Consider the following 144,179-nt stretch of genomic DNA (forward strand, 5'->3'; position numbering starts at 1 on the left):
CTCAAAAATAAATAAACTTAAAAAAAAAAAAAAGAACTCTTAAAAAAAGGAAAAAAAAGAGGGTGAGAGATGGGTTCACCCTGACCAGCTGCTTTTCCCAGGTTGCCCTGTTAGCTGGCTCGCATTGGGTGCAGCCACTAGGAGGCAGTAGTGAGAGACCGGAACCCAAGGAAGGGAGAAGCAGGGACTTCCCTCTGCCTCTGAACCGCCCCTCCTCCTCCAGCAGCAGCAGCACCGCCTGGCGCAGACAGACAGACTTGTGGTGGTCCTTGCACCTGCCAGGTGAGACCCGCCCAGCCCCTGGGCTCCGGCAGCACTGCCGTCTCCCTCTGTCCTTCCAAAGGGGTGGCAGTGGCTTTCTGCCTCTGCAAATCTCTGGGCCACTTCACTCTCCCCTTTGTCTTCTCAACTTTTCCGTCACCCGACCAACCAATGCCAGCATTAAGCTTCCTGTTTAAAACAGAGTTTATTTATTTTGAGAGAGCGAGCGAGCAGGGGAGGAGAGAGAGAGAGAGAGAGAGAGAGAGAGAGAGAGAGAGAGAGAGAGAGAGAATCCCTAGCAGCTCTGCACTGTCAGCGAGGAGCCTGACACAAGGCTTGAACTCCCTAACCATGAGATCATGACCTGAGCTGAAATCAAGAGCTACATGCTTAACGGACTGAGCCAGCCGGGTGCCCCTCCCTGTTGTAAATACTCAGAAGGTTCCCACCGTCCTGGCTGGGGCCTGACGGTCAAAGCCCTGAAATTGAGAAATACTACCACGTAGAACAGTGGAGGGAAGAGAGGTGGACAGACACACGAAGAAGTGAGGTGCCGACGGAGAACCTCCGCTCCTTTGGTTGAGGATCCCCATCCTAGCCTAGAGAGGGTACTAGAAGGTGATACTAGAAGTGATTAGGCTTAAGTACGTGTTTAGAAAAACGTTCAAGCAGCTTCCATTGCAGTATGGGGGTTCAGTTATGTCCACTCCTTTTGTAATCCTAATGCATGCCAGCTCGATGAGGTCAGAGGTTTTTTGCGTAACTTTTTATTTGGAGATAATTTCAAACACGGAAAAGTGGCCAACATAAAGATAGTACAAAGAACAGCCTTCTCCCAGATTCACCCTTATAACATACTCCTTCCCTCTTATATAACCATGTTATCACTTCTAGTTACTTCCGTGTATATTTTCCAAGAACTGAGATAGTCTCCTAAATAACCACAGTACAGGTGTCAACTTTAGTACATTTAACTCTGCTAAAACACTTTAACCTACTTGCTATATTCCAATTGACAGTTGACCCAATAATGTCAATCGGCCCAAAATGTCAATTGACCCAATTCTGTACTTTATAGCATTTCTCCCTCCCAGCCTTCCTTTGTATTTTATGACATCGGCACTTTTGAAGACTAGGGGGCTTCTCTGTCTCTGTCTCTCTCTCAATAGAAGTTTCCTCATTTGGAGTTCATGTGCTGTGTCCTCATGGTTAGCTTCAGCATCTACATTCCCTGCCAGAATCTGCCATAGGCGATGTGTATCCTTCTCAATAAAGGACATCTGGAGCTATACAGCATGCACCTGCCCCTCCTGGGTGATGTCAGTTTTAATCATCTGGTCAAGGTGACGTCTGACTTCGGCACTATAATAATCACTGATGACCAGTCTCTAGAGAGACACTTAAGCCCATACAAATCTCCTGTTGCTTATGAAAATTACCTCCTAGGTTTAGAACCATTGGCGATCCTTGCCTGAGACTACCTTCGTTGTGGTGCTGGTAAGAGGGGGTCTCTAACGTTAGCGCTCCACGCACACTTACCAGGGGGACTTGGCCTTTTACTGGAAGCAAGAGCCCTCCCTTCTCCCTTATCTGCCCATTGTTAAAACGGATTCATCTATTTCTATTTTTTAATGATTTATAATTCACCATTGTCTCTAATTATTTGGCACTTAAATGTCCCAGATTTTGCTGGTGGGAACCCTTTCGGGTGGGCTCTGTGTCCTTGAGGCATGCATTCAGCCTTTTGGGGGTGCTTCCTTACTCTCTGAACATTAGCAGCTGTTCAAGGTTCATCTTGTAGTTACCCAGGTCAAGGATTTGTCTGTTTAGTTCATTGCTGTGTCTTCAGTACCTAGAATCATGCCTGAACATAATAGGTGCTCAATAAATCTATTTTGATTATATGAAAGACGTTCCTCTTCAGGTACTGAGATGGATATCTATGCTGAGCAAAACCTAAATGTTAAAGTTAAGATGTTGGTGGCCAGAAGCTTGTGAATCCTGTAACCTACTAGTTCTATCTAGGAATCAATCTGAAAAGGAATGATCTGAGATTAATATATAATCTGTGATTGAACAAAGATGTAAATGCAGCCATGTTTGCACAAAGAACACTTAGACTCAGTGTCCAGAAGTGGGGGAAATGAGTAAGTAAAACTATGTGATATTCACATAATATAAAACAGTCATGAGAAGTCCTATTTCTAAAGGTTTGTTAGTAGTGGAAAATGCTTTTGCTCTGATAGTAAGGGAAAAATGAGAAGACAGAATTGAATATGTAACGTCTATGAAATATACTAAAATATGCCTACCAGCAAAAACCAAAAGAAAATACAGAAGAAAACTTAGTAGAAATGGCCTGTGTGGGAGGAGTAGGTGTTTTTTCTCTTTTTTTTTTTTTAACGTTTTTTATTTATTTTTGGGACAGAGAGAGACAGAGCATGAACGGGGGAGGGGCAGAGAGAGAGGGAGACACAGAATCGGAAACAGGCTCCAGGCTCCGAGCCATCAGCCCAGAGCCTGATGCGGGGCTCGAACTCACGGACCGCGAGATCGTGACCTGGCTGAAGTCGGACGCTTAACCGACTGCGCCACCCAGGTGCCCCTCTCTCTTTTTACTTAACTTTTGCACACCCAATTTTTCTACAGTCCACCTGAATTTCTTTTTTAACTAGTGAAGTTAATGTTTTAAAAAGGAAAGAGAGGGGCGCCTGGGTGGCTGTCGGTTGAGCGTCTGACTTCGGCTCAGGTCATGATCTCACAGCTCGTGAGTTCAAGCCCCGCATCGGGCTCTGTGCTGGCAGCTCGGAGCCTGGAGCCTGCTTCAGATTCTGTGTCTCCCTCTCTCTCTGCCCCTAACCCACTCGCATTCTGTCCCTGTCTCTCTCAAAAATAAATAAACATTAAAAAAAACAAAAAATAAATAAAATAAAAAGGAAAGAGAAAATATAAACATGCATAATGAGTAACTAGGTAAGGGGTACCCGTCGTGTTTGCTAACACATGTGCCGCTGTTACAGAATCAATCCTATGTTCTGGGGAGCACTTGTATACGCACAGAATAGACCAGCTTAGAGCAGCTTCAAGACCTTATTCAAGCAAGACCCTGTGCTTACACCCCTGCACCAGCCTCCCTCCATCTGTCAATATCGTACCCATCAAGGCGACTTGGTTTGATTTCTGACACAAGCAGAAACAAGGGCTAGGGTGTAGGTGGCTTCTTTGAAAGAGGAAGGCAAAAAGGTGTGTGTTAGTGAGCAGGTTACAATTTTCTGTGTGAGCTCAGGTACTTCTAAATGGCTCAGTCCCCTCATCTGTAAAAGAGGGATAATAGTCCCTGGGTAGGTTGCAAAGCTGGCTACAATTCTTCACCCCTCTGGTAGCCACACTCTTTACATGTAACTGTGCCGTGCCTCTCATCAAGAGGTGGAACCTATTGCCCACTCCCTGAATCTGGGCAATGTACCCTTGTAGATTTGCTTTGGCCAAGTGCAAATGTAGCAGAATCGACCATCTGCCAGCTTCAAGTCTCGGCCTCCAGAGGTTTCTATGCTCCTTGGAATCCCAACACTGTCATGAGAATGCTGGAGGAGCAGAGACTGAGTAAAACAGAGGCAAAACATTTCATCTGAGACCTTCCCAAACGGGCCGGTCCCTGGCTGCCCAGAGGCAGGAGAGAACCCAGCCGAGGTGTCTCAGCCAACAGCCGGCTGCCCCAGAAGCGGAAGCTCCCAGCTGATACACAGACTTGTGAGCAAAAAGAAACGTTGTTGCGTGCCGCTGAGGTTTTATGGTCGTTACACAGCATTATTATGGCCATAGCTGACTGATACAGTGCCGATTTTACTAAGGATTAAAGAAGCATATAAACATGTGCAGGATTTAGCATAGTGCCGGGACCATGATACCCTTTCCTTAAATGTTTATTATTGTTATAATAATATTGCACTATCACAGTGTGCCATATTTTCAGATCATGTGTGTGTGTGTGTGTGTGTGTGTGTGTGTGTGTGTCAGTTTCTCCTGCTAAACTAGGGGCTCCTGGATGATAGAAAACCAGAACCAATTCATCCTTGAGGACATATTTTCCTACACTCAGGAGCCCATAATTCAGAAGAGAGACAGATGTATACATAAAGTCTGTTGTGGGAACCGGAGATAGCAAGCATCCAAAAGTGCTGAACACAGAGCTTAGCACAAAGAAGATGCCCAATAATGATAAAATAAATAATAAAAAGCAAGCTTCCCCCATGTCAGAGCATTTCTGTGGAACGTGTGATTGATAAGGACCAGGCTGGCCATCACCCTCCCCCTCTCAGGTCAGCCAAGGGAATGATGGGCTTATTTGGTGGTTTTATACCCGTAGCTGCTGCTCAAACTTTCAAGCTCTCTCTTCCTCCAGAGACCAGCATCACATGATGAAAAAACTAATTAGAGCAAACACGGTGCTCAGAATAAGCGGCCTATTAAAGAAATTTGAGTCGAATGCAGCAGGACTTATATTATAAATATATCCTTAACAAGTATTTATTTTTGGGGTTTTTTTTCTCCCCAACCTCCCTAGGGGAGTTTATTGTTCGAGAAAGGGCCAGGTAAAAATCAGAATATTTTTACAATAGGCTGCCTGCTCCCCATAGAGATGCTCCCCGGGGCCAGGAGGCTGAGCGGAACAAGCTCCTAGCAGGAAACATGCAGGCAGCACGTGCTGAGCCTAGACAGCAGGTTAACAGAGAATCAGACAAATTCATCTTCATTTCATGTCTTCGACAGCCTCTCAACTTAGGTCAAGTCCAAGGTAAACCAGGTAATTTTATTAGAGGCAGGGAAGGGTGGTAGAGAGCACGAAGATTGGCTTGGATTATGTTCCCTGCTCCATGACCCGCCAGTCAGGAGACCTTGCCCTAGTTATTTAATTTCTCTGAGTCTCAATTCTCTCATCTGAAAAATAGGGATCATGAGAAGTCACCTTGCTGGGCCAGGATGAAGACCAAAGAGAGCCAAGTGCCTGGCTCATAACGGCAGGCAGATAGGGACAGGATAGCCCAGTGGCTAAGCAACTGGGCTCTCGAGCCAGATGGCCCGTGTTTGTAAGCGGCTTGTCCAGTTCCTACCTGTCCTTAACCTCTCTGGGCCTCGGACTCTGCAAAATCTGTAAAGGAGGGAAAGTTATTTCTGGCCCTTAAGGTTGTAATGATTAAGGGAATTCGTCTATGTGAAGTCCCGAGGACAGCTTCTGCTACACGCAAGTGCTCAGTAAGTGTTAGCTATTATTGTTCTTCAAATAGGATTATTAATAAAAATCTCTGATGACCAGAGACCTCCTAATCATTTCACTTTGGTCCAGATATCAGCTGCAATGCATTAGCTCATACGCACAAATGGCAAGAGTGGATTTAAGCACATCGTAATTCAGTGAGTCACGATTCCAGTTTATAAGCAGAGAAGCACAATTCAATTTTATAGGCAGCTGGGCTGCTAATTAAGAAGAAGCCCTTAATTACAGCACCTGACATAGGAGACTTGTCTCATGCTCACTCGCCTTATTCGTCCTCATTTCTCCTTCCTCCATCTATTTCTCTGCTTATTATTTATTTTCCTGTCTCCATCGAGGGTATGTCAGTGGTCTGGAGACCTAAATACTGAAACTTCTCCCTGACTTTGGAACCCACTCGTCTCCGCTTGAAGTGGAAACAGTACTCAACTCTCCAGGCACGGATTGAGGCAACAGATATAGGGGAACCATAGGAGTTGTGGGAAGCCAAGGAAATGGTCCATGGGTTTACCCAAGGGACATAAAGACCTATGTTCATATAAAAGACTGTATGAAGATATGTATAGTGGCTTGATTCATAATCACCCAAACCTGGAAACGACCCACATGTCCTTCAACTTGGTGAATGGATAAACACGCTGTGGTATGTGCACACAGTGGAATACTGTTCAGCAATAACGAAGAACAAACCACCGGTGCAAATGCACCATGGTGCCTCTCAAATGCATTAGCTGGGTAAAAGAAGCCAGAGTTAAAAGGCGACATACTGTATGATTCCATTAACATAACTTTCTGGAAAAGGTAAAACTGTGGGAACTGAAAACAGATCAGCGATTGCCTGCGCTTGAGATGGGAGAAGGGGGCCAGCTACCAGGGGCCTCAGGGAATTTGGGGGAGGAATGGAAATGTTCTAACCCGTACACATGTGTCAAAAGTCATAGAACTGGACACTAAAATGGGTCAATTTTACCCCTTGTAAATTATGCTTCATTAACCTGACTTTAAAATGAAATTGACCATAGGATCCATGGAGCAGCAAAAAAAAGGACCTTGGCATTTCCAAAAGTCTGACTGCTAACCTCTATTTTTTCCTTTGATTTTGATTTTATACGCTTCTTGACATCCTTGTTAGCTATTAAAATACGCATTAAACTTTTTTTAATGTTTACTTATTTTTGAGAGAAAGAAAGAAACAGAGCACGAGCAGGGGAGGGGCAGAGAGAGAGGGAGACACAGAATCCAAAGCAGCGTCCAGGCTCCGAGCTGTCAGCACAGAGCCCGACGCGGGGCTCGAACCCATGAACCGGGAGATCGTGACCTGAGCCTAAGTTGGATGCTTAACCGACTGAGCCACCCAGGCACCCCTAAAATATGCATTTTTAAAAGTAGGGGGTGATTAATCTCATCAATATAGTAACACTAGCATAAGAAAATATTTCTTTTCCCAAGTAAAACTAGTCTTTTAGGAAGAATCAGATAGGAATTCCATTGGGCGAAAGCCGTTGTAAACATCAGATGATGCATAGAATAGGATGCGTGTGTTTCAGAGTCTGGGGTAGAGGGGAGAAGGGCTATTAACATATTCTGCCCAACTGACTCCTATCAGATCTCAATGCACAATGACCTCAACACATTGGGAAGTTGGTCCTGCAAAATTAGGACAAGGTCAAGTGTAGACGCATGCTATGTAGGTACTCCCAGCAGAATAATAGCTTTGTCCAAGTCAAAGAACACCAGCATGGGTAACAATCCAAGAATTCGTATTCAGAATGCCTACAAACTGCCCAGGGTCTAGCACTGCAGAAAGAGAACCAGTTTTCACAGTTCGCCATGGTATAAACGGGCGTGGATGGATGGCTGTGAGCTTTTTCCACCATTAAAATGATTTTTCTCAACTAGGAACACACGTCACTGATGAATCACTAGTGCCAGCTTTTCACACAACTCCAAAAAGTATCCGCGAATAAATGAATAACCCACGGCTGGGCGGGGCGGGGAACGGCAGGGGGCTGTGAGCCAATAAGCACAGAGTTATTTGCTGAGTACTGATCTGCACGGCCAGGTCTCACGCCACCACCGCCTACAAGAAAGATGGGGTTGTCACCACTTTACAGACAGGAGATGAGGGTTTAGAGAAGCGAAACCACTTGCCCTTAACCCTTTTATAACCCCCCCTTTTTTTTTTAACGTTTTCAAGTACTCATGTTCTGCGACCCCACGGCAATTGGGAATGGTGATTGCCGAGTTAAATTCAGACAGAGCTGGGGGGAGGCAAAGGGAGAGAGAATGAAATCAAACGAGGTGGGCCACGGTGTGCTGGTAAGTGTTTAACAACCTGTTCTGGGGCAGAGAGGGCTGGCTGGTTTATGGCGGCAGCACCATAGCCAAGTTGAGGCTATCCATGGGAAGCTAACGAGCTTGCAGATTTCCTGACAGTTCAGCAAGCAGCTATCCTGAGAGTTGCTGCTGGGGAAATTTGGGGTGAAAAACTTGGGTTTCGGGAAAGCCTCAAGAGAACCCTGGGGGAGCTAGAAATCTAGGAACGGGAAAGTAATCGGAAGAGGAAAGAGACCGAAGATGGGGAGGAAATAACAAAGGAAGACAGGATCCAGAAGACAGAGCTGAGACCCCCTGATGAAAATGGAGGAACTGTCGGCAGTTTAATGAAGCCAGGGAAGCCCTGAGTCTGTCCCAAAGCCCCCAGAGTTTAACCAACTCGTGGACCAGGAAACTGAGCAGAAGCCTCTACCCTGGGTGCCTGGGTGGCTCAATCAGTTAAGCAGCCGACTCTTGATTTAGGCTCAGGGCACGATATCACGGTTTGTGAGATCAAGCCCCGAGTCGGGCTCTGTGCTGATAGTGCAGAGCCTGCCTGGGATTCTTTCCTCTCTCTCTCTGCCCCTCCTCTGCTTGCTCACTATCTCTCTCAAAAATAAATAAAGAAACTTAAAAGAAGAAGAAGAAGAAGAAAAAGCAGCAGCAGCAGCAGCAGCAGCAGCCTGTACCCGAGGAAAGACCAGGAACACAGGGATCGCTGGTCAGGGTTTGGAGAAGGGATCTGTAGAACAGGAAAAGACTGAGTTGTTGAGAAGAGGAAATAGTGGTTTCCAGTGACCGCATTATCAGATTGACCTCGTTTTCATCTTTCCGCTTTGCAGCCTCATCACGCCCTGCGGGTTTGAGGGACACATAGTCCTCCCCCCCTATACATCTGGCTTCCTGTTGGATTCTCCCCACCTCCATGCTGTTTTGAAACAAACCTGCCAATCCTTTGATGCTCATTCCTTTGATGCGTGTCCCTTCCTTTCGAGTCCGGGCAGGCTTGGACCAATAGAACGTGACGGAGGTGCCACGACACGATTCTGAGATTGGCTCATAAACGATCATGCGGTCCTGGGCTGCCAAGTAAGAACACAAATTACCCCGAGGCCACCATGACAGAAAAGCCACACGTAGGCACGCCAGTGGCCAGTCCCAGCTGAACTCCGTGTTTCGTCCAACTTGCCGAGCCACCAGATGTGTGAGTTAAGGCCAACTTGAGCTCTTCCGGCCAGCCTAGCCTTCAGGTGGATACTGCCGAGTGCTTTTAGGTGATGCCGCACGGAATACTTCTGCTGACCCCTGCCTAAATGTCTCAGGCCCTAAATTGTGAGATCTCCCAAAATGGTTGTTGGTTTAAGCCAATAAGCTTGGGATAGTTTGTCCCATAGCAATGGCTAACTAGAACACTGCACTCTCAGGCTTTTCATGCCTCCCTCTTTAAAGAGCCTCTGGGAAGACAGGGCAGCTGAGAATAGCACCATGAAATACTGGTTTATTTAATTCTATCAGATCAGCCAATAACGACTTTACTAGCCTGTGTTCCACACGCATATGGATATGCAATAGAGAATCACAGCCTTCACACCTTTCCTTGAAAAATCAATCTCCGGACATAAGAGCTATCAGATATTTCTAAAATGCCCTGTTACTATTTGTTTGCTATTTGTTTATTCACTTGCTTGTAAACTGATCGCTATTAGAGAAATAGAAGCACATTTCAAAGATTAATAAACAGTTTAAGTGAGAAAGTTCTTTTTTTTTAATTTTTTAAATGTCTATTTTTGAGGGAGGGAGAAAGAGAGAGACAGAGCACGAGTAGGGAAGGTGAAGAGAGAGAGAGAGAGAGAGAGAGAGAGAGAGAGAGACAGAATCCCAAGCAGCCTCCAGGCTCTGAACTGTCACCACAGAACCCAACACAGGGCTTGAGGTCACGACCCGTGAGATCATGACCCAAGCCGAAGACAGACACTTAACCGACTGAGCCACCCAGGTGCCCCATGAAGTGAGAAAGTTCTATCCATTTATGTGAGCTTTTTACTCCTGAATTTGAGAAGAACTTCTTCAAATTGAGAAATAAAACATCTCCATCACAATCCATGGAACGAGGAAGAATAAATCAAGAACCACTCTTTTAAACCTATGTCAGTCCAACTAAATAACTGATAGATGAACATGTGCCATTAGTTACCTGACTAGCTTCTAGTTTGCATTTACCCACTTATTTCTACAGTATTTATTGAGCACATAATACATACCAAGCACCATACTGGACTTTAGCAACACAGGGATGAAACTGAAGAAATAGCAGAACTAAGGGGTGTATAGTCTTGCAAAGGAAACAAAGGCATTGGCAACCATCTTCATTTTGTGATTGTAAATGCAAAAATGTTCATGTTCCATATTTCTGGAATTGGAGTGTGTCTTACAATTTACAATCAACGTCCATTCTCACTTTCCTACCAACTGCCAGGCAAAAGAGTCAGTTGTCACCATCTGGGATAATACAAGCGGGAAGGTCCAAGCATGGAACTATTTAGTGCCATACAGTGAATCTATTTATCCTTTTCTCGGCTCTGCAAGTTATTTCCATTGGTGACAAAACTATAACTGAACTTTGGATTTTTAATTGTTGCTTCAAATGTCTTTCAGAAGATTATGTTGTGATGAAGCATTAAAACAAAATAATATCAGGGCACCTGGCTGGCTCAGTGGGTACGGCATGCAACTCTTGACGTTGAGGTTGTAAGTTCAAGCCCCACATTGGATGTGGAGATTACTTAAAATAAAATCTTTTTAAAAATTAAAAAAAAAAACATTAATATTGGACACAAAGAAAAGAGCCTCTCTTCAACAGACAATGCGATCACAGGCAGTACAAACAGCCGAGTCTCTCAGGAATAGCTGACAGAACTTCCCAAACCTGGGAGAGATGGGTGTGACCAATTCACACACCATGAAGAATTGTCACTCAGGTTCTAGAAGTTTCTTTGTTCGAATCTTCCTGTCACTTAGAGAGAAGCCATTTAACTTTCAGTAATGGAGCAATCAAGATTCTGAGTTTAACAAAATAAGAAACAAAGACAAAACTCTGATAATGTTTAATATACTTCAGTACTTAATGGTCTTACCTAAAGGTCCTAAAGAGGTCACCATCATCAGTTCAGATTACAACCTGATCATGAACTAAACCACAATGATAGGCAAACTGCAGGTGTTGAGATGTGATTCAGAAGGACCCTTAGATTTTCAGTATGTTGAAGACTTACACTCAAACTTTGTAATACTAAACAAAAAAAGTAGAACGTGATGATCTGGAGAAGTTTGGTAGTTTAAAAAATTTGATGTAGTTTAACGGTTCTTTTAAAAAGTCATTAGTAAATAAACGTGCCATCTTAAAACCAATAGTGTCTTCAAATCAAGGAACTATGGTAATTATATTTTACTGCCTAATGTGCTTATGGAGAGGATGACAGAGCATTTTAATATACTGTAATTATAATATATTGTCAGATGTGCTATGGAGTCTTGATTTAAAATATTTTATCCATTTTCCTCATTAGTATTATTATACTTATCAGAAAATATGGTATGCTTGTTGATCAGGAAGATCAATAAGGTCACGGATGATAGAGTAAAAGGACCATGGGACATAAAAAAAAGGAGTGATTCATTTTTCTTAAAATAGAAGAGTCAAGAAAGAAATTGGATGTCTGAAATGGCGATTTCTTTTTCATTTTGTCTTTAAAGATAGATAAATTTTTGTCGCAGGAGTTAAATTAGGGGAAAATGGGGCAGCTGGGTGGCTCAGTCGGTTAAGCGTCTGACTCTTGATTTTGGCTCAGGTCATGATCTCATAGTTCGAGGGTTCAAGTCCCACTTTGGGCCCTGCAATGACAGTGCGGAGCCTGCTTGGGATTCTTTCTCCCTCTCTCTCTGCCCCTCCCCTACCCGTGCTCACTCATGCACTCTCTCCCTCAAAATAAATCAATAAACTTAAAAAAGAAAAGAAAAGAAAAGAAAATTAAAGGAAAATAACATGAATGAAGCCAAAATATTTGGTTTATTCAGGAACCTCTGAGTAGTTCAGTGGCTAGATTTTAGGGGCTAGTTTAGGACAGTGACAGAAAAAGTACAATGGCTGAAGTGGCAGGACCATATATGAAGGGGCTTGTGTTTCATTTCATCCTCTGCACACAAAGAATTCACAAAAAGGTTTAAATAGACAAGTCTCATGATTAAATGTATGTGTTAAAAAGAAAAAAAAGCAATTGTGACAGATAGCTACAGAGAAAATGAATGGGAAGAGAACAAGGCTGGAAGCAAGCAAGGAGGCCAGGGGAGGCTGTTAGAATACTCCAGGGGAGAGATAATGAAAGCCAAGTAAGTGGCTATGCAAATGGGTGAAGGAAGCAACGCCTCTGGGTTTCATTCTATTGTATTCCCATATTCTTCACCATATTCTTAAATTCTGTGTGTGGGACCAGAGCACAGACAAAGGAAATGTATATTATTGGAGATAAAGAAGATAAAATACGAAAAGTATATGAATCCAGGGCTTTCAACGGTGGATAGAAAATTCCCTTTTTAAATTCGTTCTTATTTCTTATGAAAGCAATATTCATAAATCGATCAGTGTGAGCCACCATATTAACTGGCTAAGGGAGAAAAATCACATGATCATTCCGACTGAGGCAGAAGCAACATTCAACATAATTTAGCACCCCTTGATAATAAAAACTCTCAGAAAATTAGAACTATAGGAGAACTTCCACAATTCCATAAAGAACATCTACAAAACTACAGCCAACACCGAACTTCATTTGAAAGACTGAATGCTTTCCCCCTAAGATCAGGAAAACAATGTTGTCCACTCTTACCATTGCTGTCAACATAGTACTGGGTGTTCTGGCCAGAGTAATAAGGGAAGAAACGGAAATTTTTTTTTAAAGGATACATTTGGGAAGGAAGAAATAAAACAACCTGCTTGTAGATGACATATGGATCTACCTTAGAAAATTACAAGAACTTTGTTAAAAAAAACAAAACTCCTAGAATGCTAAGCAACTTTAGCAAGGTTGCAGGATATAAGATCAACATACAAAATCAATTGTATATTGGTACACATATCAGTAATTGTATACATACTAGCAATGAATATGTGGAAGGCAAAATTAAAAATACAATACCACTTATATATATTGAAAGACTCAGCATATTAAAGATGTCAATTCTCAGAGGGCCTGGGGGGCTTAGTCAGTTAAGCATCCGACTTCGGCTCCGGTCATGATCTCGCAGTTCGTGAGTTCAAGCCCCATGTTGGGCTCTGTGCTGACAGCTCAGAGCCTGGAGCCTGCTTCGGATTCTGTGTCTCCCTCTCTCTCTCTGCTCCAGCACTCACGCTCTATCTCTCTCTCTCTCTGTCTCTCTGAAAAATAAATAGACGTTAAAAAAAATTTAAAGATGTCAATTCTCTCGAAATTGATATACAGCCTTAATGCAATTCCTGTCAAAATCCCAGCAAGATTTTTTGTAGCTACAGACAAGATAATTATAAAATTTATACAGAAAAGCAAAGAAAGTAGGATAGGTAAAACCCTTCTGAAAAAGAAGAATCAAATGGAAGGAACCACTCTACCTGATTTCAAGACTTACCGTATAGCTATCATAATTAGGGTTGTGTGGTATTCGCAGAGAGATAGACACATAGATCAGGGAACAATTTAGAGGACCCAGAAACAGCTCTATGCACGTACAGCCAACTTACTTTTTATAAAGGTCAAATGCAGTTCAACAGAGGAAGGAGAGTCTTCTCGATAAATGGTGCTGGCACTATTGGCTATGCATAGGCAAAACCCAAAACAAAATGAAACCCCCAAAACCAAAAGTAAAGCTGACTTGAGCCTTGCACCTTATACAAAAATTAACTCAAATGTATCATAGACTTAAATGTAAAATATAAAAACCATGAACATTTTACAGGATAATGTAGGAAAAGTATTCAGGACCTCGGGCTTAGTGTAAAGTTCTTAGACATACCACCAAAAACACTACCCACAAAAGAAAAAAAATGGGTAACTTGGACTTTGTCAAAATTCAAACTTTGCTCTGTGAAAGACCTTGTTAAGAAGATAAAAAAAAAAAAAAAAAAAAAAAAGCAAGCTATAGACCGGGGAGAAATATTTGCAAAAAACCAAGGTCTCATTCCTCTAATATCCAGAGAACACTTAAAAGTCAACCAGCAATGTGATTGGAAAGTGGGCAAAAGACACGCAGAGACATTTGACCAAAAAGGCCATACGAGTGGCAAATAAGAGTATAAGTAGAATTTTAACATCACTAGCCATTAGGAAAATGCAGTGTAATAGCATACAATGAGATAGCACTATACACCTGTCAGAACAGCTAAAATAAAAAATAATGGGGCGCCCGGGTGGCTCAGTCGGTTGAGCATCCGACTTCGGCTCAGGTCATGATTGCGCGGTTCGTGAGTTCGAGCCCCGCGTCGGGCTCTGTGCTGACAGCTCGGAGCCTGGAGCCCGCTTCGGATTCTGTGTCTCCCCCTCACTCTGCCCCTCCTCCGCTCATGCTCTGTCTCTCTGTCTCTCTGTCTCTCTCTCTCTCTCTCTCTCAAAAATAAATAAACACTAAAAAAAATTTAAACTAAAAAATAGTGACAGTACAGTATTAATTTACCAGGGCTGCCATAACAAATACCACAGACTGGGTGGCTTAAATCAACTGGATTTCTCACAGTTCTGAGCCTGGAAGTCCAGAGCAAGGAGTTGGCATGATCGATTTTATCCTGGGGCCTTTCTCCATGGCTTTTCGATGGCTGTCTTCTCCCGGTGTCTCCCCATGGTCTTCCCTCTGTTAACAAATACCTAGTGGAGGATGTCAGGAAACTGCATCCCTTGTACATTGCTGGTGGGGATCTAAAATCGTACAGCGACCTCTGGAAAATAGTTTGTCGCTTTCTTAAAGAGTTAAACTAAACATACACTCGGAATGTAACAGCATTTGCACTCTGGGGCTTTTATGCTAGAGAGATGAAAACTTACACCCGCACAGAAGTCTGTACGTGATTTTTCACAGCAGCACGATTTGTAATAGCCCCAAACGGGAAACAACCAAAATGTCCCTCAATAGGTGAATAGTTGAACAGACTCGGCTACATCCATACTGTAGAGTACTCAGCAATAAAAAGAAGCAAACTATTGATGCTTGCAGCAATTGGGAGAGATTTTCAAAGGTCATGATGCTGAGTGAAGAAAAGCCAGACTCAAGAAGTCATAGACCATGTGAGTTCACTTATGCACCATTCTTGAAATGACAAGATCACGGATGTGGAAATCAGATCGGTTTTTGCCAGCGGTTAGGGAGGGGGAAAGGAAGGGATGTGTAGCACAAGGGGGATCTTTGAGGGAATAGAATCGTTTCTGCATCTATAGAATCAATAGAATAGATTCTGCATCTTGATCATGAATCTACACATTATTTTTTTTAATTTTTTTAATGTTTATTTATTTTTGAGAGAGACAGAGAGAGAGAGAGAGAGAGAGAGAGAGAGAGAGGGAGGGAACATGGGTGGGGGAGGGGCAGAGAGCTAGAGAGACAGAGAATCTAAAGCAGGCTCCAGGCTCTGAGCTGTTAGCACAGAGCCCGAAACGGGGCTCAGCTCACAAACCGGTGAGATTGTGACCTGAGCCGAAGTCGGATGCTTAACCAACTGAGCCACCCAGGCGCCCCTACGCATTATTAAACAACACAAAATTATACACACACATTACACCATGTCAGATCTCTGGTTTTGACACTATTCTATGGTTATGTAAAACGTTACTGTTGAAGGAAACCGAGTAAAGAATACATAGGATCTCTTTGCGCAGTAGTTGCCTCTTATCCACAGGGATATGTTCTAAGACCTCTGGGCGGACGCCTGAAACTGTCAACAGTACCAAATCCTATATATACTATGATTTTTCCTTCACATACAGACCTGTGATAAAGTGTAATTTCTAAATCAGGCATCGTAAAAGATTAACAATAACTAATAACAAAATGGCATAGTTATGCTGTAATAAAAGTTACGTGACTATGGTCTCTCTCAAAGTATCTTACTGTAGTGTACTCCCCCGTCTTCTTATGATGATGTCAGATGATAAAATGTCTATGTGATGAGATGAAGTGAGGTGAACAGTGTACTCATATGATGTAGCATTAGACCAACCCTGACTCTTTTTGGGGGGGGGGTTTGGCATCCATGGGTGGGCTAGGCTACTACCACTATTGACTGCTTTGTTTTTGTTTTTGTTTTTTTGTTCCATTGTGTTGTGTTGTTTGTTTGTTTTAGAGAGCGCAAGCAGGGGAGGGGCAAAGGGAGAGAAAGAATCTTAAGCAGGGGGCTCCCTCCCAGAACCCTGGGAACACGATCTGAGCCGAAATCAAGAGTCTGAGGTTCAACCGACTGAGCCACCCAGGCACCCTTTACTGTTGACCTTCTGCTGATGTGTTAGAAGGAGGATGATCTCTGCTTCCGGATGGCATTTGACCGCAGGTAACTGAAACCGTGGAAAGTGAAACTACAGATAAGGGGGGACTACTGTATAATCTTTGCAATTTCCTGTGAATGCATAATTATTTCAAAAAAGAAAAAAAGATTTCAGGGGCGCTTGGGTGGCTCAGTTGGTTAAGCATCTGACTTCGGCTCAGGTCAGGATCTCACGGTTCGTGGGTTTGAGCCCCGCGTTGGGCTCTGTGCTGACAGCTCAGAGCCTGGAGCCTGTTTCGGATTCTGTGTGTGTGTGTGTGTGTGTGTGTGTGTGTGTGTGTGTGTGCGTGTGCGCGCGCGCGCGTGCACGCGTGTGTCTGCCCCTCCCCCATTCGCACTTTGTCTCTCTCTCAAAAATAAATAAACATTAATAAAATAGCAATATTTTACATAAAGGCAGTATACAAAGGGACCAGGATTCTAGTGAGGTAAGGCCACTCATGCAATTGTAAGGACTTCATTTAAATTTTTGACATTCCGTTCCCCGACAGATTTTTTTGCATTAACTTTGATCTTTTTTAAATGTTGCATTAAAATATCTCTTACCTCGACTACTGAGTTTTTTTGCTATCCCCTTAAATTTTGCGCCCAAGACCAGTGCGTCCTTTGCCTCATCCCAGGCCCAGCTCTGTGGCTCACCATGTGTTGCCAGACCGTTTGTCAGAGGGTTTTGCCGCTAATGACTGCTATGTAAAACCCGAGCATTATTTTGCAGTGTTTTTAAATTCGACTGGAAAAATACTGCATGCTCATAAAAAATAAGAGTGTAAAGTAAAATGTAAAAGTCTCTCATATCTTTCTCCTCTCAGTCCTGTCTCCAGAAGTAGGCATTGTTAATAAATTATGTATCCTCCCAGATAGCTTTGATATAAATGCATGCAAAGTATACGTGCTATCCATGAACTTTAAGAAACAAATGGGATAGTATTCTACCACTCTTCTGAATTTGCTTTTCTTTTCAATTAATGATATAACAGAAACATTTCTGTATCCTCCTATTCTAGCACATTCTATCTGAGATTCACGGAAATCCGTGGCATAGCTAGGTCAGAATTTGGTTAATCAATTACTTATTGATAGACATTCAGGTTGTATCTGGCAGTATTGTTTGAAACAATGCTACGACAACAAAAATCCCTAAATATATTTTTGCCTGTTTTTTTTTAAGTTTATTTATTTACTTTAAGAGAGAGAGAGAGAGAGAGAGCTGGGGAGGGGCAGAGAGAAGGGGGACAGAGGATCCAAAGCAGGCTCTGTGCTGACTGCAGACAGCCTGATGTGGGGCTCGAACTCACGAACCATGAAATCGTGACCGGAGCCAAAATCTAGAGTCAGACACTTAACCGACTGAGCCACCCACGCACCCCAATGTTTGCTTGTTTGTTCTTATTTAAGTTTTATTATTAATATTGCCAAATTGCCCTTGCAAGTATATTGTGTATTTTTTCGTCCTTCGTGGATATTTTGGGAGCATCTGTTTCCCCTCTCTGTTACCAACACTGTATGCCATCAATTTAAAAACATTTTTTTGCTAATCTGATAGGTAAGAAATGTAACATCATTGCTTTACTCTGATACTCCTTTTATTACCTTTTTATAGGTTTATTGGCCATTTACTTCTTTCCTGTGAATTTTATGTTCTTATCCTTTGCCCATCTTTCTATTGGATCATTAATTTTCTCCATATGGATTAGTATGAACTCTTTGCATATTAAAGAGGTTAGTCATTCATGTGTCATGTAGGATTCTTTATATATCTTGTTTGTTTCTTTATTTTATCTTTGGAAGGTTTTTTGTTGTTGATTTGTTTTTGTGGGCTTTTTCTTGCTGCGTGGAAATTTCAGGATTAAAAAAGTATTCAAATAATCAATTTTATCATTAATCGTTTCTTAATGTGTCACGCCTAGCATGGCCTTCCCCATCCAAACTTATTTTTTTTAACTTACTCATGTTTTCTTCTAGGGTTTTTGTTGTTGTGGCATTTCATTGAGAGTTTAAACGAATTTCCTTGTGAAAGAGATGATGTAGAGATCCAGATGACTTTTGTCAAAAGGCTTTCCACTTTTTGCAACATACTTTATTGGATAGGCCATCTTTCACCACTATTTTTGAGAGGCGAACTTTACCATGTAATAATGTTTATACATACTTCCAATCATTTCTGAATGTCCAATTATTTCTGAATTTCCGATTCTGTTTACTTAATAGAATCTTTTCCATATCAGTTGCATATCATGGAAACTGATATGTTTCCACATCAGTTCATAGCATGTTAATTACTGCAATTTAATGAAACATGTAAATATTTGATAGAGCTATTTCTTTTCTTTATTTCTTTTGATTTGCAGATTTTTTTTTCTGGCTTTTCTCTTGTTTGTTTTTCTAGATGAACATCAGAATAATTGCATTATGTTTTTAAAAACTCTTGCGTTTTGACTGGCATCACACTAAATTTATAAATCCACTTCAGGATCTTACCTTTTAATATCTTTTTACTAATCTTCATATCTTTTTAATTCCTAGGCAAAAAGAACACATGTCCATCAATGTATTAAAGTCTTCTTGGGCACCTGGGTGGCTCAGCTGGTTGAGCGTATACCGTCAGCTCAGGTCATGATCTAGTGGTTTGTGAGTTTGAGCCCCACATTAGGCTCACTACTGTCAGCGCAGAGGGATCCTCTGTTCCTCTGTCTGTGCTCCTCTACAGCTTGTATTCTCAAAAATAAATAAATAATAGGGCGCCTGGGTAGCTCGGTTGGTTAGGATTCCAACTTCACCTCAGGTCATGGTCTCACAGTTAGTGGGTTCAAGCCCCTCATCGAACTCTGTGCTGACAGCTCAGAGCCTAGAGCCTGATTCAGACTCTGTCTCCCTCTCTCTCTGCACCTCCTCCGCTCGTGCTCTGTTCTGTCTCTCAAAAATAAATAAACTAGATAGATAGATAGATAGATAGATAGATAGATAGATAGATATTAGGGGTGCCCGAGTGGCTCAGTAGGTTAAGCATCTGACTTTGGCTCAGGTTATGATCTTACTGTTTGTGAGTTTGAGCCCCATGTCGGGCTCTTTGCTGACAGCTCAGAGGGGGAAGCTGTTTCAGATCTTGTGTCTCCCTCTCTCTCTGCCCCTTCCCCACTCAAGCTTTGTCTCTCTCTCTGTCTCTCAAAAATGAATACAAACATTTAAAAAATTAAAAATAAATAAATATTTTAAAAAATAAAGTCTTCTTGAACAAAATAATATCGAAGAGGCACCTAGGTGGCTCAGTAGGTGAAGCATCAGACTCTTAACTTCAGCTCAGGTCATGATGTCATCATTTGTGAGTTTGAGCCCCACTCAGCATAGTGACAGCATGGAGTCAGCTTGGGATTCTCTCTCTCCCTCTCTCTCTCTCTCTGCCCCTCCCCTGCTCATGCTCACACTCTCTGTCTCTCTGTCTCTCTCTCTCTCTCTCTCTCAAAATAAACAAACTTAAAAAATATTTTTGGGGGGTCCTGGTTGGCTCAGTTGGTTGGGCACCCGACTTTAGCTCAGGTCATGATCTCACAGATCGTGAGTTCAAGCCCCGCGTCGGGCTCTGTGCTGACAGCTCAGAGCCTGGAGCCTGCTTCGGATTCTGTGTCTCCCTCTTTCTCTGCTCTTCCCATGCTTTTGCTCTGTCTCTCTCTCTCTGTCTCAAAAATGAATAAACATTAAAAAAAAATCTCAAAAAAAATTTTTTTAATATACATACATTTTTAAAAATAATGAAAATAGTGCATTATGTTTCATCTCTTTGATTAAGAGCTTGGGGAGGGAGATACTTTCTATAATTCTATAATTACTACTTACATTTGTTTTAACAGGAACCTAATTCATTCAATAAACAATTATGAAGCACCTACTGCATGTACCACACACCGTGTTACATAATGAAAAGAGAATGAGGCAGAGACACGGTCCCTGCCCTGACGACTTATCAGGTGGTCATTTCTAATACTGTTAATTGTATGAGTAATTGCAGATTAATGCAGTGGTTGCTATAACAAGGGCAGTACAATGTGCTATAGAATATAGGATCGCAGAGTTTGAAGAGAAGCTTACTTTCTGTGGGAGTTTTTGGGGAGTTCCAAGACATGACATGTCAACTAGATACTGAGGAAGAGTGAGCATTGGCCAACACCGTATTGTCCATTCGTGTATCTACTAGAGTCTTGGTGTTACTCAAAAAGACTGTTTTAGTTAAAAATAACAAAATAAATGAGTAGAACTCATTAAAATCCAGTTCATTAAAAATTGGATCTTATATAGGAGCAGAATTTCATAAACATGAGTGAATTCTTTAGATCGTAGAGATGTGAATTTTTAACCATTCTATGTGATGCAAATACTTTCCCCACCAGCTTTAATATTTTTTCATGGTAAGAAATCCAAAAATCGAAGACAGTTAAATCGGTCATTTCCTGTCTCATTTTTCCTATTGTTTCAGTCTTTCAAAAGCTACCATTTCTGCAGATATCTTGTAAATGGGGTCCCATTGTGGCCACCACATTTTAATAATCACATGGAATTGCTGAATAGCATCCAAAAATGATGAGAAATGAAAAGTAGTTTTCTGTTTTTTCCCAAGTAAAAATTTAAATAGACCAAAAAGAGAACTTGTGCATTGTCTCCAAGAATAATACAGAGGATGTGAGCAATGATTTTCCATGTCCAATAATTTTGATTGAGAGAAAATGAGTTTACAGTGAAGTAGATACATTTTGGATGAACACAAGGCAAAATTTACCTACTAGAACAATGGAACAAAATCCCAAACAAGACGAGGACCTCCATTCTCATAGGTTTTCCCAAGAAAATGGAAATCATCTATACCAATGATTTACAAACAGGAGTTCTTATTTGGAGAATCTTGGGGAAAGTAAGGGAAAGGTGGGGGTTTAGCAGAAGGCCAAGGGCATGTGCCTATCAGTTTGTACATAAAGATCTGGAAAAACTGGTTTATCTAGTTGATAGATGGGATGTTGACAGGTGGGGTACTGACTCAGCTGACAGCTCAAAGTCTCTTCTCAGTATTGGCTGATATTAGTAGTTAAAGATCAAGTCACATTCTTAAAACATAGTAATTTTGGTCACAGCTTTGTGATTTTGTGATCTGTATTAATTCATGTTTGGCTTTGGACAAACAGGCTCACAGTCCCCTCAAATCCAACATAGTCATGAAATTACATAAAAGCAAAGAATCACAAGCATTGAGAATGTAATTTTTTTTTTTTTTTAATGAAGGACCAAAAAGTATGTTTTTCTGTGGTTTAGAAATGCTATGCTGGTGGGAAAGTTAGATAAAAATAGTTTAGCACATTCCCAAACTCTCAAATTAACCAAAGTTCTTTTCGTAGGGCAGGCATATTCAGCATATAAATCAATGGCCAAAATCTGGTCTTTAGTGATTTTGAAAACAGACATAAAAATGCATATTTTACATTTTGAAAAGTCTTTAATTGACTCGTAGAGTCATGGCAAAAGGAGATTAGAAAGTTCTTCAGCTGCATAAGATTTTCAATGAGTTCCCTAAGGATGTGGGTGGGTATCTTTGATTTTAAGATTGAGTTGATTAGTAGGAAGGAAATGTGGTGTCAGGCATTAGAACCTCATTTTTATTATCTAGCATTTATGCAATTCATTTCCTCTCTGAATTAAAAAAAAGAAAACAAAAAACAAAAAACTTTATAAGATGTGGTTAATGAGAGCAGTGTTACATTTCAAGGGCCGGAGCAGCTGGTGGCCAAGCCTGGCGTCACAAGGCTACATTGTGTTGCCAGGGTCACCAATAACTCCAGTCTATCACATTTACTCAGACTGGGAGAGAATGACTCACACTAACAAACTACCAATTCTCTGAGGTCAAGGATGGGGGAGGGAGCACACACATCTGCCTTTCCTTCCTCACCAAATTCTATGAAATCCCTGTGGAGGCGCTTTTAGGAAGAATAAATCTATAACCATGTGGGGGAAATAACAGGAAGCTTCATTAATGAGCCAGACATTTGGAATTATTTCTAAAAGGAAAAAAGCAAAAGGAGTTATATTTTTTAAAAAAAATTTTAAGAGTTTATTTATTTATTTTTGAGAGAGAGAGAGAGAGAGAGAGAGAGAGAGTGCAAGTGGGGAAGGGGTGGGGGGGGAGGAGGGGAGAGAGAGAGAACCCCAAGCATGCTCTGTACCACCAGCACAGAGCCCGATGGGAGGCTCGAACCCACAAACCGCGAGATCATGACCTAAGCCAAAGTCAGACGCTTAACCACTGAGCCACCCAGGTGCCCCAAAAGGGGTTACATTTAACAGAGAAAAAAAAAAATCCCGCAGAACATCACAGTTCAAAACACGTGCAAGATAGGAACTGCAGCATTAAGAGGACTGGTTTTGGGGAGTTTTATGCTCAGACCTAATGCAATTCACTAATTCATTCTTCTATTCACCAATTACAAGCTAAGCATCTGTCATGTGCCAAGCACTATTCTAGGCATTTGGGCCCATCAGTAAAAGAAAACAAGATGCCTGCCCTCTTGGAGCGTAGGTTCTAGTGAGATGACACAGACAATAAAAGATAAACCTAACTAACGTTTCAGCATGCCGGGAAAGGATGAGCGCCATGGAAACAAAAAGTAGATGGGGGCAAAGATATTGAATAAGGTGGTCACGGTAGGCCTCTTTGAGAAGGAGCAGAGAGTTAGCTAAGCAGCTACCTAGGGGAAGGGCATTCAAAGCAAAGGGAACAGTGAGTGTGAAGGACCCAGGAAGGGAGTGGTGCGCCTGTCAAGGTCTAAGGACTTCAAGGAAGCCTAATGGCTAGGGAGAGTAAGCGAGGAGGAGAGTAGAAGATCGCCTTGAGAGGTCACAGGCAGCTGGGTTGTGCAGCCTTTGTACGGACCTTGGGTTTTAATCTCAATGAAATGGGAGCAGTGGCAGGGAGAACAGTGTAGGGGAGAGAGGGAATTCTGAATACACTTTTTTTTTTTTTAAGTTTATTCATTTTGAGAGAGAGAGAGAGAGAGAGAGAGAGAGAGAGAGAGCTCAAGCACTGGAGTATGGAAGAGAAGTCCGGGCTGGAGCGATCTATGTGGGGATTGTTGGCATGTGTACAATGTTTAAAGCCAAGAGACTGAAAAAGATCACTACATGGGACAGTATAGATATGGAAGAGAAAAATGACATTAATTGATTGAAGGAGAAAAAACCTGATGATCTTCTCAACAGATGCCAAAAAAGATTTCATAAACTTTAAGCCCTCGTTCCTGATTAAGAAAACAATGGTAACAACAAAAATGTCAGCGGGCTAAAAATATAAAGAAACTTTATCTAAGGGGAAAAAGAAGAGCTCAATATATATGGTGATGAATGAATGGTATAGTATTCTCTAGATGGAGGCCCCTATATATATATATATATGTATATATATATATGTATATACGTATATGCGTGTATATATATATACGTATATACGTATATACACATATATACGCGTATATATATACGTATATACGTATATATGGCTTCTCTTTTTTTTCTCTGCTTGATATTTCTCAAGTTACATACAAAGCAAGACAGCCAATTGTAACAAGTAAAATAGTACCGTGATATATAAAGAATAAGTGAATCACCGTTTCATCCCCATCTCAATCCCCTTTGAGGTAACAAATGTTAACAACCTGGCATTTATCCCTTTACATCTTTTTCATGGCTCATTCAGTATTACAAGCGTTTGTGCAGCCCACAGTTTTAAAGGTTTGCCTGCGAGCGCTTTGTTTTGACAAAACAGAACGGTACCGCACACATTACAAGCTTTTTAAAATTTAACATTTATGGACACCCTGCAAATATGTAGATATAGATCCAACTTTAGTTTTTTCCCTTAATATATGTCGTATACACACACATACACACTATATATATGTGCGTATATATAACGTATATTAATGTTATTAATATATTAATAATGTATATTAACGTATATTAATATACGTATATCAAAGTATATTAATGTTTGTGTATATATATCTAGATCTAGATATAATGCTAGTTATATCTAACCTGCTTGGGATTCTCTCTCCCCTCTCTGTCTGCCCCCGCCCCAGCCCTCGTGCCTGTGCCTATACAAGCGTGTGTGCAGGCACGCTCACTCTCTCTCTCTCTCTCAAAAATAAAAAACCAAACTTAAAAGAAAAATTTAGATCAGCTTTTTTTTCTTTTATCCTTCTTACATCTACCCAAATGTCATTCCCCTACCCTCAACCTGGCATAACCCTTGTTAACAACCCTATGTAGAACATTCCACATTTTTCCCCTAGGCTCACAAAATCGTCAACAGAGGAATTTGTGTACAAATACACACATTTTACACGCACACACACATTTATACATATATACTAGTCGTCACAGGGAGCCATACTGCACACAATTCTCAGCCTTTCTCAACATTTTTTAGAAATCCTTCTAATTCATAGGGAGTAGTTCTAATGCCTTCTTAGTAACTACATAGTATTTTGTGATGCAGGTACACAGTTTATTCAACCATTTCCTTATGGGTGCATATTCACTTTGTTTTTAGGTTTTTGCCACTATAATTCTGCAGTGCACAACTTTACATATACCCTTCTGTACTGGTTCTTTTATTTCTACTGGCTACATTCACAGGAGTGCAATCCTTGGATCAAAAGGTATGTGGATTCTTTATTTTTATAGATGCCGCGAGACAATCTTTTTTCTCAAAAGGCAATAACAATTCGCATTTTCACAAGCAATGCATGAGATTGCAGTAGATAATATCACTCTTTTTAACTTTTTGCCAGTCTGGTGGGTGTAGAGTGATGTCTCATTATTATTTTAATTTTCAGTTCCCGACTGCTGGTGAGTTTGGCTGTCTTTTCATATGTTTATTAGCCATTTGGATTTGCTATTCTGTAAATTGCCTGTTTATACCTTTTGCCCTTTTTAAAAATTGGAAGGGTTTATCTTTCTCTTATCACTTTGTAAGAATTTGTTGCATTTGACAAATATTAACCCTTTATCTGTTACCTGCATTGCACATATTGTTCTAAATACATATTTTGACTCTTAACTTTGTTTATGGTATCTTTCACCATATAAGAGTGTTTTTAACTTCTATATAATTAAATGTTTCTCTTTCATACTTCCCATGTTTCTTAGTTACAAGGTGTTCTCTGTCCCCTAGATTTGCATGCAGTCACCTAAATGTTCTTGTAAGATTTATTGTTTACACTTAAGTTGTTAATCCACTTGAAATTTATTTTTGGACTTGTGAAATTGGGATACAAGTTCATTTTGTTCTAGATGAACAGCCAGTTACGCCAGCACTGTTTATTAAATAAACCATTCTTTCCCATAGAATTGAAATACTACCTTTGTCACATATTAAATTAAGATATATATTGAGATCTATTTTTGGATCCGCTCTTGTGTTCCACTGATTTGTCTACTCTTATGCCAATACCGGGCTGGTTGTATTACAGTGATTTTTATTATAGCGGCTTTCAGTTGAAGACAATTCTCTCATTATTTATCTTCTTCATAGTTGTCTTTGCTATTCAGGCCTTTATATTTCCCTATGGATTTTGATATAATCTTATCCAACTCCCTCCACCCCTCAAAAAGATATTGAGATAATAAATGGAATTGTGTTATGTCTATTGAGGGAGAGAATTGATACATTTATTTATTTTTTAATTTTTTAAATGTTTTTATTTATTTTTGAGAGAGAGAGAGAGAGAGAGAGAGAGAGAGCAAGCAGGGGAGGAGCAGAGAGAGAGGGAGACACAAAATCCGAAGCAGGCTCCAGGCTCCGAGCTGTCAGCACAGAACCTGACGCGGGGCTCGAGCCCACAAACCGCAAGATCATGACCTGAGTGGAAGTTGGATGCTTAACCGACTGAGCCACCCAGGCGCCCCGAGAATTGATCTTTTAAAATCTGTAACAGTTAAAGTATTTCTTTTAAAAAAAAATAACGGGGCACCTGGTTGGCTCAGTCAGATAAGCTTCTGACTTCGGCTCAGGTCATGATCCCACAGTTTGTGGGTTTGGGCCCCGCATCAGGCTCTGTGCTGACAGCTCAGAGCCTGGAGCCTGCTTTGGATTCCGTGTCTCCCTCTCTCTCTCTGCCCCTACCCCACTCATATTCTGTCTCTCTCTCTTTCTCTCAAAATACATAAATAATGATAAAGACAGAAAGAAAGGAAGAAAGAAAGAAAGAAAGAGTATTACCACATTTTAAAAATTAAAAATTTCTCAATAGAATTAAATGTCTAGTCACTGTTTAAATTTCTCCAATTATCTCATGATTCTTCAGTTTGCTTGTTAGACCCAGGAGCAAAATAAAGCCATAAATTGCAGTTGGGGGGTGATTGGTTTTTAATTTTTTTAAATCTGTGGACTCTCCCCCTGTCATATTTGTTTTTGCAATTTATTGAAGAAAATAGATTGTTTAGCAGCATTTTCCTAGGCTGAATTTTGATAATTGCACCTCCTTGGTGTCATTTAATGTATTCCTCTGTCTCCTGTAGTTTCTGTATATTGGTGGTTAGATTTTAGAAGTCTGATCAGACTCAGGTTCAGTTTTCTGGCAAATCCTCTGCAGAGAGGGTGGCACAGGATGTCTGATTGCCTCTCTTTGCTGCTCAGCACTTTTCTATCCATTGAGTTGTTAGGGGCCCCATAAGGGGATATTTTAATTCCATCATTCCTTCTTTATCATTAACTGGAGCAGCTTTAGAAGTTTCTTCTACAAAGATGCCGTGTCCTTTACAACCACCTGGGTACCTGGAGTACAGGTTATGCAGGAAAACAAGATAAAGGATTGATTCCAGAAGAGCTGGTTTCCTGGAATCCTCCAAGGGTGACCCCTGAGTTTTGTTCAGCGTGTTTGTTTTGTTAACAACTAATGGGCCTAAAATATTGATGTGTTTCAATTATAGTTATTAATTTTGTTTCAGCAGCCTCTGGGAGCCTCTTCAGGTTGCCTGGCGAGTTCTTTGCACACAGCCCTGGGAATCTTTGCGGTCATATCAGAGGAATAGAAGCTCAGGTGCTCAGAGCAGGGGGTCTAGACCTGTCCTGGCTGTAGTCCCAGGGACACTGCTGCCTTCTAGAGAAAATGGAATGAGACCACCATCCGGGCATTTGACGTTACCGGGCTTAGTCACTGTTTCTGGACTTTTTCAGTGGACAGAGTAGAAAATGGTGTTTATTTATCAGATTACAGGTATCATGAATTTATATTAATAGCTTTTGTTTTTTGAGAGAGAGAGGGCACAAGTGGGCAAAGGCAGAGAAAGAGAGAGAGAGAGAGAGAGAGAGAGAGAGAAAGAGAATCCCACGAAGGGCAGAAAGAGAGGGAGGGAGGGGACACCTGGGAGGTTCAGTCAGTTAAGCGTCCAACTTGGGCTCAGGTCATGATCTCATAAGTTGTGGTTCAAGCCCTGTGTCAGACTCTGTGCTGACAGCTAGCCTGAAACCTACTTTGGATTATGTCTCCTTCTCTGCCCCTGCCCAACTTGCTCTCTGTGTCTCTCTCTATCTCAAAAATAAATAAACATTAAAAAATATTTGGGGGGGGGGCGCCTGGTTGGCTCAGTTGGTTAAGCGTAGGACTTCGGCTCAGGTCATGATCTCATGGTTTGTGAGTTCGAGCCCTGCATCAGGCTCTGTGCTAACAACTCAGAGCCTGGAGCCTGCTTTGAATTCTGTGCCTCCCTCTCTCTCTCTGCCCCCCCCCCCCCTTGTGCTCTATCTCTGTCTCTCAAAAATAAATAAACGTTAAAAAAGTTAAAAAAAAATTTTTTTTTAAAGAGAGAGAGAGAGAAGCAGGGCTCACCCAAAGTGGGGCTCGAACTCACAAACCCTGAGATCATGACCTGAGCCGAAGTCAGATGCTTAACCGACTGAGCCACCCAGCCACCCTATTAACAGTTTCAATTCAAATTAAAGACTACAAGATTTTTACTTAACTAATTGATCTCCTTTTTCCCATACTGAAAAAATTTGGTTGTTAACAATCCCAGAAGATTGCTTATTTGAGGCCACTCTGCATACACTACAGTCTCAAAATATTCATCTCCATGCTACCTCTGAATTTTTTTTAATGTTTATTTATTTTTGAGGGACAGAGAGAGACAGAGCACAAGTCGGGGAGGGGCAGAGAGAGAAAGGGAGACACAGAATCTGAAGCAGGCTCCAGGCTCTGAACTAGGCACACAGAGCCTGACCTGGGACTCGAACCCATGAACTGTGAGATCATGACCTGAGCCGAAGTCGGACGCTCAACTGACTGAGCCACCCAGGCGCCCCCACACTACCTCTAAAACACAAGATTTCTGAAAGCAGCTAAAGATAGTTTTTGCAATTCTTTTCTTGCCCTTAGGGCATATCTCACTAGGGACAGGCTATCAAATTACTGTGCTTTAAAAATCACTTCATGTAGGTTCTCTCTGTATAGTTGTGCCACCAGCCTGATTCCAGGTGGGTTGAGTTCATTTGGTTACTTTCAGTTTTCAGAGGTTGCTTGTTAAAAATTTAAATTGGATGTGTAACTATGTAAAAGATACATGGTTTTAAAGTCACATCTAAAAGCAAGACATATTCAGAAAAGTCCAGCTTCTGTGCCTGCTTATTCACTCTTTCCCCTAACAGGAAGTCATTTAAAACTGCTATGACGGCTAATTAACTTTCCAATTTTAAATGTAAGTAGATTTATGCACCTGAGTACATATACTAGTATGTGTATATGTGTGTTGTGTCTCTCCACTTTCTTCAGTGGTAGAGAATTGTATATACTGCTTGTACATACCTTGTTTCATTTAACAAACTGTCTAGGGAGAGATCACGCTTTCTCCCTGATGTTGAGAATTTTAATATTTTCATCCAGTGGAGTTCCTATTCTTTCTAGCTTATCAGTCTTGAATTGGCCAGCATGCCCTCGATTAGGTTTTCAAATGCACCCTTCAGTCATATCATACATCCTCCCTTTCTAATCCATCAACAGCATCCAGCAGGTAAGATGTGTTATTTTATGATATTACTTTTTCCCATCCAAGGGCAAGGTATATGTAAGTGTAAGGGTATCAGTTATATCTCATATTAATATATAAATTTAATTTTGGGAATGCAAGCTGGTGCAGCCACTCTGGAAAACAGTGTGGAGGTTCCTCAATAAAACTAAAAATAGAACTACTCTACGACCCAGCAATTGCACTACTAGGCATTTATCCAAGGGATGCAGGTGTGCTGTTTCGAAGGGACACATGCAGCCCCATGTTTATAGCAGCACTATCAATAATAGCCAAAGTATGGAAAGAGCGCAAATGGCCATCGATGGATGAATGGATAAAGAAGATGTGGTATATATATTCAATGGAGTATTACTCGGCAATCAAAAAGAATGAAATCCTGCCATTTACAACTACATGGATGGAACTGGAGGGTATTATGCTAAGTGAAATTAGTTAGAGAAAGACAAAAATCATATGACTTCACTCATATGAGGACTTGAAGAGACAAAACAGATGAACATAAGGGAAGGGAAACAAAAATAATATAAAAATAGGGAGGGGGACAAAATAGAAGAGACTTATAAATATGGAGAACAAACTGAGGGTTGCTGGAGGAGTTATGGGACGGGGGATGGGCTAAATGGGTAAGGGGCACTAAGGAATCTACTCCTGAAATCATTGTTGCACTATATGCTAACTAATTTGGATGTAAATTTTAAAAAATAAAAAATAAAATTAAAAAAATATATATATATAAATTTAATCCAATCCCAATTCAAATCTTAACTTGACTTTTTTTTTCACTTTACATTTTTATTTTGGGGCGGGGGCGAGTGAGCACAAGTGGGGGAGAGGCAGAGATAGAGGGCAAGAGAGAATCCCAAGCAGGCCTCATGCCCAGTGCAGAGCCCGATTCAGGGCTTGATCTCATGAGTAGTGAGATCAGGACCTGAGATGAAATCAAGCGTTGGATGCTCAACTGACTGAGCCACCCAGGTGCCCCCCTAACAGGACTTTTTAAGGGAACTTAGTAAGCTAGTTATACAATTCATAGGAAAGACGAAGGGACCCAAATGGCCAAGAATTTCTTGAAAAGAAGAAAAATGAGAGAAGACTTTCCCTGCCAGATATTGGAGCATATGCTGAGAGGCTACAGTGCGGACATAGTCTACTAACATCTGCTCCTGGCCATAATGAAACAACCAGCATCCAGATTTAACTTTCTCCCAACACAATGAAATTACTAGACAAAACATAAAAAAGAACGGTTTCAGCCATTGGTCAACAGGCAGCACAGAGAAGGAATACAAACAAGGTGAACCCTAAGATTGCCCAAGCCTACTGCCCACAGAGAATTTCTCAGCTGCAGTTCAGGGAGGAGCGTCCAACCAGAGTGACCTCTGACCTGAGCACAGTCAGTGTCTGAAGAGGTCAAGGCAGCTAGAATGTGTGGGGGCCCACCAGAGAGGAAAGAGTCACATGGAGAGAGCTCTGAAGACCTACAGAGGGTTCCCTTTGAGTGTTTCAGCCTGGCACTCCTCAGTACGTGTGTATCTTACTGAAATCCAGCTGCTGTGACAAAATACCATAGGCTGGGTGGCTTAAACAATGAACATTTATTCTGCATAGTTCTGAAGGCTGGAAGTTCAAGATCAGAGTACCTGGTCAAGTTCTTGATGAGGGGGCCCTCTTCTTGGTCATACCCTTAGGTGGTCTTGCTTGGTGCTGCTTGTATATAGGAAAGCATCCTGTGTTTCCACCTCTTTTTAGAAGGGTGTCAATCCCATCATGTGAGTCTCACCCTCATGACCTCATCTAGCCCTAATTACCTCCCAAAGACCTCACCTTCAAATGCCATCTTGTTGGGCTTAGGGTTTCAATGTATGGATTTGGCGGATTCAAACATTCAGGCCACAGCAATGTATATGAGAAGACCACATGTAAGTGAGAGACCACCAGAAAGGATCACGCAGAACAATCCCACAACTAGCTTTATCAGGGTAAAGACCCTTCAGGACCTAACTATCAAAGCATAATAAAAGCAAGTTTTGAAAGGATCAGATTCCTTCGCAATATCTTAACTGTGTCCTAAGACAAAGCCCGAAAATATTTAAAGGGACAAAAAATACCCCGTGTTGAACAAGACAAAATTCATAGTATTTGCATCTAATGAAAGTTTACCAGACGTGCAAAGAAGCAGAATGATATAACTCATGATGATGAGAAAAAGAATCAATAAAACAGACCCAGAAATAATACACATGATAAAACTAGTAGGCAATGGCATTAAAAGAATAATCCCGTTTAAGAAGGTGGAGAAAGGCATGAATGTGTTAAGAAGGAGCACAGAAGATATAGGAAAGACCCACATGAAATTTCTAGTGACTGAGGTTTTGAAGACTGAGCCATTCAGTGAATTGGCCTTTGGTGAATTTTGGCTTTTAGAAAATTGGCTTTTGGGGAACTGACCACTAACTGTAGCTCAGACCTGTGACTGACAGCGGGCTAATCTCTTCACTCTTGGAATGGAAGTAGCACAGCTGGGTAACTGTAGGCATTCCTCCTCTTGGTGGAGAAATGGGGGCAAGAGCAGTGTGGGTGTTTTTCTTGGCCATTTACAGGAGGAGTAGAGGAAGGGAACAGACTCCACTTGTGGGCAGGCAGATCCAAGAGAACAAGAACCAAAATTCTGGGTCACACAGAGACTCATTAACCCCACCCAACTGAGAAACATGAACTAATGGAGATAAGGCTCTCGTTGAGTGGGTGGAAATGGTGAAATCTTCCTCCTTGGTACTTCTCTATGAGGAAGATTGCCTAAAAAGTGTGTAAAGCTGGGAGTGGAAGGAGAAACTGTCCCCATCACTAAGTTCTAAGCACCACCAGCTTGTGGTGATGTGGCTGCTGTTCTCGTTTCTCAGTCTGCTGGGCCTGATTCCTTATTTTCTTCTCCTTCCTGTTTTCTTTCTAGGCTTCCATTCATCTTACTTGCCTCTCAAATAATCCCGTACCTGCATGGGGCTGGTAACAAGGTGCTACCCTGAGCTTTCTGCTGCTGTGTTTATAAAGTTGACATGAGAGGGGGAGATTCTGGTACAAAATACTAGAGCCTAGAGCACGGTCTCCCTTAGACTCAGGGAACCAGGGCTCAAGCCCTGAATGGCCCAGATCTTATGATCGTTCTTATGATCCCCTGAGTCCTGGGCCACTCAGGGATCCACCGGGGGTCTTTTCGAGCCAGTATTCACCCACTTGGTCAGTTGTCTAGAGGGCCAAGGGAATGTGGCCATTTGGAGTCCCTATCCCTGGGAACCTGGACAGGAGGCATAACAATGGGGCTGGGATGTCCATGAAGGGAAGGGAGAGAAGGTGTGCATACCACAGGCCAGGAACATTCATTTGTGTCCTTGATCCAGATCCCTTAAATGTTGGCAGTAGGCCTGTTTGCCAGTCCTGAGGTGGTCTGAGTTCTTGCTGGTGGAACTCAATATTATTTTTTACCAGCTTGAACACTTTCTCTGGGGTCTGGATGTTGTATCAAAACTCATGGCTTTACCTATCTCTCTGTGTCATATATTTTCATCTCTCATTCACTCAACCCCTTTGTCCGGGCTTTTATCCCCACCATTTTTCAGAAACAGCTCATATAAAGGTCATCAATGGGCTCCATCGTTCCAAAGCCAGTGGTCAGATATCTGTGCCATCTTATTTCAATGTTCATTTTCTACTGTCACTGTAACACATTATTACACACTTAGCAGCTTAAAGCCACAGAATTTATCTTATAGTTCTATGTGACAGAAGTTTGACAGAGGACTCACCAGGCTAGAATAAAGGTGTCAGCAGGACTGCATTCCTTCCTGGAGGCCCTAGGGAAGAATCTGTTCCTTTGTTTATTCAGAATATTTGCAGAGTTCAGTTTCTTGTGGTCATAGAACTGTTTGGTTTGCAGGCTATCAGCTAAAGGTTGTTCTCAGTTTGTGGAGGTCACATTCATTCCTTCGCTCATTGCCCCCTTCCTCCATCTCCAAAGCCAGCAACAGAGGGTTGGCTCCCTCCCATGCTTTGAATCTCATCACATTCTTTCATCACATCAATCTGACTGACTGTTCTGCCTTCCTCTTCCATTTTTAAAGCCTTTTTGATTACCTTGGGATTGCCAGCATAATCCAGGATAATCTCCCTATCTTAAAGTCTGTGAGCTTAATTTCATCTGCAAAGTATCTTTTGCCACATGATGTAATAGATATAGGCGAAACATCCAGAGAATGAGAATCATGGAGCCAAAGTCCTGCCTACCTTACTGGGCTTCCTAGAAACATGGAATGTTTTCTTCTCGAGATGTTTACTATTCTTATTTTAAGGGGCCTGTTTTTGATGGCTGGTTCTCTTCCGTTGCCTTCTCTGGCAGATGAAAGGACACCAGGAGGATTCCAGGGCCTGGTTCTTACTCATGGAGGAATGATCTCACCTAGTTCCATGTTTTCAAATAACATCTCTATGCTGATGACACCTAGGTTTATATCCCCAGCCCTAAGGTTTAGTTGTAGGCTTAGCTGCCTCCTTGATATCTCCACTTGGAAGTCTGATAAGCATCTCAAACTCAGCACAACCAAAATAGAACACTTTAAAAGTTTGTTAATGTTTATTTACTTATTTTTGAGAGGGAGAAAGAGTGTGAGTGGGGCAAGGCAAAGAGAGAAGGGGACAGAGAATCCCAAGCAGGCTCCATGCTGTCAGCGCAGAGCCCAGCATGGGGCTTGAACCCATGAACAATGAGATCATGACTTGCGCCGAAATCAAGAGCCAGACACTCAAATGACTGAGCCACTCAGGTGCCCCTCAAAATAGAGCTCTTAATTCATTCCCTCCGACTCCCCATCACAATCCTACCCACCTTAATAAACAGTTCCACCATAAACCCAGTTGATCAGATGTCCCATATTCTTCTTTCTTTCTCCTTTCTCAACCTTCTGTTGAGACAACCCATTAGCATGTCCTGTTGGCTCTGCCTCAAGAAGAGAACCTAAATCCAACTATATCTTGCCTGCTTTTGCCATCATCTGGGTCTAGTCACCATCACTCGTCACCTGGGCTACTTCAGCAGCTTCAGTACGAGTCTCCCTGCTCCCATTTTTGCCTTTTTCCCCATAGTTGATTCTCCAACTGTAAACGGTAGCTAAAGTGACCTATTAAAAAGTAGAACAGAAATAGGCTGGAATACATCCAAACTCCTCACCATGACCCATGGGCCCTACACAATCTGGCCCCTGCTTATCTCAGTGAGCTCATCTCAGCCCAGTCTCTCTTGTTCACCACCTCCATCCACACTGGTCTTTTCCTATTGTTAACACACTCATAATAATTTCCTTCCTTACACTTCTTTGTCTGGAATATTCTTTTCCAGTTCCTAAAAAGGCTGAGTCCCTCTTGCTTTGGCAAGTGCAACTTCTAAGAGGAGTCTTTCCTAGCCACCTTCTCAATATACTCCCTTGTAGCATTTTCAGTCATTCTCTATCGTACTATCCTGTATTATTTTCCTCACAATACTCATCAATGTCTGAAATTATCCTATCAATTTTATTGCTTATCGTTTATTGTTCTCCACTGGAATATAAGTGTCTCAAAGGCAGGAATCTTTTCTATTTTGTTTATCACCATAGCCTTAGCATCTCGAACAGTTCTTGACATATGGTTGTCACTGAGGAAATGTATGTTGAATGAATGAATGAATGAATGAATGAATATATGAAACTTTCAAACTTTCTGACAAGTCATCTAGAATGTGTTTGGAGGTTGTTTATATTGAAAATAAGGAAACCAACTCTAATATCTTAAATTGGGTTTCCTGGGAAGCAGATACTGACATTGAGATGAGCGCGTAGGAAATGTATAAGAGAGTGCTCCAGGGATCAAAACAAGTGGAAGGGAAGGGAAGAGAGTAGGATTGGACAGAGAGAAAAGTGTGGCTGTGAGAGTCCCCCAAAAGGCTGACGTCAATCCCAGTGGGAACTCCAAAGCTAGGATAGCTCTTCCAGTTGGGTCCAGTTTACAGTGGGTGGGACCGAGACTTACATTCCCATAATAGTAGGTCATTAGACATAGGCTCCCCTGGTGAGGAGGGGTGCAGACACCAGCACTGCAATAGGTCTCAATGCTGCAATGAATCCTCATTGCCTCCTTCTTCTACTGCCCATCTACTTTACCCTCACTCTCAGGCAGCATCTTGGGTGCTCCTGATGGCTTACCTGGTAATAAAACCCAGGCCTTCAAATCTTAAGGGTCTGAGTCCCTGGTCATTATGGCATTCTCAGGCTATAGCTACTACATTTGTATATTTATTATCAAATTTAGAAAACAGAGTATCTAGAGGCGCTCAAATGAATCACCTGAGTGGAAAACATATTCTTTTTTATGTAGCAGCAGCCTTATCTCCTTCTGGTGACCAAAGCCAATTACTTCTGCCAGGTTGGTGATTCCTCTTCCTGCCTTCTGGTCCCTTGGCATGAAGAGCTTAGAGAGCCCAGTTGACGGTCATGGTAGGAGTATTCCCTTTTAGGAACCAAGACCCTTAATTATTCAGAATCCAGACTTTCAGGAATGGAAAGTACAAATTCTCAAAATGAATCATTAGAAGTGAAGGAAAGTGGGGATACTCTTTCTCCCAACTTCTGATTTCCAGATCTATGTATTCTACCTATTGGGGAAACAGCACCATGTAAAAGTCATTTATTTAGTGGGGTTTTTGTTTGTTTGTTAGAGAGAGAGACAGAGACAGAACACAGAAAGACAGAGAGAGAGAGAGAGAGAGAGAGAGAGAGAGAGAGAGAGAATTCCAAGCAGGCTCCACACTCAGCACTGAGCCAAAATTAAGAGTAGGATGTCCACGGGCGCCTGGGTGGCTCAGTTAAGTGTCTAACTTCGGCCCAGGTCATGTTCTCATGGGTTCTTGAGTTCAAGCCCTGCATCAGGCTCTGTGCTGACAGCTCAGAGCCTGGAGCCTGCTTCTGATTCTATGTCTCCCTCTCCCTCTGCCCCTCCCCTACTCTCGTTCTCTCTCTCTGTCAAAAATAAATAAAATTAAGTTAAATTAAAAAAAAAAAGAGTAGGATGCCCAACTTACTGAGCTACCCAGACGCCCCCAAAGTCATTTATTTAGCATGTGCATCGCATTATGGTGGATGGCATGCCATCTTCATAAGATGTTGTCTCTGAGCCAGTTATCCCATCATACTCATCACTTCTGGGTATTGCACCATGTGATAGGAACAGCGTACCTCCTGGTTATGTGTCTGTTCCAGCATTTCCTTTAATGTTAAGTAGGTCCCTTTGTCTGACACAATAGTATGTGGAATCTCATAATGGGGGATTAAATATTCCATATGCTCATGGATAATGGTACTGGCTGAGGATCTGTGGATAGAGAAAGCAAACCCATACCTATTCTTGTCAAAATGTGTTTATTCTTTGCAAAATGAATGGCTGCCCCTTCCAGGGTATCCAAAGTAGTTAACCTGTTATCAAGCGGTTGCTCGGTCTCTTGGAGAAGTTGTATCATGCTGGGCATTCAGTGCTGGTTTCTGTTATGAAAAGGTTGGACATTCAGTTGTTGCAACAGGTAGATCAGCCTTGTTATGTGGGATCCAGGCTGTTGCATCCACATATAGCCTCCATCCCTGCTACCATGACAATTTCATTCATTTGCCCATCAAGCAAGCACTGGAGTGGCTGATGACAGAGGGCCTGTCTATCACTGGATGATATGTGGTTTATTAGTGCCTCTTCTATGATGGATGTTCTCTGATATGCATTAGCATATGAAATAAAGGTCTTGGCACTCTGTGCCCACTTCAACTGCATGGCTTTACCCTAATCCTCACTGTCTACCATTGTCCCCCCAGTCTTTCAGGCTCTCTGCTTCCAGACCCCTGACCAGATGGTCAAGCTATCCAGCATTGCCCACGAATCCCTGTGTTCTCATTTCTTCACAGGCAAAGTGGCTGACTGAGTGCGACGACATCTCCTTACCGCTAATCTTTCAGGACCATGCTGAGTGAGGCGGCAGTGCAGCCTCTGTTCATTTCCAGCTTTCACCAACAAACCCAGTCGAGCCATTTGTGAATCCGTCTCAGGCTTTTCCCTCTTGCATCACCTGATCATTGAGAGGGGAGATGAGCGGCGGTGTCCCGGTAAGTATGTAACAACCAGCTTACTGAAAAAAAGGAAAAAAATATGTGATTTGCAGCATTGGCTCACTTTCGTGGGAGAAATACTTCTACTGTGGTCGGTTTCCAACTATCCACGGGATGTCAGCGGGATGGCAACATTCCTGAAAATTTAACAATGAGCTCGCGCGAGCTGGTACGAACTGGCTCCAGCATACCATTACAGCTGAGGGAGGGGTGGTGTAGACCGGGGGTGGATGATTGAGCTACATGCCCGCTTCCCGCTCTGGCAGTTTTCTGCTTTCTGGTTTTATTGACATCCAGTCCTAAAGGTTCCTCCTCCACCTGGGCCCATCCCACTCTATGGTTTGGAGAAAGTCATAGAACCTAGCTCACGAGGGGCAGTTCTAGTGTCATGGTCACTTGATGTTCTATGATAAGGTACCTGCCTCAGTTGGGGCCTGATAGTACTCCCAAAGCTGTTTTGTGAAAGGTGTTCAACTCTCTGTCGTAGTTGATAGGGTTTTGATCCAGAATCCTATGGATCCACATTGTGATTCTCCAATTGTAGTTACGTAAAATCCATGTGACATCTCTTTCCATCACTGATATCCCTAATGCCATAGGATCTGCTCAACGGTATGGCCCAGAAGGCTAGCTGTTTGCCCTCCAGCCTGGACCCGTGGCAGAGTCCTTTCCAGCTGTGTCACCCAGTGAGTTGGAGCAGTACTTCTGGGAAGATATTGCTTCTTAAAAAGATTTTTTTAATGTTTATTTATTTTTGAGAGAGAAAGAGACAAAGCATGAGCTGGGGAGGGGCAGAGACACAGAATCTGACACAGGCTCCAGGCTCTGAGCTATCAGCACAGAGCCCAACACGGGGCTTGAACTTGTAAACCACGAGATCATGACCCGAGCTAAAGTCGGATGCTTAACCGACTGAGCCACCCAGGTGCCCCGGAGCATATTGCTTTTAGAACTTGAAGAGACCAACCTGGCAGGCATTGTGCATGATGGCGAGGAGGGGATGTCCCCGCATAGCGAAGATCACTAGACTCTAAAAAATTACTTATGGGTCAGGCTCCTGAATCTTTCAAGGTTTGCCTCCCTCAAGAGTGCATGTGATTTACCAAGGCCTCCAGACTCCCAGCCACTCATTTATTTGGTCTCGCTAGTATGATGTCACCAATTTCCCAGACCAGTGTGATATTCTGTGGGAGGTCCAGCTGGTTCATGTCTCCTTAGGCTCTGTTATAACAGAGGACGGCAGAGTTAACACAGCACTGGGGCAAGTCTATAAATGGAAACTGTTGCATACTCCAAAGGAATGTGAATTCTGATTCTTGTTTTGATAGGGATAGAAAAAGGGTGGATTTGCCAGATCACTGCCACATGTCACATACCTGAGTCCATGCTAATCTGCTCTGGCAGAGGTAACACACCTGACACAGCAGCTGCCATTGGGGACGCTATTAATTAGGTTTGCGATAGTCAACTGCCATTTTCCAGAATCTGGCTGGATTTTGCAGCGTCCAGACCAGTAAATTAAATGGAGGTATGATGCAGACTCCCACCCATCCATCTTTCAGATCTTTAAGGGAAGCAACAATTTTTACCTTCTTTCTCTCATTTCTTTTTAATGTGGCAAAATATATACAACATGATGGTTGCCATTTTAACCATTAAGTATATGGTTCGGTGGTACTGTGTTCACATTGTTGTGCATATACTCATCTCTAGAAAGGTTTCGTGTTTCAAATGGAAACTCTGTACTCATTAAACAAGAAATCCCCATTTCTACCTCTCCCCAGCCCCTGACAACCACCATTTTACTTTCTGTCTCTCTGAATTTGACCACTCTAGGCACCTCACATGAGTGGAATCATATAATACATGTCTTTCGAGTGGGGAGGGGCAGGGGGAGAGGGAGAGAGATAATCTTAAGCAGGCTCTATGCCTAGCACAGAGGGGGCCTGATGCGGGGCTCGACGCGGGGCTCCATCTCACAGCCATGAGATCACGACCTGAGCTGAAATCAAGAGTCATTAACCAACTGAGCTACTCCATTTTACATTCTCAACAGCAGTGCACAAGGTTTCCAATTTCTTCAAATCCTTGCCAATATTTATTTGTTGTAGTAGCTATCCTAATGGGTGTGAAAGTGGCTTCCCATTGTGTGTTTTTTTTTCTTTTAACGTTTTATTTATTTATTTTGAGAGAGACAGAGACAGCATGAGTAGGGGAGGGGCAGAGAGAGAGAGGGAGAGAGAGAATCCCAAGCAGGTTCCTAGCTGCCAGCACAGAGCCCAACGTGGGCCTTGAATTCACGAAACCACAAGATCATGACCTGAGCTGAAACCAAGAGTCGGACACTTGGTGTCCCTCCCAGGTGACCCTCCCATTGTGGTATGAATTTACATTGCCCTAATGACTAGTGATGTTGAGCATCTTTACATGTACTTATCGGTCATCTGTGTATCTACTTTGGAGAAATGTCTATTAAAATCCTTTCCCCATTTTCAAAAAAATGTTTATTTTTGAGAAAGGGAGGGGGAGGGGCAGAGGCTATGAAGTAGATTCCCTGCTAACAGGAATGAGCCCACCTCGGGGCTCAAACTCTCGAACTGTGACATCATGACCCAAGCCGAAGTCGGAAGCTCAACTGACTGAGTCACCCAGGTTCTCCTGAATCCTTTATTTATTTTTAAAGTAAGCTCAAAGGACTGAGTCACCCAGGTTCTTCTGAATCCTTTACTTAAAGTAAGTTGTTTTTCTTGTTTCCCTAGGTTGATTTTGTAACCGTTTTCTATTCCTTATAGTTTTTTCTTTATTTCTTTTTTCACCTGTTCTTTTGCTTGCCTTCCGTGGTTTAAATTGAGCATTTTATATAATTCTATCATATCTCCTCTCTTTATTTAAAAAATGTTTATTATTTATTATTGAGAGACAGAGTGAGAGCGGGGGAGGGGAAGAGAGAGGGAGGGAGACACAGAATCTGAAGCAGGCTCCAGGCTGTCAGCACAGAGCCCAATGCGGGGCTCAAACCCAGGAACCGTGAGATCATGACCTGGGCTGAACTCGGACGCTTAGCCTACTGAGCCACCCAGGTGCCCCTATTGTATCTCCTGTCTTAACGTGTTCCTTACACTTAAATTTCGTTGTTGCCATGCACACCCTCTTGGCTCCTGCAGGTACCTGTTAGCTAGGTCTTACAGCCTTTGTGGGACAGGGTCACTTTCCAATATCATCAACCCTAAGATGTCCCTGGAATATCATATGTTGTGACTTCACTTTATTGCCTAGTAGTCAGCAGGGGAAGTGGGGGTATATCCTGAGAGAAGTGCATTATTATCCCACAGACAGGAGGCCTGTCACTAATTCACAAGCAAGGACCACTAGCTTTTAATAGGGAGGAGTGGGGCATTTGGGCAGTCTCAGTAGGTTGAAGGGAATTTAGAAATTCAACATTGTTTGGGTGTATCAACCTAAGTGCCCCCATCCCATGTGTGACAGTTCCACTCTTTCCCTACCAGGGCCCTGCCTTTGACATATCACGTCTGCCTAAGTTGAGAGTTTAATCTTTGCAAGTTTCCACTTGGCTTTCTGTACTGTCAGGTTTAAGTCCTGGGACTGGTCCTCAGTGTTCTCTGCCTTCCCACTGCAGGAGATGAGAACTTCTTTATATGCTCCCAGAAGGTCTTCTGGTGTTCACACTTCACTTTGAATTGCAGATCTACCACTCTAATCATTGATTATCTCTCCAAAGCATCAACTCCATTTAGCAGTAGCCATCACATCCTATATGTTTACAGTGACTATTTCCCTCATATTTTGACAGCAATGCATGTTCTTTCACTATATACCACAGGCTCTTTCCCAGTACACCATGGGCAAAACTTTTAACAATTGCCCTGTTTTCTCGTGGTAGCTATGTTCTACCCATCAACACTGATTCATTGTGGGCCGGCGACCAGTGGCCAACTTCAAAATGCAACCACGGCGTCTGCTTTCTTGGACCGTTCCTGGCACCAAATCTTTTCGAGTGGGTTCCATGAAAAGTAAACTCTGGGGGCGCCTGGGTGGCTCAGTCGGTTAAGCCTCCGACTTCAGCTGGGGTTGTGATCTCGTGGTTTGTGGATTCGGGCCCCGCGTGAGGCTCTGTGCTGACAGCTCGGAGACTGGGGCCTGCTTCGGATTCTGTGACTCCCTCTCTCTCTGCCCTTCTCTCTCTCTAAAATAAATAAACATTAAATTTTTTTTTAAAAAAGTAAACTCTGAAGCAAAGATCAATGTTAAGGAAGTTTATTAAGGAGTACACTTAGGACCAACACCGGTGGAAGGGAAGAGAGGACAGCAGGATCAGACAGTGAAAAAGATGGGCTGTGATGCTTTTGCATAATGCAGGATTTGACTGGCCTTTGTCCCTGGTTCCTGAGAGGTAACTTCTAAACCCTTGGAATTTCCCAAGTGATAGGACTGTTTTTGCCATTTATGGTGGGTCTTTGGACCACACTTGAGTTTGCTAATAAGATGGTTCAGGGTGAGGGCTGGTTATGCCAGAAAGACAAACCCTGCGATTAAAAGGTTGAGGTTTTGAGGGGCGCCTGGGTGGCTCAGTCGGTTACGTGGCTGACTTGGGCTCAGGTCGTGATCTCACCCGTTTGTGGGTTCGAGCCCTGCATCCAGTTCTTTGCTGCCAGCTTGGAGCCTGGAGCCTGCTTCAGATTTTGTGTCTCCCTCTCTCTCTGCCCTTCCCCTCCCTCCCCCCCCCCGTCTCTTTTAAAAATAAACATTAAAAAGAATTAAAAAAAAAAAGTTTGAGGCTTTGAGCCTCTTGACATCAGCCCAACCTCCTGACCTTTAGGGAGGAGAAAAGAGGCTGGAGATTGAGTTCAATCATGGGGCTAATGATTCAATCAATTATGGCTACAAAATGAAACCCCAGTAAAAACTCTGGACACTGAAACCTGGTGGAGCTTCCTGGTTTGTGAATACATTTACGTGCTGGGAGTGTGATGTGTCCTAATTCCACAGGCAGAGGGTACAGAAGCTCTGGGTTCAGGACCCTCCCAGACCTCATGCTATTTCTTCATCTGACTGGTCCTAATTCGTATCCTTTATAATAAAATTGTACTCATAATGATAGTGCTTTCCTGAGTTCTGTGAGTCATTGTAGCAAACTAGTGAACCTGAGGGAGTTGTGGGGGAACCTGAATTTGCAGCCAGTTAGTCAGAAGTGCAGGTGGCCTGGGCCCCCCGAACTTGTGGATGGCATCTGGAGCAAGGCCAGTCTTGTTGAGGACTATACACCTAACTGTGGGGTCTGAGCTAACTCTCTGGGTGGTTACCGACCGAACCGTATTGCGGTACAGAAGATGCCATTATAACAACAGCCCCAGATGACCTCGCAGGGAGCTCTGACTCTGGAGCTCACAGTTGTCCCAAGTTAGGAAGACGGACGAGGCGCATATACTTCCACACTGTATTCAAAATGCCATCGGGGACCTTCCCTTAGCCAATGAGCTTCCTGAAAGAAGCTGACAGCTAAAGGATGTCTGCAGGTAGCCTTCTTGGGAAGTGAGGGATGTCTTTCACTCTTGGCAGGATTTCCATGCCCAATCATAGTGCCGACTACACTTTGTAACCATTTCTATCCATTAAGTGGTGGAGAGAGGACAGGGTGATTAAAGGCAGTACTGAAGATTCTTGCAAATTAGTTGGCGTTTTGCTGCTAAAGAGAATCCAAAGCGGGGGATTTGTGGCAACTGATCCTGGCAATTGCTCAAGGGTGATCATACTGTCTTCGCACTTAAAACTTTGTGATGCCCTCCTGTTGCTCTTGGGAAGGATAAAGTCTCCACGTCCTTAGCAAAACCCCTCAGGCTCTGCATGATGTGGTCCCTTCTTGGATCTGCGGGATCATGTCTTCCTCATCTCGTTGCAGTCGTTTGTTTGGTCTATGGATTGCATCTGACCTTTGAAAGTTTTGGGGCCTTTGCACAGGCTGTCTTCTGTTTGGAATGCTTTCCTCTTTTTGCCTGACCAATTTGTACCCGTTTTTTAGGTCTTTGTTTACATGTCTTTTTCTCAGGTCTCCCCTAACACTCATTCTGGTCAGAACCACTTGTTATATGTGTGCAGAGCACCTGTCCCCTTTAGATGGCCCTTTTGGCGCTTATCAGAGCTTTAACAAATGACAGGTATTTTCGTACATAGCTGTTTAATGCCTCTCTTCCTTTGATAAGTGTTACGAAGGCAGGAGCTATGACTGTTTTGTTCTGTCTAGTCTCCCCAGGACTAAACTCAGTGCCTGACATGGGGGTTTAATAAACACTCATTGAGTGAGTAAGTACATGAAGTAATTAAGATAGACAATAGTGATGCAGTGTAGTGGTTAATAGTGTGGCTCTGTAGTCAGGCTGGGTTCAGATCTTCCAAATCCTAACTTGTCTACCCAGAGCCCTGTAAATGAGTCCTCCCCTCGTACAATGTCGAAAATTCAGTTTATCAGTCCACATTGAGTTTGTCAGATTCAGGGAACTTGTCCTTAATAACCAAACTCTAGGAGAACAACGTGGGATAAGAATACCTACTTAGCAGCAGCACAGCATAGCACTTAAACACAGTCTGGGAATCCCAGAACTGTGATCTTGCCCACAGTGCTTAACCCTGTCTGTGCACGTTTCCTCATCTGTAAAGGAGTCTAGCTCATAGCACCTAGCTGAAAGTTGTTGTAAGGGCCAGATAGGTTAAAATATACAAGAAACAGGGGCGCCTGGGTGGCTCAGTCGGTTAAGCATCTGACTCTTGATTTCCATTCAGGTCATGATTTCCCAGTGGTGGGATCGAGCCCTGCGTCAGGCTCCACGCTATCAGCCCAGAGCCTGCTTGAGAATTTCTCTCTCCCTTTCTCTGCCCCTCCCCGGCTCGCTCTCTCTCAAATAAATAAATGAACTTAAGAAAATATTTATATACGTGAAACAGTGTCTGGTACGCATTAAGTTCTTCATATGCATTTGCTATTTTCATTATCGTTAATTTAGGTTGGAAGACATCTCTGACTGGACATTTGGAGCTGGTTAGTTGCATAAGACGTTCCCTCCAGGTGAATAAATTCATGCCACAGACAAAACAAATAATAGATCAAAGGTTTGTCTAGTAGATAAAGAGTTGGTGTAAAGGAAGTATTTCCTGGCATTTCCAGGAAGCTCTAGGGACCTGGTGGGTGGCTCTTCTCTCTTCTAGGGCCAGTTGTATCTAAAAATCTAAGGTAGAACATCCAGGCACAGGACTCTGCCCCTCCTTCCAAGCAGTGTGAACGTTCTGGCAGATTTTGGCTTTTTGTTCCCCTTATTATAGATTCCAGAAAGGCCACTATCTTTTGGTAGGTATGGCTTTTCTTCATTCAGATTACAACACAATTGATTACGTTATCCTTTTCTTTCAGTACAACCTAGGACGAAGGCAGAAGCATCACTGTCTTGATTTCAGATCCTCCTTCACCAGGTCTCCTTGCACATTTAAGACAGGCTGATTCTCTTAGGGTGGATAGAATTCCTACTTTTCCATCATTATTTCTCCAAAATTTTAAAGTACTTAATGGTAGCCTTCAAACTGGGAAACACATATGCTCTGGGTGCAGAGACCCACAAAAGTCATAAAAGTCATTTCACCCCAACAATTTTCTATGGCTTTCGGATAGCTATTATGACCGTATGACTTACCTTCCCCAGGCTCAGTGTTCACATCTATTAACACCTACCTTGCAGTGTCACTGTAAAAATGAGGACAGAAGTAGGGTTAACACTGTGGAACCCCATAATAGGCACACAGGGGGTAAAAAAAAGCAAATTACGCCTTTACTGCCAGTTTCCTCTATTCTGGGAAAAAACATACATACAAACAAAATATAGATTGAATACAGGCCGCCCGTGCTAGTTTAAAAAAAAAAAAAGGCAAAATGGATCACGGAGAGTTTTGACATTTTCTCACCTCAGTTTCCCTGACATAATTGAAAGGGGTCTGGTCAGTGGCTGCAAGTTCTTTTAGATTTGGAGTTATAAAATACTGGGTTCCAAATTTGGCTCTGCCCTGTTTTTGCTGTCATGATCTCGATTAGTTTCTTAACCTCTCATGGTGTCAGACTCCCCTAAAGCCAGGATAATGGAGACGGATAAAATTTCCTAAGCAGGACTAGACTGTCTCCTCTCTGAATTTCCCAAATCAGAAAGGCCGGAAGGCCATAGTACATATACCTCTGAGCAGCCGCACCGTTGGCGGACAGAGCTCTCAGGAGGGAAGAAGCCGCCGAGGCGGAAGGAGGGCGGGCCTGGGATTCCCGCCTACGATGCGTGCGCGCGCACCACGCACGCATGCACGCATAGCACGCACAGCACGCTGCGGAAGCGCGCGCGCAGGCCCAGCCCTCGCCGCCGCCGCCATTTTAGCTCCTGGTTCCGGCCGCACGGTGTAGGCTGTTGTAGCGGGAGGGGTGGGGGTCCTCCAGAGTTAAGTAGCTGCCCTCGACTGTACCAATACAGCCGCCAGCTTCTTTTTCTTCTTCCTTCAAATCCGCGCGCTTGCAGAGTCCGAAGATGTCCAAGCGGCACCGGTTGGACCTGGGGGAGGATTACCCCTCCGGCAAGAAGCGTGCGGGGACCGATGGGTAAGCCAGGCCGGGGGCGCGAGGCAGCGGCTCGGGCTTTGTTGGGGTCCCCGCGGAGAGCGGGCCAGGGCCGGCCTAGCCACGTCGGCCCTGGAGCCCGACCCTTTGTTTCCCTCTGGGCTTGGCTCACTAGCGGCGGGTCGGGGAAAGCGGCGCCACTCCCGGTGTTCGGCTGGGCAAGGGCGCGGGGAGATGTGTGGTGCGGCCGCCGCCCGGCCCAATCGGGAGGGTGGAGAGGCCTGTGTGGCCACGAGGGCGCCTCCTCCCCGGGCCGAGCCAAGCAAGAGTCACTTCGAGGGGAGCAGCCGGGAGGAACCGCGGACCTCGTGGCCTGGGTTCCCGGGTAAGGCCTGGAGAGGGTGGGGGAGGGCGCGGCGGGAGTCTTCCCTTCCAAGGGCACCAGGTATTTCTCAGGCCGAGCGACCGCGGAGAGGACCTTGCGGGGGGTGGGGGTGGCTGGGTGCCCCGCAAGGAGAAACGCGGAGGCCAGAAAGTGAGGGAAGCGCGTGGATTCTTGTGTAGGTTGGGATGGGGGTGGCGGGAGTTGAGTGAGGCGTGCGGACGAGTTCTCGGGGGAAGGGAGAGTAGAGGGCCTGCGGGGGAAAGGAAAATGTGGAGTATACCTGATGGGCACGAGGGCTGGGGGATTGGAGCCACTGCATTTGTAGTTTGGAGCCACTGCATTTGTAGTTTGGCGGGAGAGCTTGTGTCTCGGTCCATTCAAACACTTCAAAGTAGATACTAGGCAAACTTCCGCTCTCTGCGTACGCTCCCGCCATCTCCTTTATTTCCTGCTTTGGCTAAAACTGGTTGTTGGGCATCCCTGGGATGGGAATTAGAAGGCATTCCCCCCCCCCCCCCCCCCCCCAAGAAGTTCTCGTTTTCTGCCCCTCTGCTAGTAGCTTTCGAAACAGGCAGACACCTTTCAAAACGTTTTTAGTATTTATGGCAAAATGTCGCCCGTGGGGAGGTTGTTGGGGAGTTGAAATAGACTCGTGATGTTTCCGATTGCTTTCCCTTCGCATTTTCTGAAAGCTACAGAGGAATTCAACAGTTGACTTTAGCAATTTCATCAAAATCGTTTCTTGTCCAGTGTGTGTTTTCATTCCTGAAGTTCAGAGATTTATTTGGATAATTCAGGCTAGAACACAAAAGTCTGAGTATCCAAATACTTTTCACAGTTTTATCCTTGCGTATGTGGAGAGAGCGTAAAGAATCACTGTGTCAAGCCATCTATATAACTTCTGTGAATTTTTGTCCGCCCAAAGTTCTTCATTTGGATTGGTTTCCAGGTGTCTGTTCAGTGTCTGGAGTATAAGCCAGGGTAGGGTGTACTTTTTGATACCTTCCCGTGTTGAATGTGGAAAGCAGAAGTATGTAACATTTTAATCTTGTGATTTTTTTAGTTTTACAGTGTTAGACATTCGTTTTCTCTATTTTTAGGCTATTTTCTTTTTAGGATCTCTCCTCCCCTGCCCCCAGCAAAACTTCAGCACATTTGGGTTATAGTGTTACAGACTCCTTAGAGCTGGAAGTGACTTTGAAGAGTATAATCAGCTCCACTCGAGGGATGAGAGATGGAGACTCCGTGAAGGTGGCTTGGGCTCTTAGTGTGTAGCTGGATCTGGAACCTTGATCTTTTCGTTCTCACTCTTGGCCATTTTCTTTACAGCACAGACCATGGCTGTAGTTAAGTCAATGCAGCCTATCTTAATGACATTTGTAACGGGTTGTAAAGTAGGGAGCTCTTGGTTCTTGGTTCCTGTGAAGTAAAAATAAATTGCATCATCTGGCTAAGATGCACCTGATGTCTCTCACACGAGTTCACGTTGGAACAAAATACACTGGGATGCAGTGAATTCATTTATTCATATTTGTGTGTATGTGCACCATTTAAATGCTTTTCTTGAGATGAGTGGTTCCATGGTACATATAGAGCTGCTCCCTTTCTCTTGCAAAACAGATATGCTCTGTAAAAATGTGGACGTTTTCGGGTCTGCGATGGTGACCCTATGATTCTCTTGGATATCACATGATATCTACCTGTTGGTGAAGGAGAGTTCTTTGGAATAAAGCCCAAGTTCTGAGATATTCTGGAGAGAAGTTTCTGTACGCATTTCTGTATCACTTCTCACAGAACGAATTTTCTTTAACAGTGGGTTACAATGTTTGATAGTGCTTGGGTCCCCCCCCCCCCACCACCACCACCAATTGGATAATTTTAAAAGTTAACTTGTGTTGACTGCCATGCAGTCTTGAAGGGTTTTTTGTTTTTGGTCCTAATAGTTATTAGCAAGTGGTTTTATCTAAGGGAATAATAGGCTTGTCAGTCTTATGAACTCCACTGCTGAAAATGGCTGGCCCATTTCCCCAGAGAAGGAAGGTAATTTGGTGGAAGATTTCATTTAGATTCAAGTTCCCAAACTGTATCTGGCATTATTTAGTCCTGCTGTATTTTATTTGGAAATCAAGTACAAAAGTTGAAGGTTTCTGTTACATAGTGACCTTATTACTGCTTTTTTCATCATCCCACGTTTTCTATAATAATATAAAATTATTACCAAAAAAGGCAGCTGAAGTATGGAGAAAACTTCATGAACATAGGGACATTATCCATTTTGATGTTTGTTTCAGAGATTACTTCCTTAAAAAAACATTTTTTTTTTAACGTTTATTTTGTGTGAGATGGCATGAGTGGAGGAGGGTCAGAGAGAGAGGGAGACAGAGAATCCCAAGCAGGCTCTGCACTGTCAGTGCAGAGCCGGATGCGGGGTGTGAACTCACGAATTGTGAGACGATGACCAGAGCCGAAGTCAAGAGTCCGATGCTTAACCGACTGAGCCACCCAGGCACCCCAGAAATTACTTCCTAATTGTGGACAAGTGAAACAAATAAAACATGGGTAAAATACATAACTGTGCTCCCCAAAGGATTCTGGGTGCTTTGTATGTATAACCACATTTTCACTGCAGTCCTTTGATGAAAGTGAGGTTTTAAGTCACTTGCCCCAGGGAACCGAAGAAATGTCTGTACTTAAAGATACAAAGGAAAGGCAGAAACTTCTCTGAAATCTTCATCCTCCTGTTTAACCCCTTGATGAGCATTGTATTTAGTCTTTGCATGGTTATTCACAAATATAAGTTGTAATATTTATTACCAGTGGGATGTTTCAATATTGGTTGTTTTTGTGTTTTGGTTTTTATTTACTAAGAAGTGTGTCAAACAATAGACTAGATATACATTATCCTTTTCACTGGCTCTGTAATATTCTATTTGTAAAGGGGTATCATGAGTTGTCTGCCCTGTTTCCTGTTTGTTGGTGTTTAGGTAGTTTCCCAGTCTTTATTATTTTACAAGTGAAAAGATTATTGATATGTATACATACATGTTTGTGCACTTCTATCCTTAGGAGAACTTCCAGAAGTGAGATTGCCAGATAAAAAAGCTTGCTTATTTAAAATATTCTGATTTTAATAATCCGTTGACATCTTATAAGCAGTTCTTGTTATTTCATGTGGAATTTTCACATGGTATTGTAAATTAAAAAAAAACTTTAATGATAAGCATATTTATTGGGCATTTACTGTGTTCAGGCACAATTTTAAGCACACTGCGTATATTATTTAATTTTTGCAATACTGCAGAAGACATATGAGTAACCACATTTTACGAAGAAGTAACTGTGGTCATACTGTTAGCTTAAGTGCTGAGCCAGGGCAGTGGCTCAGACATTTAAGAAACAAGTGCTTCACGACTGTGTCATACTGTGTCTACCTGCCAGTACCGTGGCTGTTTTTTACTCAGGTTTTTAAACATTACTCTTGTCTCAATGAGTAAATCTTTGTGACAACAAAACTCTTGTATAATAAAAGTGCTTGTTTGAAAAAAGACGACATGCATGTACTTGGTAGTCTACACATTATTTATGAAGCAGTGGGTTTGAGAGTCTTCCCTAGCTGACTTAATTTTTATCCTCCCTCCGCCATTGAAAGTAGGTAGTTTGAATCATAGGCAGCATTTCAAGATGATTGAATTTACCCTCTGCATCCTTCCTGTTGCTTTCTTTCTTTTTTAAATCACGTATAAACACACACACACGTGTGTGTGTGTGTGTGTGTGTGTGTATTTAATTTGAGAGAGAGCACGGTAGGGGAGGAGCAGAGAGAAGGAGAGACAGAATCCCAAACAGGCTCTGTCTGCTCTGTCAGCACAGAGCCTGATGCGGGGCTTGAACTCACAAACCTTGAGATCAGGACCTGAGCTGATATCAAGAGTTGGACGCTTAACCGACTGAGCAGCCCAGGCGCCCCTCTTTTTAAAATTTTTTAATGTTTGTTTATTTTTGAGAGAGGGACTGAGCACGAGTGGGGGAGGGGCAGGCAGAGAGGGGGAGACACAGAATCTGAAGCAGGCTGCAGGCTGTGAGCTGTCAGCACAGAGCCCAATGCGGGGCTCGAACCCACAGAGTGCGAGATCACTACCTGAGCCCAAGTTGGCCACCCAACCGACAGCCATCCAGGTGCCCCACTTCCTGTTGCTTTCTTATTTTATTACTATTTTATTAATACTTCTCATTTTGCAGGTTAGTAAATTGAGGCTTATACCTTGCCAGTGGTGTCTTTACTTCCATTTCTTAGCAGTTAAATCTTGTGTCCTTAGAATGTATTTTATGCTTCCTATGCTATATTTATTTTTGGTAGTGAAGTTTCTGATGAACTAGGCCCTCGAAAAACATTTTTGTATCGCTGTTAACAAGGTGATATGATTTACTTTGTCAATCACTTTCCATCCCCCGTATTTTATAACTCTTGAAAGATTAGGTCCATATGTTAAGTGCCTGGTACTATGCTAGGAGTATGGTGGAGTTCGTTAAACTTCTATTTTTGTCCTATGTCTCTTGTTGGTCAGGTAATGGTCTTCTCTCGCACCCTGCCCCCCACCTCTAGAGTACTAGAAACATGAATCCTTTGCATTTAGACCAGATTGTTCTTTAAAGGTTCTTTTATGTTCTGTGACCTTTTAAGATACCTGGTCTTTGAACCATTCATGGCTACGGTGCTTCTCATTTTGCTGGGCATGTTACTGTGTCAAAGTTACAAACTTTCCCATTTACATTCGGGGCAATATGCTTATTTAATTAATGAGCACCTGAGACCAGAGGCAGAATGCGGAAAGCAAAGGAAGGATGGTTGATGGCGTATTTCAAAGATAGGGTAGGGAGCTGAGTTCTGAGACTTAATTTTGTATGTTTACTAGGTTATCCTTGGGGTTCTTTTTCCCTTTGATTTTCTTTTTCTTTGTGCCAAATGGGATGAAAGGCTTCAATCCTAGCTTGTTACCTCCTGTGATTCTGGAGGTGAACACTGCGATGGGAGAAGGGAGAATCGCTTTTCATACATATATTTTGTATGTATATGAAAAGTATAAATGGGTATATGAAAGTATATATACATATGAAATGTGTGTATGTATGTTTGCACATAATAAAACTTTTCTGTCTATGTAAATTACTGTGCAATTCAATTATATTTTAGGGAGGACAACATAAAATATAATTGGTCTCCTTTCTGTAGTTGGGAAACCATCCTAACTCTTGCTGGGTCTAGCATTTTAGCTGTATACTACCAAGGGATTTCTCTTGTCCTGCTGATGTGCTAGAGAATGAATGGTCCTTCCTGCTTGGCTACTGATAATTGGGGTATGGGAAATTTGTATGTCTTTTGTGTCTTATGGACAAGGGATAGTGATGTGTAAGTGGCTTGTCTTCTAGCTCTGTGTTGCTTCACTATTTCAGGTCTGGATCCAAACACCTTGTGGCCCGTTTGCTATAGGATTTGTTCTGAAGTAAACAGGATTAGTAGAATAAAGAAGCAGAGATTATTTAAAAAGTATTGTATTGGGAATCATGTCTAGTAAATAGAAGTAGATACTAGAATTGAGTATTTAAAATTGACGTAGGTTTAATACAGTGGCCATCTGCAGAATTTTAACATTTAAAAAAAATTTACTGTTGTTCATTGGAGCTTGTTTTTATTGGCTATATTTCACTTGATGGGTGACAAAAATATACATAGGCTTACAAAGTAATTTCAGTGTTTTGCAGTTGTTATAAAGGAGATAGTGTAGGAGTAAACAATGAAAACAAAATAATGAAAGTATTGATTTTAGTATTTCTTATAGAGCAAATATATGCTTATTAAACAATGTTGAGAACGTGCTGGAAAGTGTAACTTGGAAACAAACTCACCTACAGTCCTTTAATTTATATCCTGTTACATGAAAAGGAATTGTCTTTGAGTACAGAAACAGTTTTGAATTTTGAACATACTAGTCAATGCAGAAAATACCATTTCATGTAACATGAAGGAGAATCTGGGGAAGATTGTGGTATCACCCTCTTTTTGCTTTATTTACCTCTACCTTTTCCCCACCTTGCCCTCAGTTTTTAACTTCTGCTGTCCTACTTAAGAAGGGATTTTACCTTACTCGAGTCTGAGTTCTTGTGTTATCTCAGCTGGTGACTAAAGGTTGTAGAAAGAGGCCGTCCCTTAACAAAATTTGAGGCCTCATCATGGAGGGAAAGATGTTTATGGGTGAGGCATGGAGAATTCTTGATTATAAGGACTTTTTATTATCATTATTTCTGATACTTAAGTAATTCATTGAGTTTTTTACATTGGTTTTATACATTTGGTTGTTGGACATTTACTTTCTTTGTGACTGTAACATTGCCAAAAACACTTTGCGTAAAATTTCAGAATCTGAATTCTAAATTTTTGTTTTTAGGAAGGATCGAGATCGGGACCGGGATCGTGAAGATCGGTCTAAAGATCGAGACCGAGAACGTGATAGAGGAGATAGAGAGCGGGAGAGGGAAAAAGAAAAGGAGAAGGAATTGCGAGCTTCGACTAACGCTATGCTTATCAGTGCTGGATTACCACCTTTAAAAGCTTCCCATTCAGCTCACTCAACCCACTCTGCTCATTCAACACATTCGACACATTCTGCTCATTCAACACACACCGGACATGCAGGACACACATCACTTCCACAGTGCATTAATCCATTTACCAACTTACCCCATACTCCTCGATACTATGATATTTTAAAGAAACGGCTTCAGCTCCCTGTTTGGGAATACAAGGATAGGTTTACAGATATTCTGGTTAGACATCAGTCCTTTGTACTGGTTGGTGAGACTGGGTCTGGTAAAACAACACAGGTGAGTTATCGTATACCATGGTATATACTGTATTGATGTTTACCTTTACTAAATGTTGCTTATTTGATTCTGGTCGTCCTTCCCATTGTCTGTCTGGTAGAACATCCTGAAGAATAATAGCTGCTTTGATGGTTAGCACTTTTCAGTGACAGAGAGTGGGAATCCTGTAGGGAACGCCTGTTTTCCTGAGTCTAGAGGGAAATAGCAGTGCTGTTTTGTTAATATTAAGTATGGCAGAATGATGCTTTCCCACCACTTTGATTCTGGGGTAGTGCAATTTGGAGGTACAAGTTTTGTCCATTGCTTGAGTGTAGAGATTTGAACCATTGGGGCGGTTTTGTTTTTGCTATTCTCGTTTGTTTCTTTGTTTTGTTTTGTAATTGTTTTGAACCATGTGAGGATTATCTATGCTTAAAAAAAAATGGAATGGCTAAATTAAAGTCTGTTTCCCCGTGCATGACCTCCATCCATCTAGTTACATCCTCCTCCCGTGTACATAGAAGTAAACGCTAGTATCTTGTTAGTAATATGCCTAGGATATTTTTCAAAAATGGATGAGCCATTGTTTACTGGACCCACGTTATAGACCCCTATGCTGCTTCTAATGGTTTTCATGAGCAAGTAGATCCATATCCAATAGAGTATACTACTGAATGTGAAATTTTACAAATCTGATAGGTAAAAAAGGGCATTTCAGTGTAATTTTTAAAAATAATTTAAAGTTTATTTTGAGAGACTGAGAGATGGTGAGCAGGGGAGGGGCAGAGAAAGAGAGAGAGAGAGAGAGAATCCCAAACAGGCTCTGCAGGGTCAGTGCAGAGCCTGATAACGGGGCTTAAACTCATGAAACTGTGAGATCATGATCTGAGCCGAAATCAAGACTTGGATGCATAACCCACTGAGCCACCCAGGCACCCCTGAGTGTAATTTTTCATTTGCATTTTCTTGCTGTGAGTGAAGTGTTAATCATATTTTCGTATGCTTGACTTAAAAGTTTTTAAGATACTACAAAAGTAGTAGTCCCTGGCCATTGTAGAAAATGTGGAAAATCCAGGGAGTACCGAAATGAATTTAATAAATTCATAAATTATTATGTTGTGTTTCCTGGTGGCTTGTTTTCCACGTTTGTATACCTGTGATACATGTATAGAATTGAGCATACTGCATATGCGATTACCATTTATTTTTATTTTATTTCTATTTTTTTTTAAGTTTACTTATTTTGAGAGAGACCGTGCGAGTGGGGAGGGGCAGAGAGAGAGAGGGAGAGGGAGAATCCCAAGCAGGCTCCACGCTGCTAGCACAGAGCCCAATGCAGGACTTGAACCCATGAAACTGAGAGATCATGACCTGAGCCGAAATCAAGAGTCCAGATGCTTAACTGACAAAGCCACCCAGGTGCACCTCCCCACCTCCTGCCCCATTTTTTTATTTTATTTTTTTAAAGTTATATATGCTGCAAACCTATCAATTTGGGTATATCATGGAGACATTTTGAAGGCTACAGTGGCAACCAGAATAGGAAGCTTTTAAAGACTGAGCCTTTAAGGGGCACCTGGGTGGCTCAGTTGGTTGGGGATCCGACTTCAGCTCAGGTCATGATCTCACAGCTTGTGGGTTCGAGCCCCACGTCGGGCTCTGCGCTGACAGCTCAGAGCCCAGAGCCTGCTTCGGATTCTGTGTCTCCCGCTCTCTCTGGCCTTCCCTGTTCGTGCTCTCTGTGTCTCAAAAATAAGTAAACATTTAAAAAAAAAATAAAGTTACATACGCTACAAACCTATCGATTTGGGTATATCACGGAAACAATTTGAAGGCTACAATGGCAACTGGAATTGGAAGCTTTTAAAGACTGAGCCTTTAAAATGATTTTTCTTAATAAGTGAAGACAACTTCTTGTGTTGATATTAGGAATTGAAACTGATTTCAGTTTCACTATTACCTTGTGAAAATTTGAATAATGTGTGAAAAGATATAATAACTCTAAACTTCTTAGTATAGTATTTTGAAGAATTACTTCAACTGGTTTATCTAGTTTGCATAGTGTTAATTTATCTGTTTAGTTAACAGTTGGATAAAGCTAGGCACTGTGTCCTATGTATGTATTACCTCACTTAAGTGTTTCAACAACCCTACAAGGAAGTTAATCACCATTTTACAGATGAGCAAAATGAGCCTTAGACTCATAACAATCTTAGAGATATAGTGGGTTGCCCTAGGTTACGTAATAGATATTTAGGTGGGCTCAGTATTTAAAACTATTCCTTTGTTATAGCCAAATTTATTTATTTCATTCTGCTATTCTGTGGTCTTACGTGGCTAACCTTAATTCAGAGATGAGTTTATTTAGGAGCAATTAATGTAGAAGAACATCAGTTCGAAACAAAAGGTTTGTGATTATTTGGATTAATAAAAAAAAAATTTTTTTTGTTTTTGTGTACTTACAATGGCAGGGCATTTGGGGGATTCAAAGGGAAGCTGAAAGCTTGAATAATGAGTTGCATCCAAATGCTTTTTTCACATAATCCTGTTAAAAACTTTGACTCGAAACCACTAAGAGTAGTCAGCCATTTTTGGTTATCTTTTTGTGCATTGCAACTTGCTACGTTCCTACTATATCCATATATAAGAGACTAAAGCTAGTTCTTTCAGTCCACGGGAACGCATGAACAAGGGCACAAGTTCAGAGAGGAGAAAGCTTTGTGTACCCTGGCCAGCACATAGGGTGTGTGTGAAGAGGCAGGTGAGATGAACAGCGGGCTGAGAGCCTTAATGTATCATACTGTAGATGGGGGAGCCATCAGAGCATTTCACTGGAGGAGAACGATAAGAATTTTTACAACAATGTTCTGTCTTTGAGAATGTTGATGACAGACTCTGTAGGAGGTAATCACAAAAATTTGACTGGATAAGGTGGTAGAATGGAGAATGACAGGTGGATTGGAGTTAGGATGTTAATACTGCTGAGGGGACATGGGAGGAATTAATAAGTATTTGGAGGAAGGGGAGAAATGGTTTTGGTTTTGAACTTCTTATTTGTGATATCAATGGACTGCTTCTCAGGTGGAAATGACCACAAGGTTAGGTATGGGAACTGTCATTAGGATTATTATTTGGTGTATTCTAGGTAATGTTAGAAGTCCGAGGAGAATGAGACCAATCAGGATAATGTGTAAAATAAGACCAGAGGGTTGAGGATCGGTTTTTAGGAAGGTAGCCTCAAATGGAAGGGCAGAAGCTGAAAAGAAGGGTTGGAGCCAGTTTGAAGCCTGGTTTGAAGAAGCCTGTACCCTGCATATTTCCGTTCCTGCTTCCCTTCTTAATGCTGTTCTTAGAACTATGAATAGATGGCATTGACTGCGCCGTTTTCCAAATACTGTCTGGGAACCCTTGAAGGTCCTTGAAACTCTTTCTAAGGTCCTGGGAATTTCTGAGTTTACTTCCAGTGAAACACAAATAATGGCAACACATCCAGAATTGAAGCCCATTAGAGAATAAAACTCTTCTAGTAAGCCAGACATTAGACATCTTCAAAAATGCAGGAACAATGTACTCTTCTAATTTTTTCTTTTTTCTTTGGAAAATGTAATTATTTTTCATAGAAAATGTTTGTGTTAGTATAGAATGGGCTTTTATTGTTAGGAATTAATAGTCTAACAATTTTTCAGTTTTAATTTCCTAATATAGTAAATCTATTAGTTTGGTATCCTTGGTTATTTTAAGAGTATAAAGAGGTTCTGAGATCAGAAGTTCAGAAATTGCTATATTAGTCAAAACTTTATATTTTGTTTTTAAAGTGGGAGTAAGTTATCCGTTTCACTGGAGTGAATTTAAAAATCTTTTGAACGTTCTTGCCTTCAGAATTCAGAATTAGTTTTAAATAGCTTTAACTGAATGGCAAATGTTCCTTTGAATTTCATTTTGTTTGGTCTTATAAAGTACATGTTTTTGCCTATGTAAGAAGCTTGATGAAATGAGATAAATCTATAAAACTTTGCTAGAAAGCCACTTAAACTTTGGTTTGTGGGTTTACAGACGTAGAGAGGAGACCCTTCTGTTTTAGGGTAGTATTTATTTCTGTTCATTTCAAATCCTTTAAAGATACATATTGTTAAAAAATTCTTAGAGAGGTTGCAAAGTCACCCTTCCCCTGTCAGATATTTGTCGGTGAAAACGGTTATCCCCAAATTGCAGAAGTAACGTAACTAAAATACAGTAATGATACAGCAACCTATATACAGGTGTCCTTGTACAGATCCTGTACCAAAAAAACCCGCACGTGGGTTTTCTCTAGTATCAGAGTTTGTTAGGCTTTTGGATGCTTTTATGGACACCCATCATGAACTTACAGCAGTAGATTCCCATTTCTCGTAGTGATCACTTAGATTTTTTCCATGGTTTTTACGCAGGTAAGTGAATGAAGAGCCATGAAATTCGAGGCTCTATTAGGTTCTATTGATAATGGAACAAGGAGGAAATGCACTGTCACCATGGCAGCCATCCAGCTTGCGCTTGGTGTTTTTGGTGATTTTTCTGGCTTCTCCAGGTGCTGTTGAATTCGAGATTGACAATTACTGTAATTGACTTTTAAGATGGCACCTGAGGTGTTGGTATTGTGCCTCCTCTCCTGCAGGCAGAAGGATAGGAGTTAGATTCTGCTGGCTTACAAACCAAATTTGAATGGACTTAGAAGGCACATAGCTCTATAACTACAAGAGGATGTGATTTCTACTTTTACCTGCATTTTGTAATTCATTAAGAATTTAATAGTTTCTTAGAATAATTTTGGAAACTCACATTTGTTACAAAGTAGAATTTTTCTGTATTTTTTTATTAAAAAAATTTTTTTAATGTTATTTATTTTTGAGAGAGAGACAGAATGCAAGCAGGGGAGGGGCAGAGAGAGAGAGAGGGAGACACAGAATCCAAAGCAGGCTCCAGGCTACAGAGCCCGATGTGGGGCTCGAACTCACGAACCGTGAGATCACAACCTGAGCTGAAGTCACACTCAACTGAGTGAGCCACCCAGGCGCCCCTAAAGTAGAATGTTTCATGGGTTGAGTTTCTTTCCAGTGTATAGAGAAATGCTTAATGATGGAACAGTTATGTTAGAGAGTGTACTCTGCACAGCCTCGGGGGACCTAGCCCGTTCAGGAGTACAGTTATGTCATATCAGTGTTATGTAGGACTCCTCCTTGGCCTAGAGAGCTCACAGAGCTCATGCTGTAAGTTTGAGTCTTAATAATTTGTGGTGTGCCTGACTGAATTTTGTTTTACGTGATCGGAATGCAATAAAATACGACATGTTAAGTATACCTAATATGCAGGCAGAGTAGAATTTAATTTAAATGTGAAATTATTTGATAGATTCCACAGTGGTGTGTGGAGTACATGCGATCATTACCAGGACCCAAGAGAGGAGTTGCCTGTACCCAACCCAGGAGAGTGGCTGCAATGAGTGTGGCTCAGAGAGTTGCTGATGAAATGGATGTGATGTTGGGCCAGGAAGTTGGTTACTCCATTCGATTTGAAGACTGCAGTAGTGCAAAAACCATTCTTAAGTAAGTACTATCTTTAAAAATGGCTACTTTGTTTCTCTCCTTTCAGTTTTCTGCCACTAGACAGGGGACTTGCTAGTGGAGTCTCAAGTCATCCAAGTTTAGACTAGTGCAGAGTAGACCTTCCTAGACTTACTAGGTGACTTTTTGATATGGATTCTCTTTCTTGCTGGTGTAATATATATCGCTCAGTAGACAATGAATTTCAAAGGTCAGATTTTAGTTATTTTGTGCTGTATCGTAGGTGAAATGTTCTATCACTTAAATGATAGAAAAGTTAAGTGATGCATCTTAGTAAAGGATAGTTACTTTAGAAAGAAAGGTGTGTGGGATGAGATAGAAATTATTTGGGGAAAAGGGCTTTTAATGTTAATTATACAGCTATTACCATACATATATTATGAGCTAAAGAGAGGAATCTTTTGTTTTGTAATATACTCTGGGAGTCTCCTCAAATTCCTTTTCCTTTTCCTTTATAGCTGTGGTGCATTATTGACTACCATATGGAGCTTTTTTCTAAAATTTTCTTTAACTCCTAATTTTTTTTTCGTCTTACACTTGTACTCTGCGTAAGTCGTAATACATGTTGCCTGATGGTAATTCTTTTGAAAATCTTCCCCTTTTGTTGCTTCTGTTTTTTCTGTGTATATGTGACATTTAAATCATTTTTTAAAAGTGATTTGTCACAATGTAATCTCTTCCCTGAGGTTTTTAAAAGACATTTTTGGAACAGAATGTTACATGGGCAGTGAAATGAGTCATTGATGGCAGAAATATATGCGGTGTTGTAGGGTAAATTATGTATTATGGAAATTGTCAAATGTATGCAGAAGTTACAGTAGTATAACGAACTCCCATGTATTCGGCATTTTCAGCTGTGACAGTCTTGTTTCATCCAGATCCCAACCTTTTCCCTGTCCCATATAATTTGGAACGAATCTTAGACGTTATATATTTTCATCTCTAAATATTGCAGTGTCTATAGCTCAAAGATAAAGTTTCTTAAAATACAGCTATGATATTCACAACTTAAAATTTTTCCGTAATCAAAACATCCAATCACTCTTTAAGTTTCATGTCAATTTTTTCTAGCTTCTATGATAATATTTTATTGGAACTCCAGGTTAAAGAATTCAATATTGTTTTTTTTTTAATGTTTATTTTGAGAGAGTAAGCAAGCAGGGGAGGGGCAGAGAGAGGGAGAGAATCCCAAGTACACAGGGCTCTAACTCACCCTGTGAGTTCATGAGATCATGACCTGAGTTGAAATCAAGAGTTGGATGCTTAGCCTATTGAGCCTCCTAAGTGCCCCTCAGTATTGTTTTGTTTTTTAAATTTTTTTTAATGTTTATTTATTTTGAGAGAGTGCGCGCGCGCGCGCACACACACGCACGCACGCACGCACGCATGAGCCGGGGAGGGGCAGAGGGAGAGGGAGACGCAGAATCCAAAGCAGGGTCCAGGCTCTGAGCTGTCAGCACAGAGCCTGATGTGGGGCTTGAACCCACGAACTGAAGATCATGACCTGAGCTGAAGTCGGACGCTCAGCTGTCTGAGCCACCCAGGCGCCCCTCAATATTGTTTTTAATATAGTAGCTGGACAAGTATTTACTTAAGTTAGTTTGCCTTTTGACTTTAAGGCATTGTTTTGGTTTGTATCTTAAACTTCATTGGATATTGTTTACTTGTAATTATATAATTGATGAAAGAACTACATAAAATCATAAGATTTTATACTAATTTAAAACGTAGATAATGTCAAGGACTGGAGGAAAATAAAGGTAGATTCTACTCATTTTTAGAAGAAATAATTATTTTGACATTCACTGTATTGAATGTTCTTGTTTGGTAAGCTACGGTTGAGCAAGGAAAATGGAATTTGGAAACGGGGCGAGAAGAAAGTTATATGCAACACTGGGTCAGAGAGAGAGAGAGAGAGAGAGAGAGTGTGTGTGTGTGTGTGTGTGTGTGTGAGAGAGAGAGAGAGAGGAAGTGGCAGGCTTTCAAAAGATGTATGCTTATGGTTCACTTAATAGGGAGTGACAAGTAATGCAAATTGACTTGATAGATCAAAATGAATGTATTTTTGGCATTGTGATGTTTTCTTATGGAATGGTTCTCAGAGGCTATTACTAAACTTAAAAAAAAAAAAAACCCAAAACTTAATTTTGGACAGGGTAAGCTTACTGAGATTTCTTCTAGAACTTGAAGAACTAGAAACTAATCCAAGATTGTCTATAAGTGATAGTAAATCCCATTTAATAGTAAGGAGTTAGTGATAGTTTTGATGATAGGAATGCTTCATCATAAATCTCTAGATATATTTTGTATAGTCATCTATCAACTCATTTCTTGAATACCCCAGATCCCAGATGTTAAAAACATCTTCTTCTTTTTTTTTTTTAAATGTTGACTTATTACTTTTGAGAGAGACCGAGAGAGTGTGAGCCAGGGAAGGGGCAGAGTGAGAGTGGGAGAAAGAGAATCCCAAGCAGGCTTGATCCGATTAACTGTGAGATCCGTGACTTGAGCCGAAACCAAGAGTTGGATGCTTAACCTACCGAGCCACCCAGGTGCCCCGAAAATAGCTAGCACCTTAACTTAAGGAGGAAGATCAGTTATAGGTAATTGGGCAGGAAGAGTGAATACCTCAGGCAGCTCTCAGTGTCCTCTGTTAGCTTTTCTCATACACAGATGAACTTTGAGCCACATAGGGAGTAGGAGCAGCAGCCCCCCAAGTCAAATCTGTATATAACTTTTTTTTAATGTTTATTTTATTTCGAGAGAGAAAGTATGAGTGGGGGAGGGGCAGAGAGAGAGGAAGAGAGAATCCTAAGCAGGCTCCACGCTGTTAGCGCAGAGCCCGACTTGAGGCTCGATCCCACCCCTGTGAAATCATGACCTGTGAAATCATGACCTGAGCCAAAATCAAGAGTCAGACCCTCACCTGACTGAGGCAGCCAGGCACCCCTGCATATAACTGTATAACTTGTGACTTCCCCCAAACTTACCAGTAGCCTACTATTGGCTTCATCAGTAACCGTCAACACATATTTTGTATGTTATGTGTGTACTATCTACTGTATTCTTACAACAAAGTAAGCAAGGGAAAAATAAGCGAAAATACATTTACAGTATTGTACTGCATCTGTTGAAAAAAATCTGTGTTTAAATGGACTTCTGCAGTTCAAACATGTGTTGCTCAGGGGTCAACTGTGGATATAAATGCCTGTATGTCCATTATTTAGCCAGGAGGAAAAAAACTTCTAATTTTGACCATAGAAGGATGGTTAAAGAGGACTAACTACTGAAAAATCTACCTGGGGGACTCAGACTGCAACCATACTCTTCCTGATTTCGTTGTTGAAACTAAACAAATAACTTTTTTGCTAATTAAATAATTTTGTTTTAAGAGTACTTAAATTAGTGTATATTTAAGTCATCTCTAGGCACATTAAGGGTTTAAAAGTACTTTTTCCGGTGTTTCAGACATAGATACTTAAATTCTGGATTCTAGGTCTAATCCTGTGCTATTTTCAGAAGATTGAATCTAGTGTAAATTCGTATACTCTGTTAGACTAGCCTTAAAAAACTGTCCTGTCCCAGTAGACAGATTAGTTTTCAAGCCGCCACAGCTAAATGGTTTTTATATTTTGTTTGTTGTGATTTTTGCCTGCTCCCGTCTCTTTTCTGAATTATTCCTTTTGCAGTATGTTTATGTTCCATTTACCATTTTGGGATGGAAATTACGAAAAAAAACCTAGTGAGATAGCTAAAGAACAGCACCAGTCAGTGGACGATGTTGCCAGGTTTGTGACTCGTCAGTGAAAATTATTTTAATTCACAAAAATTGTGAGGAGGAAGAGGTGATATACTTCTGCAGTGGATTTTAAGAAGCACCTTGGAGTTGTGATAAATTGTAAGAAATAGGTTATTTTATCTTGAGAGAGCAGATGATTTTTTAGGGAATAAAACAAGTTGATAGTCTTGAGCCTTCAGGCAAACATATTTGCAGTTGGTAATTTGGTAGCTAATTTAGTTATTTCCTTTTTGTTTTCTCCCTCAAAGCTGCAAAATTTTGAGATACTTTGCTATTTTTTTTTTTTCAACGTTTATTTATTTTTGGGACAGAGAGAGACAGAGCATGAAGGGGGGAGGGGCAGAGAGAGAGGGAGACACAGAATCGGAAACAGGCTCCAGGCTCTGAGCCGTCAGCCCAGAGCCCGACGCGGGGCTCGAACTCCCGGACCGCGAGATCGTGACCTGGCTGAAGTCGGACGCTTAACCGACTGCGCCACCCAGGCGCCCCGAGATACTTTGGTATTGAGAGAACCTAGTCATTTATGTAAGTCAGTTAATTGAGTGCCTTCTGTGTGTTGGACAGTGCTAGATGGATAGTGCGAGATGTGCTAAAATGTAGATCTGGTTCTTGTCCCCATAAAGTAAATACTACAAATGGTGATTAGGTTTCTGAAAGAGAGTACTGGGGGTTATATGAGAGCATGATTTGAAAATTCAACTTAGACTGGAAAAGAGAAGGTGGGATTTAAGTCAAGGCCTAAGTTGAAAGTAATAGTTCTCTAAGTGTAGGGATTGGGGTGCAGGGAGCAGAGCATTCTTGGCAGATGGAACAGCATTTTTAAAAACTTTCTGAAAGGAAGAAAAAAGCACTTGAGAAGACATTGCAGTCTATGTATTCTTTAAAGTGTCCAAATGATTTGTGTATGTCAGCATTTCCATGCCAAATCACTTTTGAGATGTTACAGGACTGGTTTATGGAAAGTATGGATAATTAAAGATTGGTTTCTTTCTTTTGCCTAGTTGGAGCATAAACTCTTTAGGAACAAACAGAGTTTGTGTCTATGTCTGTATACTTATGCATGGAACTTAAAAAAAAATTCTGAGTTGGAAAAGGCAACAGAAGAGTGAAACTTGTCAATACAATGTAGAGTGTGGGTGAATCTTAGACATAATTGTGAGACATGGGTAGCTTTTTCATGAAAAGACATTTTCCCCTATTTCTTGGTAGAGAGGGTATAGTGATAGTGTAATTTGGTGTATACAGTTTATAATTTGCCTCTTATTCTGAATCTTTTGCTTTTGGGTGTCAGATTCCAAAATTGAAAGGAATCTGTCCCAGGCTAAGGAATTGATCTGGGGTAGTGTTAATGAAACAGAAAGTGTTATGGTTCTTTATTCAAGGACACGTGTTTGTTCTTTAAGACTGCACCATCCTGAGTTGTTATTTGTGTATATGTAGCTTCAGGACAAGCTGCTGTAGAAATCGAGAAAAGTTAAGGACAGATCATAGTTTAAATCTATAATTGTGAGTGATAAGGAGAAATGAACAGTCTTGGGTCTTAAGGTGTGGTAAACTCCTAGAGAGCTTGAGGGAGAAAAATTTTGAACAAATCAGCCAAAGAAGTGCTATTCTACACAATATGGGTCAGAAATTTTTAGCATTGTTTAATCTCCAAAAGGCAATCTGGACAAGAAGATGAAAGAAAATCTAAAAATACTTATTAAATATGAGATTCCAGGACAAACATTGCTACAATATGGAGCTGGCTGGTGCAGGACCTTTAAGGTTGACACTGGGGAAGGTTTACCAGGCATTGCCATAGCAGATCCCCATAGCAGATTGTTTGGGGCCTGTGGAAACAACAGTTTGAGGGGCCAGCTGCATAAAGACTACTTAAGCGATTCCGAGCGGGTTTTCAACAAGGCAACCTCGTTATTAAACTGATGAGAAGAGAATCAAGAGCAAATACATCCTAAACCACATCCTAAGATTATAGGGCCAGAATTGCGTCCTAGCTTTGCCACCTATTAGCTCTGATCTTGGCAATGTTAATTAACCTCCCTGTGCTTACTGCTTTTTCAGAAGATAGAGCTAATCATAACAACTACCTCATACGGTTGTTCTGAGATAAAATACATTAATTTGTGTACAGCCCTTAGAGTAATTCCTATCGCCCAGCAAGTGCTAAGTCAACATTTTTACTTTTGCTGCTGCCGATAGCAGGGGTAGATTTCCAGTTGGAGAAATTATTGGATCTTATTAACCGGTTAACCCAGTTAATTAAAAAGAAACATAAAAACAACTTAATGAAGTTCCTTTTAACGCAGCAGTTGAATTACAATATAGGGGTTTTAACTTGAATTAAAACTTGACATTACTTATCATTATGAAATGGATGACTCCAAATCTTTTAGGGCTGGAGGTAAGCTGTGGAAACAGACCATTAATTACATAAACACATATAATGTTTATTATTTAAATAATACATAGTTACATATGTTTATATAAACATAAAATATACATTATAACATCAATTATAAATTAATTTCTCAAACATCTATTTTAGTAGGCTTTGTTCTAATTCAAGTATAGCACTGGGATTAGATAAAGGTAATTTTCACTAAATCTTTAGAAAGGTGTGGTAATAAAGAGTAAGTGCAGTTATTTACCATTTACTTATTTCCTGTCAGACTAAAAACTCGTTATTGTCACCTAGAGTTAGGATTCTTGGGCTTTTGTTAATTCATAGAAAGCTAACATGATTTCCTAAAGGTATGCATGTATTATTACACTTGACCTTTGTGTTTGACTTAGGTAATTACAAGGGTTTAGTTACAGTAGGCTCTTTGTTTACCTTGCTAACATCTTACAAAATATTACATAGAACGTATGCATTTATACTAGCCCTCTGTGAATTGTGTTGTGAGGATGATAGAGTATTTCTTTCAAAATTTTTGAAAACTTGAGGAATGGGCAGTGTATTTCGAAACAGTGATTTAGTTGCCTTCTATTGTTGTTAATTTCTTAGGCATTTCTTTTGCTTGATTACATACGTAGCTGACTGAAACACACCAGTTGTATTTCAGCTGTTTGCCCAAATAAAACTATGTTTTGGATGCCGATGTTAAGCATTTCAGCTGAGAACTAGGAGGCTGTCTATACATGTGACAAGTGGGGTTTGATGTTTTCTGTTTGCTTTCTTTTTGTCCATTTTTTGGCATTAGAAATACATTAAAACATTGTAGATTCCACGTTATTCAAAATATTGTGTGGTACCTTTCCATGTGACTATTTACATCTAGTAGTTGTCATTGTACTCAATATCCTGCTATATATAGGCTGTTGTGATTGTAGGAAGAGAACTGTTGTTTTGATGTATCGAATTGAACTTGATCCTATATAAATGTTGACTTACCCCATTACAGATGAAGGCAACATTAAGTACATAAAGGAACTGTGCTAGTGTCACTGGTTCTTCTCTGACTTGGTTGGGGGGCTTAAGCTGTGAGGCAATTAAGAAGATAGTTTGACTCAGTCACATGAATTGTGTAGATGATTTCACAGAGACAAGGTATTTCATCTCATTGGAACTGAGAAGGGTGGGAAGGCTTAGGTAGGCAGATTAACTAGGTAGATGAGCTAGGTTTTAAGTAGAGTAGAAGTTCCCACGCTACCTTGGTTCACAGTATCAGTGCTTAATAATGTCTCACTAATTTTTCATGGTAGCCTAGGCCTGAAGAAATAACTAAGAAGTCCGTTTATTTAGTAGTTCGGTCCTAAAAACTTACTAATAATATTTATGTTCTAACAACTTAGTAGCCATTTAAACAAACACCACACATACATCGGGAAAATACTTTTATTTCATTCTTAACTACCGTTGTCTATTAGTGTGATGTCTGTGCCACTCGAACACTGCAGTTTCTTAAACTTTGGGGTCACATTGGATGCGGCCACCTTTATTTATTATTCCACACTGATATTTGCCTTATATTTGCTTTTTATTATAGCAACGATCAGAAATTGAGCTTTTGAAAGGTAATATCAAAAGGAATATAGCATAATGAACTACTTCTGCTAGTAGTTCCTGTGGCATCCCATTTTGAGTGTATGGAAAACAATAATTAATATAAATTGTTTGGAATCATTAAGGTGAGAACATAATTAGTCTTCTCTCTGGACGTAGGATATCATGGAGCAAATTGAATCAGTTTACTAATAGCAAGTTAAGTGTCCTGTCTATACTCAAAGAAGGAAGTAGTTTTCTCCTGACTGGATGTATAAATAGATGTTAAAGTTATACAGTAATCTAAATTTGGACTGTGCTAGGGGATTATGCATAAGCTGTCCTTCAGGAGATCTTAATATTGAACACAAGTGTATTTGATTTTTTTTTTTTTTTTTTTAATGCTTATTTTTGAGAGCCTGAGAGAGCACAAACGGGAGGGGCAGAGAGAGAGAGGGAGACACAGAATCTGGAGCAGGCTCCAGGCTCTGAGCTGCCAGAACAGAGCCCGATGTGGGGCTCAAACCCATGAACCATGAGATCGTGACCTGAGCCAAAGTCGGATGCTTAACCGACTGAGCCACCCAGGTGCCCCTATTTTGATTTTTTAAAGTGCTGCGTTCACATGTATCAGGTTTGTAAAGTGTTGTTGTTGTTTAACATCATAAAACTATATAAATTGAGAAATACAGTGCTAGCATTTTGGACACATACAGAAGACTTTAAGTTAGTGATGAATCCAGAAATAGCCAGATTACCTTAAAGAGGTGGGTAATTTCCTATTAAACTGATTTATATGTACTTAGAATAGATGGTCAGTTCTCTTATTTTTGTACCCACGACATATAGAAGTAAATGATATTGGAAGAAATTGTTGGAGGAAGGTAATTTGATGACTTTCAGTAGCTGCTGAATAAGTACAATAGCATTCACTGTGAACATGTTTAAAAATTGGTAATTGATCATTTCATTATGTTGGTATTGTGAAAGATGGGTAGCGTGTGGGTGTTAGACTCACCATATTTATAGTAGTGAAAAGAACTGTATTTTATCAAGTCACTATACTATATATGCTTCTTTCTTCTAATATAGTTCCTGGCAAGCGCATGCTGTTTTTAGCTTTGTCATTTCTTCTGTTTCCTTTACTGCTGTTACTTAAAACGTATTTTACTTATAGGGGCTTTAAACAAAAATAGGTTAGATGATATGGGGGGGAAGAGAATAAATTTTTTGGGGGGGTTATAGTCTTAGAAGTCTTGATTCATTATAAAGAATATTGCACACAAAGCTGTTTGTGTAGCCATTTTAATGTGGGTAGTTTTTATCTTAAGTTTGTTTATTTATTTTGAGAGAGGCCCGCATGCATACACCCAAACGAGGGAGGGGCAGAGAGAGAAGCCCAAGCAGGCTCCACACTCGGTGTGGAGCCCCATGCAGGGCTTGATCCCATGAACCTTGAGATACTACCTGAGCTGAAACCAAGAGTCAGATGCTTGACTGACTGAGCCACCCGGGCACCCCTAGTTTTTCTTTTTCTTTCCTTTTTTTTTTTTTTTTTTAACATTTATTTATTTCTGAGAGACAGAGCAAGACAGAGCATGAGTGGGAAAGGGGCAAAGAGAGAGGAGGACACGGAATCCGAAGCAGGCTCCGGGCTCTGAGCTGTCAGCATGGAGCCTGATGATGGGCTCGAACCCACAGACTGTGAGATCATGACCTGAGCTGAAGTCAGATGCTTAACCAATTGAGCCACCCAAGTGCCCCCTATTTTTTCTTTTAATAGAGCCACTCATATGACTAGATTGGATTGTAGTGGGTTAATCTAAAGATTTTAGTAAACAGTAGTAAAAATTTATACAAACCTTAAACAGGTTCTGAATAATAACTTAAAACTTGTACATTCATTCATCAGTCTGTTAATGTAGGACTGACACCTTTTCCTGAATACGGACCCTTTGTTTGGAGTTGAATTATGTAGTAAAATGTCTAGATCTTACCGTGGTATTTATAAACTTCACACACTTATAAAATACACAAGCGTTATCTTTCTGGAAATCAAGAGAATTCACCCTTTGAAATTCTAGAATTCCAGACTGCTTTTGCTCTTATAGTTATGTCAAGCATTTGATAGTTGTGTGTGTGTGTGTGTGTATGTGTATGTGTATGTGTATGTGTGTGTAACAACTTTTTCAAGCTTTTCTGAGCACATAGCAGGACATGCATATAAAACTCTTTTCTGTGCTAAGAGTTTACCATTTCATGTCAAGTATAATTATGTTGACCCAACTGGTAGGAACAGAGATGTGGCTATACCACTGTATGTTTTAAAGAGGGTATGATTATCTCGAGGATTTATTCATTAGATAAGAAGTAATTAAGAGTGTAGTGTGGACTTCTATATTGAGTATTTAACAGGTGTCAGACAATTGGTATACTAGGTTCTTTTAAATATATTGTTTTATTTAATTTAAACAAGAGCGACCGTATTCTCGTTTTACAAATAGAGCATGAGAGAAGTTGATCTTGTTCAAAATCAGCTGCCAGTAAGAAAGCAGGGACTTGAACCTAAGTTTGTCTTGCATCAAGGATATGTTCTTAACCACTGTTACTCAACCATCCTCATTCCTCATCTCCATGTAATTCTTTTATATGTAAGTATTTGGAAAGTGGTAATTGTAATTAGATTAAACAGTACCAGTCATTTATAATAGATAAACTTCAAAGTAGGTACCAAGAATTTCTTTGGGTCATGCTGTGTCAAGTTTTGGATTCTTAAGAAATGCAGTTTTATATTATCTGCATATTTAATTATGCCAGAATAAAGTCTATACTTTGAAAGGTAACCGAATCCTAACAGTATTGTAATGGCACTACATAACTAGGATTTTCAGAACTAAAGATTAACTTTTTCAGTGTTTATAGCAGGGCTGGTGTAAGACATGGCTGCTGATTTCACTTATATTGTTCTAGAACAGTAAAAATAAAGTTGCCCTATTTCTTTTAATGACTGTATATAGTTTGTCAGATTCTATCGATGGATACTCAGATTTGTGGTCTTTGCTATTAAAAACACTTGCTGCCCTTAGTACCCTCTTAGAACCTTGTACACGCATTTTTTCACACATGCATAAATATATGTCTGAAATGAATTCCCTACAAATGAAATTGGTTGGGGCACAGGGTGTCTTTGAATTTTATTAGATTGCCAGATTGCCCTTCATAGATGTATCTACCCCAACCAGTAAATAATGAGCATGCAAGTGTCTATTACTGTATTCCTTGCTGACACTGTGTTGTGGAACTTTTTTTTTTTTAATTTTTTATTAATGTTTATCTATTTTTGAGAGAGACAGAGACAGAATGCGAGTGGGTTGGGGCAGAGAGAGAGGGAGACAACAGAATCTGAAGCAGGCTCCAGGCTCCGAGCCGTCAGCACAGAACCTGACCCGAGGCTCGAACTCACAAGCTGTGAGATCATGACCTGAGCTGAAGTCAGACGCTCAACTGACTGAGCCACCCAGGCACCCGTGGAACTTTTTATATTTGTCAGTATTATAAGTGAGAAATGAAATGTTATTTTTTTTTTTTTTTAAATTTTTTTTTCAACGTTTATTTATTTTTGGGACAGAAAGAGACAGAGCATGAACGGGGGAGGGGCAGAGAGAGAGGGAGACACAGGATCGGAAACAGGCTCCAGGCTCTGAGCCATCAGCCCAGAGCCCGACGCGGGGCTCGAACTCACAGACCGCGAGATCGTGACCTGGCTGAAGTCGGACGCTTAACCGACTGCGCCACCCAGGCGCCCCGAGAAATGAAATGTTATTATGGTTTTAGTTTGCTTTTCTTTTGTATGAAATTGAAATCTTTACATGTATTTATAGCCATTGGTGTTTCTTTTTGGATCTAAGACCAGTGCTTTTCTCAACTTTCCAAAAGTATTGCTACCTGCTTGACTGACAGTCATTGGTAAGGTGGTATTTTAAAACGCATCCCAATCACAGAGAAGGTAAATTTGAAAAAGTGTAGAGTACTATAGGATTAATAAAACTTGGTGTCTGTTCATATTCTTTGCCCATCTTTTTATGGTTAGCTGGCCTTTTTCTTTAAAAAAAATTTGTTTTAATGTTTATTTTTGCGCGCGCGCGCGAGAGAGAGCGCGAGCGAGCAGGGGAGGGGCAGAGAGGGAAGGAGACACAGAATCTGAGGCAGGCTCCAGGCTCTGAGATGTCAGCACAGAACCTGATGTGGGGCTTGAACCCATGGACCAGACTGCGAAATCATGACCTGAGCTGAAGTCTAATGCTTAACCGACTGAGCCACCGGGGTGACCTGAGCTGGCCTTTTTCGTATGGATCGTAGGTGCTTTTAACAGAATAGCTTTCTCGATAGAAGTTGCAATTTTCTTACCAAAATTGGCATTCTGTATTTAAGTTCTAATTTTTGCTCCTGTTTTTTTGCTTTGTTTATTACACTTCATACCATGTAGAAACTTGAATTTTATACAAGTGCTTTTAATGAATTGAATTATTTGAATCCATGTGTTCCACTATTTACTATTTTAGTTTGTTTTATACATCTTTGATCAATCTGGATATATATATATATATATAATATATAAAATAGATACATATATATTTTTTAGTTTATTTTGAGTGAGAGAGAGGAGAAAGAATCTTATGCAGGCTCTGCACTGTCAGCACAGAGCCTACTTGGGGCTCGAACTCATGAACTGTGAGTTCATTACCTGAGCAGAAATCAAGAGTTGGATGCTTAGCTGACTGAGCCACCGAGGCACCTCAATCTGGAATTTTTTTTAGATGGATGTAAGGTTTGAGGTAGGGATTCAGGAAGGCGCACAGTCTCTATCTCAATATATTCCCTCATCAGAAAACATAACACTGAGTTATTGGGGGTTATTTCCCCATATTGACACATTTTCATTACTCATAATTTGAGCATTAGTCATTGAGATTCATTACAGTTATAAATAATTTGATAGAGTTCATTAAAAATTTAAAACTTTCTTGTGTACATTTTGGGAAACATTTTCACCTTTCTGTGGGATCTTTTTTATGATTCGTTCTTTGAACCAGACCACTTGAGAGATATTTCAAAAAACTCTTATGTATATGTAAACACAAAAGTAAACAAATAATGCCTTTGCAGTATCTCATGTTTTGCCATACTTGGTTCACGTCAGAGTTGGTGATACTGGCTGGTGTGAGGTTTGGCACTAGTTGTTGTACTATGCCATTTGCGTGTGCCCATTACAAAAAAATACTCAGGTTGATACTACTCAGCACGCTGAGGTTTTTTTTGGTTTATTTTCTTAATTAAACAGGGTTAGAAATATGAACTGCTTTTGACTTGCTTTCCAAGCATGTTTTTGCTGCTTTAGGCATCTATTTAACATGCCTCTTATTTGCCTTGACTTAGAGTACTGTTTCTCATGCTTTAGCGAGCGTCAGAGTCACATGAAAGCTGGTTAGAATAGATTGCTAAGCCTCATCCCCAAATTTGTGATTAAGTGTGTCGGGGCAAGACCCAAGTTTTGTATTTCTAACCAGTTCTCAGGTAATACAGATGACTTTTTAAGCGAGTCTTTGTTTCAAGACCGGAAAACACTGGATAACAGGGTATCCAGTCAAATGTAGAATTTGACTCTCTTGTGCAATTTTCAATTATTAGTCATTGAAACTTCAAAATTAGGTAATCACAGTTTTAATAGTGTGACACCCTATTTTTGTGACTGATGCCTTAGTCTGCATAAATACTCCATGATTATTATGAAAGGTGGTAAAACTTAAAAGGAAAATGGTTATAATTCATAGGATCACTAGTACCTGGTTCTGCCTTTTTCTGTGCTCTGTGTTAGGTTATTTATTTATTTATACATACGTGGAGGGCCTCATCTATTTAGTAGTACAGCAGATCATCAGGTAGCTTTTCTTTTTTTCTCAAGGTTAATAAAGGCCTTAATTTCTCTCTCTCTCTCTCTCTCTCTCTCTCTCTCTCTCTCTCTCACACACACACACACACACACACACACACACACACACACACACACCCCTCTGTGCATAATTTAACAAGGAAAGAAAAACAAGAATCCATAAAGGATACGAGGGAGCAGTTCTGTTAAAACACAGATAAAGTGCTGTTCCATACAAAACAGCATAAAGAATAAGAATCAAGTCACTCTGAACACGAAGAAAATCATCTCATAAATCATGTAGCCAAAGTTGCCAGTAAATCTGGTATTGGCTCAATTAGGCAAACTGCTGGGTCCTTCCGTCTGTTTTCCTCTCTGTAGCATAAGTAAATGACACTGACAGCAGGCCACAGGGGTCTGTCTCGATGGAAGGAGGAGTACAGAGAGGGAGGAAACCTGGGGATGATGGGTCTGTGGTCTTGCTCCCTGCCTCCCCTCTGGTTTTGAAATAGGCCAGGTCAGTTGGTTGTGGTCTTCATTATTTTTGACATTTTTGACCTGTTGAACTTGGGTCTTGATCTAGACCCTCATCCCCTCTAGTTTGCCTGTGAATATGCCTATACTTTGAACCTCTTATTGTACTTTGAAAAGTCCACAATGTTCGCAGAGTCAATGGCTTAAATTCATACTAGTATACTTTTTATTTAAAATTTAAAAACCTCAGACATATAGCACACATAGAAGAATTTACTGTGTATAAATATAATACAGTGGTAACGACTGCCTCAAGCCTAGTAATCAAAGCATGCCATAAAGGAGTCTGTGATTGTGGTGACACACAACAGAAGGATTGTCACAAAACTCTCAAGGCCTAACACACCAGTTTTCCAATAAAATATACTTAAGTTTTCCAGTAGAGACAATTAGAATTTTGAAGTGATACATGAGAAAGATGTTAGTTAGATCTAAGGCAGAAATCTGTCCAGGTTTGGCATACACTTAAAGAGGGCATTGCTCAGTTTTCAAGTCAGATGGGGAGGGGGAAAAGGACGTAGCTGTTTTTGGAGGACACTTTTATGTGACTTGCATCTGGTGCTGGGTTATTGATAGATCTACTTCTGTTTCCCTGATTTAAAACAAAAGACCACCTAAGGGTTGGGATCAATTAAATCAGGGCCAAAAAAAAAAAAAAAAGTGCGGATGACTAACAGCATCCACTGTAGACGAAGAAGGACAGAGAAGAGTAATACTTTGTTTTAATATAATCTCTGTTCAGTAGATCACAAACTTTTTTTCCCTATGTTTCCAGCTCCCACCCCCACACTAGCTAACTTTTTGCTATTGTATTTATACGTACATTTTCTTGGGACTTTGAGGAGAGTGTGTTAATGTAGGAGGGGCCCAGGATTGGGAATCAGTACAGTGATAACTAGTCTTAATAAGCTGCTTAATTGGCTTCAAGACTACTAATATTGAATTTTGTTCATTGGAAAAGCAGCAGTATTGACTGTATTTTTAAGAGACCTTTCAACTTTAAAAATGTAGTTTTTCCTGAAGTTCTCTATAGCACAAACAGTAAGTTTCTTATATTCCTGTGATAACAGGACAGCAGTAGATAACAGTAGCATCTCGTGGAATTGGATCATTGGGTGATGATCGAATATTGAGGTACTAGAGTAGTGTTGACGGTCTGTCTCTGGAGTCTGGAAGTCTGAGGGTTTGGTTAACCATTTAACTGAGTACATACACTATGCCTAGTTTCTAATAAAACATGGCAAATAGTTCCGTTAATGTACAGTATTGGTGTTCTGCCATTTACACCAATTTGTTCTCAGCATTTGTTCTCAGAAAAATATAAAAGAATGAGTATTTGGGTTAACTGTGCTTTTGAATGCCTTTACTTTATGCTGTTGAAGCTTGAGGAGTCTGAGCAGGAAAAAGATCAAAATAAAGAGAGTGGCTTTTTATCTTAATGTGTTTCAAGGAGTTTTCAAGTTCAAGTCTGATCTGTTACCAGTTCTGTGACTTTCTCATATTTTTAGTATGTGAGATTGAAGGTACATTTTTACAGTCTGAGGGTCTTACAGACTGGTCGCTGTTTGGTGGTTATTGCCTGTGGATGCTTGAACTTGATCTAACTGTACCTATTTCACTTCACTTCAAGTAAGTAATGTGCTACTGTTGGAACTATGTATTGAGGTAACTTGCTAATTAAAATGTCTTCAAAAAGATGACACTAGGATTCTATTTTGAAATGAGTAAACTTGGAAACTGAGCAGTATGGTGATGTAAATTTGATAGTATTTAAACAAATATTTATTGTTTGACAAGTGACCAATTTGGTTTTTGTTTTTTTTGTTTTTTTTTTCTTGCCTTGCAAGGCAACAGACAAGCGCTTTGTTGAGTCTGAGGAAGTTACTCGCAAAGTAGATGAAAACTGTATTACGTTTCGCTACTGAGATAATGTGGAAAAGGATTGCCTGTCTTATGTCAGTAATCACATCTGAAGGCAGGAGAAGTTCTAAATATCCTCAAATAGATCAAAGCTATTTCAAAGCAACTACAGGCTCTAGTGTAGCTGATTCATGCTCTGTGCTGCACTGTCATTAAGGCATTGAGTCATAGTTTAATTGGCACTGGTTTTTTTTTTCATGGTCTTAATATAAAATAATCTTGCAGGTAGTGCTGTGTCAACTCCAGAAACGTAGTTTGCTTTAAAAAATATGGCCAAAGAAGAAAGAAGCCTGAAATATATTGAGTAGGATGGGTTTGTTTGCCAAAAGTCTTATTAAATTTAGAATTAAGTTCAGGTGAATTAAAGAGAAGGCTTCACTTCTATTGTACATTGTCAATTTGGTGAATTTAAGTGCTCCAACAGATGGCATTAGCTAAAAATACCAAGTTGGTCCGTGAAAGATTAGGTTAGGCTATTTTGTGAAAAGTAGAGACCCAAAATAGCAAAGTCATAAATGATGACTTCAGATTTTTATACTGTTTTTCAATTTGTAAATAAACACATTAATTGAATGAACTGTGACTTCAGCATTTGCAGGTGGACTTTATTTGGTCCACATGCCAAACAAAATATGGTTGTTTTGTGCTAGTGACGGTAGCAGGTGGAGTAGAAGGGATGGGAGATGGCTGCCCATACCGGTATTTGCAAACCACACTTCATCTGAGTGCTACATTAGCCAATTTGTCTTGAACCTTCTCTAAACCTGGTTTCCCTCTCTAGTTCATTGATTTAGCAGATGTCCTTTGCCTTTCTCTTTCATACATATTTATCAACGTTTCTACAACACTAGTGCCGCCCCTTATTATCCCATGAATGTATTCCTTTTTGTGCTTCTTTGCCATCATTTCATTGAATTGGGTGGGGCTTGGGAAAAGAGATGGTAGACTTACATGCTCTTTTAGCTCTTTTGAACCGAGTGGCCTATTGTTAGCGTAAGTGGGGAATTACTGAGGCTTTAAACAAATGTAAATTTGCATGTGGTAACATTTTAGTGATGCTACAAAACCAGTGTCTTAGTTTTGTTTTGCAGGTTGAATATTTGTGTTTTAAATTTTGTACTTTAGACACTCATTTAAGTGATGACTTTTGCTTTGGTATTTGTGTGAAACCACGTGATCATTATATTCCATAATCAGATTTAAATTTGTTAACACGTTTTCACCATTACAGTCTCACTTGACAAGATTTTGTAGCGTATGACTTGTTTCATATATACTCTTTAGAAATTTTTCTTGATGGTTAATTTTGCAATTGATTATGAAACAGTAGCACATTTGTTTTGGGAGAAGGTTTAATTTTGATTCACCTGATGTCTTTGCGTTTTATTTTTATGTCATGAAGTTCAGTTTTAAATGCCCTAAATGAACCTTGACCAACTTTTTTTTTGTGGATATAGGTATATGACTGATGGGATGTTACTTCGTGAAGCTATGAATGATCCCCTCCTGGAGCGTTATGGTGTAATAATTCTTGATGAGGCTCATGAAAGGACATTGGCTACAGATATTCTCATGGGTGTTCTGAAGGAAGTTGTAAGACAGAGATCAGATTTAAAGGTGAAGTAATTTTTTTACTCATTTCATAAAAAAAAAGGTACATATAAAAACAACACATGCTGATTACTCTAATCAACTGTAAAAGAAGGAACCAGTAAGCACCTGCGTTGGCATTTTTCTTTGTTTCTAATATCCTTACCTGTGTCTTCATTTTAGACTTTAGTATGATTCCACTTTTAAGTAATGTATTTTGAAGCCAAATCTTTTCCATTTCTTTTTTTTTTATTAAAATTTTTTTTAATAAACGTTTATTCATTTTTGAGAGACACAGACACAGTGTGAGTAGGGGAGGGGCAGAGAGAGGGAGGCACAGAATCTGAAGCAGGCTCCAGGCTCCGAGCTGTCAGCACAGAGCCTGACGCAGGGCTCGAACCCACGAACCATGAGATCATGACCTGAGCCAAAGTTGAATGCTTAACCGACTTAGCCACCCAGGCACCCCCACCCAACCCTTTATTAAATATAGAAACTTCTTCCTATTAAGGATCAAATCTTTGTTCTGTCCCAACATAAACACATCCATTATAACTTGTCACGTTGGGAAGTAGGAACAACTGTACTCAGAACAAGCTGTTCCTCAGACATGTGTTTACTTAACCTACTTGTCTCCACCAAGGCAGAAGGATTCTGGGTCTTAAAAATTGTTATCCTAGTTTGGTTTTGCTTCTAGAAATTTACATTTTTAAAGATTGAAGTACTATGAGTAGTCATTGATTAAAACTTAGGAGCCGTTGAAGTTTGTGTTGTGTTTTAATTGAAGTATCGTTGACACACTGTGTTAGTTTCAGATGTGCAGCGTAGTGATTGGCAGTGACAGTTCTGGGTGCTGTGCTCAACTCGAGTGTAGCTACCAGCTGTCACCACAGTGCCATTACAGTACCATTGACTGTATTCCCTGTGCTGTACTGTTCATCCCTGTGACCTATTCATTTCCATAACTAGAAGCTTGTACCTCGCACTCCCTGCACCTATTTTGCCCGTCGCTCCGCTTCCCTCTTCTCTGGCAACCACCAGTTTGTTCTTTGTATTTATGGGCCTGTTTCTGCTTTTTGCTTTTAGATACCACATATAAGTGAAATCGTGTGAACTATTAAAGGTTTTAGGAAGGAAAGTCAAAAAGTAGAAATTAACACTCTAGTAGAATAGTTAATGGGAAAGCTTTTAGTCAAGTAAATTTTTAATGGCTTCTATAATGTGTGATTTACATGGAGGGAGGGTGACTGCATAGTTTTATATCCTTGCACCTGAAGAGCCTTTTGTGCTGTGGCTTTTTTACAACAGTGTAGAAAATCCCTGTTTAATTTTAGGAATTTTTAATTTTAGGAATTTTTCTAAAGAAGTCATGCTTATTAAAGATGATTTGGGGGCTCCTGGGTGGCGCAGTCGGTGAAGCGTCCGACTTCAGCTCAGGTCACGATCTTGCGGTCTGTGAGTTCGACCCCCGCATCAGGCTCTGGGCTGATGGCTCAGAGCCTGGAGCCTGCTTCCGATTCTGTGTCTCCTTCTCTCTCTGCCCCTCCCCCCTTCATGCTCTGTGTCTCTCTGTCTCAAAAATAAATAAACGTTAAAAAAAAATTAAAAAAAAAATAAAGATGATTTGGAGAGAGGAGAGTAAATTTATATCTGCCACATCTTTTTTTAAATTTTTGCATCCTGTTTACTGTGTACAAGGTTGTCATGTCCTGTTTTAATAAACATAGCAGTAGTCGTACTATTTATTAATGTTGCTTTTACCAATCCCTTTTATACATTATGTTAACCTTATGTAAACATAAATATGTGTTTTATAAACTTGGGTTTTTTTTTTAATGTTTATTTATTTATTTTGAGAGCAAGAGAGAGAGCATAAACGGGAGAGGGCAGAGGGAGGGAGGGAGACAATCCCAAGCAGCCTTCGTGCTGTCAGCGCTGTGCCCAACACAGGGCTCGATCTCATGACTGTGAGATCATGACCTGAGCTGACATCAAGAGTTGGGTGCTTAACCAACTGAGACACCCAGGTGTCTCTAAACTTTGGATTTTAAGGTATTGTTTCATGAAAATATAGTTTATTTATCGGATATCGGGTTTATTTCTTATTTTTTAAAATGTAAGTCTTTTACTGTAGCTCAGTGTTTCTGTATTTGATTTTTTAATTGGTTTATTTATAGGAAGGCTTTTGTAGGCTTTTTTATAATTGATGTATATAGAACAGTAAACATTAACTTGTCTTTTTTTCCTGAAGACCATGTGAGAATCCTGGAAGACAACTTTAAATAATTGACTGTTTTCTTTGCAGGTTATAGTTATGAGCGCTACCCTGGATGCAGGGAAATTCCAGATTTACTTTGATAACTGTCCTCTCTTAACTATTCCTGGGCGTACACATCCTGTTGAAATCTTTTATACTCCTGAACCAGAGAGAGATTATCTTGAAGCAGCCATTCGAACAGTGATCCAAATTCATATGTGTGAAGAGGAGGAGGGAGATCTTTTACTTTTCTTAACTGGTCAAGAGGTATCGTCATTGTTTGCTTCATTATTTAGCTTTTAAACATATTAAATTATGCAACTTTTTAAGCCCAAGAACTTGGCATATATTAACCACATATTTCTTATCCCATGGTATAAAGTTTCTCTTCAGCCTGATTGCATTTATATATGAAATACATACCCCTTTGTATACTCTGTGGATACCTCTGTGTCATTAGTGTTAATTACCCTGAGAATAAATTGTTTTAGAATTTCACGATTTAGCAGCTGTAGTCTCGACTTTGGAGAGACCTGGGTGCGGTAAGTAGTGGTGTGTGGTAATTTGCAGTTTTGCTGAGGTATGAATTTGATCCACACAACCCCTATGAAGTCGGGTTGTTAGCTTGTGAATGAACTTGAGTAACTTGGATGCCCATTCAACGTCAGAATGAATGTTTGTGTTTTGGTTTGGTCATCTGTGTGTGCGCTGAGGATTGTAAGAAATCGTTGAATTTTTTTAGTTAGAATTTACCCGTTTTAAGATACACGTTTTATTCTCAGGCGCTGCATGTTTTAAACTTCTTTCCCACGGTAGCTTTATAGGTGTGCTGTGACATTCTGGAGCTGAAGTTGAGGAAAAAGCTGTCTGGATAAATCCGTTTCAGAGAGCCTTTTGGTGGAGGCTGTTCTTAGAATTTGTCTTCTGTTTCAGTAGGCTTTAGGGGTTTTCTAGAATGTGCTTCTCAAACTGACATATGTGCAGATCACGTAGAAAATTTGCAGATTCTGATTCAGTAGGTCGGGTGGAATCTGAGACTGTTCCTGACAAGCTTCCAGGTAATGCTGAAGCTCCCCAGGTTTGAGTCGCACAGGTTCTAGAGCGGCGTTGTTCTGTTAGACTTTTTTTCAGTGCCACACGTGTTCTGTAACTGTGCTGTTCAGTGTGGTAGTCAGCAGCAGCGTATGGCTTGTGAGTGTGTGAATGTGGCTAGTGAGAGAAAGGACTAAATTTTAATTTTACAGCATTTGAATGAAGAGCTACCTGTGACCACCCTTTTCCTGTTTCGGTTTTTGTATAGCCCATTAGTTAAGAATTTTTTTTTCCGTTTTAAGTTTGTTTATTTATTTTGAGAGAGGAGAGAGTAAGAGTGCGGGGGAGGGGCAGGAGAGAGAATCCCAAGCAAGCTTCTAGTCGCCAGCCTGGAGCCCACACTGTGCGAGCGACACCTGAGCTGAAGCGAGAGTCGAACACTTAACCGACTGAGCCACCGAGGTGGCCCTGTTTTCACATTTCCGAAATGTTGTAAATAAGACCAAACAGTGTGCAACAGACAGGCTGTGTGGATGCAAAGCCTGGTGGTTTTGGCCCTTATGGTAAAAGGTCTGACCTCTGCCCCAGAACATTTCTCAAGTGTGGCCAGTGGACTGCCTGCCTGGGGAAGGAGAGTTTGTTAAAGCAAGTTCTTGGTCCTGTTCCAGACTTGCAGAAATAGGTGAAACCTGAGGCCAAATATAGGAATCTGCATCTTTGATGAGGTCTACAGGCCACTTTTATATTGCCTTAGGTTTAAAGGTCACTGTCCCAGAGGGATGTTTAAGCCTGTATAATTCCTGTAGTACGTTAATGACACGACTCTGGACAGGGTTGTGGGGAATTGCCCTAGTTCTTCCAGATACCAAAATCCGAGGTTTTCTGTGTGATTGCCTGCCTCTATTGGAATGTGAATTATTTGATTTGTATTCAGTTTCTACGGGAATGCTTGGTATACATAATATTTGAGCAAATGCTATTGCTTTAAGAGCTAGAAATGTTGAGTAATTGTTTATCCCTGCATTTCTTCAGTATTCATGTAATTTACGATTTGTGCCCCATTGGCCGTGGTTCCTTTTCTATAGAGCAAGGGTTTTCAACCTCAGCGCTGTTTACCTAGTAGTTCAATCAGTATTTTTGTTGTGGGGCGCCCTGTGCATTGTGGCATCTTTGGCCTTATCCGTTAGATGCAGTAACATTCCCTCCTCCGGTTGTAGCAACCAAAAATGTCTGCAGACATTGCCAGATGTCCCCTGGGTGGAAAATCATTCCCAGTGCAGTCATACTTTTTCTTTTGGGATAGAAAACGTGTTGCAAATTCAGTTTTACGGATACACCTCTGTTGGTACTAGTCTTCCTTTCTATGTGTTTTGAATGGAAGAATTTTTATATATTTTGTAAACAAGAGTACCAAATGCTTTTTTGATGGCATATAAACAGTATTTATGCTCTAATGCAGTGTTTAGGTTGTTGAGGTCTTTTTGTCCTTTTGTATCTGGTCTCTAGTTTCTTCATCTAGAGTGCATAGTGTATTTTCTTAAACGACTTCTTAAAATAGCCATTATATTCAGATAACTAAGCAAATTAGAATTTTATCAAATATCAGATGGTCTCATGAAAGGCTTTTCTATGATTTAACTTCATATACTTGATATTTTGGCAGCCATCCCATATTTGGGGAAAGGGAGTAAGCCCCATGGTTTTCAAATGTGTGCTGGAGTGTATGTTTTCCAGTGAAGTTATTAACTGTAATTGTGAACTAGTTTTGCATGTGCCCTGTTATATTTTTAAATACCCTTTAGGTGACTAGGTTTGAATTTTGAAGATCTTTAGGGAGAAAGTAGCAGAGTACCTAATGTATTTTGTTTCACTGATTGTGTTTAGTAGAGCTGACTCAAAGACATATAAAATACTATTTTTCCATGGCTGTGAATCTGTGTTACTCTTACATGGTCAGTTAAATGGTAGATTCCTAGAATTCTCCGGACTCTTGTCTTCATAAATTTGAATAGCACCCATAAAATTTAGTTTTCTCATGAAATTTTAAAATGATTTTTTACGAGCATTTTACCATTTTGACCACTTAAACAGTAATGCTTGTGTGCTAATCTGAGTAAATTTGGGTAAAGGAGATCCATCTTAATGGGTGAAAGGTTGGGAAGAATTTGAATTCTAGAATTTTTTTGTGTTATTTTATGTTAATGCATAAAATCTGGACTTAAAAGTCCTTAGGGAAGCTATACTTCTGAATTAGATAAGAGTGATTGTAACTGAAATATCAATTGTTTGTGATATGAAGATGTTGAAACCATTCTTAAAGCAGCACGTTCTTTTACCGTGAATTTTGATGAATAAAATGTCTTTTCCATATGCAGTGAGTTCAGCCTCCTCAAATTACTAGTCCAAATTTATTTATTAACCTATATTAATACTTTTGGAGCTGAAAGTCGTAAAAACTCCTGAGCTTCTGTCTCAACACTCAATCTTGCTCAAAACTAACAGATGGTTGCTTTATGCTGATGAATGTCAATGAGTTTTGTTCTTTTCTGAACTTCCCATGTTGACTGTGGGAATTTGGTAAACTTAAGGAAAAATTTTGTTGCAGTTTTAAAAGTGTTTAGAACTTTGCTTATATAAAAAACATAAGTGGTGTCGGAATTTTTTCCTCTCAACTTTAGAGATATCTTTATATCCCATGCAGTAGTGCTTTTGTTTTAACTCTGTACACATTTGACAGATTGGATAGCCTAGTCCAAGTAAAACTGGGGTTACCTTGTTAAAATTCTGGAATCTGCAAATGTACGATTTTGGGTACTTTGTTTTCTGATATATGACATCTGGATGTTTGCTGGCGTTGGACCTTTTGTCTGGTCAAATACATGTTTAATTAAGTAAATTAAAAACATTCTGGATATTGGAATCAGTTTTTTCCTATTTTCTTTTTCTTAATTTTAGAAAAAAACTAACTTGGGGCTTATATCCAAATCTTTTTGATTTGGAAGAGATATAATTTTGTATTTGCATACCAGCAGGGGGCATTCTAATCTAGATACAGCATTTAAAAGCTTTTTTTTTTCCCTAAAAATATTTGTTTTATTTGTTGTAGTTTTTCTTTCAATCAGTAGCAGTCTTTGATTTTCTTTTAAAACTTCAGATTTCAAAGGGAACTATTAACATCAAGTCCTTAATAGTAATTTTCTGTGTGATAATTTTCTAAGACCCTTATCTTTTTTTTAAGGAAATTACTGTATTTGAATGAAAGGGGAAAGTTTTTGTTCTTAAGTGCCCAGAAACTTTGTATTCTTTAGCATGGAAACAGAATTGCGTGTTGATTTAAAAATCATTTCAAGGAAAATCATTTTAGTTTGATGTAATAAAAATACAGAATACATTTACCCGATATATTTTCCCCCTTTTTTGTTTAATCATTCTGATTTTTAAATAAGAGATACTTTGTTGATAAAGATAGCTTCTGATTGGGTCGTCCATTGGATAGGCGTCCACATTATTTAACATACTTCTGAGTATAACCAAATTAAGGTTTCAGTAAAATTTAAATTTCTGGGCCCCCCCCCCCCATTTTTAAGTCCCCTTGCCACTCCCTTAGAGCCTTCACCTACCTCTCATTTTCTGTCTCCCACACTCTGAGTAATCATTGTGTGTCTTCTCTTTAAAACCTGGATTTGAATGAAAATGCATTGCGATTATATTCTGTGATGGGGAAGTTTTTGAAGATGCTAAGTTATTTGGGTTAGCCTACTTCTTAAATATCTGTGTTGATACTGTAAAGGTGTTTGTTCTCATTAGGCACAATGAAGCAAATCTTCCATATAATTACATTAGCGATACGTGACATTAAAGCCTAATTGGCTTATTTAAAATATCTAGCACATCAATTTCTTTTAGATTGTGAAAATTGAAAAGGTTATGAGTGCAGTTAAATATTCCTGGGTGAGAAATTTCAATTTTAGTACAATTTGTTGAGAATTAATTAGGACATTTGACTAGAAGAAAAAGAGTGTGGAATGCCAATAAGATAGTTATCTATTTATTTGATTATAGAAATGAAAATTTCTTCAGTAGTTTTGGAAACCCAGTGAGGTTTACCTAGTTTGGATTTACCAAATTCGAAATAAGCTGTACAGAATTAAGATAATGGTAAATACTTACATGTTTCAGTGTGTATTTGTTGTTTTTACACTCAGACTTTTATTTTGTAGGAAATTGATGAAGCCTGTAAGAGAATAAAACGTGAGGTTGATGATTTGGGCCCTGAAGTTGGTGACATTAAAATCATTCCATTATACTCTACACTTCCACCTCAGCAGCAACAACGCATTTTTGAGCCTCCGCCTCCAAAAAAGCAGAATGGAGCGATTGGAAGAAAGGTTAGCATAGAAATGTTCTCTGTAAACATTTCATTAATACAGAAAGCGTATTGAAGTATGAAAGTATGAGATATGAAAGTATATTGAATTATTAAGGACTAAGTGATGGGTGATAGTGATCTGGATTGCACACTACAAAATCTGTATTTCAAATGCAAATATTAAACCGTATATTTAGGTGGAATTTTGCGTAACTTTTGACTGTAAAGTAAGAGCATGTACTGTTTCCCATTCCCTCCTTATTAAATGGGAGTTTGATTAGGATGGCTAAAGAAAAGAGGGAGATGGCCTAGTGTTGTCTTTCTCTCCATTAGTAAGTGGATTTCTTTAGAGCTCGAATGTAGATTCTCTTAGTATAGATGTCTGCCTGGCATAGGAAGGGACCAAGGGTTTTCCAAACCTGTTTCTGGGCTCTTTGTTGGGATGGGAAGGGTATCTGAGTTCTAGTTTGAAACAGAACAGCTATCCTTTTATTTTTTTTAAGAGGTGGGTGTTCTAGTAGATTCTTTGAAAATAAAATTACATTGCTTGAAAAGGCTTGAAAAACACTAGTATAGTGGAGTCAGTCATTAGGTTAAATAGTAGCTGTATATGAAATTTGTGAAGATTCTTGATCTCTGGATTTAAAGTTTTCATTTTTTAAAAACAATTTTTTTTTAACATTTATTTTTGAGGTGGGGAGAGAGAGCGCATGGTAGTAGGGGAGGGGCAGAGAGAAAGGGAGACAGAATCTGAAGCAGACTCCAGGCTCTGAGCTGTCCACACAGAGTCTGACACGGGGCTCAAACCCATGAACTGCAGTGCAAGATCGTGACCTGAGCCGAAGTCGGATACTTAAGCAACTGAGCCACCCAAGCATCCCTTAAAGTTTTCCTTTTTTAAAGTAGGTATAATTTACCTTCATCACCTTGGGAGATTATTATCAAGGATTAAGCTTTGTGTATACAGGGTAGTACTATATCTAGAAGAAACTAGTCCTTCATGGTAGCTGCCATAAATTCCTTGAATATATTCACGTAGAAAAAAGTCTCAGTTGAAATATTACTTACTTATGATTTACTTATCAGATTTGGAATTTATTGCTCTCTTATTTCTATATTCAGGACTAACAGAGTCTCACAACTTTTTTCTGCTTTTTTTCAATCTTTTGCTAATGTTTATCATGATTATTGAAAAATTACACATTATCAAGGTACTTAAATATATCAGGGCTAATTATTTCTTTACATGGTTGTGTAAAAGTTAAATGAACCAGATACATTTTTCAAATTAAAGGAACTTACTGAGAGGATATATAACACCAGCTTAGTGGAGTGTAAATTAACAAGAGATTGATAAGGAAGAAATCAACCTTCTGAGTTTTTCAGATCAGCAAGAGTAGTGAATATGACTTAAAAAACTGTCTGATCAGAGCTTCATTATGTTGAACTTTTCCAGTTATTTTAGTCGTAGTGCTGTTTCTAGAACATGTTAAAATATTTTTCCCTGTTACTTTATGTGCATTCTGAACTTTGGGGAAAACTTGAAGTTTAAGTGATAGTTTTAGTATATAATTCTGAAGTTGATCTGTTGACTGAAAAATACTTGTGGAATTCTTAGCATAATTCTGTATCAGTGGTTGTATATAAAGTAGCTGTTTTCTTATATATTTCAATAGTAAAGAGGAGTAGCCTGCAGGCAGATGATTAAATTTTTCTTGAAATCATGTACACTTTCCATATCTGCATTTGTTTTAATTTGATGGGTTTTTTTTAACCACTGAGTAAAATTACGTATATAGCAAGATTTGCCAAATTTGTGTCTTTTCGTGTAGTTCTTTTTATTCCATTTTTAGGTTACTGTGAGAACTTAAAAGGGCCTGAGCTTACTGAAATATATTTCACATCTGAGCTCTTTTGCTCTGTTAATTATCAGTGTATTGGAAAGTTAAGTTCAGTCTGCTGCCAGTCCAGTAGATGATACGTTTGCTAGGATCTTCAGCTTAAGCTCGTGGAGTATAATTGAACTCTTGCTTTTTGTGTTCTTTTAAATCATAAGGATATTGAGGAGAGTTTTGTCTTCCTGAAAAGAATAACTCAGCAGTAGTTGGATGTATGTGTGGTGAAGGCCATAGATGATGAGGGGGCTACTGGCGTCCCCAGGGCTTGGGGAATCCCATCCTGGGCTTTTAATTCAGAGTCAAACCAAGGGCCATAGTGCTGCTTCATCATCCATTGATGGTGTTTCATTCAGCTAAGGCTACAGCACCTCTTGCTGGGAAATCATGTTCTCTTCTTGGCATGAGTCAGCTTCATCTTCCAGCCTGAGAAGAGCATTATCACAGCCCTCCTGGATGGACCCAGGAGAGGGAGGGAGGACTTCATTAGCGCTTGGTGTGTCATTGTCATGCGAAAAAAAGAGCTTTGAAGCCTGGCATGTTTAAGGAGAAGTAAACGTCTTTATGGAAGCCTAGTTACAGAGAAAGATTTCACTCCTCCAGTCCTGTTTTTGGTGCCAGGTGGAGGAAGGTAGGAGTGCCAGCTGAGACCCAGAGATAGCAGAAAAACACCCCGTCCAAGTGCCGTGACTGGCACGTAGGACGAACCGATGACCTAGCAGGTCGCAGGCGACCGTGACCCTTAGAGAGGTCAAAGGGATTAGTGGGACTTTGGGGGAAGGCGGAAGGGTATGACGGAAGATGCAGAGGTTCTGTGAAGGCAAGTGGCTGGGTACTGGAACAGGAAGAACTGGCATTCTGTTGCTGTTTTCCTGTTGCGCTATTTTAAACAAAAATGCCACAAGTTTGATAATGTCCTGTTCATATTATAAAATATAGGGCTAGAGGCCAAGGCTTGCTGCTTCTGTCATGAATTCATTATACTGCCAGTTACTAGAATGGAGCTTTCATTCATGAGTGTTAAACTGTCACTGATTGATATTCACAATTGATTTAAAAGTACAAAGGAACGTTTAGGGATTTATGTTCTGCTTCCAATTGTGTAAAACAAAATACAATTTGATTCTGTTTTTCGTTAAATTTGTTCTAATATAAGGATACTAGCTAGCATAAAGTAGAATGTAATAAGTTAGAACGTTTGGAACAAAGAGAATATTTAATACAGTTTTTAAAATTCCACCAAAATATTTAAGTATAATTCCATTATTATATTGGGGCACCTTTTGTAAGTAGTGCCTTGTTATCTTCCTGAATGTATTAACTTATGCAAAATAGAGTTTATAATATGATTGCAGTAAAAGAAACAAAACAGCTTTTTACTATTAAAGTTTTAAAATGTAGGCTCTATTAAAGGTAAAGTTTTATGGGCATTGGGGACTTTAACTAGCATTCCTTTTGCAAATAGTTACTGAGTTTTTTTACATGGACTTCTAACAGCACTACTGGTAAACAGCTTCAAAGTTTTAGTGATCAAGAAAGTTGAGAATGCATGTATTTATGTGAGGGTAGATCATGTTACCTGTTTTTGTTTATTTGTTTAATGTTTATTTTGGGGGGGGGAGTATGTGCAGGGGAGGGGCAGAGAGGGAAGGAGAGCGAGAATCCCAAGGAGGCTCTGCCAGCACAGAGCCCTACATGGTGCTCAGACCCATGAACCTTGAGATCATGACCTGGGCCTAAATCAGGAGTCAGACGCTCAACCAACTGAGCCACCCAGGCACCCCCATTTTACCTGTTTTGATCATGCTTGACATTTATTCACGTATTTGACTTTCAGCTCAAGCTACAGTAGTTTTATAGAAGCATTAAAATTTGCTCATCGATAAATTACTTGTATGCATCTTTTGACTAAGACTTACAATTGCTGTTTTATAGATTTGATGTTATTAAAATCCAGCAACTATTCTTTAATTTCACTTAGTTTTCATTAATTTTGTCCATACAAATAGCTGATTTTTCTGTAGCTTATCTTACAGTTTACTAATTAACATGGCTCAAAGCATACACTGCTCAATAAAAAAGAGAAATGGCCCTTGTGGAGATGGTTCTGTAGTTTTAAAGAGAGGCTTAATGATCCACTATCTGAAGATAACTTAGTGTGGTGCTGCTGGGACGTGTACAAATAAAGAAGTTAATGTCCTTACTGAAGTGGCGACCCCCGCAGAGTTCCCTGGGGACTAAAAATCCAGACTAGTTGAACCTAAGTGCATTATTGTGTCCAACTAGAATTCAAGTAGAGCAACTCAACGAACTCTGAGTTCTATTTTCAAGTGGAATTACTGAAATAAGTCAAAGTGGATTTCTTTGGAAGGCGTGTTATTGAGGGGGAAGAGGATACATCTAGATGAAAGTTTAATCTTAACACTTCACATAAAAACATAAAATTGGCAGTGACGTCAAACTTGTTTCCACAGAGTTTATTCTATATTTAGGGGCTATTTACCTGGAATAATTGCTTGACCAATGAGGTTTGAACACTTCTTAAGGTTCTTTGAGTGCGTATTGCCATGTTGCAGTCTAGAAAGCTTATCCCATTTATATATATTCCCATTGTTCATATGTAGGTCCCTTGATAAATTCAGGATCATTTTGTGTTCTGGCCAGTTCCTAATTAGATCATATGCCACTTAACATCTAGAACATACTTAGGCTTGCATTAGTCCACTGCTAAGGTTTCAAGGGAGCTGGGTAACTTTTATCATCTCCTTTGTTCTCAGGCGTTATGTATGTAGGTTTTCTTTTGGCTTAGCTAGTATGGCCTCTCCATCTCTAGTAGTAGAGTTATTATTAGAAGAAGCACCCTGAAAGTTGTACAGTTTGTTATGTGAGTTTTTTCCTCATTTTGTCCCCAAACCTACCTCCCATGGTTTCAGAACCCTGCCTTTTTTCTCATAGACACCTTAGTAATTATTAAATCAGTATGGTAGGCAAGTCCTGTTCAGATGTTTTTTAACCAGTTTTTCTTTGGGGAAAAAACTTGAAAGTCCTATTTCTCTGTGTGGTCTTTTTTAACATTACTTTGACTTTTGGGTAGCAGTAGACTATCGATAATGCCATGGGGTTTGCCACGATGGCCTAATCCTGTGATTCTTAAGCACTTGGGGAATCACAAATCCACACCTCCTTGTAAGTATGCTATGATTTGTAACATACACACCAAAAGGAGATGCATGCACATGAAATGAAATGATTTTATGGAGGAAAATTATTTTTAAGTAACTCTAAAGAATTGATGTCATCAAGAAATTTTTATCACACTAACTGTATTCTGTTGTAGAAGAAACCTGTGAAATGTAATTTTTTCATTTCCTCCATTGTTCTAAATATATATCCAGAACCGTAGTAATTTCACCCCAGAATTCCAGAAAACTCTAAGAAATCACAAGCATGTATCTGGTTCTGTAACAAGTTTATAAGGAGTTTTTACATTTTTTATGCAATTTTATTTGTTACAACTTTGTCTTATCTAGATTAATATGCAGGAGTAAAAAAAAAAAAAAAGGTAATTGAGGTTTGGGAGTGTTAAAAACCTTTCCACTAGAACTCATCTTTGCGGGTTTGCTCCCCAGCTCTGCCACCTGACTCCTAAATTCATTGCCCCTTCCACCACAGGACGCTGACTTTGTAGAAAAATACTAAACTCAGGATAGTTATTCAAATTCACCTGTCAACCTTATATGCTTTGCTTATCTTTGCTTCAGTTCTAGCGATTGAGCCATGTGCGGATCATCTAAATGTCTTGAAAAATATTTCAGTAACCTCAAACCTCCATGTTTCTTCTCCGTTTGCTAGTTAGCAGTCTTGGCAGCTGCCCAGTGAAAAGAAGGATTTTGGTTTTAGATACATGAATGATTCTAAAATATTACGCTGTTAGTGGCTCCCTAGTAGGTTTTAAGACCTCCATGAGGGCCTGGAGGTACGAGTCCTTTAATTTTTTAGTTGTGCTTATGGACATTTCTGCCCATATGCTCTAGTTTGAGCTGAGTCTTCTACTACTAGTGTTCTTCCCGGCTCTCTTGCGGCAGATCCCACCCTAGCCTCGAGAACTCTCCTAAGTGCCGTTTTCTCAGTAAGCTTCCTTTGTCTTCGCTGTGGAATTAAACCCTTTTTAAGCCCCACAGGGAATCTTTGGCGTCATTTACACTTTCTGTCCATGTCTAATCTTCCTTCACAAAATGTAAAAGCTGTAAGAGCAGGCTCTATATCTGATTCATCTTCTGTGTCAACTGCTTGCATATATAGCATCTTCCCTTAATGGCAGTTTTCTGTTCCTGAAAATCAAATGTTCTGGGAAAAAATACTAATGAGAATCCCATTTACTTACTGTTTAAGAAGAAAAATTGCGTGACATGTTACTCTCAAAGCCCAACCAGTTTCCTAAAATATATCTAAAATCCATCGTATATTTACATAAAAAAAACCTAGCTACCATATTAGTATGTAAATGATTTAAACATTATTCCCTGGCAATAAAAGGTTCAAATGATTCTTGACAGTGGGTATGCAGTGATATTTTGTTTGAGACTGTACTCTTTTTAAAAAAATATCTACAGTTGATTCTTAAGATTTGCCAGATCTTGGAGTATAACTTGAGATTTGACCCCCCACCCGCCCCCTAGCCTTCATGTGCCATTTTGTTTAAAATGTTGAGTTTTGGTGATACAAAGTTTCCTTATAAATATTGTCAGAAAATATTGAAATATTGAAAGAAAATACTGAAATGTTGTAGAGTTTGGATAATAACCAAATAGTGTTCTGTAAGGGAGACATTTCTGTAAGGTAAGCTTGAGTTATTTCGTTATTTTTCTTTTGATGCTATGCTTAGGTTTAAGAAATCAAAACCTAATGTGATTGAATGATAACCTGAAGTAATAGCTTTTGTTGAGAAAGAAATTTGCTGTAATGGACTAAATGAAATTTTGAATTGAGATCTTAAATGTTAATATGTCTTGATATTGCATTGGCTGTTAAGGATGAAACCTTATTTTTAGTTTATTTACTGGATTGAAATTCATTGTTCAGTAGAAGTTCGTGGCTATTTTTTTTTTAAGTTTATTTATTTTGAGAGAGAGAGAACGAGAGTGAGCGCGCACACGCGAGTGCAGGGAAGGGGCAGAGAGAGAATACCAAACAGGCTCTGCACTGTCAGCAAGGAGCCTGATGCAGGGCTGGAACTCAGGAACCATGAGATCATGATCTGAGTTGAAATCAAGCGTCAGACGCTTAATTGGCTGAGCCACCCAGGCACCCTGTTATAGCTATTTTTACTGTCATTTGAATTTTACCTGATTTGTAATACAATTTATGTACTATTTATTTCTTAACAGGTAGTTGTGTCAACTAACATCGCAGAAACATCTTTGACAATAGATGGTGTGGTATTTGTGATCGATCCTGGATTTGCAAAACAGAAGGTACATATGTTGGTACTTTAGTTGTATACTTTATTAAATTAGTGTTAGCTTCACAGTACTTACTATCTACTCATGTAATGACTGGAATTTACTTTTTAGAATTTTCTGTTGTGTTTTGTTTTCAAACGTCAGTGGTGATGAGCTCTTTCTGTTCTAGCTGGCTCTCATTTAGTAAGCCCAGGCATGATGTTTAGTCCTAGGCTGCTTTTCTGTTTCCTGTAAGATTGCTTTGGCCTTTTTGTTTTTGTGTAGTAATAAGGGAACAGGATTGTCATCCCTGTAGATCAGTCACTTCCCCTTTGAAATTAGGGTTTCTGTTATTGCCAGGCATAGTATCTGAAAAGGTGTTAATTTCTAGTTTACAGTACTGAATACCAAGCACTTTGGCCAAATGGAGTGACTACTCAGTAAATAGTGTGTATGTTCTATTCACAGATCTTTGATTATATTTGATTACATTTTGTAGGTATAATTGGGAGAATTTGTTACATGTAGTGTTTGTGTCTCTGATGGAAATTTTTCTTTTTAAATTGGCAGTATGTAACTGATTTCTTGTGGATTAGATTCAAAATATATTTCTTGAACTTTCACTGTGAACATCGGGTGTTGAAATTGACAGGTTCTTTTCAGGCAAAAGCTTTCAGCGCTGTTTGTCCACTCTATTAAAGCAAGATAAAACTGGTAGAACTGAAATTATTTTATTTATTAATTTTTTTAACTTATTTTTGAGAGGCAGAGACAGAGCACGAGTGGGGGAGGGGCAGAGAGACAGAGAGAGAGAGAGAGAGAGAGAGAGAGAGAGAGAGACAGACAGACAGACATAGAATATGAAGCAGGCTCCAGCCTCTGAGCTGTCAGCACAGACCCTGACTTGGGGCTTGAACTCACGAACTGTGAGAGCATGACCTGAGCTGAAGTCGGATGCTTAACCGACTGAGCTACCCAGGTGCCTGAACTGAAATTATTTTAAATTCGGAAGAAAAAGATGATGTAATCTCTGTGTAGAAGAGCCTTTTCATCTTAGCTTGAGTCTTCAGAATGATAGAGTCAGAATATCTGAAAGAAAGTTAAGGCACAGGATGACTCATTCTCGGTTTCCATTTCAGTGTGATTTACAGCCTTCATTAATACTACTTTGTTTATTGTGGGTTTAGCTGTGGACTTTGTATACTTTATGTTAGATTACGGTTTTGTGTTTAACTGAAGAAAAAATTCTGAACGTTATTTCCATTCCAATAGGTGTACAATCCTCGTATCAGAGTTGAGTCCCTTTTGGTGACAGCCATTAGTAAAGCTTCAGCTCAACAGAGGGCTGGTCGAGCTGGGCGTACCAGACCTGGGAAATGCTTCAGACTTTATACCGAGAAAGCTTACAAAACAGAAATGCAGGTAAGGGGGTTTGCTGTATACTTACTACGTGTTTGGAAGGTTAAGTTGAACTTGGTACCAGAAGAAAATTGTTTTATTTACCTCATTCTGCCTTTTGGCACCCTTACCTCCTTACTTTTTCCCTGAGAGAGATTTATGGTGTAATCTACCAGTATAGCTCTCTGTTAACAGTTCTAAGTTGAAGTGAACAGCAGCAGAAACACTTTGAACCTTATAAAGCTAGTTTCACAGAATCTGATCCCTTTCGGGTATGTTCCACATGTATTTTTCTCCTGTGATCAGTGGTTTAGAAGTAATGCCAAAGTAAATAGCCAAAGAGGCAGAGAACAGATATGTTTTGTTTTCTGGAGCAAGAGGATTAAGGCATGTTTAACAGAATAAACATTTTTGTTTTTTGCTAGGATAACACCTATCCTGAGATTTTGCGTTCTAATTTAGGATCAGTAGTGTTACAGTTGAAGAAGCTTGGTATTGATGATTTGGTGCATTTTGACTTTATGGATCCACCAGGTATGAATCCTCAAAGCGTATTTTAGCAAATGTTGTAACCAGAATTCACTAGCTCTGCATTGTATTCTTTACCCACATGCACACACGCACATAACACCCCCTTTTTTTCTTCTGTGTGCATCCAGAGAAGTCTTGTATATTAGGATTAAAACTAAGGAAGTGATAATTATATGAGAAAATTTTTCTTAATTTTTTTCTTTCCTTGGAGTAACTAAATTATTCTCGGAGTTATTGATTGCATAGGAAAATGAGAACTTTCCTTATTTTTTTTATTTGAGAGGAAGAGCGAGCATGCGTGTGTGTGTGTGTGTGGCATGGGTCAGGGAGAGGGGCAGAGTGAGAGAGAGAGAAAGAGAAAGAATCCCAAGTAGGCTTTTTGCTCAGCACGGGGACTGATGCAGGGCTTGATCCCACAACCCTGTGATCACGGCCTGAGCCAAATCAATAGTCGGATGCTGAGCTGATTGAGCCACCCAGGCACTTCTGTTTCTAATTTTATTTTTGTGAACAATTATTTAATTTACTTAGGAAGATGACAGTTTTATCTCCTGTGCAGGGAAATTTTGCAAGTTTATATGATTCATAGTTTGCTAGATCTCTGTAACTGAATTTGATGACAGGTTGAGTTTTGAGTTTGGTCCACTGTAGAATGAAAAATGAGATTGCTTGTAATAGTTTGTACTTTATCACATTTTTGCTTATTAAGGCAGTTTGTTTAATAGATTGCCTTTTCCCCCAGCTCCTGAAACTCTGATGAGAGCCCTAGAACTTTTGAATTACCTGGCTGCTTTAAATGATGATGGAGATCTGACCGAATTGGGATCCATGATGGCAGAGTTTCCTCTAGACCCACAGCTCGCTAAAATGGTTATTGCAAGTTGTGACTACAACTGTTCTAATGAGGTCCTATCTATTACTGCTATGTTGTCAGGTAATAGAGGGAAAGGAACTAAACAAAGCCCAGCTCTTCACAGTTTGGGTGGACTTCACATTTGGTTTTGTTTTTTAATATTTAGCATGATAGCGGATTTTATAGATGGTTTTGAGGAACTCCTTTTGTTTCCTAAATATCTTGTAAATAGCTTTATAAAGACATAATATTTACAGAAGTAAAGTAATTCGTTGTGCACAAAATATAGTAAAAACATTGGCTCTCTTGAGTGCAGTAAAATTGAGGTAAGGGAAGAGTACGTCTGAACACAGTTGTAACTGACTTCTTTGATAGGTCCATCAGTTTTGCGGTTTATTACTGAAAGTACAAGAAGAACCTGTTCTAGTACTTGGCACTGTTAAGTGAGCCTGAGACAAACCCAGACAACTGTCCTTAAATTGAGCTTTTCTAGTGGCAGTCAAACAAAACATGAATTTTAAACTTAGTATCAAGTAAATAGAAGTAGTAATGTGTAATTTTAGGCTTATAATCTAATCTGATAATTCTTTTGAAGTGGCAGAAAGCACTTGATAAAAGAAATATACCTAAAAGATAAAATGGCTAATTTTGGAAATTAGAGCATTAAGCTGAACAAATCATGCTGTTTTTAGTAGCAGTAAAACATAATCCACGAATGAACTACAACTTGGAAATTAGATTTTCCAAAAAGAAGAAATACGGCTCATTACTGTTCACTGATTCTCACAGCTAAAAATAGAAGACATCTTACGTTTTTACTGATGGTCAAAGTATTCTATACTACTAGTTCCAGTACTGGGGAGAATGACTTCCAGTTTCAGAGTGGTTTATTAGTCTTAATTACAAACTTAATGCCTCAAATGATTCAAAATCTTACATGGAATTAAAGGATAAGTTTAAAAGATTTCTAAATATAGCAATTTTGGCTTAGTTTAGATGTATGGTATGTTTTAATGGTGTGACTTTTTTTATTTAAGAACTAGCTAAAATGTTTTTTTGCAGAGTTATGACTGATCAGACTCAGAGCAGATGGGCAGGGCAGTATCGAATCATTTTAATAAAATTGTAGTCTCACTTGCGGAGGTGGTGGTAGGTTGTTGTCTGCCTTTCTTACATGTTTTTGTTAGATGCTCCCAGTTGTACTTCCACAGGATTTTAGTTTGTAGAGAAAGTGTGGGGCAAGAGTTAACAGACTGTTTGTGTATTTATTTGTTATCTGCTCGCTTTTTATTCTTCCAGTTTCTCTATCAGGCATTCTATATAATTACCATCGAGTGAGTCTAGATTATTAGGCTTTTAAAAAAACTGGTCATTGTGACACAGTTGAAATCTTCCAACTGTACCTTTTACTTGTAATAAGGAGCTCTGCAAAACGTAGGGGTTTATTAGCATATCAAGAAAATGGACATTTATGTGTAGCAGTTATTAAGCATGACGCTTTGGGGGGGACAATGTTAAAGGGTGAGGAAGAAGTCATGGAACAAAAACAGTTTGCCCAGCTTATAATGCTTTGATTTTCATTTAAATAGTTTTTGAAGTTTTCAGGTCCTGATGTAAATAATGCAAATCAAGGGCCTTATAGGGTGCTTATTCCCACTGTTAATTCTGGGAGCTAGTTCTCGTTAACTTTCACATCTTTGAGAGGTTTCTGTACTTTTACGCATTACCTTGCTTCAGTTACATTAAGCAAGACATTTAATTATTACTTATTGTGATCATGTGTCATTGTCTCTCTTGGCTTCTTTGGTATCTTTTTAAAGGGGAAACTGTATGGGAAAGTAAATTGATACTGTATTTGATCTTGTTGTTGGTTATTCCCATTATCTTCTATCTGGACTGATCATTTATACTTTTTTATATTGACACGGTTTTAAGAGCTTTAAAAAAATGTGTTGACAAAAGTCCCAAGCTGTTAAGTATTTTTATTTTCATATTGCTTTTATGACTATGGAATTGCTAAAGTGAATTAAGGAAAGTTGTATTTTAAAAATGTAGTGCACGCTTTGTAACAACTTAAAAATTTATGTGAAATAACATCAAGGCTCTAAACAAATACTGTAGTTACATATTTTGATGACCCTTGAAATAATGACTGTTTCAGACTAATTGTCAACTTTTTAAATACTGGATTTTGCTTTTTATATTGAGGTTTTGATTCAAATAACAGGTTTTTTTTTTTTTTTAAACTTGGGACGTCATTCTCTAATCTTTTTATTAAAATGCTGGAAAACTAGGCTGAATCTCCCCAGCCTTTTTGAATTTTCTTAATTCAAAGGCGGTTTAACCTTCCACCACTACTGCTATCCTCAAAACCCAAGATTTCATGATATTTTTTATGTTTACATATGCTTCTGCTCACCGGTGCTAATAGTGATACCCACCAGTTGGTAACAGCCACAGTACTAGGGAAAAAATTACAGTAGAAACATGCCAATAGATCGGTTAGAAAGTTATTTTTAGCCCTGCAGTGGGCAAATAGAGCTTCGTAACTTCCCTAGCCACTCAGTGGATTCGACGGATGGCCTTTTGAAAAATTACATTTAGCTTAAAGGCTATTGACACCATAATTCTGGTTATTGGTAGAGCTATCGGCACTGGTTTTTGAACTAAGTTGAGCTTTCTATCTCTAGTATCTTGATGGCCTTCAGAATAGCTGTTTTGATGCCTACTTTTAGATCTAGTTAAAATAATCAGGTACTCTGTAGCTTTGAAACCCTCTTGTCTTACAGATGTGGTTAGGTGTTGATGTACCAAATCAAGGTAGTAAACAGTCCAAGATGCAGTTGGAGGCCATCCTGCCCTGCCCTATGCTCTGTGAACTGACCTAGCTAGGCCTTGTTCCTCTATCTGTGAATGCGTGACTCATCGATATGGGCGTTTGTGTTGGGCCCATACCAACCTTGTTTAGTCCCACAGTGTTTTGTTCGCCCCACGGAGGCCAAGAAAGCCGCAGATGAAGCCAAGATGAGATTTGCCCACATAGATGGAGATCATCTGACACTGCTGAACGTCTACCACGCTTTTAAACAAAGTAAGTGTAAATTAGATTGAAGGCACTCTTTTGTCTAAATGTCACTTGCAGCGCGTAAGATGTTTCTTCATCTCACTTTCATTTATTATCCGTGACAACTTTACATTAGAAACCCAGAGGTACTTTAGGAAAAACTCCTGACTAGCATTTAAAATAGAAATTGTCTATCTTTTTCAAAGTTGTTTGCACTTGTAATCAGGGGAAAAGCACCGATTATAGAAAGCTGGAAAATACAGGACAGTAAAAACAAAATATCAGTATAAAATTTACTAACAGACATTTTATATACTTTCTTTTACTGTTTATTTTCATACCGATTGTATTTTTGTAATTTTGTATTATTTATAGAATCTTTACTGCTTAATAATTTTACTAATAAATAGCTCTTAAATAAATATAAAACCGACAAAACAGAAGACTGGGCTGCAGATGTGAATGATCATTCTCAGTCAGGTACAAGTGGTCTATAAGCGGGGGGAAAGTCAACTTTACTTGCAGTTCAAGAAGAGCCATTATTATTGAGAGGTACCATTTTCTCACCTATAAAATTGGTTACAGAAAGGAGGTTATAGAAAAATAGCTCTCAGGTGTGTAGGAGTGGGTTTAGTGGAACAGTCCTTCACTGGAGGTGGGAATAGAAGTTGACGTTGTCTTTCTGAAAAGCAGATTTTATGTTATCAAGAACCTTAACAAGTTCATACCGTTTGACCCAGAAATAATCTATGCAGTTACCTTTCAGTATCCTGTGGACACAGATAATAGTTAATGACTTCACCTCAGAATTATTTATGATAGTAAAAAAAAGGGGGGGACTACCTAAATTGCCCACGAGTAGAAAGATACTTCAGTGATTTATGCTATAGCCACATGGTAAAGTGTTGTTCTAACTTTAAATCATGTTTTCAGAGAGTATTTAGTGACGTGAAAAACATTTTCCAGTTGTTTGAAAACAAGGAAATGCGGTAATCAAGTTACTGCCTGATACTGTTGTCGGAATCGACCATTTATAAAAATTAGAAAGTTAAAGAAAAAAAATGCAGAAAAAATTGAAACAGGTTGTGAAAATGTTTGCTATTTGTGTATCAGTTTACCTGTTGGGTGACACGCAATCAAAGAATGGTAGCTTTACATCATCACCCTTTACCAAAACTGGGGTTCACGATCACTGTTAAGTCTGTGTTTTCTGCTGTTAAGAAAATGGTTCCCTAATTTATAGCCTTGATAAATTTTTCACCTCTGGTTTTCTTTGCAACTCATTGTTATCTCATAAAAATCTCTGTATACGCCTAAAATAGTGTGTTGGTTTTGGCACATCTCCTTTGGGGTGGGGGTGAATTTATTTATGTCAGAGTCTAAAAGTGCTGGAGAGCCCGTGAGTGGAGCAAAGAGCAGAGCTGCCAAAGTCCTGCACGTCTGTGCAGGTAGGAGTTGACTAGAATTGATAAATAATCTGTTTAAAAAAGGAAAAAAAAAAAAAAAAGATGAAGGCCAGTATACAGTTTACTTCAGAACATTTATCCCTCTCGTGCAAAGTATTGATAATGCATCATGTTTAAAGATTTTATTCCGGGGGTAGGTCAGTCCAAGAAATACTCTGTATTCCTTTGTGTGTCGAAGTGTACCGGGGTGGTTGATGCTGGGCGACCACCAGACACATAACCTGTGGACGGACGATGAGAAGAGGTGGAGGGGGGAGGGCCTTGGAAAGGAAGGCTCCTTGTCCCGTCAGAAGGAGCAGATTCATATCCATCTTGCCTCTCAAAATCCTTTGGTATCATTAAGATACTGTTTTAAGTGGGATTTAAAAGATGTCTAAAGGAGCAGCACGGGTTTTTACCGTATGGTCTCACAAGACATTTGAATGTTCTTTTAAATTAGGAGATTGTGTTATTTTGTTCTTTAAGTTTTGATAATTGGCACAGCAGTCAGCGTATTTGGATTTCATAATTTGCTCTGAAAATAAAGTTTAGGGCGCCTGGGTGGCTCAGTTGGTTAAGCGTCCGACTTCAGCTCAGGTCATGATCTCGTGGTTCGTGAGTTCGAGTCCCACATCGGGCTCTGTGCTGACAGCTCAGAGCCTGGAGCCTCCTTTGGATTCTGTCACTCTCTCCCTCTGTCTCTGACCCTTCCCTACTCTCTCTCTCTCTCTTTCTCTCTCTCTCTCTCTCTCTCTCTCTCTCTCTCTCTCTCTCTAAAAAATAAATATTAAAAAAAATTAAAGTTTGGATTGATAATAGAACTATGCATTTGGATTTTAAATATGAATGTAATAATTCAGAAGTTTAATACTTCAAATGATAAAGTTACTAAATAATGCTTATCTTTACATGTTGGCAGTTGGGGGCTTTCTATGAAAATATTGTACAGTAGGTATCTATAAAAGTTTTATCCTACCTTTTTTTTTTCTTTTTTTTTTTTAATTTTCCATTTCGAGAGAGAGTGAGCACTTGTGGGGGAGGGGCAGAGAGAGAGAATCCCAAGCAGGCTTTGGAGGGTCAACACAGAGCCCAACATGTGGGTGGAACTCAAGAACCATGACATCATGACCTGAGTAGAAATCAAGAGTGGAACCCTTAACTGACTGAGCCACTCAGGCTACCTGCCCCCCCGCCCTCCCCCTCAGTACGATTAGTGGAGGGAGTATCATGAGTGAGACTGGTAGCATCCACTTAACTACATACTTGATGCTTGTCTACTACATGCTTCTCACTGCCATAGGGATGGTAAGCTGTTGGGTGGTTTTAGACCTTTTGTGGTATATGCTGGTCTTAATAAATAAGGTCAAAGGCAACAGAATGACTGAACACTTGGTAAGTGTCTCCAAAGGATTCAGCCTTTAATTACTGACCTATTTTCAAATAAGGAGAGCCATTAAAAAAATAGTGTCAGACTTTGAGATCTCCTTATAATACTTGGACATTTCATATCCATTTGTTGAGTTTGGAATATTTTCACTAATTTTTAAGTGATGCTATGTTTTAATTAAAACAAGTATGTTTGAAAAATAGCAACTGTGTTTCAGGTATTAGTCAAGAGGAACCCTTTCATTACAGACAATGGTTGATGATACAGTGCAGCTAAAATTCATCTTAATACTGTTGAAATAGAAACAAGGGGATTTAAGTTAATTTGCAACACCTTGATTTCTGTATGTGTATATATGATTTCACTCTGAAATGATTGGATTTTAGATCTTAAAAGTAGCTTACTGGATTGGTAAGAAATTTGTAACTAGCATTATTTTAAGAATATGTTTCCATTTGTAGGTTTTATTTATCAAATTATTTCTCACAAATTTAGAAAATACAGATAGTATTTGTTTATTGACAACTTGAATTGCCATTTTGTTACCCTTTAGGGTATGAATTCTGAAATTTAGAACTCCAGAAAGCTACACTCGTGGTCAGAGTCTGCACATCAACTTCCCTTTTCAAAAGGCCCCCTTTTTTATTGTCTCAGTTTGGACATTACCATTGCTTTTCAGCTCAGTACATTACAGCAGCATAAGCAAGAATACCTCTAAAGCATACTTTCTTTGTCTTCTCTCTGGAAGATATTTGGTGCTTTATTTAAATGTCAGTAAGTTCAGATGGATACTGCTGCTCATTCTAGATGGGTGAATTAATGGTCTTGAACACATCAGTTCTTCAATTGAAAGATCGTTTACTACCCCACCTACCCACCCACCCTTTCTGAATTGTGACTGCATTTTGTAATGGGCAAACATTTATTAATATATTGGTTGTTTTTTGAAAAGCAATTAAGAAAATATTGTATAATTGGTAGAATCCTAGAACTAAGGGGAAAAGAAAGTGCCAAAGATTAATGTACATTACAGAAACGGTAGGAAGGATCAACAGTTTTGATTTTTAAGGAACACCCCCCCCCCCCCCCCCCCCATTTCACAGTAACCCTCTTAGGTTTATTTATCAAAAGGCCTCTGAAGTAAATAATGAAGTTTTCCATTGTGACTCTCTGGGACATAAAAATGTCACTGTATAATATTTTCTATTATGCTGCAGTTTGAGCTCTTTGATTAGATGAGAAGACAGTGGATTGGTTGGAAGCTTGTCAAGGAGTCATCAGTGGAGGGATACCCTTTGATAATAAATAAATACATGGATTGAAATTATTTGAAGTGTTCAGCTTTATTACTACTAATTAATAAGCCTTGTTTATTAAACATGAGTGGGGATTCCAGACGTCCTTATAAACTATATCACTTGTATTTTAATTTTTTTTTACTTCTATAGTACAGCTCTTTATTTGATTGTAAGTTTTTATTTTAATTCCAGTTAGTTGACGTTGTTACATTAGTTCAGGTGTATAATGTAGTGAATAACTCCAACACACCCGTACATCATCCTGTGCTCATCACTATTCATAGGGATACACGCACCCCTATGTTTATAGCAACGTTACTTGACAGTAGCCAAGATACGGAAGCAGCCCAAGTGTCTGTCAGTTGATAAATGGATGAAGAAGAGGTGGTATATATACACAGCGGAATATTACTCGACCTGAAAAATGAATGAAATCTGTCGTCTGCAACAACATGGACAGAGCTAGAGAGTATAATGCTAAGGGAAAGAAGTTGGAGAAAGACAAAACCATTAATGCTTTCTTTCACTCATGCAACTGAAGAAACAAAACAAGCAAAGGAGAAAAAATAAGGGAGGGGCAGATCAAGAAACAGACTCAATTAATTGAACAAATTGATGATTACCAGAGGGGAGGTGAGGGGGAATGAGTTAACAAGTAGGTGGTGGGGATTAAGGAGTGCATTTATCACTCGAACTTTAGATCTTGTTTGGCCAGCACCAAGAGGCACATGGGTTGCAGTGAAACTTCGAAACACTTCAGGTTTCACAGTAGTCACTTGAGTTCACTTTTACAACTTCTAAATTGTTTTTGGTAATCTTAATCTAAGGCTGTCTTTTCTCTGAAAATGAGAAAGACCTGGATGGCATTTTATCAAATTCCCTCAACTCAGTCTGTTAGACTGTATTAGAAACAACCAGGTGGATGTTCGTGGATAAAATAACTTCATTAAAAATAGTGAATTCAAAATCCGTTTATTCAAAGTCACAAAATCCGCTAGCCAGAAACCTTAGTGCTGTTTCTGATTTTGTACTTCACTACAGATTTTGGGGAAAGTTGATAAAATTTTGATTTGTTTTTACCGCTGATGTGGGTAATTTTCCTTTTTGGATTACTTAGTTTACACTTAATAATGATTTGCCTTTTTAATTAGATAATATACCTATTTGGATGATTCATGTCCGCTTTCTTTCCCCCTCCCTCCAACTTTGTAGATCATGAATCGGTTCAGTGGTGTTATGACAACTTCATTAACTACAGGTCCCTGATGTCAGCAGATAATGTACGCCAGCAGCTGTCGAGAATTATGGACAGATTTAATTTGCCTCGTCGAAGTACTGACTTTACAAGCAGGGACTATTATATCAATATACGAAAAGCTTTGGTTACTGGGTATTTTATGCAGGTATGTGGATAATGCACGCATACATAATTAAATGTTTACATAATATTGTTTGCTTTAACAGCCCTTTGAATCTCCTTAAACACAAGGTAAAGAATGCCTCTGATTATTGATTTTAAATGTTACGTCCAGATTCTCGAATCAACTGATAATGCTAAGAAATTTTATGTGTCTAATGAGTAACAGATTAATTTGCTAAACAGCAAAGTCAGTAATCCAGTTACATAGAAATCAATTTGGAGTTAACTTTTTAATTACCCGTCTTTTTTTTTTTAAATACCAAATGAGGTGTTAGCCATTTTCAGGTGGGATTAACGATTTCTTCAATGTAAGTTTCAATTCTTGGCTTTTGATAAACATATTGAAAAGTTTCTGTGACTAGATCTTAACTGGGGATGTATAAACAATGCTAAAGTGAGGCATTTGTCTGTGTGCATCCAGAAGTACAGTTCACTTTCCTCTCTGTAGAAACTAAAGACTGTAAAAGTCAAATTACTCAGCTGTATTTGATTCACAATGCTGTGGAATGATTATTGGTATTTACAACTGAGACACGGGTGCTGGGAAAAGACAAAAATGTTATTTTAAGTGATAAGATGAAAAGTAATTTAAAACGTTTCATTTAGTGTGAAGTGTGATATATATAGTGGGGACTCTACTAACTGAAGCACAGCTTGTCAGGTAAACATAGCAGACATTTATTTTAAGGGATTTAAAACAAATTATGTTTAAAAAAAACCTCTGTGGTTGCAAAATTGAAAACAAATCAATCCATTACTTGGGATTGGATTGATTTTAATTATGTCTTCTATCTCCTGGTTGTTTTCTCGTTCTCTCTTTTGGCTGTGTCTATTAAGCAAGATGTGGCCTGCCTTAAGGCCAGATGAGCTGAATAAACAGAACGGACCCAAATGCGCAAAGTCAAAATAAGAATTGATTGGTGCATAGTCTGTAATTGAAATCATAGTGACAGTAAGAACTTTTATTGTGACGTCTTCCAAGATTGCGTGCTTATTAGAGTTAGGAAAATAATAGAGCTAGGTATGAAAATTCATTCTTCAGACTCTTTATTCTTCATATTTAATAGGTACTAGGATACAGTGACTTCTTTTTGACATATTCTTAGATTTGCTTCTAATTCAGAAAAGATTGGCAAAGCCATATTCAAGCATAATGGGTTTCTAATTCTCTCAGGATTAAACTTTGTTAGAAACAGGGCATACAATATAGTACCTGGCACCTAGCAGGTGCTTAGTAAATATTTAGTGACGGAAATGGAGTTCATTTTCTGTTATTTATTCAAAGTTACTCATGTCAATTATTCACACACATTCTTCATATTACTGTAGGTCTAGAATTTTAAGGGGTGTATCGTCTTCTGTTTCACTGTTTGTTAATTAGTTATTACATAAGTGCCACCAATCAATATGTTTGATCATAGAAGTACAGGAAGGAATTACGTGCACCTTCCCCCCTCCATTCTTTTTCTTTTCCTTCTCTTCCCTTCTCTTCTCTTCTCTTCTCTTCTCTTCTCTTCTCTTCTCTTCTCTTCTCTTCTCTTCTCTTCTCTTCTCTTCTCTCCTCTCCTCTCCTCCCCTCCCCTCCCCTCCCCTCCCCTCCCCTCCCCTCCCCTCCCCGTAGACTACCTTTTGCTTTTCACTCCTTTTTGCTTTCTTTGTCTCTTAATTGTGAATCTTCTAGTAATTGTTCATCTAATACATAGTTGTTACCTGGCACTAAAGAACCCTTTCTAGTCCTTCTAAAGCAGGAAGGACCAGGTAGTATATATATGAGGCTCTGTGGGCCCATGAGGTCACTGTTCACCTGCTCAGCTCTGTCTGCCCTTGCAGTGCAAAAGCAGCCATGGGCAAAATGAGTGTCCTTGGGTTCCAACCAGACTGTACTTATGGACCCTGAAATTCAAATTACATAATTTTTACTTGTAATACAAGTACATAATTTACATAATGCAAATTACATAATTTTTACTTTTTAATTTTACATATCTCTTTACCCCACCCCCAATTATTTAAAGATGTATGAACCATTTTTGGCCAATAGGCCTTACAGATGCAGGCGGTGAGTTGGATTTGGCCTGCAGTAGTTTGCTGTTCCCTGCTTTTATCAGGCAGTGATAAAATAACTGTAGCCATTGAATTAAAAGCAAAAGATGAGGCCTGCTTGTTCCTAATCCTATAGGTAGCTTTTCACATGTTTGTTTTGTAACTGGCACATCAGAAGCATTGTATTAACTTACTGGGTTTTGGTTTCAGGTGGCACATTTAGAACGAACAGGGCATTACTTAACTGTGAAGGATAACCAGGTGGTTCAGTTGCATCCCTCTACTGTTCTTGACCACAAGCCTGAATGGGTGCTTTACAATGAGTTTGTTCTTACAACAAAGAATTACATCCGGACGTGTACAGATATCAAGCCAGAATGGTAAGCGACACCCTTTGTCCTAACAGAGTTTGTTAGTATTTTGCTCAGAATGCAGTCTGACTTCGTTGGCAGCAGTCTTGTCCTGCCTTTGATTCCGAGGAACTTGATGGTCTCATCAGCTCAGGATGTGTGCTCCATGTTTAGGTATGGGGCTTTCACCGAATGGTATGGTTGATCTCTCTCTCGTGATTTTGCTTTCCTAAGATGACAGAGGGATTGTTGGTATGGGTGTGGGCAGGATTTGCAGCCAAATACAAAATTACAGCTGACTAGCATCAAGGGTCTTTGGAGTCCTTCTCTTGCTGTTGTGATCGACTCAAGTCTCCTGGTACTGTCCTAGATATCAGTCAGTCTTTGTATTTTCTCTGTTCCATTATCATTAGCTCTGAATTATTGATGATTTATATGTTGATACTTTGGAAAGAGTTAAGCAAGCCTAAAAACCACACATCTCGTTGTATCTTAGCATATTTGATTTGCAATTTGTTATTGGAACTGATTGCCATCATTTTTTAAAGTTTTTTTTTTTTTTAATGTTTATTTATTTTTGAGAGACAGACAGACAGAGTGCAAGCAGGGGAGGAGCAGAGAGAGGGGGAGACAGAATCCAAAGCAGGCTCCAGGCTCTGAGCTGTGAGCACGGAGCCCAATGCGGGGCTCGAACTCACAAACCGCGAAATCATGACCTGAGCCGAAGTTGGACACTTAACCGACTGAGCCACCCAGGCGCCCCTGATTGTCGTCATTTTAAGCAAAATTACCACCCTTCCCCTTTTGTGTGTTTGCCTTTTTGTTTTGGTTAGTTGGTTGGTCGGTTTGCCAGAATCCATTCTATAACTTAAGATAGGAGACGTCAGCTGGGAATGGTGGGACTGAAAACACTTCTTTTAGTTGATGACACTTGCTGTGAGCCTGCTTTCTTTCCTACACAGATTTATTATGACTTCTGACACTTGTGTAGGACATTACCATTTTATCTTAAAAGGCTTTGTTGAGAAAAAATTGTATGGCCAAACATTAAAAAAGATTCAGTCAAGGGAATTCTTTGGGGTATAGAGCTATATTTATAGTTATTAAACTTTGAGAAGATCCAATCATTTGAATACCAAGATATTTCTCCTACAGAGCCTGTGTTACTCTAACCTTGGAGAGGTTGGTCAAAACGGTGTTCTAAAGTGAAGAGATTAGTGGCCTAATTTTCATATCTTTGTATTAATGTAAAGAAAGGTTTTTAAAAGATTTTATCTCCAGGTTTTTTTTTTTTTTAAGTCTATGGAAAGTCCAACATGCTAACTAAAATAAGGCATTTCTAAAAGTGGTGTTAGGCATTTGTAATTTTAATGTTGATTTGGGTTTGTAGATTTGCCTTTGTTCATCATTATATTAATGAGTAATTCCTATCCTACTAGCAACTCCAGTACTTTAATTAAATGTTAATTTGGTAATTTTTCCCCCCCTTCCGGACAGGTTGGTGAAAATTGCCCCTCAATATTATGACATGAGCAATTTCCCACAGTGTGAAGCAAAGAGACAGTTGGACCGCATCATTGCCAAACTTCAATCCAAGGAATATTCACAGTACTGAATTCAGTGCTTAGAACTGAAGTTATTCAGAGGACAGCTTTAAAAGATGAATGAACTCAAAAGTTCAAGTTGTGCTCTTCACGTTGGTTCAATAATGGCCTTTATTTGAAAGCTTTTTAATTTTTCTTTACAGTAAATATTCCATTCTGATTTCATAAATTAAACATTTATGCCTCCCTTTTGTGTTGACACTGTAGCTCATACTGGAAAAGTCGATCAATGTTTTGCAGTTTATTGAAAGTAGTTCTATATATAACAATGTTATAAGCATTTCTTTAGAAATGGTTGAAAATGCTTCTAAAATGTGATTATCGACCATGGTATGCATGATCGTTGTAATTGTTGACATTCCTTTTAGAAGTTGTGAAATGTTACAACTTGTGCTTATGTAGACACAATCTTCTGTCTCAGTACAGAGGCACTGACTTCAATAAAGTCTATTTATACTAATTTCAGCCAAAGCACTTTGATATCTTTGTTCTAGTCTCTTTATGGCTTCTTCTCAAGCATGGGGCTATTTTTTTAAATTGTAAGTATACCATGATTACATACTTAGCATCGTTCCACAACCTTTCCTACTTCCGTAGATAAAGTAGTCATTAAAGCAGTATTTTCAAGAACATAGTGTGGCACTTTGTTAGGTTAATCAGGGTGTGATCTAATGGGATAAAAGTATATGGTTTTCATTCACAAGGCAGAGTAATGAATAGCTTTCTCTGGTCTTAAAGTTTATTTCATAAGGCTGATTTTGCACCACATTTTTAGTAGATCTTTTCTATACAAGAGAAACACCCTAGCTTCTGAAACCAACATGTATTTGTATTAACTAGATAGTAGGGAGTGATGTTATATTACAGATCTTAGTCCATTTTACTAGAATCTCGGCGTTGGATAGTTTATGCAGTCTACAAAGTAATTAGTGTGTTAAAATGTGAATTTGACTTTCCATTTCCTGTGACAGGCAGTAGACAAGTTAAAAACACCTTTTTAACAGCAAATGAGGTGTTTGGTGTGACCCATCAAAGGGCCTGTGATAAATCACTTCCTTTCACTTAAAGATTAAATACTGTACTCATTAATGTCTGGACTCCCGTCTTCTCTTCCTCCCTCTCTTTTACAAATATTTAAATGTTAAAGGGAATTTATAGGTGTGTGTAGTTGGAATTTAAATGTACTTTGAAGCATACATCTTAACGCAGTTTAAGGGAGTTAATTCGGCAGATTAGAATTTTTCAGGCTGTATACTTTTTACTGTATAGGTAGCTGTTCTTAAACGATGCTGGTGGCTTAGAAGAGTTCAGATGCTTCTGGAAATGCCTCATGTTCTTTTCATGGAATAATTTACATGCTGAGATGATATTTTAGGTTACCCTTAACAATTTATTCTGCTTTAAGTATTGGCAACATTATCTGCTAGAATTTTTTTTATTTTTATTTTATTTTTTTTTAGATTATGTTAAGAAAATCTAGGCACTTAGATTTGTTTCCCCTAAACCGGCACCTTTTGCCAAAGTATTATGTTGCATTTTTTTTTTCAGTTGCATCCTCTTATAATGTGACCATCTATCTAGTTTTAAATAGATGTCAGTGTTGCGTATGTATTGTTTAATCTTGTGCTTTTTAAAATCCTAAATGAGACCATTAAGTTTTCTTAACGAGAAACTTAAGTTGCCATGCTGATGTCAAGAATGCAGGTTGGCATTTGGCAGAGTTTCTAGGAACAGCCGTGCTCTTTACATCTTGGTAAGTGATGAGTGTGCACTGGGAGTGGCTGTGTGGAAACGGTAGCGCGAGCTGAGCTCTTTTTTATTCTGCCCTCATGCCGACCCCAACTGTTCAGTTCTGCAAGCCCGGCCACATCTGACCAAAGCTGTGAGTCTTAAGCACTGATGTTACTCACAGAGGTGCGGCTCTTAAAATTGGTGTCCTTTAACCCATTTATTATAGGCTTGCCAATTGGCTACAAACATGGTTACAATTTCCCTTGTTTACCTAGGTGGTTACAACTATCAAATGAATCCCCTCAGTGGTGTGGAACAAGAAAATTAAATGTAAAACGTTGTCCCTAATACTCCGAAAATCTTTCTTGATGATCTTGTTTTCTTGAAGAAATCTTGCCTCAAAACAGTGGAGCTGCTTTTTGTTGTGAATGTAGCATAAGAAAGGAAGGCCATCAGCAAGTAGAAATTGGGCAACGAGTTGAGGAAATGAACTCAACGTGGGGGAATAGGACAAAATACACCTCTCCAGTCACACTGCTTAGCCAGAACCCCACAAAACAGAAAACGTAGGACTTAGTCCTAGGATTTGAGGCTTGTAAGGTAACACAAATGCCTTCAGCTTCTCTTGTGCATAATTTTGATGGCCATCTCCTGTGTTCAGATACTTTAAAGAAAACCATTACTTTTGAAGACATCTTAATAGTTTGCTAGAAATGCTGAGTTAAAATTTCTTTCTCCGTGACTAATTGTTTCTATTTCTTGCTTTTAGAGCAAAGTTAGTTAAATAAGGATGTTTGTTTTACTGCATGATGCTATTTAGATACTTAACTTTGTCTTCTTTCTTTACTCTGACTTAGGCTGAAGAGCCTGTTTTCCCCTCTTCGGTATGGTTGCTAGATAATCCTGAATATTCCTGATTCTGCTAGGTATTCTTTGGATTGTAGTCAGTACTGTGGTCTCGACTGGAACTTGTGTTTCTCAGGGGACCAGACATGACATCATTTCTGTTAATGCAGCTGAGGATCACATTAACCGTTCAAACATCCGCAGCATAATTTTGGTTCATACTAATCTTACCGTAAATTTAAGGTCTCTAATTTTTTTTTTTAATTTTTTTTTTTTCAACGTTTATTTATTTTTTGGGACAGAGAGAGACAGAGCATGAACGGGGGAGGGGCAGAGAGAGAGGGAGACACAGAATCGGAAACAGGCTCCAGGCTCCGAGCCATCAGCCCAGAGCCCGACGCGGGGCTCGAACTCACAGACCGCGAGATCGTGACCTGGCTGAAGTCGGACGCTTAACCGACTGCGCCACCCAGGCGCCCCGAGATCTCTAATTTTTATGTGATAGTTTGGCATGTGGCTCAGGGCCAAGAAAAGACCCTCACAGACCGTGGGCATTGATAATCTTCAGAGACCTCACCATCTATTGAACTTAGAAATAAAGTTGACAGATTTGGTATGTACCTATTTAAGCAATGATTTGAATTTTAAAACTTCTTTTTATCCTAGAGAAAGCGGGGGGGGGGGCAGTTGTGTTCTTAGGTATTTATAGTGATGCGCCAGCCCTGTACCGATGGGTGAGATGGCCCCATAGAGAACCATTGTGCGGGTGGTCAAGTAGTTTATCTTGCATTGAGAACATGCTGCTGCAGTGACTTCTGATTCCTTCTCTTGGAGCACACTGGCTAGATTATGGACACTGGTTTGCTTGACCGAATTCTCTAGCTTGGACTCGGCGATTGCTCATTTCTAGAGTATTTGAACCAAAGTTAGCAAAAGCAGTTCTCTGTCACCACCTCTGTTACCAGTTGCGTGCTAAATGTAGCCCAACCTGGGAGTTCTTAGGTGTGGCCAATTTTCTTACATTTTTGATTTATATGTGGGCTTCTTTTTATCCTCTCTTAAAAGATGCTGTTTTTTGTAGGGCCTTCATTTGTAATTATAGTAGGTTGTAGTAAATGGAACGTGATGGAGAACTCAAGTCATAAACTTGGCAAAGCCACATTTAAATAACTTGGGGTGTTTTTGTTTGTTCTTATTTTTGTTCTTTCACATTCTCCCTGATATCAGCGATTTCATTTCATTAGTAGTATTCCTTCATAGGATTTCTCTAGAAATTACTTAGTGGTACTGATGGTTGTTCATTTTATTAAGCACCAGCTCTTAAAGGCATTGTGTGGGATTATAAGGAGTAGATTCATAATTCAGAGATCATCTCAAATTATGGTCTAGTTAAAAAATGTGCAAAGATCTGAATATGAAGCATGGTATAATGACTGTGATAAGACGGATCAAAGAGCTATAGGTATCAGGAAGGATGGGTTATAATTAAGCAAGTGTTGTCACAAAATCCCTGATGGTATTTCAAACAAAACTGGAAATAGCAAAATGATGGGTGAAATCTTCCTTTTAGAAATCTGTAAATTTTTTTTCTTAACACTTAAAGCTGGATTCTGGGCAGCCACTTGCAACTTCTGGGTTAAGGAATCGGGAAATTTTGTGGAGGAGTTTTAGTTGGACCTCACATATTAGGCTTTCAATCAGCACGGAGGATTTCTTAGATGATTAACAGGATTTCAGGCCAAGAGTCATAGTTCAGACCGTTTTTAAAGTTACGCTTTAATTGATGCATAGTTTACTCAAATGATCCCCCCCTTTTTAGGTCTTCAGTGTTAAGTGTGAACAGTTTATGCAGTTGTGTGATCATCACCACAGTCTACACAGCATTTTCATCAACCGAGAGGGCTTCCTTTCCCCTGTTCTTTGTAGCAGATCCTCTTGCCCCACTCCCCAGTGCTCTGCAACCACTTAACTTTGTCCTTCTGTTTTTGCCTTTTCCAGAATGTCAGAAATGGGATGGTACTTACTGTATGCGGTTTTGTATCTGGTTTCTTTCATTACTTTTAAGATTCATCCATACTGCACGTATCAGTGCATTCCTGTTGATTGCTGGATAATGGTCCATTATGTATGTACCATATTTGTTCATGCATTTATTAGTTGCTAGGAAGTTGGGTTATTTCCAGCTTTTGGCTATTGTGAGTAAGACTGTTTGCATGCAGACCTTTGTATGGATATGGGTTTTTATTTCCCTTGGGTTGTAGGATACGTGCATGTTGGATTTTAGGAGAAGGTGCCAACTAGTTTTTCAAAGTACTGTACCTTTTTGCTGTCCCACCAGCAATGTACAGGTGTTTCAGTTGCCCTGCAGCTCACCAAAATCTGGTAGTTACCCATTTTTGTTTTCTGTTTGCCATTGTAGTGGGTATATCTTAGTTCTTCATTGTGGTTTCAGTTTACATTTCGCGAATGACTAATACTTAGCGGTGTCAAGCATCTTTTCTTGTGCCCGTTTGCCATTCATATCTCCTCTTTGGTGAAGTGACTGGTCGCATCCTTCACTCTTTTTAAAATGAGTTTTATCGTGGAGTTTAAGAGTCCTGTGTATTCTGGATCTAAGTTCTTACTGAGATACACGTTTTGCAAATGTCCCCGTCTGCTGGCTTTCATTTTCTTAAGAGTCTTTGTAAAAACAGAACTTTTAAATACTGTGTAAGTCCAATTTATCCTTCCTTAATTCCTTTAATGGTTTGTACCTTTGGTGTTCAGGGCCAGTGTTGATGGTCTCTTAAAGGGACAGCAAGGAGCATAGTTTGGCTGGAGCATGTTCTCTAAACTGTTAGAGAAACGGTTAAAGAAGACTATTTAGGTGATACAGAAAAACACTTCATAAGGTAGACCATCTCCTTTTAGAGGGCTGCAAAACAGGGCAGAAGGCAAGAAGCTTTTACAGGATAAAGAATAAAGAACAAGGGAAGACAAGTAGGAAATGTCTGATTGTCAGCCACGTTGACAACCTTGTTTGAGGTGAGAAGGCCCAGAGTTGCCTTGACGTTTGGCATTTCTGGTCAAACCAAAATTAACCTGACTTGGTTTGCTGAAGTGGCACTCCGGCCAGGAGTGGCTCCGTTTGGGTCCTAAAATTTATTTCAACGATACAGAGTAAGGACAGATGAGGTTGTGAAGGTAGGTTGGGGTTGAGTCACGGAGGGCTTTGGAGGCCAGGTTGGGAGTGGATCTGAGTTCAGTAGAGAGGATAGAGTGTAGGAGGTGGGCATTGGCCGCCGCTCGAAAAAATACTATAGCCTAAATAGTGAGACTAAACTGAACAGAAGAGTAAGAGTGAAAGAGCAAGAGATAAAGTAGTGATACAAAGAAAAAATAGTGATTAAAGATAGCTGGTTTAGCGTGTGAGTGAGCGAATGAGTGGCGTGCCAGTTGGGAATCCAGACTTGAGAGCGTTCTATGGAGATCCTAGCTGCCGCTAGAAGAAAAATGGCAGAAATTTACAGACAGAATCCTTCGAAAGGGAATGGGCGAGATGAAGGAGAGACCAAGAGAGAGAAAAATTCTTGCAGCTTCGTGTTGCAGGAAGGTGGGATGGATGAGGGCTGTGCATGTTGAAGAAGGCCACCGGCTTTGGCAGTTTGGTCTTCAGCCACCTTACATAGGGATGAAGGTGGAGGCTGCAAGCAGGTAGCCAAGAGAGCCGGAGGCAGCCTGCCCATCTGTCTCACGTAGCCCTGATGGGGCATTTCGACCCAAAATATCCGTAGGTCTGGCCAGGACAGGCCTTCCTGATGTTTAAGCGCGGCACTTGAGGTAATCTGCTACTCTGGGGTTATGGCTGCTCCCTGTAGGTAGGTGCCTGTTCTGGTTTGCCAGACCCCCTTGCCTTCCTTCACTCTGCCACCCCCCTGGCCTCTGTAGGCGATGTTGAGTGAGAGAGGGTTTTGAAGTGGAAAAAACTTGCAAAGGCTACTTTTTACAAGAAGTCGTATGGTTAGGATTGAGATCAAGAGGAGGGATCCTGTTTTAGGGGCGCCTGGGTGGCTCAGTTTATTGAGCATCTGACTGATTTCGCTTCACATCATGATCTTTGGGTTTGTGGGTTTGAGCCCCGCTTCAGGCTCCATGCTTCAGTGCATTGCCTGCTTGAGATTCTCTGTCCCTCTCTCTGCCTCTGCCCTGTTCATCCACCTTAACATGTTTTGGGGGGGAAATTTCAAATTAATGTCTCAGGAGAGAGTGGGGTTGAGGCCAAGCTTGGTTGCGTTCACCTGAGAAATGAGAAAATTGCCTTAGAAAGATTAGGATAAAGAAGGGACAGTTAAGGGACCTCAACTCAAATGGCCTCTTAGGGGGAGAGTGCAGGGATCAAGTTCAGGCTTGAGGGAGGGGAGTAATGTGTGAAGTTGACAATGGATTTCTTCTTTGGTTCCTCTTCTGTGGTCTTAGCCTGGGAATGGAAAAATCGGGAGAAGGCTGCCCAGCTTGATAGGGGTGCCTAGGCGTGAAGAAATGTGGTAAAATCTTTAAGATCTTGCCATTAAAAAGAATCATTGATGACAGCTGTCCCCATAAACTCATCTAGTATCTGTGAATTTTCCTCCTGCCTTGTGCTTCTGTGGTGTTTGGTCAGTAGCATTGGTGAATACATTCAGTACACAGTAATGGTTGTGATGTCTTTGCTGAGAAGCCTCTTCATTTCAGCTCATAGATTCATTTTTTATATGAATCGTTGGGCAATTGAAATTTTGTCATAGCCAGATCTGAAGCCTGATGAGTGAAATGAGGCATGCTCTCAATTTTAGGGAGTGACTTACTTAACAACCCTTAATGAATGGAAATTTATTTTGATGCTTACAGAGGTGTGTGTTGTTTTACTTTAGATGTAGAATTGCTAAGAAGTAGAATTGCTAAGGCTAGATTGTGGGGAATATTTCAGCCTTATTGCACTAGGTCTGTTTAGTGTCTTATCAAAGAACCCTGTATTTGATTCATAGGATTTACCTACCAGTGCTAACGTTGTTCTTTAAAAGGGAAACATTTTAATTTTTGAGGAATGATAAACTCGTAACAGAAATTGTAACAGAAATGATGAGAAATTTCATCTCTGAATGGTGATCGTGTATGTATGACATTACTTGAGTATATTTGCCCTTAATTGTACAATCTCAGTTCTCCTTAGTGTAAAAACATACAGTGCTATTTTGTAAAATACTTAAAAAATTGTTAAAGCTTTGTATTTGGTGGTTTTGTGTAATCATTACTTCCCCAGATTGATTAATGAAAGAAATTTCTTTGACTTAAGATCGTTAATGTTTTATTATTTACCTTTTTACATTTAAGAGGGGCTGTATTGATGATGTTGAAGATAGTTTTTAAGCTTTGAATGTCTGCCTGCACTTGCCCTCTGGAGACATTTAATCACCTTCAAGAAATACAGGACTTTGTACAGAAACTAATGACTGATTGCTTTAGAGTTGTCCCTTTAAAATAATGTAATGATTAGGATCCGCTCATGTCAGCTCTGGTACAAGGTACCTTGTTTGCAGGGTGAAACACATTTCCCCATTTTTGCTTTATTAGTGGAGAAGTGTAATAATGGGTACCTTTTTTGTAGAGGACTGACACGAGTCGATCGCTCTTGCAGGTTGTGGTCATGTTTTCACTAAGAAATAGTAAGATAGACTGAAGGCAATAGAAATGATCAGGCATGGTGGAGGAAAAGAGAAAGCAATCAGTAGCGACTTTTAAAATAGTTCATAGGAACTCTTCAGAGTCCTTTATGAGAACCGAACCTTACAACTCTGGGGTGTATTACATTATTTCCATTTTTCTGGGGGGGGGGGTACTGAGTTCCAAGGTCCTGCGGCCACTTAACAGCACAACTGGCTATTCCTTACTCTGCCTAAGGGCCCCTGTACTACATGACTTTCCCCTGAGCTGTCTACCAGGGAGCTTGGATGTATAAAGCCAGTTTGGAATTTTTGATCTGCTGCGTGGTCCTAAGATTGTGATGCCCATAAGTTTAGAGCACTATTTGAATTGTGTATTAGGCATCTCTATGACCACAGTGTTCCATTCTGGTTTAATGTACACCAGAAAATGGAAAGGGGACTTTATTATTGTATCCCTGGTCCTCTTCTTAAGTGGGGCTGTAAGGGTATGATAAGGATACCTTTTTTTAACTGGTAATTTGTTTATTACAGTGTGGGTTTTCAGTGCAACCTTCTCCTGATTGTGTTTTCAGAATGGATCAGTGAATATAATCTGAAGGGAAGTCTGAAGCGAACATAATCCAAAAGTCATTTGTTCAGTTTTGGGATTAGAAATATTTCCAACCGGGGTGTCTGGGTGGCTCACTCAGTTGAGTTGTACAATCCTTGATTTTGGCTCAGATCGTGATCTCATCATTCATGAGATCGAGCCCCCGCATCGGGCTCTGTGCTGAGCACACGGAGCCTGTTCAGGATTCTGTCTCTCTCTCTCTCTCTTCCTCCCACACTTGCATGTACTCTCTCTCTCTCACTTTCAAAATAAATAAACTTAAAAAATATATGAGTGAGAAATGTTTGCAAACCAAAGTGAAGCGTGTTTATTTCCTCCTGCTCATTCACACTAAACTGTTTTTCCCCATGACTTGGAGCCATCGTGGTGATAGATTGTCTCTCTCATTTCTCTACTTTGAGTACAGAGTATTTGAGGCTGTTTTTCTCCACTAGGCTGGGCGTCCCAGAGCTGTGTTGCTTGTCTCTGTCCCTAGTACCTAACCCTAGGTCTGGTATGCAGGAACTCTTCTTGTATTTTACAAATACAACTTCTGTGGCTTTCTTGGGTTTGGTTTTTTATATTACTGTTCCCTTATTACTGGCAGTGATAGAACTTAAGACTTCCTTCTCTTTTCACCCATTAGACTAAAAACCAGATTGTTCAAGGGTATGTAATGGAATGGGGCAAGAATATGATGTAATGCACTTTGGTAAACAGACCGGATTTTATTTTTTCCTTTTCCAATCAGGTTTTAAACCCCATCTCTGCCCTTACCCAGCAGTAAGATTGTGGATTTGTGACTTACCCTAACCTGATTCCTCATTTGTATAAGGGGAGGCTTGATTATAGTACTTTACCCAGAGTGTTTGGTTCACTAAATGAAATAACCCAGAACTTCTGGTCCAATGGATGCCCATACTTGACAGCTTTTCCTATTCCACTGTTAAAAATATGAATTAAGTAGGTATTTCGTGGGGGCCTTAATAAAGCTCCATTCTTTTTTTTTTTTTTTTTTTTAATGTATTTGTTTTGAGAGAGGGGCAGGGGAGGAGTGAGGGAGTCCCAAGCAGGCTCCCCGCGGGCAGCACTAGCAGTGTGGAGCCTGACGTGGGGTTTGAACTCCTGTACCGTGAGATCGTGACCTGCGCCGAAACCAGGAGAATCAGCCACTTAATCAACTGAGCTATCCCGGCGACCCAAACCTCTGTTCTTTATATGGAACTTGAAACAATTATTGTGACCTCTTTCCAGAGATCGGTCTTGCTTTTTCCCTGACTCTTTGGATTCTCGTGAAGTTCCTTGGAAAGAGATTCCCCTGTGTAAACATCGATACTGCTGTGACCAAGACAAGCAGATCTGCGTCACCTGAATGCTTTCCCTTCTTGATTTCATGGTAGGGGAGGCTTTCAGGGAAGTATCCGGAATGTATTGGATGTATTGAAAGGAATCACAAGCTTTTCACGGGTAATCCAGATTGATTTATGAATTGACAGAGTGTAGTGTCTGTGACTGTGCCTGTTGATAGATCTTGTGCTCCAATCTGCTGAAGTCATCATCTGATTTACAAATAAATAACCAAAGTATTGATATACTGGGTGAACTCAGCATCATGCCCTCTTTAAACATCTAGTTTAAGTTTCCAGGGGAAGGCCTTACTTGTTTTTCTTTTTCTTTTTTTTTTTTACGTTTATTTATTTTGATAGAGCATGTCACACGAGCCGGGGAGGGGCAGAGGGTGAGGGAGAGGATTCCAGACAGGTTCCGCACTCTCGGTGCAGAGCTCCACGTGGAGTTCTATCCCACAGACTGTTGAGCTCATGACCTGAGCCGAAATCTGAGTCGGACGCATAACCGACTGATCCACCCAGGTGCCCCAGGCCTTACTTGTTTTGACCTTCCTTTTTAATCTCACGACAAGGGTTTTGGCACAGTGAGGCAGGCAGGAGCAGGTGTTCAGACTTACAGAAGGGTTTTGGAACTGTTTGGCATAAATTATTATTTTTCCTCTGTAGCATTTCTTTTCGGTCTCATAAGGGAAGGAAGAAAAATAAAACTTAAATGGCATGAGCTTGTTATATTTCATATTAAAAAGTAATACCGATGGGTATATCTAGAGAAGTACTTTTCCAAAATTCACTGACGTTACGAAAGGGAGTATCAGGTGTTACTTGCCCAACTTCTTTCGTTAGCAAATATATAAACACCATTGATCATATATTCATATTTATTATTAAATCATATCTGAAAAATACAAAGACTGATAGTGACCTAAGAGTTTTCCATGGCCATTGGCTTTCCCACAGAATTCCTAGGCCTGCTTAGGTTTAATCTTTGTAAGTTAGTGTTCAAAGTTTTGCTCTTTATTAAAAAAAAATAGAAAGCTTAGAAAGATAAGTGGCAGTTCATCATTTCCTAGGGCCCATCCCTCTTTTTATTTCCAAGTCATTATCTAGGTTCTGAATACAGCGTTGCCACCCTGATTTTTTTTTTCCCCCACTGTTCTGCACTAAAATATTTGAGATAAGTCCTTAGTGTTGAGGAAATCCTGAATCCTAGAGCCGGGGGGTTAAAAGAAATACAGTGACAGGCTATGAAATAGTGTTGTCATAACTTATCAGTGGCTTGTAAATAGGGTAGTTGCCTTGTGACACCATTTTGAGTGAAGGCAGTTTAATTGCGTTGGCTCTGTTTAGATAAGCATTTGGGATCCACAGTCAAATGTGTGAATGCTGTGGTTTAAAGTACTCCCTTATATAAGATTTGATTTCTTAAGTGATTTTTCTTTCTAAGTTCTGTTTTATATCAAAAGTTATTTTGGACAATGTCTTTCACTATGTACCTGGAGAAAGAAACCTCACCTGCAAATGTATGTAAATCCAGTGACTGTAAAAATTGGAAATTTGCAACATGAATGACAGTTGGTGATTTCCCCCCATGTGTCACCCCTCACCCCCCAGTCCTGTGGAAACAATTAAACAATTCTAAGAATTTGTAATTTTTTACCTGTGTTCTTTTTCCTTGAAGGAGACTTCTTCTCTGTTGAGTGAAGGTTCTAGAGTCTGGGCATATCACATTCACGCTTCCGGCCTCATTGCTTCCTGCGGCATAAACGATCAACACTTAAACCACTAAGCATTTGCCAGGATACTCGTAGAGGAAGGCTGCAGCTATTTGAGCTAATTTTTGCATGCTTTGTCAATTCAAATTTTCTACTAGGTTGAAAATCCACTTTGGTTTGCAGTGGTGATGGGTTTTATCCTCTGATGATTCAACCTTTTCGATTTTTGAAAGAGAGAAGCTTTAACCTTAGCAGTCATGTAGCACTTTAAAATTCAAAACAAGAATTTGACTCTTTGACTCTTAAAATGATACCGTGTGTTTTGTTTCTGTGGAAGGGGAGGGCCAAATGGATAGTTAGTTTCTGTTGCAATTGCAACGGCTGTCATAAAATCAAAGAAAGTGCTGGAAGGGACCTCAGAAGTCCTTGATTTCAGACCCTCACTTTCAGAGAAAACCAAAGGCCTTGAGATAACCAAATTCTCTTCAAGGTCATTCAGTTTATTTTGTCTCCTCATTCCGAGTCAGGGCTTTCCCCCCATATCCAGTTACATACATGGTGGCTTTTAGTTCCACCTAATTTTCTGCTTTCCCCAAATAAAAATGGCTTTTGAACTGTACCGGTGGCATTAAAAGACCGTGGATGATAGTTACCAAAACTTGTATGTGTGCATTATTTCAGTTATTTCACCATGAAGGAAGTTTTAAACCTTTGCTCATTTTCTAATCACGTGATTAGGATCTGATATGGCTGTAAACTATTGACCCTTTAAAACTAATGGTCTAGTTTTTTTTTTTTTTTTTTTTTCAGGAAATTTTTGGATAATGCATACCATTTCCTGACTTCCTTAAGAAGGAAAAATCTGTTGAACTCTGGAAGAAAAGCACATTTCAAACACATTTTGATTTGCCCTACCATTTTTTGAACACTACTTTTATGTTACAGGTCTTGTGCTGATTAAGCACTTAACATGCACTGAATTTAATTCATTTTTCACAAAGGCCCAGCCAAGGAAAACTAGGCCCTGTGAGGTTATGTAACCTGCCAAAGGTCTAGGACTGGTGAGAGCTGCGTTTTAAACTTTGGTAGTGCCGGTGGAGGGTAGGGAGAGCAGACCCCAAAGCCCCATTAACTTCTCCCTCCAGCCATGTTCTCCCCAGTCCAAACCAGTGCGAAGCCGGCCTTCGTTGTCCTATCTCTGTGCCTCTTGGGACATGGTCTCTTGAAGGCCCAGGCTTTATGGAGAAATCAAAGTTTCACTCCACCCTTAATTTGCATCCCTCCTGCCTCGGTCTTGCCAAGTTTGGCAAATGTCAAAGTATATGCCCAGCCAGTCACATCATCATTTGAATTCTCAGGCCGTTCCTACCATTCCCATCCCAGGAAGTTCCCGTTTCTTGGCATTCCCGGCTGTGCATTTTCAGAGATCTTGGTAGATTTTTTTTTCTTCTGCATTTCCAGGTGTTGTACGAAGCTCTCAGGTTATCTGGGTCTAGAATTGTTGGATGTAGAGGTTAATCACTCCTCCATCTTTAATCAGAAGAAACGAATGAGGCCCCATCACTGTGCTGCCTAATGAATTATTTGTACAGATGTCGAAAAGATAAATAGTAGTTGATGCAATCAGCTGGGTGAAAGTTTAGTAAACTCTCCCTGACATATTGACATACTTGGGCCAGCCGATTAGTCCTGTCCTTTTAGCAGATCTCACGAGTTCTATTGGCGCCGTTAAGTGGGGTTGATAAACCATGTCTATTTATTTTGTTTTTGCCCGAAACCCAACACCCCGTGGTCAGGCTTTGAAACCAAAGCATTTCTTTGGGGGGTTAACTAGGAAAAATAGAGTTCAGTTCTTGGCCTCCACCAAGAGCTTTTAGCTCCACCGCGGAGGAAGTAGCTGAAATACTGAGCCAGGGGCCAGACTGGGAGAGTCACACGGTTCTTGAGACTCCTCTACGTTATCCCTTCACAGGGACTTGCCTTGAGGAGATGGGGATTCTGAATTGCTTCTTTGCCCATTGTCCTTGTTACTCGAGAGCTGAGCCTCTGTTCCTTCCCTGATCTTTCAGAGAGGCATGAGGTGGGGTCTCATCATTCACTTGGACCGCGGGGTGGGGGGGGGGGTTAGACTCTAAAGTCATTTCTTAAGGCTAAAATCATTATATAGTTCAAATTAAATCTTCCCCATAGAGGGGAGATGTTAGAGATGCATGCTGGACTATTTCAAGAGAGGAAATGTGGCCATTTCCCCCTTCAATATTGGAAGATTACAATTTTTAAGCTAAGAGTTGGTATAGTTGACCTTCATTCAGAGTCCATTTACAAGAGTCCCACTCTTTATGAAGATGCGCTTTAAGAGGCAGGCAAGCCTTGAGCTAAGCAGGTGGCAGATTCACACCTCCTCTATTTCATAAGACTCAAGGCCCTCTCTCACTTGTATTTCCTCTGACTTTGTTTTGGTCTTTGGTGGACAGCTTATAATTGAATTAATCGCATTTAACTAATTCATCGCTGTCTTGGGTTTTGTGAGAATTCAGTTGGGTAGTAGTCATGGTGACAAACGCTTTTGTGAACCGTAAGACCCCTGTGGTAGTCGTGAATGCAGTCCTCCAGATATTTTCGGTTCCAGAGTACGGTGGGTTTTCGCATGCCCCATGTGATTTGCGTGAGCCGACGGGACGGAGCAGAAGTGATGGGGGCACATCTGAGTGGAGGCTCTAAGAGCACAGGTGCGCTTCCCGGGCTCCCTCTCCCTCGGCCCCGGCAACTTGCCAGTGGAGGGGACACAGCAGAGTTCCCAGATGACCTCAGGTGGAGATGAGCAAGAAATAAACTTGGGCTACAGAAGCCACTGACGTTTGAGGACTGGTTGTTCTTAAAATCTAACCCTACCCTGCCTCATGTGCACAGAACGCACACGGGTCTCACTTGGTATTGTGCTGTCTGACCTATAGGCCTAACCAATCAATTAAGCCTTAAGGTAAAGGCACAGCTGTGAGTTGTATCTACAGTGAAATCTTTTAGGGACACCTGGCTGGCTCGGTTGGTAGACCATGCGACCCTTGATCTTGGGGTCGTGAGTTCAAGCCCCACGTTGGGCATGGAACCTGCTTTAAAAAAAAAAAAAGTCTAGGGCATCCTGGGTGGGTCCAGTCAGTTAAGCGTCTGATTCTTGATTTTGGCTCAGGGCATGATCTCATGGTGTATGAGTTCAAGCCCTGGGTCTCACGGAGCCCTCTTGGGATTCTCTCTCTCTCTCTCTCTCTCTCTCTCTCTCTCTCTCTCTCTCTCTCAGTACCCCTCCCCCACAGTGTGAACACACTGTCTCTCAAAAGAAATAACCTCTTAAAAAAGAAGAGGCTAAAATGAAATCTTAAATCTTAAAACTCATCATAGATCCAAGATCCTTCGAGGATATGTTTCTTTCATTCCTGATTTCCACTAACCTAACGCCATGGGCCCTTGTTGATAAGACAGACTTGCCTTCCAGTCCTGGGTCCACTGAGGAAATTACTTAACCTTGACGTTTTGTCATCTAAAATGGGGAAAGTATCGGGGCGCCCGGGTGGCTCAGTCGGTTGAGTGTCCGACTTCGGCTCAGGTCATGATCTCACAGCTCGTGGGTTCTAGCCCTGTGTCAGGCTCTGTGCTGACAGCTCGGAGCCTGGAGCCTGCTTCGGATTCTTTGCCTCCCTCCCTCTCTGCCCCTAACCCACTCGCATTCTGTCTCCGTCTCTCTCAAAAATAAATCAACATTAAAACAATAAATAAAATGGGGAAAGTATTGGCATCTACTTCATACATATGTATTAGTATATATTAAGCATAAAAATATGTAACGTATTTAAAGAACGTAGTTCCTAGCCATGGAACAAGTACCCAATAGATTATTACTGCGGCTTATTTGTAAGTGACTAGGAACTATGCATCAGGAAAGAAAGTCCCCTTTGCAGTGAAGCCAACCCAACCTCTACAAAGTTTGAGAAGCAACTAGCCCAAGTTCTCACGTGTAGGCCTCGGATCCATTTTCCTCCTCCAGATCTAATTTTCTTCTCATTCCATGCTGTCTCTTCTTTAAATTTCAGTTTCGTTACACCAGGTGTCATTCCCTGAAATTAGCAACAGGAGTGAGTTGGGGGCCTTTGTGAGGCTAAGGTAAGCACTTGGGGAATGAAAACATGAGGCTACCCAGTCCCGCCCAACCCCCCTCCCCAGTTACGCCTCTGGAACTGCCTCCGGCTGTACCCAACTGCTTCTCCCTTCTTAGAATTATTCTGTTGAGTGACATGGCTCAGGGCTTGGGGACGTTAAGGGTGGGACGTTTGGAGTGGTTCTTAAGGCCCTGGCTCCCAGCACTTGCACGGCTGTGGGACTTCACATCTGTGTGGTGCAACAGGTGCTTCTAGAAGCTCTAAGGGGAGGCAGGGAAACAGGTTGTCCTCTAGAGCTTACAGAAGAAATGCACATCTGTTGACAGCATGATTTTTAGCCTGTAAGACCCATCTTGAGACTCTGACCACCAAATTCCTGTTTTATGCCCCTAGATTTATGATACTTTGTTACAGCAGCAAGCGAAACGAATACAACCTGTATCGCGTTTCCTGCAAAAGCTCTAAGCCAGTATGGTAATGCCTTCTGGTTCCCTCTTCCTAAAATCTCCCCCACAAACCCACATGTCTTCCTTCCTCACCTCCTTTACCTTCTTAAGTCCCTCTCTACTCGTGTGCCCCTTACTCACAGGGACCTATTTCAGATAACACACTTCCCTATCGCTATTTCCACTGCTTGCTTTCTTTTTCATAGCACTGATTACAGCCTGACTGTAAATGTATATAAATGTATGTTTTTATTCATATAGGAGAGTAGAGGCTTGGCTTTTTTTCACTTCTCTGGCAGAAAGTAGGGGCTCCATGAAGTATTTGCTGAAATGAGTGAAGGAAGGAGAGATCTTGTTTGTGATACGAACCGTCTAAGTTAAAGGCTTCCTAAATGACATTCCTGCTTCACCTGTATTCTTAGTGTAGTTTGTACATTTCATCCTCAGATCTTTCAGGAAAATGAGGGCACTCTGCTTAAATGACAGAATGCTTCAAACACACAGCACGTTGCCAGCAAGAAATCGGCATTAATTCTACATGGCAAATGGAGAAATGAGAAAAACAAAAGTGCCTGGTCCAAGACCAGGGGCTTTTTTAAACCAGAATTGTGGGGATTTGGGCTGCTGTGCTGGGCAGAGGACAAAGGTGAGCCCAATGGCTCGCAGGACTTCCCAGGAAGAGCATATTTGTTTCCTCCTGATCGTTCTCAGAGATCAGCAGAGCTGGAGGGGAGCTGGGGAGATCATCTGGATTCACTCCCTGCCTTTGCTGTGTGGCTTTTGAAACATTGCCTGGGCCCTGGAGTTTCAGAAAATAGTACCCCTCTTCAGAACATTCCTTCTCCCAGGTTCCATCTGGCCCCAAACTTCCCAGCCTTCAGCGAGCCACTTGATAGGCTTTGTGATACCGCTGGGGATAGAGAAATCCTGGCCGACCTGGCTCCATGCAAAGGCAGTCAGGCGGATTGGTGACTGTCGCAGGCCCCTGGGACTAAGCTCTTGTGCCTGGCTCCCCGAGCTGCCAGCTGCGGGCAGGCTTGAAGAGGTAGTGGCCCCAGGAGCAGCCTTGGGCCAGACTGCGGTGGGCAAGGTTGTATATGAACACCTCTTCTCCCCTTCGTTGGATGATTCTCAAGCACGTTCGGCACCGTCTCCCACGACCGAGCTCCAGATGCCCTGGCAGTATGAACCTTGACCATGGCCCTTCTATTAGCTTCCTCCCCTGCCCCGTTTTCCTACCAGGACTTTCAGGGATCACGTTCCCGCTTGCAAAATAGACACACTGAATTTCCGTCTCAGGGTCTGCTTTTGGGGAAACTCAGCCTGGAAATCATCCCTTAGGCCCACCTTCGCCAGCTGGCTCACCCCGTGGGTTCTTCCGTGCTCACATCTATCTGGGCGGCTGCTCAGGGCATTCCCCATCTCGTCCCATCCTTACCTTCTCGTTCCGCCCTAGCCCATTCCATCCTCAGCCTGATCGCCCTCTTCGTACTTGGCGGATGTTCACTGCCTTGTGACAGCTTTGGTATTCAACTTTTGGTGGAGTCAGGGTGGACAGAGTGGGCGTATCACTCCCCGTGTGACCGCAAGTTCCTGGTGGGGAGGGACTGTCTTGTTAGACGTGTTCATCTTAGAAACCTTAGAGACTATAGTTTCTGCACGGGTGGTGCAGCCCGACATCACTCCCGTGGCCTCCGCGAGTGGAGGAGAAGAGGTTCTCGCTCTCTCAGACCCTGATCCAGACAGTAGGACTTTAGGCAGCTGAGCTCACAGTGCCTGTTTCCTTGTCTTTGAAAACGGGAATAATAATAGTATCCAGCAGAAAGCAGCGTTGTGAGAATTAATAGAGTTGCTACTTTTAGAGCATCGCCAGATCCATGGAAAGCACTCGGCAGATGCTCACTATTGTGTGGGCAAGCTAAATAAACATTTTTGATTCTGTGGAAGCACTCCTTTCCAGTAAGGTTGGAACCGATTGGTTGGTGAGTAAAAAGATGGCTCCTTAAAAATGTTGTATCCGGGGCGCCTGGGTGGCGCAGTCGGTTAAGCGTCCGACTTCAGCCAGGTCACGATCTCGCGGTCCGTGAGTTCGAGCCCCGCGTCGGGCTCTGGGCTGACGGCTCGGAGCCTGGAGCCTGTTTCCGATTCTGTGTCTCCCTCTCTCTCTGCCCCAAATATAAATAAACGTTGAAAAAAAAAATGTATCCCTGGGGCACCTACTGTCACCAAGCGGTACATTAGATCCTGAGAACTCCTTGGAACTGAAAATCTGTGGCCTTTGACCAGTGGTGCGTTTCCACTTCGCCTCATCCCCCACAACCACCCTTCTGCTCTCTGTTTCTATCAAATACGATTTTTTTTTTTTAAGATTCCACATATAAGTGATACCACACAATACTTCCCTTCATCTCTTTCTGGCTTATTTCACTTAGCGTAATAGACTCATCCGTGTTGTGGGAGATGGCAGGACTTCCTTTTTCATGGCTGAATAGTCTTCTTTTGTATCTCTGTCCCTACCTCTGTTTCTTTACGCGGTCATTCGTGGAAAGACACTTGGGTTACTGCCATCTCTTGGCTGTCGTGACTAAAACTGCTGTGTTCAGGGATGTGCAGATACTGCTCTGAGATACTGATTTCATTTCCTTCTGATATATACCCGGGAGTGGGATTGCTGGGTCATATGACAGTTCAACTTTTAATGTTTTGGGGAACCACCGTTCTGTTTTCCATAATGGCTGCACCATTTTACATCCCCTCCCAACAGTGTATAAGGGTTCACTTTTCTCTGCTTCCTTGCCAACATTTGTTATCTCTTGTCTTTTTGATTATAGCCATCCTAACAGGTGTGAGGTGATATTGGGGCTTTGATTTGCATTTCCCTGACGATTAGTGATATTAAGCACTTTTTTTTAATGCACCTGTTGGCCATTTGTAGGTCTTTGGAATATATCTCAGATGCATGGTTTGTGAACGTTTTCTCCCGTATCAGTGGAACAGAATAGAGACCAGACATAAACCCAGACAAATACAGTCAACTAATTTTTGAGAAGGGTGCCAAGAACACAATGGCGAAAGGATAGTCTCTTCAGTAGATGGCATTGGGAAGACTGGATATCCACATGAGAAAGAAAAACTGGACCCTTATCTCACACCACTCACAAAAAGTAACTTGAAATGGATCAAAGACTTACATGTAAGTCCTGACACCATAGAAGTAAAAACAAGAACGAAGACAAAACAGGCAAGAAACTCAAAACAGGAAGAATTGAAAAATGTTTACAAGTTATAGTGGTAGTTTCCCCAAAGACATTACAACAAGATTCTTTTCACGTGCTTCATCAGTGTTACTTCCACAGTGGCGATTGGTAGATAATTGGTCCACCCAATGAGTAAAGACAGTTTCTAGACTCACTGGTCAGCCTAGAAGTCATGGGGATGAGGTGGCCTAGCACTTTGGTATATACGCACATGGAAATAGAGGCATGTGGTAAAGCTCACAGGGACTGCAGCCATTGACCGACCAAACGGTTGATTGTATCTGTAGCCAATATAAACTGTGTAGTACCTTCTAGAAGAGTGGGAGACTATGATGGAATACCATGTGTGGCACTGTTCGTGTTCTACAAAGTGGTACGAGTCACTGGGTCAGGCTGTAGCCTAAATCAACCTTGTAGAACTTTCTAGAAGAGTGGGAGACTGTGATGGAATTCTGTCTTTTGAACCAACATTATCCTCACCAGACCGGGTCTAGCCTCTCAAAGGAGTTGGTCCTGGTAGTTTTCCTTTCTGCCACCTCCCGTAGAGGGGCCCTCCCCACGCAGTCCTGTGGCGTTGGAGCACAAGCCCATGTTTTATTATCTTAGTGGAATTTTATTGAAGTTCTTCCCATCAAAGTACCCTCTTTATTTCTTCGTGACCAATCACCTAAGGATCTGTAGGTCTATTCCTTACATAGACTTGTTGAGCTTAATTTCCCTTCTTCAGGCCGAACCCCTTTTCTTGACTTTTCCTCAGAGAGGTTAAAAACAAAGCCAACCGACACCAAAACCATCTGTATGGAACTGTATCTACGAAAAATTCAGAAGAGGCTGGGCAACCTGGAAACATGACAGATAAGTCCGCATTGCCCTGTTTCCAGCGGAGGGGCTGCTTCTCAGGGGCAGTGGTGGTGGGGGCGGGGTGGTGGAACAGTCTGGCTCAGCCTTAATTCGGAGACAAATGTTTCTGCTGAGCCCATATCCACGTCTCTAGAACTTCTACTCTCTGCTCATTGAGAACAGCCCACGAGATGGGTTTGGCTCAGCGTTACGGCCTCCTGTTTTGCAGCTGCACAAATCAGAAATCAAGGCCCGGCTCTCTTGTGACACATGTTCCCCTGGGCGACTTGCTCTCCCAATTCTGCTTTCTCATCTGTAACATGGAGATAATACTGTGACGGGCACCAGATGAGTTTGAGGCGGACACTGAATGGAATCACGCAGGTGCTAACCTAGCACAGGACTTGGCTCATGAATAGTGCCGTTACCATGGTACTGACCTTCGAGACCCTTCCGCGCACCATGGCCTTTAGAAAACTGGCGGACTGCTGCCTGGGCGCCCCCTCGTGTCCGTCAGGAGGACTGCCCCTTCCCTCTCTTAACTCTCTTTCAGCCTTCCGTGAGCTCCACTCGGGCCCGGGGCTGTGGCCCAAGCACGCTGTCCCCAGAGTACCATCTCACTTCATGTCTGTCCTTGTCCAGTACCGGTCTCCTCCCTCCCCCCTGCCTTCCCCCTGCCCTCCTCCTCCAGCCCCCACCCTGCCCTCGCGATCAAATCCTGCCCACCCTCTCTCGCTCTAGAAACCTCCCCTTGCATCCCTGCCTGCTGCTGCCCGCACCAACACCTTAACACCCGATGTTGCTGGTGGATTTGTTGTCTTTTCTCGTTTCTCCCTAAATAGGCTTTGGGCACCTTGAGGACCAGAGAAATATTTTAAGTGCCTCTTTTTTCTTCTTTGGTGCCTGTGCTGGTGACTTGTCCTGTGCTGTCTGCTCCATTCTCACCTACCAGCTCTTCGCCCTCTGCACTGTCCTCCCCACCCTCCTCCTCCTAGCTTCTGCTCCGGAGAGCCACCAGTGGGTCAGCGTCCACGCGAAACGGGCATTAGCTCATTTAACCCCCAGTACCCACGGAAGCAAGTAAGAGTCTCCACCCAGAACGGTTAAGGGCCTGGCCCACAGTCACGTAGTCGGGAATGTCGCAAGGACCGGCTGATCCCAGGAGCCTTAACCACTCAACCACTTAACCTTACATACAGCCCATCCAGCTGTCCGTCCGTCTGTCCTTCCCACCGGTGCCGCCTGCTGCTTCTGCCCCGAGCGCCGCACTCGGGCTGCTGGTGTGCGAGAGGCTTAGAGACCCGGGAGGGAGAGCTGTGCAGACCATTACCGTAAAAACTGTTAAATAAGAAAGCAAAGGGGAATAAGCAGACCGACGGGGACGAGGCGGCAAGGAAGGGCCATGTTTCTCAATCACGCAGGTAGTGCCTGATAAATATTAATTATTCGTCGATTGATTTGGCTCCGTTTGTTCCCTGGGAAAAGCATCTGCTCTCATGGCGAAATGAGCATGTGGGGAAATGCAGTCGGTAAACTCAAGCACTTACAGATGTAAGCACGCGTGCCTGTGGTTACCTGCCCGGTGAAACCGTGACACGTAGTAGGTGCTCAACCCACCACGTCAGTGTTCTCTAAGGATGAGGGTCCAGAGTGCTTGCTTTGCTAATTTAAAGGCAAAAAACTTTTTTTTTTTTAATGGCTCATTTATTTTTGAGAGAGAGACACACACACACAGTTACGAGCCGGGCAGGGGCAGAGAGAGAGAGAGAGAGAGAGAGAGAGAGAGAGAGAGAGAGAGAGAGACACAGAGTCCGAAGCAGGCTCCAGGCCCTGAGCTGTTGGCACAGAGCCCGACGCGGGGCTCGAACCCACAGCCGTGAGATCATGACCTGAGCCGAAGTCGGACGCCCAACCGACTGGGCCACCCAGGCGCCCCCCCAAAAACCCTTTAACATTGTGAAGCTCTTCCCTCCCTACTTTTTCGCGGTCAGCCCCGTAGCACATTTTGATGACAATTCTCCGTAGCCTACAGCTTTTATTCGATTTTGGGCGGTGTCCCAGGTGCCTTCTCTTGCACCCACATAAACTCACCATTCACTTTGCTTTTGCCCCACCTCTTTGACCCCTCGCATCTTGGGTGGGTTCTTCCCCTTAAGGGTTGCCTAGTCATTGAAGGTACTGGAGGCAGGTGAAATCGAGGTCTTGTGTTCCTTGGGGCGAGTTTCTTAATTTTCCCAGGGCCAAAGCCTTAATGCTCACGTTTGTGTGATTACACGACCTGCCTTGCGGAGGCTTCTGTGAAGACGCCAGGAGGTGGCATTCCCCCTACCTCGGTGCCTGTCATAAAGTGGCTCAGTGAAATCGTGTTCCGGCTCTTGAACAAATGACCTCGAATTTAGCGGCCCTGAATTTAGACGACAGGCGTCCTCTTATATTCCGTGAGTGTAGGGTCAGGTTTTCCAGGATGGGCTTGGCGGGTGCACTTCCGAGATGGTTCGCTCCCACGGCTGGCAGGGTGGTGCTGGCCGTCGCCTGGAGCTCGGAGCTCACTCGGCCAGAGCGCCTTGCGGCCTCGTCGCCGGGCCGCGTGGCGGAGCCCAGCCGCTCCTCGAGCGTGTCCCGAGAGACCGCGACGCAAGCTGTAATGCTTCTCGTGATCCAGCCTCACGAGTCCCCGGATGTTACTGCGGCTGGATTTGCTTCAGCAAGTGACTCCCTAGGACCCGCTCGGATGCAAGGGGAGGGGAATCAGACCACACCTAGTAAAAGGAATTATCCAAGGATTTGCGCCCATACGTAACTCTCGCCAGGAGCAGGGACCGTTGTTATTTGTCATCCCAAGGCATGAGGTCAGCGGCAGCTTCTGGGCGCCTGCGCTATAACCGAGGGTCTCCTTGGGGTCAGCCCTACAGCTGCTCCAGCTGTGCATGTAGCAGCTGCTTCCCTCCTTGTCTCCGATGGCCTCTCTCTGAACCGGGAATGCAGGTTCCAGAGCTCCCATGTGTCTAACCATCTGTCCCCGTGGACTCTACTTTTTTCTCCTCTGTGTTGACTTCCTTCCTTCCTTCCTTCCTTCCTTCCTTCCTTCCTTCCTTCCTTCCTTCCTTCCTTCCTTCCTCTTTCTTGAATTTATTTTCCTGAGTAATCCTTTAAGTACTGTTTAAATTCTTCCCCCCACCCCGTTTTATTGAGATACAACTGACAAACAGCACTGTGTAAGTTTAAGGTATACAGCGTCATGACTTGACCTACGTATATTATGACATGATCATCACACGTTAAGTTCAGTTAACAGCCACGACCTCGTATACTCACAAAACATTTCCCCTTCCTTGCTATGAGAACTTTCAGGATCTACTCTCTTAGCGGTTTTCAACTATGCCATGTAGTAGCGTTAACCACAGTCCTTAGGTACTCCATGAAGCCCCAGGTTTTACTTCTAGATGGGAGTTTATGCTCGTTGACCCCCGTCATCCAGTTCTGCCTGTCCCCACCTCCCGCCTCTGCTGACCACAGGTCTGATCTCTTTTTCTGTGTGTGTGTTTTGTTGTTGTTTGTTTGTTTGCTTTTAATTCCACATATAGATGAGATCGTACATATTTGTCTTTCTCTGACATAATTTCACTTAGCATAAGGCCTTCAGGGTCCATCCATGTTGTCACAAATGGTAGGAATTTCTTCTTTTTAGGGGGCTGAATAGTATTCCATTGCATATATGTGTATACTGCATTTTCTTTATCCATTCATCTGTCTAGGGACACGTAAGGATGTTTCCCAAGTCTTGGCTGTTGTGGACTGTACTTTTCTAAGTCATTCAAATGTCGAGCCACAGGAAAACCTTGGGTCACGTTGGTGAACATAGCAGCCTCACAAATACACTCACATTCTGGGGGTGCTGGGGTAGCTCAGTCAAGCGTCTACCTCTTGATTTCAGCTCAGGTCATGATCTCATACTTCGTGAGATCGAGTCCTGCACCAGGCTCTGTGCTGACAGTGCAGAGCCTGCTTGGGATTCCCTGTCTGCTTCTCTCTCTCGGAATAAATGAACTTAAAAAAAAACCAACAACTCTCATTCTGTGCTTAAGATCTTAGCTCTGAGCACGAACTCAACAAAATACAGACTCTGTACTCCGTGACGTGAAAGAACTTGGTTGTCTTTGATTCTGTCTTCTGGATTGTATTTGGGAGTCATCCTGAGTGCCGACGTGGTTTTTCATATCATGAGGACTTTAGGTTTCTTTGTGGTTCTGATTCTGTTTTTTCATAACTCAAACTTTCTGTTAAATATCTTGCTTGGGCACATTTTCCCCTGTCCTGGGACATCTGTGGCAACTCATTATTGAAGTGTGTAAGGTCTTATTTTTTTACTTTCATTATGTTCTTTATTTACCACAACCAGCGTTTCTCAAAGTGAACCCTGATAGAGATTATATGGACATAAAGGCCCTGATGTCAAATAGGTTGGGGAAATGCTGACTGGCTTAAACAAAGTCAAGCAAACAGGTTTCTTTACGGCAGGACTTCTCAGAACCTTTAACTAATGTGCACTTTGTATTTCAGAGAGAATAGCGAAGGCCACATTTCGTGGACTTATGTGATTCTAGACTCTTTTTAAAGGGCACTTCCCAGGACATACGTTCCGTGGGACACACTTCGGGAAAGGTAGGCCCAAACCTGTGCTCCTTTTTGGGAGAAGAGGCCCACGGCCCACCATTTTGTCGGTGTCTGCATACCTTCCCTTCCTCCAGGCAAAGTTTAGTGCTGCCCTCTCCTGGGGTCCTGCGGGCAGCCTGGTAGAGGAGAGAAAACCGGGTTCCTTCAGTTTCTCGTCTTTGCTCGGTGATCCTGGGCAGGTCAGCCCCATCGGTCTCAGGTCTAATGTGGAGTTAATCCAGTTCCCTGAGCTGGGGCAGTGGAAGGATTATGAGTAGTATTGCACACGGAGATGGGGCTGGAGCAGGTGCCCCGCCTAGGCTGCCTTTCTCTTCCTCGGTTTGGGGACTGATCCACCACCGGGAACAATGAATGAGCGCACTCGCCCCCTAGTGGGCATTTCTGCCTCTGCCACGTGAGTTGACCATCCTCGGAGAAGACCAGACGGCTTCCGTTGGCTTGTCAGCAACTGTTCTGGTGTGTGGGCAATTCGTTTTAGACTAATGGGTCAAGACATTATTTAAATGAAGACGATAGATTTGAGAGCAGAGACGGTGGGTTCTTTTCTCAGTGAGAGATGAAGTACTATCCCCATTATACGGATGCTGTCCTCGAGGTCGCCCAGAAGGTGATCGGGTGGGGGGCGCCTGGGTGGCTCAGTCGGTGAAACCTCCGCCTCTTGATGTCGGCTCAGGTCATGATCTCATGGTTTTTGAGTTCCAGCCCCATGTTGGGCTCTGTGCCGTCAGCACAGAGCCTCCTTGGGATTCTCTCTCTGCCCCTAACCTGCTTATGCTTTCTCTCTCTCTCAACATAAATAAACATTAAAAAAAAAAAAAAAAAAGGATGTGACCAGGTGACCGTGGGACTCCTAGTGGGTCATTTTCACACAGCTGAATGTCTGCGTAGACAAACAAGATCTTATTACCTTCATCACGTGTGGTTCTTGATTTTGAGGGGAGGACGGGGAGGGGGGGGAATGATTCACCCGATTCTGTCTTTGATTGAAGGTAATGTCCGGTATGTCCAAGTCTTGCAAATAGGAGGCAGTCCGTGACAACAAAAGTTATTGTTCATTGAGAGCTTGGTCTGTCAGGAAGCGTCCTAAGTGTTTTACTTATTTAATGCTTGCAAGAAGCCTTGGAACATGGCATATAATCGCTGTCCTTCCCATCTGAGAGTTGAGCAAGCGGAGGCACCGAGCATCTGAGTCACCTGCCTCAGGTGGCACGGCTGACGTGGGTTGAATCCGGCATTCGCCACCCACTCGGTCTGACCTCACACCTGTGTGCCTAACCAACACGCCTCCCTGCCTCTCCCAACGGCCGGCTGCCCACCTTGGTGGCCGCAAGTATGTATTGTGTCCCTGTTGTGTGCCCACCCCGGTGCCGGGAGCTGGGAAGGATACAGAAGATTCATGAGACTATTTGGTATCTATGATTGCTCCAAAATTGGTTTTGACTTCTTAATAAAGGGTAAAATCCCCGAGGAAAAAACTGAATGATGAAATTTAAAAGAGCAAGTTTTTCAAAGTAGGAAGAAGCTGGTTAATAGCAGGCTGAAGGGCAAACATGTTTAAAAAAAGAACCAACGCCGGGAAAACCAACACTGTATTAGTGACACATATGATTTGTATGCCTGTGAGCAGGAAAATGCAAAAGGGGGAGAGAGCTGTCTTCTCGAGTAAATGAAGCATAGAAGTTCATTAGGACTATAAAGAAGTGTTAAAAGAGGAAACCCTGCCTTCAGAGCATCAATGGACGGTAATATAAACCATGTCAGGTAGGTGCAAATTGGGAACTGGAGATGCAAAGGCCCGATCTGAGGAACACATTTACAAAAATATCAGCTAAATAATAAATTATTAAATATGTTAAAAGCTAAAAGGATCTTTGTGTCTGCAAGGCTCTTAAATTCAAGAGAAAACAGTGCTGGGTTGGTCTGGTCCGAGAGGGCGAGGGGAGGGGAATGGAGACAGTCTGGCTAGAATAGTCCTTCCTCCGAAGACGCACAGGAAAACACCCTGGGTAGAGCTTCCACAGGAAATCATTAGGCCCAGGCCACATGCAAGTCCCCAGGGGAAATAAAGGAACAAGTTAAAAACACCCGGGCATTTGAAAGATGGGAGGTCCCCCGCCCTCATTCCGTGCCCAGGAGCCTGAGGCCTGGCGGGAGATCCCTCTGCCCGGTGCAGGGAGGTCTGGCCACCGAGGCCCTTCTCTCCCCCTCCGAGTAGTGCCCTTTGGCCCCCCCCCCCCCCCACCATCTTTGTTTCTGGCTGCTCAGGACCACGGGGTGCGGTGACTCTGCAGGCCCAGTGCGCCTGCCTGGCGTCCAATGTTTCCTCTGCCCTCCGTGCCACCTCTCCCACCGGGCCGTGGGTGTTTACCCCACGGATGGGAAGGAAAGACCCCACGGCCGGCGGAATGGCCAAGTGAGTATGAGCACAGGATTCGGGCCAGACGGAGCTCGGCCCCTTGACCTGCTGGGTGACCTTGAGCAAGCTCGTCAGCTGCCCGATTGTGAGAGGGCGGTGGTGATCCCGATCGTGCTGCACTGAGTTCTCCAGGCACCCGTGGTGCACCTCTTTGATGCTCTGCTGGACACGGTCCCGGCCTGGGCAGGGCTCAGCGGAAGGGGAGTCAGCCCTCGGGCCCCTCCCTGCGGGCTCGTGCCGTTGTCGCTGCCATCCCGTTGGGTCATCATCAGCATGTCCCTCGTGTGACCGATACGGGAACCGGTGGAGCGAGGCTGGCGAACTTGCCGGAAGGCAATCGGCTGGAAAGAGGTGGTGCTCGCTCCAATCCCACGGACCCGATGCCTGAGCTGTGCCCTTAGCGCCTACTTTTACACAGAAAGCCAATAATCGCGTGGACAACTGTGCCGTTGGAGCGGTGACGGGTCGCATGAAAGAGAACACAGAGCATCTGGGCATTTCACTGAAGAAGTGACATCACTAGAATCCGAAGACTAGGTCGGAGCGAACCAGGAGAAAACAGAAGGAGTGGGGGGGGGGGTGGTCCTCAAGGCAGAAAAGGATGGGATGTAGGGATGTGGAAAGGGCGGGGCACAGAGCTAGCTGCCTAACTCCTGTGTGGCCTTGGCCAAGGTCCTGAACCTTGAGGGACTTCAGTGCCCTCATCTGTATAATGGAGAGAACAGGAGGTAGTCCTACCAAGCGCGTGCGCAGCACGCAGCAGGAGCCATCGTCAGTGTGACTTATGGTCACGAACAAAGATGTGTTCTTTGTTGTCATCGTCCCCCTAGGGGCCCCCCGCCCCAAGGTCTCTACCTCAACTCTGACACCACGTGAGAGTTGAGAGAAGTCAAGGGTGGTCAGGGGGGGCCCAGGAGGCTTCTCCCTCAGTCTACCAGAGTAAACGGAGTAGATGAGAAGCCGAAGTCACTGAGAATTTTCTCGGCTGCCCTGGCGCTGAGACTTACCAAATAATGTGCGGAGTTTATCTGAAACTTTTTTTTTTTAATTTTATTTATTTTGAGAGAGAGAAAGCACGAGCTGGGAAGGGGCAGAGAGAGAGAGGGAGAGAGAGAATCCCACGCGGGTTCCCCGGCAGCACAGAGCCCGATGCGGGGCTCGATCTCACAACTGTGGGATCGCGACCTGAGCGGAAATCAAGAGTCAGATGCTTAACTGACTGAGCCTTCCAGGTGCCCCTCGGATTATCTGGATCTCGATCCTGATATGGGGGCAGGGCCCCACAGGCTCCCGAGCCCATGTGGTTTGTGAAGTCTCAGGAATCCTGTTGCACCACGGATTAATACAGATGTCACAGCAGCCTGGATTTGATCTTCAGCAGCCAGGCCAACTAAACACTTCGCTGTCAATGCCAACAATAGCTCCGGCACTCAGTGTCCCCCCACAGGCAGGTTCCTTAGACCATTTCATGGTCCCAGCCGCCCTGCCCCACGCGAAGGGTCACAAGCCCAATTTGCAGACCAGGTGACTGAGCTGCATCTCAGGCCGCTCGGAGAACAGAGCCAGGATCAGCCCCTCCAGCCCCTGGCCCCGGAGCCTTGCCCTTCTGCCTCGGTGCCCTCTCACACCTGTTCTTCAAGAGAACTTCCTAAAGGTACCGCAGAGTATCATCCCTCGGGTTTCGTCTCGTTTTGTGTGAAGAGACTTGGAGAAATCGTCCTCGACTGCCGTCAGATTACCTCCTTGTCGCGGGAGTATCGCCTCCAATCCTACCTCTTCAAACGGCCTAAATTCTTACCGCCGCTTCCGTTCTTTAAACCAGAGGCTGGAACGGTTTCCTGGCACCCCTCAAAGCCTCAAATCGTCTCGCTCACACGTCTGCGTACTTTTACTGCGCGGCTCAGCCTGCTGGACGGCGGGTCCCGGGGCAGTGGGAATCGTGTTGGTCTCCGTGCTCCCCTGGGACCGGCAGATGCCTGCGGGAGGCGGGCGCTCCGTGTCGGTTTCTGAGGGCGCTTCGTGAACTCTCTGGGTCGTGATGCTTTTTCTCATTTCATTTGGTTCTTCCCTTCCTTCCTCTCGACCTCCCTTCCTCTCTGTCTTTAGGCAAACGTGTATCGTTTTGTGTAGTGAGACAACAGCACCGAGAAAAGTCATTTGATATTAAAAATCGGGAAATCATAAAATGGGCAAGGTACCCTTCCCAGGGAGGGGGGCGGGGGATGGGCTCTAGGTTTCCCTTCTGTCACTCTCATACCCTGTCCTCCAGGAGGCCTCCGAGCCAGCTAACAAGAAGTAACACTTAACCAAATGCTCTTCTGACTCCCCAGGCCTCACACGTAAACCCCCTTCATGAATTGCACAATTAATCCTCTCGCCAGACCTGCCTGATAGGTGTTATCATTGCTGTTACACAGATAAGGAGTCCAAGGCCCAGAGAGGCCAAGCGGCGTGTCCCAAGAGCGCCCAGCTTCCAAGGAGGCAGTCCTTCAGCCGGGCCTATCTAACTCGGAGCCTGAGACCTAAAGCCTCATCACTGGAATTGCGGGCCCCAGGCCAGCAGCATCAGTCTCACCCAGGAGCTTGCTAGAAAATGCAGAATCTCAGGCCCCAGCCCAGCTTCACCAAGCCGGGAGCTGCGCTGTGACGAGATCCCCAGGTGGTCTGTGTGCATAGTCAAGCTTGGGAGACCCTGGTCGAGCCGCTGTGCCGGGTGGCGTCGCCCCGACTCTCCCCACCTCCTGCCTCCCTCTCGCCTGGCCTGATGTGCCTTCCCACCGCTCGCTGGGATCTCACTGACTAGAAATCAGCAAGAGAAACTAGTAGAAGCCACCTCCTGACTACTCTTGTGGCGACTACTCAGCAGCTCTGAGATCAAGGTTTGAAGACAGAAGGTGTTTGAAACCACAGACCTGTCGTAGGGATAATCTACAGCGCGCCCATATCCATGTTACCCCTTTCCAAACAGTGGGCTGGGAATAGGATATTTTTGTTCTTTGAAGGAAAATAAATACTGCAGGCTTCATAACCAGAGGCCTTTCTAATATGCTTAAAAGCAGTCCAGAAGGCCCTGACTGAAGGATCTCGTGATAGAACAGCAAAGGTAAATTATCCCGGCCTGTGGGTGTTTGTACATGATGATGGAACGCAAACAAGCATCGTTTGGCTCAGGACGCATGCGCACACACCAACACAGGCTCTTTAGGGTGAGAAAACAAAACGATCAAAAGAGAGTCATCCGGTGTTTAATTCGGCCTGGGTAACAGATCGGAGCTGGGCATTTCTCCTGTCTGTGCGCGTATGTGGGTTGTACAACCTGATAAAGTCAAGGTGCTGGCCCATAGCTTCAGGTTTTGCCAGTTTCTTATGAAATATCAGGGCTTTTCCACTAGTGTGAGAGCCAAGGCGGAGAACTAGAAAGATAAATGATTTAATTCAGGCTGTCAGGTTCTGTTTGCTTGGAAGCAAGGATTCGCGAGGAGAAAGCACATTAATTGAAGTCTCAAGGTGGTAGTGGAACACATTTTCTTTATTACTGCTTTCTGTGCAGGGGATTGCTTTTTTTTTTTTTTTTTTTAAAGTTTATTCTGTCTTGTTCAGTCAACGTTTATCGAATAGGTCCTGTGCGAGGTGGGGAAAATCAAAGTAAGACCGGCTTGTGGGAAATGGGCCGTGGGAGTGGTTAGAAACAGGGAGAAGAGAGGCACAGAGTTTCCTCGGGGGCTGGTACAAAGGGCTTTCTCCAAACAAGTGACTTCCAAGCTAGATTTGGAGGAGGTCTTTGCCAGGCAGAAAGGATAGAAACGGCATTCCAGGCACCTAGAACGATAGGGGCAAAGTTAGACTCCTGTGGAAGGATCGAATGTCTGTGGGACTTCAGCGGGTGGGCCGAGAGACCCGTGACAAGGAGCAGAGAAAGTTACTTGCGATGAGAGTGGAGAGGGTAGGTGGTAGGAATTGCTCGTGAGGGGTCCTGTGGCCTTTTAGGCCACACGGGCTCATAGGGAAATACGTGCCTTTGGGTCAGGTGTGGGTGCCTAGAGTGGAGGCATGGGAGGGATTGTTTTAAGGGCTTTGATCCAGAGAGCAATGGAAGCCACTGAAGGGAAGCCATGATTAGATCTGTGCTTTGGAAACATTATCCTGGGGCACCTGGGTGGCACGGTCAGCATCCGACTCTTGATCTCGGCTCGCGTCATGATCTCAAAGTCCGTGAGATCGAGCCTCAAGTGTGGCCCGGCACGGACAGCGCGGAGCCTGCTTGGGATTCTTTCTCTCTCTCTGCCCCTCCCCCACGCACACTCACGCACGTGCTCTCTCTCTCTCTCTCACACAATAGTAACCTTAAAAAAAAGTTTAAAAAGGGGCGCCTGGGTGGCTCAGTCGGTTGAGCGTCCGACTTCAGCTCGGGTCACGATCTCGCGGTCCGTGAGTTCGAGCCCCGCGTCAGGCTCTGGGCTGATGGCTCAGAGCCTGGAGCCCGCTTCCATTCTGTGTCTCCCCCTCTCTCTGCCCCTCCCCCGTTCATGCTCTGTCTCTGTCTCAAAAATAAATAAAACGTTAAAAAAAAAGTTTAAAAACATTTGAAAAAATGGAAAGACCATCCCACTGGCAGGGTGAAGGAGGGCTGGTCGAGGGTCAGAATGGATGTAAAAAGACCTGTCGGCAATCTACTGCAAGGTCTTGGCAAGAGAGGAAAGTGGCCTGGCCTAGGGCGGCAGAGAGGAAATGGAGAGACGTGGAAGTTTTTAAGGGGGGGAAACACCGCCTGCGGGTGTTGAAGGGGAGGGAGGGGCCAAAATTACTCTTCTCGCAACGTGGTCCAGACTTCCTCCTGATTGGCTCTTACGGACAAACACAACGTGCCCTCGGATCTTCAAAGGGACCTCCAGGAATGGTGGCCCCAGGTGGTCTGAGCGTCCAAGCTTCTGTAGACGGCTCACCCCCTGGCTCTCCAGAGCCTCTCAGTTTTCAGCAGGTGTAGCAGCCAAGTCAGATAAACCAGCGTGACAGGTGAGCCGATCTCAAGTCCAGCCTTTCTTGGCTTCTCTCCCACTGAACTCCCGTCCTCTGCTCAATGGCTGATACTGTAAAGCCACTCACTCAGTATCCATTGCCACGCCTCCTACTTAACCCTTTGGTACTTAGAGGCCAGAAAACTACATTTCCCAGATTTCTTTGCGGAAAAGGCCATGCATGTGACTAAGGTGCCCCCAAACAAGGGGCCTGCTCTAGACGGACAGGCAGCAGTGCGCAAGGTATGGTGGCTGCTCGGGGCAGGAGATCAGTCTGGCAAAGCCTTGTTTTTCCAGGGCAGCGGGAAGTAGAGTGGCTGGTGTCCACGCCCTACGGGCACGCGGCTTCTTTATCTGGCTGTTTTGTTCCTATTTGTAGCATCTAAACCCAATTCGCTGGCCCATCCCGGTAATTACATAAGTTCCCTCAGACTTATCTGCTTAAAGTATTGAAGTGGACGCTGTTGCTCTGCGAATAAGAATCTGCAATTCATTTATTATCATATATTTTCTTTGTTGCTCTACGTACAGTGTCACTTTTCCCCGAACAAAGTATGAACTCTTTAGAGACGAGGAAGAGGTCAGGGGTCCTCTGTAATGTCAATCGGTTTGCCTGCCTGACAGCCGAATCATTGTTCTTCCAGAAATAGGAGGCTACCAGATTGTGCCCTCGTTTTCCTCTGGGAAACCACATCTTCTCCGCTCTCACGGTTTACATGCTTTGGTAGCGTGGATTCCACCAACAGAGCCACGGATGGCCACGTGACTCAAGTCTGGTCGGTCAAGAGTATCGCTTCCCACTGGCTAGTGTAAAGATGCCTGGACCCAATCAGAGCCAGTGACTTGTAGTCTCAGGGTTTTGTCCGGGACTGTTGAGAGAGAGGGGCATCTGTCTACTCTCTTTCTGTTAGAACCACCGGTAAAAAGGAGGCGATGAGCCAGGTGCTTTACCGGAGGCTCTGTGAGCGACTGGGCATGAGGTCAACCCCAAGGCAAGCAACACCAAGAAACTGTTCGTGCTGTTCGAGCCTTGCGTAGATCCAGCATTGCCTGAAGACAGCCCTATCCTTGGTCTCTTCAGTTAGAGAAGCTAACAAAACTCTCTCTCTCTCTCTCTCTCTCTCTCTCTCTCTCTCTCTCTTTCTCTCTCTCTCTCTCTCTCTCTCTCTCTTTTGCTTTAGCCAGGGAAGTGGAGTTTTCATCACTTGTAACCATGAGTCTCGACTAAAACAGGAGTTGTCCCTAAATATCTCCTGATTGGCTCATCAAAACAAAAAAGCACAAAACAAAACAAAACAAAACACCAACCACCAACAAAAACCTGAAGGCCTCGACTCCTTATTTCTTTTCTTTTCAAATTTTCTTTCACGTCTACTCCAGGCTTTCTTCAAGGGACCACCATGCTGACATGGCTGCACTTTTAATGATTTGGTGGGACGATTCAAATAAAACCGAGAGGCACCCTGATCCCTTATCCTCTTAAACAAACTGGCAGCTGCTTCTGGAAGGAGAGAGGCTCCAAGTGAAGGCCAAGCAATGAGAAGGATGATGTGGCTCTGAGCTCTGTCCTGTGGTGGATGCTAAATTGCTTTTGTGGTTCATGATGGTTGAGGACATGTGCCATGGCGCCGTATGCAGTTAGGGTTACTCGGGTTTGAATATTACTTCCGCATTCATTAGATGTGTGATCTTGGCCAAGCTGCTTAACTTCTATGAATTCAACTCAAACTGGCTTATAATTAAAGAGGAGTTTGTTGGCTTGTGAATTTGGAGAACCCAGGGAAGTGTCTAGCTGCAGGTTGGGCTGGGTCCAGTTGTTCAAAAGATGTATGTCAGGAACCCGGGGTGCTTCCTGTCAGGGCTGGATCTTCAGGCTGGCTTTCCTCTGGGCTGGCTTCATTCTCAAGCCCAGTTGGGTTCATTCTCGTGGGAGTAACACGGTCTGGAACAGCTCCAGGCTTACATCTTCCTGGCTTTGCTCTCCCAGCAGAAAGAGCATACCTCTTGCCCTACAGCTCCTGTGAAAATCGGAGGGAGAGCTCTTACCAGGACGGCTTGGGTCCCAGGCACATATCTGGAGTGAGGCAGTTAGGTCAGATCACCGAGCCGGGGGAGGGAATGTTTCTCAAAGGGAAAGCAGGGGGCTGTTACTGGAAGAGGGAACTGATGGTAACTGGGTAAAAACAACAGATGCCACTTCTTACTCTCCTAGGCTGTGTTCTCTGGGGGAAAGTGGAAATGTAATAGTTCCCACTTCACAAGGTTTTTGTAAAATGAAATGAGTTAATGTTTGGGTAGCAGATGCTCTTGGAGCCCCACCCATATCCCCACAGCCCCTACCATTTCCATGTACATGGCCGCAGATTCTAACAGCCTGTGCATCCCTCTGCCTGGGGACTTTCTCTGGCGGCCAGACCCCACCTTATCCGTGCTTGCCCCAGGTCGTACGTACCGGGGAGTTAGCAACACCTGGGAGCAGCCTTTAGCTGAGGAGTTGGAGGGTCAGTACCCAGGTCCTGTCCCCCTCACCCCTACGATGGGTGAGTCTGATATGTGCACGCTCCACTACCTGCAAGGTTTTCTCAAGTAGTACTGGGTTCCAGTTGCCCAAGGTAGCAACCATCATGCGTCCTTCACTTCCCGTTCTCACTTCTTTTACTTCCCTACTGTGTTTCCTAGGATCTCCTCCCAAATAAACAACTGGCACTAAAACTCTTGTCTCACAGTAAGAAAGACCGCCCTGCACTTAACATCACGCCTAACATACCGTAAGGATTCGGTACGTGTTTGTACTCCTCATCGCCGTAGTTATTTTCTGCCGTAGTTTGTTGTTGCCTTACCTGCTGCATCCTTCCTTATGTCCTTGCCTTTCCGTGCTTTTCACTGTTACGCCGTTCCTCTGCCCTCCGCACTTTGCCTTGTCTCCCTACTTCTTCCTTTTCACCTTTCCCCAGGCTAGCTGCACTTTTGATGAGAGGCTGGAAATTTTTGAACAATTACAGAGAAAAATTGGCAACTACAATAATTGTTAGATCAAACAACATTTGTCAGGGACTATAAACTTCTTGAAGGCAGGAACGATGCTGGTTTCCACTTTGCCTAGACGTAACACATGAGTTTGTATTCAGAGGGCTTTTAAAAATAAGACAAATTAGCAGACTTTGTTTTAATAAAGGAAGGAGGCTGAATGGATTCTACTTCTTTTGTGTGTCACATCTGCTTCCCCTCTGCGGTTTTAGCCCAAACGATCATTTTTTATCCACATCCACGACAATCTGGCCTCTCCCATCTGCAGAGCAGAGCCACCATTCACTAAATGATACTCTAGCGGTAGAGACTGTAAATGCACCTCATTTATAAAAAGGAAAACACCCCAGCATCATCTGGACTATTAACCAATTTCCAATATGAGATTAATGCAAAACTTACGTCTTGGGGGGGAAAGTGTTTGTGAATAAAGCCGGGTTTTCTCATTAATGGGATGATACCAGTTGGACCAATCACACATTTTTGCTGTGACAAATCATGACTTGGCAAGATGACAGGAACGTATGCAGAAGAAAGTTTGGTTTGTCTTGAGAAAACCAACTACAGCGGATTTAGAAATCGAAAGCTTTCTGTTTCGGGTTTCTACCTTCAGACCTCTGACTACCGTACAGCAAGAAGTTGGCAGGGTGGCCGGGGTGATCTTTCCTCAACGAGCTTGCTCTCTTCTCTCTGCTTCCTGAGGGGTTGTTGCATCTGTTCTGGGCCCCAGTGGGGGTAGGGAGGGAGGGGATGGCTTGTTTTTATGTTGTTGGGAACTGGCAAACAAACCTCCATGTTACTGTGCTCATGCCCGGTGAGCAAATCTACTGAGGAAGAATTCTTTCAGGGTGACAGGGCTGCCCTGGGAGGGTGGCAGGCTGGGCAGAGAGGGAGGCGTTCTGTCAGAAGTCTGTCCAGGTGGCCCTCCTCGGGCCTCCTCTGCTTAAAGAGAAAGAGCCAGAGATTTGAAGGGAGCCAAACATTGGTGGCTGGAGGCCAGACTTCATTGGTACAAATGTTTTCCTGCGTGTCACTCCGAGAAGATTCTTTCCACCTGTCCCTGCCTTTTGCCCCTGCAGGTCTCTGCAGTCCCGGGCCTTGCTCCAGTGGACCCATGCACCTATTTTTCCTGTGTGTTTGGGGTCGGGCAAGACTAATATTCAGGGAAAGAGAAGTCACGAACCAGAAGTCTTTGGTTCAAGAGCCAGCTCTGCCTTTTAACTAGC

General features: G+C 41.6%; 1 protein-coding gene and 2 long non-coding RNA genes across 4 annotated transcripts in view; 1 reads left to right on the top strand and 2 right to left on the bottom strand.

Moving 5' to 3' along the window:
- Nucleotides 1–13,222: 13,222 nt before the first annotated feature.
- Nucleotides 13,223–45,948, bottom strand: LOC102899853. Of its 2 annotated transcripts, XR_006597179.1 has the most exons (4): nucleotides 45,865–45,948; nucleotides 45,602–45,758; nucleotides 37,473–37,656; nucleotides 36,888–37,024 (listed from the first exon to the last, which is right to left on the bottom strand). It is a non-coding gene; the product is annotated as an uncharacterized LOC102899853 (long non-coding RNA). The 2 variants fall into 2 exon arrangements; XR_006597180.1 differs by lacking the exon at nucleotides 36,888–37,024 and adding an exon at nucleotides 13,223–13,280 and having other exon boundaries at nucleotides 45,602–45,919.
- A 108-nt stretch (nucleotides 45,949–46,056) lies between these two features.
- On the top strand, nucleotides 46,057–107,684 carry DHX15 (DEAH-box helicase 15). The gene is made up of 14 exons (XM_003985486.5): nucleotides 46,057–46,274; nucleotides 53,061–53,496; nucleotides 58,861–59,054; nucleotides 76,700–76,859; nucleotides 79,138–79,356; nucleotides 84,342–84,509; nucleotides 91,773–91,859; nucleotides 93,099–93,248; nucleotides 93,650–93,758; nucleotides 94,498–94,689; nucleotides 97,577–97,699; nucleotides 103,015–103,205; nucleotides 105,476–105,645; nucleotides 107,113–107,684. The coding sequence occupies exons 1-14, from the start codon at nucleotides 46,204–46,206 to the stop codon at nucleotides 107,228–107,230; spliced, it is 2,388 nt and encodes a 795-aa protein (XP_003985535.1). The 5' UTR covers nucleotides 46,057–46,203; the 3' UTR covers nucleotides 107,231–107,684.
- A 30,456-nt stretch (nucleotides 107,685–138,140) lies between these two features.
- LOC109499247 overlaps nucleotides 138,141–144,179 on the bottom strand; it is a 6,506-nt gene continuing 467 nt past the window's right edge. Inside the window, exons 1-2 of the long non-coding RNA XR_002156485.3 lie at nucleotides 139,717–144,179; nucleotides 138,141–138,730 (exon numbers count right to left, since the gene is read on the bottom strand). The exon at nucleotides 139,717–144,179 is cut by the window's right edge and continues 467 nt beyond it. This is a non-coding gene — a long non-coding RNA (uncharacterized LOC109499247). The remainder of the gene's footprint in view (nucleotides 138,731–139,716) is intronic.

This window comes from Felis catus, chromosome B1 (assembly GCF_018350175.1).
Source record: "Felis catus isolate Fca126 chromosome B1, F.catus_Fca126_mat1.0, whole genome shotgun sequence".
NCBI lineage: Eukaryota > Metazoa > Chordata > Mammalia > Carnivora > Felidae > Felis > Felis catus.

Bases quoted from the DNA above. Each gene is read 5' to 3' on its own strand.
- DHX15 (XM_003985486.5), top strand. From the start codon at position 46,204: ATGTCCAAGCGGCACCGGTTGGACCTGGGGGAGGATTACCCCTCCGGC. The intron at 46,275-53,060 runs GTAAGCCAGGCC...TTTTGTTTTTAG, and splicing joins AAGCGTGCGGGGACCGATGG to GAAGGATCGAGATCGGGACC. The intron at 103,206-105,475 runs GTATGTGGATAA...TTTTGGTTTCAG, and splicing joins TTACTGGGTATTTTATGCAG to GTGGCACATTTAGAACGAAC.